General features: G+C 38.9%; 7 protein-coding genes and 1 non-coding gene across 9 annotated transcripts; 4 read left to right on the top strand and 4 right to left on the bottom strand.

Moving 5' to 3' along the window:
* Positions 1-8,944: 8,944 nt before the first annotated feature.
* On the bottom strand, positions 8,945-11,591 carry LOC145465843 (forkhead box protein I2-B-like). Its single transcript, XM_081449596.1, has 2 exons — positions 9,838-11,591; positions 8,945-9,207 (listed from the first exon to the last, which is right to left on the bottom strand). The coding sequence occupies exons 1-2, from the start codon at positions 10,460-10,462 to the stop codon at positions 8,987-8,989; spliced, it is 846 nt and encodes a 281-aa protein (XP_081305722.1). The 5' UTR covers positions 10,463-11,591; the 3' UTR covers positions 8,945-8,986.
* A 13,441-nt stretch (positions 11,592-25,032) lies between these two features.
* Positions 25,033-31,326, bottom strand: LOC145465786 (forkhead box protein Q1-like). Its single transcript, XM_081449543.1, has 2 exons — positions 29,921-31,326; positions 25,033-27,117 (listed from the first exon to the last, which is right to left on the bottom strand). The coding sequence occupies exons 1-2, from the start codon at positions 30,633-30,635 to the stop codon at positions 26,918-26,920; spliced, it is 915 nt and encodes a 304-aa protein (XP_081305669.1). The 5' UTR covers positions 30,636-31,326; the 3' UTR covers positions 25,033-26,917.
* An 8,235-nt stretch (positions 31,327-39,561) lies between these two features.
* On the top strand, positions 39,562-47,891 carry LOC145464833 (uncharacterized). Its single transcript, XM_081448634.1, has 5 exons — positions 39,562-40,521; positions 42,817-43,005; positions 44,708-44,840; positions 45,230-45,474; positions 46,063-47,891. The coding sequence occupies exons 1-5, from the start codon at positions 40,015-40,017 to the stop codon at positions 46,384-46,386; spliced, it is 1,398 nt and encodes a 465-aa protein (XP_081304760.1). The 5' UTR covers positions 39,562-40,014; the 3' UTR covers positions 46,387-47,891.
* Positions 47,892-48,129: 238 nt separating this feature from the next.
* LOC145464834 (GDP-mannose 4,6 dehydratase-like) lies at positions 48,130-65,376 on the bottom strand. 2 transcript variants are annotated; one of them, XM_081448635.1, is made up of 14 exons: positions 65,106-65,376; positions 58,591-58,635; positions 58,323-58,410; positions 57,337-57,398; positions 55,866-55,913; positions 54,957-55,067; positions 54,284-54,365; positions 53,471-53,575; positions 53,283-53,350; positions 52,438-52,497; positions 51,643-51,761; positions 50,869-50,965; positions 49,659-49,727; positions 48,130-48,407 (listed from the first exon to the last, which is right to left on the bottom strand). In XM_081448635.1, the coding sequence occupies exons 1-14, from the start codon at positions 65,196-65,198 to the stop codon at positions 48,345-48,347; spliced, it is 1,110 nt and encodes a 369-aa protein (XP_081304761.1). In that variant the 5' UTR covers positions 65,199-65,376; the 3' UTR covers positions 48,130-48,344. The 2 variants fall into 2 exon arrangements, with proteins under 2 accessions (XP_081304761.1, XP_081304762.1); XM_081448636.1 differs by lacking the exon at positions 65,106-65,376 and adding an exon at positions 62,866-65,095.
* A 5,646-nt stretch (positions 65,377-71,022) lies between these two features.
* On the top strand, positions 71,023-76,857 carry LOC145465609 (uncharacterized). Its single transcript, XM_081449386.1, has 5 exons — positions 71,023-71,232; positions 71,496-71,684; positions 73,889-74,032; positions 75,388-75,581; positions 76,205-76,857. The coding sequence occupies exons 1-5, from the start codon at positions 71,055-71,057 to the stop codon at positions 76,328-76,330; spliced, it is 831 nt and encodes a 276-aa protein (XP_081305512.1). The 5' UTR covers positions 71,023-71,054; the 3' UTR covers positions 76,331-76,857.
* An 84-nt stretch (positions 76,858-76,941) lies between these two features.
* Positions 76,942-88,802, top strand: LOC145465604 (DNA replication licensing factor mcm4-A-like). Its single transcript, XM_081449381.1, has 21 exons — positions 76,942-77,141; positions 78,086-78,389; positions 78,655-78,736; positions 78,878-79,084; positions 79,161-79,340; positions 80,381-80,435; positions 80,570-80,641; positions 80,926-81,096; positions 81,702-81,786; positions 82,112-82,258; positions 82,467-82,555; positions 83,219-83,321; positions 83,458-83,518; positions 84,163-84,278; positions 84,914-85,007; positions 85,343-85,497; positions 85,923-86,040; positions 86,861-86,960; positions 87,348-87,489; positions 87,886-88,096; positions 88,366-88,802. The coding sequence occupies exons 1-21, from the start codon at positions 77,087-77,089 to the stop codon at positions 88,459-88,461; spliced, it is 2,643 nt and encodes an 880-aa protein (XP_081305507.1). The 5' UTR covers positions 76,942-77,086; the 3' UTR covers positions 88,462-88,802.
* A 955-nt stretch (positions 88,803-89,757) lies between these two features.
* On the bottom strand, positions 89,758-89,830 carry Trnas-uga (transfer RNA serine (anticodon UGA)). The gene has a single exon. It is a non-coding gene; the product is annotated as a tRNA-Ser (tRNA).
* A 99-nt stretch (positions 89,831-89,929) lies between these two features.
* Positions 89,930-107,699, top strand: LOC145465608 (uncharacterized). Its single transcript, XM_081449385.1, has 12 exons — positions 89,930-90,496; positions 100,328-100,388; positions 101,778-101,916; positions 102,337-102,424; positions 102,530-102,617; positions 103,178-103,275; positions 103,976-104,072; positions 104,647-104,749; positions 105,390-105,436; positions 106,032-106,145; positions 106,834-106,951; positions 107,613-107,699. The coding sequence occupies exons 1-12, from the start codon at positions 90,403-90,405 to the stop codon at positions 107,697-107,699; spliced, it is 1,134 nt and encodes a 377-aa protein (XP_081305511.1). The 5' UTR covers positions 89,930-90,402.
* The last annotated feature ends 5,013 nt before the right edge of the window (positions 107,700-112,712 follow it).

Genomic DNA, 112,712 nt, shown 5'->3' with positions numbered 1-112,712 from the left:
CCGCTGCAGTCCTTCCGCCTGTTCCTTTTCTCTCCCCGATCCCGCTGGTCGCTGATCCCGCTCGTCGTCCGCCCGCTTTTGCGATCGTCCCCACAGACTGAGAGCCTGGAACAGGCTACATTCAACGATAAATGCTTCTCTTAGTGCCAATATGTGTACAAATTTATATCTCTTATTCATCTATCTCTTCATCTATTTTCTTTTTTATTTGAGTGTCCTCGTTTAGGTATTTGAGCTAAATACTCCGACACTTAAATAAAGATCATACATTCAAGGCATTTTGTGCACTGATACGACAATAAACGCTCCTATCTTGTAGCAAGTAAGTGTTCCGTTTTAATCGAACAGTTGTTTTTACAAAACACACAACCAACAAAAAGGTTCGAGAGAACAACTGTGTCGAGGAAGCGCGAGAAAGCGTTATGAGGAGTTTGAGCCTGCGTTTTCCGTTTCAGGGTCACATGACTTGTTGAAGCATGCGTGGCAAGCATGCCCGTACGAATGAGAAGTTTCCCCATTTTGGCCGAGCGAAAACTGGGCCGGGGTGAGGGCAAAGATATTGGCAGGAGGGTGAGGAAAGAGGAAGGAACAGTTTGCGTATTTTCTCATTTTTTAAAAGTGGTGCCGTTGTGAATTGTCTGAAAAAAATTATAATTTCGCGCCCGCTGATATATTGACAAGGTGATAGCTGAAATCGATGGGTGTTTTTCAGAAACGTGGAGTCCGCTGGCAAGAGTTCATTCTCTTCTTCGCCTCCCTCTGCCATTCTTTTTGTGAGTGTGCTCCCAAAATGCGGGAACGCTTTCTAAGCAGGCTAACCTTGTTACAGCCACATTTCCAATTCGTTTCAAGGAACTTGGAGATCGAAAAAAAGAAAAGCCCTGGAAGCGACACTACCACATCTCCAATTTCTTTCGAATCGGAGAGCACGCATTTACTATTGACTTACTGTTGTTGGTCGAAAAGAAACCAGAACAACATGAATTAACTGCATTAAATGGTAATTGTGGTATAAACTATTTAGGGCAACAACTGCAGACCCTTAACGTATTCAATAGGCTATTTCCGAGTTACCTTGTCCCTCTGTTTCAAAACAAGTCCTCGTGCAAAACCTTTCATATGAAAGTGAGTTTGATTTGCATAAAAAAGAACCTGTAGGGGGAACAGATTTTCATATGAATGGTTGCGCACGACGATTCGTCTTGACACAGGTAAAATGCAACTCGGAAATGGCGAATTAGAAACCGCTTTCTAATACATTTATGATAATAACAATAATCAGTGGAAACATATCACTTTTTTATTTCAATTGATATTAGGATTTTCGTTATAGGGATCAAACCTTCTTGTGCAAGTTGCTCCGTTAGTGTTCCTCTCCTTGAAGTCGTATTCTCATTCTTATCATGGCAAATATCTCATTTCAGTTTGAGAAAAAATCTTTCGAGAGTAGCTATCACCATAGCCAACTTTGATTCTAACCACACTCCTACTACACAATGCAGTTTAAAAAGTACTAAAACAAAAAATATCACGAACGGCTTCGTCAAAAAACAGGTCTAGTGTGACGTTAGCTTGTATTGAAGATTCTTGACATTGACCTTATTGTCGACGTTTGTAAACCGTCATCTTTTGCTCAGCCTCATCTTTTTATCACTTACTTAATAAGGTTTTACAATAACTGTAGAAATTCTCGCGCGCTCGTTGGCTAATTTTCATTGTCGGTAAGCGGACAGACACATGAATTTCTAATTTATACGATGTTATTGTAAAAAAAACAAATTGACGTCGGTTTTTCATGCGTCTGTCCTGTTATTGATCATGAATTTCGTCATAACATTGTCAAATTAAGGACGGTGCCTACTAATTCCAAAGGTTTTTGCGCCAGGTTAGGACCACGCGGAAAAAGTAGATCTTTGCAAGGGCTATTGGAATCTACAAAGAAAAATGGGGATAGCCACGCATTTTTTCGAGATAATGAAGCCTTGAATCTCAACAAAAATGCATACATCAGCATTTTCCTGAAAAAAGAAGGAGAAGATATTTCTTCACAGATTTCCATAGAATTCGCCTTTACATACGGAAACGCAAACGCATTTAAAAGGATCTTTAAACTACATGGCAAATGGTAATAAAAAACATTTGTGATATGTTTTTAATGACAAAATCGCTGCAAAAGCGCTTTTAGCGTATCTGACAGCCTTCCTCTGGTTCAGCTAAAATACAGTCTAAATACCTTTTGCTCACAACCAGAAACTAATCACGTGTTGAATAGACCTGCCACTTCCATTTCATAACATGAAATGTAGGGGTAACCACGCGTTTTTTAAAGTTGTTGATCTCTTTTGAAAACTTTTACGGTGCCCGTTACATTTTTTCCTGTCACCTCCCCAGTAAGGAAGACATTTGCGTATCTCGCACTTGTCTTGCGCGCGCACTACGCCATCTGCAGGTACATGTTTACAGTTGGATTTCAGTATAATTTTCGACAGATAACAGTTAGGTTTTCAGCTGGAAGACTTAAACAGTTAGTGGTTAGCGATATGCTGCTATTCTGGTGTTCCTGGTTTAAGTACAGGTTCGTTAAACTTGATTTGGTCACAGTAGGAAATTTTTGCTTTCATTTTGTCGTGTACGTGATAGCGTAGTTGATTGCGTCAATGTCAGCCCCAGCGCGCGCGTGGAGCTAAACCATGGCTTGCGTGATGCGCAGAACGTGTGCGCACCAACAAAAGTAGGCACCGTCCTTAAGTAGTTTGCGGATCCACAACTACTTTGACAATGTTATGACGAACTTCATGATCAATAACCGGACAGACGCATGAAAAACTACGTTAATTTGTTGAATGTTGGACTGAACTTGAGAAATTTGCCACACTCTTCTCAATCCTCACAGAGGTGAGCATTTGGGCTTCCGCTGGTCACTGTGAGACCTGTGTCGCCGGTAGTTAACTGCTGCTAGCTGGTTCGTCCGTTGCACAAAACAGCGTCCATTTAAGTGTGTGATAAAGCCGCGGGATAATTCGATTGACTTGATTCTAAATTTGATTTGCATCAAGCTTATGGACATGCCAAGTTAAAAAACACATAGTTTTATTCAAGCCTTAAATCTATCTTTTTGATTCTTTTTCGTCCCGGGAAGCAATAGTTACTCGGCAGGTTAAAAAAGAGATGTGCTACATGTAGCGTTCTAGACCTATAGCCACCTAAATTCTCGAATAAAACAACCAATTTTTATTCTACATTGATATCATGTTGACAAACAAGAGTAAAAGCTAGCCCTGGTTGTCCCAGTAAAATTGTGATTGTGGACGTCCAGGCCCAAAATTTTCCCACGTATAGTTTCTTTTAAACTTGCCAAAAAATGGGGTTTCACCGTGCTCCTTTCGAGATAAGGCGCATTAAATACCATTCGTGTTTACATGCTTTGGTTGTTTTAAGGCGATTTTACCTCACAACTGTCAGCAATAGAAGTATTTCGGCTAAACCAGAGTAGAGCTGTCAGGGGCAGTAAAAGTGCTGTTGTGACGATTTTGTTATCAAAAACATACCAAAATTGGTTTTTATATTACCATTTGCCATGTAGTTTAAAGATCTTTATAAATGTGTTTGCATTTCTGAGTTTAAAGGCGAATTCTAAGGAAATCTGTGAAGAAATATGTTTTCCTTCTTTTTCAGAACTATGCTGACATCAGCATTTGTATTGAGATTCAGCGCTAATTATCTTAGAACAATGCGTGGCTACGCCGAGTTATCTTTGTGGATTCCAATAACCCTTGCTAAGATCTAAATTTTCCATATGGTCCTAATTTGGTGAAAAGACCTTTGTATTTAGTAGGCACCGTCCTTAAGCTAATCTAGTGAAGTTTTCTGTTTATAGTCTGTATCCTTCAGTTTTGACATAAAGGAATCTCATACTCCATAACCTCCACTCCTCCAGGGCACATTAATTATGAGAAACACTTTTATAAAAGTAAAGTAAAACGTCGCTCACTTAGAGTTCCTGACTCAAAATGTCCCTATAACGTAATAGTTCGATCTAGCGCTCTCCTTGCAATAAGCGCCCCTCCCTCTAATATTAATAAACGCCCACTATTTGTGGGTGTTTCTTTAATACGTGACCCTATTCCAATAAACATCAGTTATTACAATAAGTGCATTTTAGTCGTATGGTCCTATCTACGTGTACCGACTTAAAGTCAGTTTTGAGCTGACAAAAATCGCTTTTTATAATTAAAAGTTAATTTAAACCAAGAGAGATTTGTATAAACCTATCAGAGCAGATTTTAAGGTCATCTCATGAAGTGTCTACTTTTGAGCTTTCGAAATGTAATACGTGCTCCGGGCGCTAAATTGAGTTTTGAAATAATAGTCGGTTTGCAAGTGGAACCTATACTATTTTCGATGTTTCATACTTAATAAGATGACTGAAAAAAAATTGCTTCATTGTGATTGGCGGACAGCAGGACAATTTATTGTTAATTTTGCAAATTGCAGTGCAAATAAATACGCGTGCGGGAAGTGTAACTACAGATAAAAAAATGTTTGGATATAGAGGACGACGCAACGAGGAATTAAAACTAGCTTTGCTTGTATAAAGCAGTGTTTCTTGCTGAAGAAATGATCGACCCAGACGTCACTAAGTGTAAATAAAGCCAAATTGATTGCAAATATTCCTATTTTATCTGAATTGATTACATACTTTGCTTTATATTAGAGCGGTTTTCAATAGAGTATCTTAAAACCAAAACCAAAGTAATCACTCTAGCCAATCACAAAGGACACAGGCAATCCAGCAAACCAATCAAAACTTCAAGTGATTATATGTAGCTGACGCAAAGCGCGGGAAAAAGCGGAATTCGAGCGAGTAAAGATTGATTTTGGTTTTGCGTGTTTTTTAAGCTAATCGTGTAGCGTAGTAAGTGCAAAACCAATTACTTTTCGACACTCAAATGAAAAATGCTATATTTTCTCTTTTTTAGTTTAACATTATTATTCGATATCGTTTTTGGCAATGTATATATTTATCTTTTCACCCTACATCTACATGAAACGTTTACCAGTTACTGTAAACTTAGCTTAGAGCCGTTTTAAATACACTCTAACAGGCACCACACTAAATATAGTATTTAAGAAATAGAAAACATGTACCGTGTTTCTATCGAGTTTTAGTGTAAATCTACTAGCGTTCTATCACGAATGCCTTTCGCTCTTGGCTACGCTACTCACTATCTATCTATCGTCAGTTTTTCATGCGTCTGTCATGGTATTGATCATGAATTTCGTCACAACATTGTCAAAGTAACTGTGGATCCACTCGGCTATCGCCTCGTGGATCCGCAGACTACGTTGACAATGTCATGACGAAATTCATTGTCAATAACAGGCCAGACGCATTAAAAGCTGATATCAATTTGTTTTTTACGATAACAAATTGTCAAATTGTCCGCTCTCGCTCGTTGACGCATCGCATAAATTATAAATTCATGTGTCTGTCCGCTTATTGACAATAAAAATTAACCAATGAGCGCGCGAGAATTTCTGCAGTTATCGTAAAATTAAACAACTGAGTGTTTCTGTCGAGGAACTATCGGCTGATAGTTGCCCCGCGGAAATTTGATGTTCTTAAAACAAATATGCTAGTTTTAAGAACATCAAATTTCCAAAGGCAACTATCAGACCGATAGTTCCGAGATTGTCTTTATTGTTCACCACTAAATTTTCGTCCGTGCGCCAGTTCAAAAATCAATTGAATTATTTCCAACTTTTTGAGATGAAAGCCGTGAAAGCCAAAGGTGAAATTTGAAAAAGAAAACAAACAAAAACCCTCTTAATACAAATTCAATTGTTTATTTTGTATAAGCCCGCTTCACAGAAATATTTTCACGGACGAGTACTATCCATCCGGATATTTTCCTCGGACGGGCACTATGGGCTGATAGTGTCTCTCCGCAGATGAACACTATCGCGTCACGTGATCAGTTTAATCCAATAAGAATCGGAGAATATTTAGTGGTGAACTATAATCTGTGATTAGGTAGTGAGTAGTGTAGCAGTGTGCCCTTGTTAACAAAATGATGGCCGCTTGTCGTTTTCGAAGTGTCTGTGGAGAGGAGTTAGATAAATCTTTGAACGACTAGTAGATTTATACTAAAACAATTAGATTATTCGCTTGAGTCTCGAGCGAATAATCTAATTGTTTAATAGAAACACGATTTTAAACCAATCAGCGTGCGTATATTCTTTGAGGTATTTTCTAATGTTGCTTTTGAATTTTGTGTTTTCCCATTTTCCCTTCACTCCTTGATTGGAACTAAAGGGCTGTACATTGCAGTTATATGGGCTGCCAAGACCGTTAAACCTAGGCCTCAGTCATCTATTATCGTTTCTGTTGTTTATAGTCATCATAAGCACCCTAAAAATCTAGGAAGAGAATTTAACCGTGGACATTGCCTCAGTCATAGCGGAGCTCCGGCGGCCCGAAGGCCGCCAAGCGGAGCACCATACCCATAAAGGAAAGAAAAGGGAACCCATGAATTGATTTTCTCATGGTTATCATGGTTAGCCGTGTTGCTCATGGGCACGTATGCACGACGACGACGGCGAAGGTGCCCAAGATGGCTGCCATACTCCAGCTATGAGGTTAACAGAGGCATGCAGCCTTGGTTTATAGCGTCCTTCTTTGATATTGGACATCCATGTTATGATCAATTGACACCTGTCAAAACAAGGCATCCGCTGGACAAGTATGACGGGACCATATCGCGGACTCAAGTTTAGAGCTCATCGAGGTCTCGTGTCTGCTTTTTTCGCGTGCTCATGTCGGATGAACTTGTTGTAAACAGGGTTGGGTTGTTGGGACGCCGGTTAACGCTAACCCAGAATTAAAAGTTAACCAAAGTTAAATTTTTCTTGTAGAAAAATGTTTAACTGGTTTTGTTTTTTGTAGTTTGAGATTATTCAAAGTCAAAATAGCCAATATACAGAAAACCTCACCGAAAAGTCACAAAACTCAAAATATCAAACTTCTCGCTTATCCTGGGTTAGCTTAATCGGGCTTTGAACAACCCGGCCCAGGAGCTCCGTTTTTAGGCTTGGCTAAATCTATATATTAATTTTTTCATGGACATTGCCTCAGTCATCATGTAATCTTTTTCTGGCTATGGCATTGGGCTCGCTGTCACCGGGGTATTGAAAGAATGCGGGCTCTCTTGGGCTAGGACAGGTAGTTGTTAGCTTACTGGTGGATCTGCACGGGCAACACACAATCGTGTTGAGGTTTAGATAGTAGAACAGCTATTTTAGTCATTTACCTACGGTTTTCTACGTTTACGTTTACGTTTACGCCCAGGACATATCAATATAATAAGGTTTAATTTATTTAGCATATGGGGATCAAACTGAAAACTTCAGGATTTCCTTTAACCTGACTTGCCACACACCTCGATGGTAAAGTTGAGGACCACCAAGGAATTCACAGTAATAAGCAGTAATTCCACCTTTTCCTTCTTGCAAACGAAGTGTGGTAAATGGGAGTTGCTTCCTTATAAAGTTCTAATTTGATGGACTGTAGGCTTCTTTTATAATACGTGCGCAGAGAAAACGAAAACATCATTTATCTCTGCAGGTATTCGTATCTTCCAAATGGTTCTGAAAACACGGTTGGGAATGTAGAAGGCATCATTTGCACTGAAATACGTATCTTGCCCCCGGCGTTACAAATGTACTCTCTTAGTAATGAAAGGAAATTATCAAGAGCTAAATTAATTCTTAAACCACTTTTTCCGACCTTAACCACACCCAGGTGAAGTTGACGTCACCCGCCGTCACCAGCACGATCCCAGTGAAACTATGCCTTTAAATTATCATCGTGAAACGAAGAATTTCCCCTTACAAGGTTTAACGCTTTGTGCTTGACAGAATAATGTACGACACTCTTTTGAAGTGGCACAGCACATTGTATTTTAGAAATGATGGTTGCACTTTGACAAGAGGACTAGGAAAGTATTTTTTGTGGTGGGATTAGTTCCATGTAAAATGTATTAAAATTTTACTATTGCGCAATAGCGATAGAGAGGTCTGCAGTGAAAAGCACTATTCGTTTCTTTTTCCGCTCTGTTGTCGATTAACAAGAAAAACGTCTTTAAATATAAAATTGATAATCCCCTTTTCGGATTGAAAATCAGAAACAACGTCGATTTAATTGTTTTTTTTTTTAATTCTTAATGTCTTATAAAACGCAACATGGCAAATCTAGTTGATAAATAGGGGCAACATTGCGATTGCCTGAATGCAAAAAGGATATTTCTAATCTCCGGAAAAGTGCCTTTATTCCATTAAAAAAACGAGCCCACGATTTCCGACAGTGGTTACTAGGCAATACGATGAAGACAAGCTGCATTATGCAGCGACAACTGACGCCAGTTTTCGTTCCTAATTTGACTTCTTCCGCGACTTTTTCGGAAACGGCATTTTTACCCCCGACTATTTGTAACTAAACGTTTCTAAACGTTATTTTACAGTGACGAATTGGTTTCAGAGCTCAGAGTCTCTTGTCAGTGATTTCCTGATCATGGACTTGAGCGTTTCCACATCGTCACGGCGACCATGTTGGTGTTTCCAGCAATGACATTTCTCTCCACTGGAAAACGAGTTTGTTCTAATGCCGCAAAAATTTCCTCTTGTTTTGGAACACCAACATGCCACGATGTAAACGCTTAATATCATGGCGCGTCGAGATCGAACGGAACAAAACACTATAAAGAGAACAACTTCACCATCACTGTGATTGAGAACTGCTTTAGCAGAACTCAAGTTAATCTGAGGAAACTAATGAAATGATTACATATGGTTAGAATGACAAAGACCCAAAAACGGCTCGCAGTCAAATTTTGTTAGGATGAGGTACGTACTTTTCTAACACTTGAACAATTCAACAGTCCTAAAGTCATCCGACATCAAGCCATGCCGTAACACCAAGCAGATCGTGTCAAACATAATAAGTATGTGTGACAGCCTGACTCCTGGGAAGATAAGGAGAAAAGTTTTTGTTGTAATGAGGTGAGTCCATGCGAATCCAAGATGGCGGACCAAAGGATGTGGTCTGTCCGTGCAAATGAGGCGGGTTGAGAAAGGGGCTGACTCTTCTTTCCCATACATCATGTTGAGTATCAAGAATGTTTTGGCAGTCAGATCCTTGCCGTGTGTTTCCTACAAATACAAAGGAAAATATTAATACCCCCGCTCTTGGATACAGCAATTGATGTTAATGAGGTTTGACATATAGTAAATTATAAATAAGGGACCAAGAGAAAATGGACAGTGTATAGCTGTTTAGTGTCTAGATTAAAGAACTAACAGAAATTTTAACTTACTGGCGAGGAATTTTAGGCCTTTTTGTGTCAGTACATCTTTTTTGTCTTCATAATTTTTCGAAAGATCAAGTGCTTATAGCTAGTGATTTCACTTCCTCAGAATGCACCTGTGCCGATTTTTTTCTCTCAGGAAGGGGTCAAAAGAGTTGAACGGGACATCAGACGATTGTTTAGTAGCTTTTAGTTTACAATACTTCGCCAGTTTTTGTGGCGCTTCAAACGTTTAGTGTCAGGAGATTTTGTTCCTATGATTTGCCGTCATATTATTTTATCTCCTGATAATACTATTTTCTCTTTTATCCATCGGTGTACAGTTTTGTTTTACGCGCAGAGGTTGCTATCCACTCGCCCTGGCCCTTCAACACTAAGCCCCTGACACTCTAAAATAGTCTTTACCCTAACTACATAAAAGATAATTTAATTACTTGCTTTGCAGTTCAGATAATTGTCATTTCCCCTTTCATACCTTGAAATCTTGCGAGACCAGCAAACATGTGATGACTAAATTTCTCGGCGTCGTTTTGAGTTCCATCTTTATCCTTTAGCAATCTGTCAATGGAGAACCTGTTAAGATCAATATTTCCCTTGGCTAATACGTCTGAGCTGGACTTGACAAGAAGATCATTATCAACACCAGATCTTAAGTTCTTTCTGATTTCATCTGGTGTTGTAGGTAGCTTATCCTCGTGTCCCTTCACGGAAGAATTTTGAGAAAACTTCTTTCCTTTTGTTCGAGGTTGCCGCTTTCGTCTTCGCCTAAAATGACCGTCTTCACTGACATATTCCTTCAGCGAATCCAACAGAACTGTCCAGTAGTTATCCTTTCCCCATGGCCGCGTCGGATCCTTCAATATTTTCACGAAGCACTTGTTAAACGAGAGGTTGTGTCGCACTGAGTTCTTCCAACCCTGGTACGTTCCGCGGAAGAACTCGTAGTTCTCCACGAGGTGTTTGTTTATCTCTGTTAGTGTGAGCTTCTTGTTAGGCGAGCTGAGGATAGCTGTTGTTATGAGCGCAATGTAGGAGTGTGGAGGCTTGGGTTGATCTGTCCGCCGGCGGCCCTTTCTGGTCTTCAGCAATCCCTCAGACATCTTTCCGTGGTGTTTTACTTGCGGATTATAACTAACACGTCTTTAAGAGGCTCTTCACCGCCTTATATCAGGAACTGTGTACGCGTTATAAGTAAGCGGATCAAGCCGCTTGTTTATAGTTCTGTTTCAATACACAAATGACGCTTTTATGCTCATCGTGCTATTGCACAAACACAGGAAGCTGTCAAGTTTGCACACCACCCACAAAGTTTAATTAAAAACACGCTGCGTTTACACACTACTGTTTAGAAGAAATGCCGTAAGTGTCTGATGAAATTCTATACCTCTAAGCCGCTTAATTCATTCGCTAATGCAATTACATCTTCCTTAGTTTTCTTATCCCTTCTGCAATTTTTTTATGCAGTGGTTTTAACCGTGCAACAGATAAATTGACAATTGTTGACCTGTTAGGTGGGTTGCCAGGAGAACGCTGACTTTAAAACTAACGATAGATTAAACATGATATTTTTGAATCATCAAATCATTTGTCATTTGGACTGAAAAAGCAACAGACCTTTTCATGAGCAAGTTTGAAAACAATTAACGCTAATCTCCAACAGCGATGTAAAGTTCCTTACTTCTCGTTGTATCTTTCTATAACAAGTTGAAATGATCATGAGGTAAGGTTTGAAAATGAACTTATCCAGACGGGCCTGATCATTTCCAACATGAAAACAAATACTATACAGTACTTCGAAACACAGAATCTCTGGTACAGTACAAAAAGAAAATGTGTGAACAGCGATTACAGAATTTCCGTCGTTATGGTGTGGAGGAAAAGCGGGCGTGTTTCCTGTCCTTGTTAATTACTTTCTTTAAAATAAATGAATCGATTATCGTTATCGAGTTATCGCAGACCATATCCCCCACGCCTTCTTAAAGATTTTGTTCTTAGAATTTTATAGCACCACACGTGATAGAAAAGGTTGAGAACCGATTCCATCCCGGACGGAAATCCTGCTCCGAAATTGTTAGGAATAAACTCACTTGATTACGTTTATAACTAATGTTTACAAGAGATTATGATCTGGATCATTGTCTCTTGGTGCTTACTATCGATATATATCCTCAAGAAATAAGCCAGGGTTGGCCAGGGATTTTAGATATATGACATACAGGGGGATTTTAAATCGGGTATACGGTATTTGGAAGCCAAAATTGGGCCTTTCACTGGGTGTAGAGTATGTCTTGTCAGTTTTTGCAAATTTTGGTATTTCGCATGAATTTGAGGGGAAATTTTGGGTATAATGGGTTTCTTTTCAGGTATATTAGTATACCTCTACCTTCCATGACTGATCCTGATAAGTGCAACATCTTTCACATGCACTTCTACTCGGGGTTTATGTGATTTTCAATGCTCTTCTATAACAGTTCTTGTTCAAATTCCTTACACGTAGAAAGAAACCTTTTTCATTTGAGCAACCATTATGCGATCGCAAGTAGCTTATCCTTGGGCAAAGCCGTTTTTTCTCGTTCCGTTTTTCAGTATCAGCGATGTAACGAAAAATTGACGAAAAAAAAGATCGACTGTGTTCGGTTACCATTGGTCAACGGTTCTCCCCATTTTCAAAGAGGATGCTTTGAACTTTTCTTGTTATCTCTATTTTCTTTGTCTCGAGTATCAATTTATTGCATTACCTGGGACTATATATTTCGACACCAGTTTAACAATTCTAATCTTCAGTGAGTAGATTTGAAAAATATATTAGTTTTATTTCACTTTCTGGATTTCTAGATCTGTATATTGTAGGTAGGATAGGTTTCTCTTGGGCTTTGAAACACAACAAATGTGCGAGTTCTTGATTTTCCTCTTGCATTCTGTTTTCGTAAGCAGTATGCACTACAAAAGAATTGATATGAATGCGCGTTTTTGTTTGTAAACTTCTACATTTCAGTATATGCTCTTGTAAATTCCAGCGAAAAAAGGAACCAAAGAAGAAATAATTTATCATGTTATGTCAAGGATAGGATAAGCTGTCGTTATTAATTAGAAGATACTAAAAAATCCGTTTAATGCTCAACATGACAAGTGTCGCGGGATCAGCCGGTATTTTAGAGGTCTTAGAGGCTGGCAACTTCTCCTTTAAATTACTATATGTTTTAGTGCCAGTCGTGTTGTTAGCTAACAGGAAAATATCTTGTACTATTCACTGAAGAAGGAGATGATGAATTCTTATTCTGGGATTAATCCTACCTGGTTAATCCTACTTAGAACGCAATATCAAGAGAAATACAAGGCAAAAACGTCGATTTAAACAAGCTTTAAACCATGTCTCGCTCTCTGGGACTCACAATGTGTTATGTAAATCTTTAGCGAAGCATTTCCAAAAATGTGCATTCGTTCCTTAATCGAAGGAATTCGATAACCAAGGTTCGTCATTTCAAACTTCAGTCACTGTCAGTGAGAAAAGAACAAATGGCCACTCTCGTGCTAACTCGAAATGAAATTAAAGAAGAATTGTGAGACTTCGACAGGCTCGTTGAAAAAATTGCAGATTCCTCTGCAGTCTATCAATTCTCTCGATAAGCGAATTTTTTATTGTTTTTGTGTGGGGAAATCTGGAAATATACTGCCGTTCTAAAGTATTAAATTATATTTAAACAGCACTGGTTTTAATTAATTCCTTATCCCGGGATATTCCTCGGAACTTTTGATGTCGGTTTGCTGCTAGGTCTCGGAAACCCTCATCCTGTTTCAGACCACAATGTCAAGACAGATAAGTAACATACAGTTGAGTGTAACCCCGTCAAATTGATGCAGCTCTAAAAACCAAACCCAGCCTTTTTGTGGTTAACATCGTAACTCGTACTTTATATACAGCTCACTCAAAAAGAGAGTTCTCTGGCTTGGAGAAGAGGTGCATGGGGAGTGGATCAGGCTCTCGTGTGTGATCGCAAAGGAGCTGAGAGGCGAGGTCAATCAGCGGATTTCCTTTTATCCCGTGTTAAGGATTTTTATCCAACGAATAGCTTTGAACAAGACAGACGTTTCCAGCAGATTAGATTTCTGTTTCCAAAGACAGTGATATACAGAAAAGGAGAAAGTTTCACGTGCGATTTGCAAACCTTTTTACCTTAGAATGCAACCCGAGTTGAAGTTTTTGAAGCACCAATTGAAAAACAAAAAATACTTGTGTGTTGATGGATTTCAATAGAACGATATAACCGAACACCGGATGTGTTATTCCCTTGAAAACTCTGAAACCCTAGCGTCTACACCGTAATGACAAACCTTGTTTAAACCGGCCGGTCAGTTGTCATTGTGTAAAAACATTTGCCGAGCTACATTGACGACAACAACGCCGGGTTTATTACAATTTTTATTTGTGATTAACTACAAAGTTCTCACAGTGCACGGTGAAGGAAAACAAAGGTCATTAGGATCCAACACGCCAAAATCAGTTGAACGAAAACGCTTAACCTGGGCCGGGTTGTGCGAAAGCCGGTTAGCGCTAACCCAGGATTAGACGTTAACCGAAGTATCCATTTTCTTTATATTTCAAACTCAGACCTGAAGGAAAAACAATATAAACAGGAAACTGCACCCAAAAGTTGCAAACCTGAAATCAAAATTCTCGCTAATCCTGGGTTAGCTTAACCGGGCTTTGAACAACCCGGCCCTGGTTTCTAAAATTGTCAACGAAAAATTCGCTTCTTCGATTTAATTATAATGAAAATGTAGGCAAACAAAGTCAAAAATACTCAATGAAAATGAAGACAAAGTCAAAATACTCAAGTTTAAGTAAACATCTTAACTCGGCAAAAGACGGTCAAAGGCTCGAAGTAGGGTTTGGATTGTTCAGAATAGTCTCCACATTGCCGAAACTTAAACAAAAGGAACTCGCACTAAACTCGACGGAAATGAAACTGCACACGTCATTTTATTGAGAACGGCCGTGCATACATAAAGATTTTGTTCATGATGGCTCAATAGGAATTAGGTAGGACTAGCGCGCGCGCTATGTTATAAATGTGGCTGACGCATAGTGCGGGAAAAAGCGTTCGAGCGCGCGAGTCACGATCAGTTTTGGTTTTACTTCTGATCAAAAGACAAGGTGACGTGAGTTTAATTTTCTAAGCCAGTCGCGTAGCGTTCTAAAGCAAAACAAAAGCAAACGCGAATTACTTTCGATAGTCAAGCAGGCACTGGTCTATAACGAACATCAGGTCAAACTTAACACATTTCTGGGACCTTAGACTAGCCATTTTATCTAGGTTGCTGTTGAATACCTTAAATTTTGAGCACTTGCTCCTTTTAGAAGAAGTTGAGGATATAACAACTTTGTTTATAGTATAAGGAGGGGCTTAATAGGTTTTCGGATCGACGGATTTGGCCTGAAAAAGCGCACGGATTGCGGATTTTTGCGGTATATCGAGCGGATTCGTGGATTTTGAAAACACAGTGGATCGTGGATCAGCTGTGAATTTTGGTGCGGATTCCGGATTGTGTCTGTCTTAATGTTTGGATCTTGGGTCCTAAACGAAATTTGGATCATAGATCTTTCTTCAGCCTTGGTCGGTATGTTAAATTCATCCAAATTATTTATTCTTTACTCTTTGTGCGAAATTAACGGTGGCATTCACATTTACCAGTTTACTTTTGAATTTTTACATTTTGGTTTGCGGATGTGGTTGTGGTTTCGGATTTGAACAAAAATATTTGTGGATCGACGGATTTGGCAAAAAAAAAAAAAGGCACGGATTGGCGGATTTGCATACCCCTATTCACCCCCCTCTTAAAGTCTCGTCGTATTTGATTTGCTGAGATAAAAATGCTGTTGAAATAAAAGAGTGATTGAATAAAAGAACTCTTGATAGTCGTCAAGCTTCGGTAGGCAAAAAAAAAATTGCTAGCTGCTTGGTTTTTGTTGGAAAAGGGCGGTTTATATAATTTTAATTGGGTGTCAAAAGTAATCCATATTTGCTTTAGATTTTATGTGTTTAAAGAACTAGTACTTGCTACTCAGCCAATCAGATGCCAAACTAAACCCTTCACGCTTCGGCTGCAGGGATTTTCCCGTGCTTGCGCCGGTTACCTCTATCTGCTTCGTATTCTCATTGGGTTCATTTGTTTACTTAAGGTGGTATGGTACCCTCAATATGGACCAAAACCAAAAAGTTTGTTTAAATATGTTGAAGAAAGATCAATTGTGTGCTATTGCACTCAAGAAGAGAAATTAAATTTCTAGAGTTGTACTCAAAATGGTTGCTATGGAAACCAGCCACAGCCTTTTGAAGTAGTGTTTTATAGTATTGACGCCAACACTTCCTGCTCTTTTACAAAACAAGAATTGACTGTCAAATAAGCATATCGTGTAAGTTTCTGTTTTGTTCTGTGATATGAACCTAAGTTTTGACAGTTAACTTTTATTTTCAGTGCTTTTTACAGCTTTATTTGGAAATAACCTTATTTTTTACCACACCCAGTGGACAAATCATCTCATGTCACGTGACAGACCTTAAAATGTTACGATTTTTTTGGTTTATATCATCACGACACTATTGGTCTTTGATGAGCCCAAGTTTCAGAAATTCTACTTAAAAACCTTGCAAAGTAGAAATGTTGGCGCGAAGTCAGTCGGTACAAAAGTAAACTTTTGAGAAAAATGCACTTTAAGTTTTTTACACGAAGTATTAAGCATTTAACGAGCCACAAATAGTGGGGGGGGGGAGTGCAGATTGGATCTCGGGGGAGGGGGTGCAATGGTTGTTCTATTTTGTAAAAAGTTACCGCAGTTGTGGGAAATATTCCTTGTCATAAGGGAAATGAATGAGCCTGTGATAGCAATTTGAGGCAAAGCTTTTCACAAATAATTATACCAATCGAGTTGTGCATGTCTTAAAAGTTTTTTCTAAATAGTTTCGTTCATATAAGTTAAAAATAATCTATATTTTTGGTCACGCTCTTATAGTAAATAGTCGTTGCTATGGCCGTTGCCACGTGAAAAAACTTATACCACTGTGTACTTTCCTTAAATTTCACACTCATCTGGAAGGAAATTCGGCAAGATCGTTTCAAAATGTTTTTGACAAGTCCTCAAGGGTCTTAAGTCTTGTATTTCCAAGAAATTGAATTTTTCATGAACATCGCCATATTTTAGGGTACCATACCACCTTAAGTCTTTGTGATTGGCTGTTATGAACGCTTTGGTTTTAGTTTTATGCATACTTGATTGAACACAGTTCCGCCATAACGAGTTTTCTATGCATTGCCTCTTTTTGGAAAAATTTAGGTAACAAGCACAACGTCATTTATAACAATGTTGCCACGCATGCGTTGAAAGGAGATTGAGCCTGATCCCAAACCTAGAAAGAAAGGTTGTGGTTAGCAAGGTCTTTCGTTTTGAGCAAGGTGCAATTTTTATGTTTAGTGCCTTATTTTTTTTTTCTTTTAGTTAAGTGTTTAGGTCGCTATGATTGCAACCGCTGTTGATTAAATTGTATCGTCTTTCAGAAGTAAACAAGTCGCCCCCTATCTTAGGTATGTTTGTAAAATGAAATACCCTATATCCCGGATCATCTTAATCAAACATCCTTACCCACCCACCCACCCACCTTCCGAAAGCTAAGCTTGTCGTCTGTGAACGTACCATAAATTTTGCAACTGAAACAAAATCATTCGCTCTTTATTAGCGGGGTCATTGTTCCTTATTATATGTTCACAATAATCATTACTGTTTTAGTTTTAGTTTACAAAAGCTTTTGCAACACTGTATGTCTTCATGGTCATGCAAATAAATCTATTTGTTGTTGCATACAACTGCAACAATTGTTCCTGTTCCAGAACAGTGTGCCCGCATGCTAAGTCCGGAAATTAAATTTTGAGAGAACTGAGAATTTTTTGGTCAACTCGTTGAAAGAAAAGGTCTGCGGTCGATCATTTTCCTCGATGGACAATGAAAATTGATCACACATTTGATAATCAACGATAAATGTAAAGCAGTATCTGCGGCAGTTGTAGTATCTGAATTCCCATTTAAGCAACGAACCATTTATTTTCCAATCTGGACAACTGCATAGTCCTGTTTTGTGTATAACATTGTTCTTATGCATGAAACTACATCCCGTCAAATTTGAATAGTAAATACCTTGGTTGCTGAAAATGTCTTTGATAGGTCAGTTGCCAATGGCCAATTCCCTCTATGGTCTGTGCCTGCAGGGAATCATGGTAGTTGGATATTTGATCTACAGTAAATACAACTACCATGATTCCCTGCAGGGGTGTCTCATTGAGGGACTTGGCCGTTCTACATTTCGAAAACTTTTTGTTTATGATAGAAGTCTGATCCATCGTATGAGAATGATTTCACTCGATTTAGTCTTGTCGTCTTTGTTACATTTGGTTGTCTCTGACAGAGAGGAGGCTCATATCAACGGTATGGTGTCAGGGTATTTCTTCTGTCACCTTCTTTTCTAGTGTTAAAAGAAGCTATGTCACGTTCTTTTACAGTGCCACTGCTTCAATCAAGGCCACTCTAGGAATTTTTTTTTTGCAACTTACCTGTGCGTGTTAAAACAATAAAATCGCCGCAGAATATTTACTAATATAGGATGAAGCTTGATTACATAGAAAACTTGTGGGGATTCAGGTTGCATGCATTGAGCGTCTCCCAGGGCTTTCGGGGGAAAAGGGAACATCATGTATTTCATGGGATTAGTGGGAATATTCTTGGATTAATTTTAGGGATGAAAGGACTGATCTCTCTACTATGTTAACCGACTTAACGCAAAATCTGGTGACAGTAGTCCCTCTTTCGCGAGAGAGGGACTACTCGTAGTCTATTTTCCAACGGATAAAGGGAACAACATGAATTCTTCCTGTGAGATCGTCTGAATTGAGACGAAAAAGCAAAACACGCTACTTGAAGTAAGCATTATTTTTTTAATTGTTTGTTTCTTGTTTTATTATGTTTAAGCAATAGAGAACTTTTTCCGTGTTTACATAGCCTCATCTTAACACGAGGGGAGTTCGGAGAATTCGAGACAGTTATGCAAACCCCAGACGCAGTCCAGGGTTTACATAACTTTCGAGAATTCTCCTAACCCCTTAAGTGTCTAGATGAGGCTTTGTAAACACGGAAAAAGTTCTCCATCGCTTTTATGAATATCCTCAAGAATACGCGCGAATCTAAAACTTCACAACCATGTTTACATACTCTCATCTAAACACACCTATCGACCAATGAGAGCGCGCGTAGTATCTCAGTTATAATATGATTTACACAATTTCTCACGTGATTAAAAAGGCAGACATTAAAATTAGCATATTAGTATACAGTGCGAAGTCAATTACGGTACATACAAAGTGACAGATTTGACAGGAAATCTTTCGAACCTTGGCAAACCACATAGGAAATTGAAAGTTAGCAGTTCACTAAAATTTGACGTTTTAACGTACTGTTATATCCGCGTGGTAATTCCTATAAGGAAATGGTTCAATTATGTTTTCCTTTCAATGATCTTCACAAATCAAGTTGTTGTTTCGTCTGGAAATTGTTTTACCAGATGTGTACTTATGCAATGAGTCAATTTGTAAGCTGCTTGCTAAATCGAGCAATCGAATGAATCCACCACTATTCTTAACGACTGAATTATATTTCTAATTTTGTTGGGTTAACACTGCATTGTACCTTGCAAGACAGGGACCGGTCTGAGAACAATAAGACAAGCGAAATTCAATGGAGAGGAAACTTCCAGGGGTCATTTCCAACTTTAGCGGAATACACCCCTCTCCCAAGTAAACAAACTATAACAGTGGACAGATCTTTTCCACACGCGGAATTAAACAAAGAGTTAACTGTAAGTTCTCATATATGAAATGCTAAGTCAATTAATGAAGTCACGTTTATGTCCGAAACAGTTTACCCACAACTAGAAAATGTCGATGCTCTGACGCCGTTGAAGGTCGCAGAATTTATAGATGATTTGAAAAATGTTTGCATTGCTATTTCTATCGATATTTCTAAGCTGACTAACCAGGTTTTAATTCTTGAGATTATCACAGCAGTCACTTCGATCCAAGGGGTAAAGTGTTTCAAAAGGAATTAATGAGCTGATAATTGCATCAACGTTTATCGTTCTCCAAAGGTGCTAAACTTAATTAAATAAAACTAAGAAAAGTATAACCCCATCCCTTTCCCTCCAGGTGTGTCTAATCGTTTGTTTTGTTTTGTTTTGTTTTGTTTTGTTTTTTTGCTATGCCTATCTGAGGTATATCATGCAGCTTGTGAATTTTGAACATGTGTTCATTTATAAAAGCTATAAGATTAATGCAAGGTGCTTTGGATGATTGCAGTTGCATCTAACCTGCTGGTTCTTCGGGTGACAGTACCTGCTTGATCTCAGAAATTTCAACCAATCGCAATGTTCAAAAGAGAATAACTGAAGCAAACGAGAGAACGGCGCTACAAAACAAAATTGCAGCACACTAAGATAAAAGCGTTCTGTTTTTCCAATCTTGTTAATCTCGTATTTCGGAAATACGATAATTTGATTAGCATTGCTCAGCTCTGCTAGATCACGAGCTGTTGTAGATCACAGAGCTCAAGGGGAAAACGCACGTTTGCTTAACAATCGAAAATGCTAAACTGTGAACATGTACGATTTGACAAATTATAAATAACTGATAAATTCAAACGTTTACTCGTAGTAAAGAGACAACCTCGTTCCCAGGGTCTCTCTCTGCCCCGCCCTCGAGAGAAACAACAACAGAAAAATAACAAGGCGACTGCAGTTGTAGCCTTATGCAAATAGCCAAGTGAACCAAGGGCGCCAGCTTTGGTAACGTTTTACTTTGTATCAGCAGTCCATAATGGCCTCCTGTTCAAGTGCACAAAAGATATGGGTGGAAAGGTTTTTGACATTGTAAAATAGTTACTACTGGGTAATATTGAAAATGTTAAATTCACCTGGTATTTGCTTGCAACCTCACATTTTTCTGCTCCTAAGTTTGTACTCGACGTTTTTAATCTATGGAAATATGACCAAATGCCAGCGAAAATCAGTTAGCGTTTTGTCCCAACAGCTCCCCCCCAGGTATCATCTCAGGAACGGCTTCCTGAATTGTTTTCAAAGAGTCCAGTGTGCTGTATTAAAACAGAACTGTCGAATCGATTAGTTTCGTGCAGTTCCTCCTTTTTTATCCCAGTCAAGTGCGCAAATCCAGCCAAGGAGCTTACTGAGTTGGCAGGCGTTGGGGTCCCGCGTGGAGTCCACACGCCTAACGTGTTCACAGCCGACACTGCGTGGGCCTCTCGCGGGAATTACTGGACTTAATGTCCACTGTAGGACAGGACTACTGGACCATTGCAAAGAACACAAGGATTTAGAATTATAGAAATCACAACTGACACGCGCATCTGTTTTACATTTAATTTTGACGTCGCTAGGCTGACTGCTACTAAACTAGACTTGCACTGATTAAAACTAGCGAAACGTTACAATCTACGGAAGAGAAAGGTCATTGCGTGAGTTTCAGATTGCTAGTGTTTCCATTCGATCTTGTAAAATCTCGTTTATCATTGCCCGGCAGCAGCAAAAAGCACTCGACCTATATGTCCATAGAGAGGAAATTAGAAATGAAGAAATGCTCCAAGACGTGCCTAACAGACAGGATGCGCGTTTTAATATGATGCCAATCTTCTAAGCTCTCATTAAAGTTACATATAACGTTTTATCCGCCTGCAGTCGACCCCGTTGATCAGGATATGGCAATCTTTGGTATGCATCTCCGCTCGTAAGCGATGATAGCAATCTACCTTGTGTACGTTTTCCTATGGACGTGCCAAGTGATAGGCGCGGAACGTGACCAGCCAGCGGCGTTGCCTTAGCGTGTTGCACTCTTGACCGGCCCAGTGCTAACAATCAAGATTTCTGTGGAGCCTAAAGTCATTGGCAAAGACATTTCTGATGATTTCTCTCGATTTTTCAACATGGAACTTGAGGCCAGTAAGGGAATTGATACAACCTGCCACAGTCAATAACAATCGAGACAAACTTGAGCCAGTCGCAATTTTTCCTTGTAGCACGTCTCTGGTGCTTGCTTAGGAACTGGAGACTTTCGTACCGGTGACAAAAAAAGGTTTCAAATCAAAAGGCTGGCAATTTTTCCTGTATTAGGAACGAGACCTTCGTACTAGTAATTGACAAAAAAGAAGTTTTAAACCATTGATGCATGTATGAACTCTGTCCTGGATCAAAAGCATCTTTCTTCGTAGGCACGGAATGGTTATAAGAGTAGAAGGCACTAACGTATCTAAGAGGTACATTTGGTTACCATGCAAACGATATTCACAATAACACGGGCTCTACCTTACGGTTAAAGACGATAAGAGATGAGGGAAGGAAGGTATTTTGAGAAAACTGTGTAGAAATGTTCCAGAACAGCACAGTGCTTGCAACAATAGCCTGTACAGTCTCTTTCAGATAAATTGAGACAAGCGGAGGATTGCCATTGCCTGTTTAAGACTTAAATGCTCCATAACAGCTCAATAACAGCGGCATGTAACTATCAATTCAATGTATTTCAGTATTTTATTCCCCCACCTAACCTGTGATGGAGATGGGCAGGATTGCCGGTTACCCCGGCCCGGGACTTGACATCAGTGCCTACAGGGCCCTCATTGCTTTGCGCTATTGTTCGGCTCACTTGGATCATTCGCTCAGTCAAACTTAACTTGATTAGATCTAAGTAAACGGTAAATTTTTCGGTGTCTCCTTTATTACTTTAAGCAAGCGTGCGCGCGATCTATTCTCTATTCATCTTATGTCAAATCAAATTTTTATTGATCTCAAATATGATCAAACCGCGCTAAGGGTTAAATTTCTTTAGTGTGATGGCAATCAGATAGACTGGTCTAAACAACTACAAGGGTTCATAGATTGGTCTTTCTCCGCACTTCAGTTGCTTTTGTCGAATTTCTACCTAACGGGCCATTCTTAGCTAACGCCTGTCTGTGAAATCGTCCTTCTATTGTTCCTACAGAAAACAAGATTGGTTTTGGCTTTTTGGGAGTGGCTTTCTCAGCTTGTACAATTTTCAGCAGTATATTGTAGACTCGCTAGATCAGATTTGTACTTGGGCATGACAGTTTAGTCTTACAGTGCCTCTCTCCACCTAGGTGTATAAATCGGTACCGGCGAATTTAATGCTGAGGTTAGCCCTGCGCTGGACTAGCATCCCATCTAGCGGGGGCGGGGGGGGGGGGGGAATAGATATACCCCTAGTCGCTTCATGCTACTGAAACCGGAGACAAGCGTCGGCTTGAGGTGCAAACTGGCTCGCATGCAGACTTTACCTTACTAGATCCGATCTCAACTGATACAAGAAAAGAGAAATCGTGATGCAAATCTGGACTCGAGTACAAGTAACCAGGTTCATGTCTTCATGGAAAACAATCTTGTCGGCGCAAAACATGGTAGTAGTCGATCGATATAAGCCGAGCACTGCTCTAAAGAGCTTTGTTTCTTGGATATCATCTAGGATACGATGTAATAATAAGCATATAGTTTAGTTTTACGTACTGAAACAACTAGCAGTCTATGACCGCCACTGAGATAGTCCAGGGTCCAGTAATCCAGTAGTCCACATTCCATTCGTCTGTCGAAAGGAAATTAGAGTTGATGTTTCGAACTTAATTCAGGGCATCATCCCAAATCAAGCCTTTTGAACCATTCTACAGATTCAGTCTTTCGATGCTGGCTATTTTAACAAACTCTATGACTCTAAAATGCCTTGAAAACATCACTTATCGTGCTATCAAACTATTTATCACTTGCGTCCAAGGCAAACTCGCATCAAACAATACCGGTGCTCTGAGCTTTTGACCTTTTGCTGTCAGAAAATTAATTTGTGTGATAACACTTTGATATCGAACGCTTTTCAGGGAACGAGACCTAATGGAGCCTTCAAAAAGACTCTTTAAAAGATGTTGTCTACGTGTTTAACATCTTTCGTGCCATATGTTTAGGAGAAAGTTTTTCCGGCATGTGTGAAGGTAATTTGTGTCTTGCATCGCATGCCAGTCGGAATTCGGCGTGTTTTCCGGTGAAAAGTCTTGGTTTCTGAGCTTAGTTTAGCGGTGAGACCACACACCATTTTGCATGAGTTCCGTGAAGCGTGGAGACGAGAGATAAAGGCAAGTTGCAGGATAATCCTCGCTGACAAGGAAGATGACATGTGCAAGCCATCTGCTCTCCCGGATCTCCGTCATATCTGTAATACTGGACAATACTAGTTCTTCTCGAGGATACAAAGAAAAGAGCCAGCACTTGATTTAAAAACGAAAAGAAAACAAATTTACCGTGCTTTGAGACTGTAAAAAAGTAACAGAAAAACTAGAAGCAATACTCTACCTGATGTTAATCATAAATTCTTAAAATTCTTTTGGTTGGTTTCAAACTGATTTTCTGAGACGATCACGTCTTTCTCTCTAGAGACTTGTATCCTCGAATTTGTTAGAAAAACATAAAAAGAGACTACTGCCAGAGGACAAGAGCAATACTTAGTTTTTTCCTCGATTTCCAGTGTGTCATACAAGTGTGATAGTCGTATCTAGGACTCCTTCGGTACAAAAGCAGTTATACCTATAATTTATGGACGGTTATCCCACCTTATCTCCAAAATTAATTACGAAGCTATCCCTAAAATTACGTCTCTTTGAAATTTGCCGATATATGTTGCAGATTTCATTGCTCTTGGGTTCAGAAATAGCTAATTTCTATATCTCTAAGTGTACTTCTAAGTGAGTACTTTGCTCCAAGTATGCTTTCTCATAAGAAAAAAAGATTAGGCTTCACATAATGGCTGTACTACATTTGAAATCATTAATCGTCTTCATACCTATCAGTTGTGCGACTAGAAACACCCAGGATTATTATAAAAAAAGCTAAACTGCTTATCACTTATACCTTTAATTCTGAGCCCAGTTATCCCTTATCCGTGTAATTATTTTCCTATCTATCCGTTTAACCCTTAAAAACCTCCGACCTGCATGTTGCTGGCGCACTCGGTGTGCGGTTAGCAGCGAACTGGTTAGTTGTCTCGCCGCCAGCTAAAATATGTCCATAAGAGAATTAAGAGAAACTATCTGCGTGACCCAACTGTGAAGTTGTCACATATATATATTGCCGCATTTTTTTTTTTTTTTTTTTTTTTTTTTTTCAAGCAACTCTCCTAATCAAAGTGCTTCGCTAGTTTGTGGAGCTGTTATTCTTATGATAAAATCAAAATTACCTAGTCTGAAGACCACATGGGACGTGTGCGTCTTATTTAGATCTGGTAAAAGTCTTTTGTCCATGAACGGATCTTTATTTTTAGTGAAGCTCGTAATTTACAAATCCTTTGAGTATGACCTCCTAAGCAGCTAAGATCCTGTATAATATCGCATCCTGATAAGGTGGTTTACCAAATTGTGTCCTTAACGTTGTGCTTTTGTCAAGATAAAACAAATAACCCAGTAATCCTCTTAAAAACGAGAAATTGCTTTTTCTTTGATTCGTTCAAGAGGTGACTTATGAACATCGATTTCAAATCAAACTCAAGATTTCCCGATTGTTAAGGTTGAAGTTAAAAGTATTTCACTGCAAATATTAACTTTAGAGCAACGTCTCCAATGGATACAAGCTCGAATCATTACATGGGAAAGAAAATAACATGAAATAAGTGAATTATCGACAACTGGATGTGTTTATATTTGGACTCTAAATGAATTTCTCGCTATGGATTGACCTAACATGTCTCATCTTGATCAAAACCTCTAAACTCATCTTGTGCATATGTTTGTGTTGTGCTAAAAAATGACACCTTGTGCGCCAGTGAAACCACATTTTCTTTTGGTCTCATAAATTGTGTTCCACTCTCCTGAACTCTCCCTCGGGCCTAGCACAGGGTAGGGACGTGACTGGGGTGATATCAGGTCAGCTCACTGCTAGTCATGATATCGAGTCAGAATGAATTCAAAATTTGGCTAACTTGGCATCTCCAGTTTCTATCTAACCATAAAAAAAGTCTCCAATCCCTGAGTGTATGTTTGAAGAGTGAAGGCCAAGATAACTTTCGTCTAAGATCGATGCCCAGTCTTCGTTATTCTTTGCGCCCGTCTGCATGAAGCTATAGACATTGTTTGGAAAATAGAGACTCTGATCACTGTTAAAAGGCATTATAAGTGAATTGTATCTGGGGAAATTGCAGTCATTCGACTAACTCTCACTTCTAAAGACAAACCTTAGTCAAGTATAATGAGTGTCTGTGATTGAGACCATACTACAATTTTGTTACCAATGTAAGAGAGCTGTTGTTGATCAAGGCTTTCGTGTGGTGCTGTTTGTTTTTCAGCATTTATTAAAACAATGTTTTTTTTAAATTTTGAACTTTGGCACTCTTTGAAGTGAAAAGGTTAAAATACAGAACATTTTTTATGTGGTTACGAAACCACCCAATGCTTCACAAAACACGAAAGATTCTTCCACCACACACTTTATTGTAAACCATGTGACAATTTATGAAATGGGGAAGAACTGTACAACTCGGTCTTGACACGAAAAATATAACTATATAATGATCTGTGAACTGTAACTTTTCAATCTGGAATTCTCAGGTAGGGCTATAAATCTTCTGTGATGTAATAAGGAATAGTTTAAATCCAACACATTCGTTGCGTGTATGGAAAGAAAGAATTCGAATAGGAAAATGTAAGGTATGCTAACAGATAAGAACATCGTCTGGCCTGCTCAACATATCGTTGACTGCTTGTCGTAGTTTAGAAATTCCGCCAAGTTTGTCTGGATCTTTGAGAACTATTATGAAATAGTTCAAAGACGAAAGTTACGTGATGCAAACACAAGAATTTTTTTCCTTATTTTTTTGGGCGTTGTCTCAAAGATTAGCTTTTCCATTCTAAAGTAAGTATCCCCATTTCGATAGCATTCAGCTAGGTCCACGAACATGCAAATTAACTTCTCCGTAGCCTTTCTATTTTGTTTCAAACAGAAATTCGTTACACCAATAAGCCTGTCTATTAGAAGACAATACAGCCTGTCCGCGTACTTGTTTATTCATACTGTATAACTTGTTTACCATACCTCGATATTGTTTAGCAAATTCAAATTTTGACCTATTGTTACCGTACAAATGAAGCCTGTATTGGCAATGGTATTTATTGTGTTTTAAATTGTCATTAAGTTCTTTTAAACTTTTGTTACACCTCTTCATTGTTAGTAAAATTAAGGGTTAAACAAAACCTCATGAACTGAACATTTGTTGTGGAGTAGTTTAAAGTGAGTGCCCCCAGTTGAAACATTATTGACAAACATTTGGGCCTAGGAACCCTAGCTGCAGCCTATAACTCCTTTACTTTCAAATTGCACATAATTCCTTTACTGTCACTGCAAAGAACTAAACCTTAACCTCGTCTATAACGACAACCAAAATTCCTGAGAGCTTAGTTCTCTTTGTCATCAGTAACAAGCATGAAAGTGCGTCGTAGCAGCGCACGAATGAAAGCAATGACAAGCGTTCCACACCTCACAACCACTCGAGAAGCCTGCGTTGGGACTCATTGGTGAGCACAAGTGTTCCTGTCTCTGGAAGTGAAGCGGAACTTCCGGAGTTGGATGGCAACAGTGAACAATATTTCTTGGTCCTGGTAACTGAGAACCTTAATAAAAGAACAAAAGCAAGTAGTTAACATGATATTATAACACACATTCAGGCCCACTTGCTTGCTTCATACTTACTTTGCTCACTTGAGCAAGTGCGCAATAAAGGGATATACTCCAAGCGAACACGAATAATTTTTGTCTGTGAAAGAGGCAGGATTAATTTCATCCTTTGTATGTAGCAACTCTTTCACGCTTGTTAAAAGCTCAACGCGATCGTGTCATCGCTTCTTGGGAAAGATGTGTAAGGAGGTCTGATAAAAGGGATTCCCCTGTTTTAGGAACCAAACTGTCATCGCTTCTCAGTTCGGAGTGGAAGAACGGACAGCTACAAAGCTTTCGTCGTTGCAGACAGAATTAGGGTCAAAATGTACAGGAGGTATCCCTTTCAGTGTGTCTTTAGCTTACAGCACTAGTCTATTGCAGGTTCCAAGTTAGATGAGCTTTGTATGAAAACCACTAATTTACATTACACTGATCAGTTGTGCTGTCCGTATAGGGTGCACTCCATTCAGTTGCATAAGTCGCAACTTGTAATGAAGTCAGTCTGTCACCAGTTACTCATTTTGATTTATTTCATACTACTTTCATAGAATATTTACAGCTACAACTTAGATTTAAGCTGACAACTTTGAATGAAGCAAGTCATGCTTGCTGCTTGTTGTTACTGAACACTTCTTCGTGTTCATTTATCATGGTACGACCTACACATCAGGTGTTTGTTCTCAAATGTTCAACAGTAAACTTGATAGGTTTGCCAGTTGTATCTGATCCCGCAATACACGAATGCTTCACTTTGAAGGAACTTTACTTTAAGTCAAGAAAGCCTTAAAGAAATTTAGCTTTGTTTGCAAACACAACTCAGTTGTTTGGAAAGATTCATAATCGCAGTCCATAAATTGTTATCAATGGCTATGTACTCAGTGATATAAACGACTTTACATGATTGAAGCTCGAGGACCTCGAGAGAATTAAAAAGGTTTTATTATAATGGAATTCCATGGAACAATGATGGTCACCTTACTAAGACATAGTAAGTCAGTGTAAGAATAAAGCTGTTAGTTTAACATCAGCCGTGCAAAAAGTGAGTAATAATGTATAAAATTACAATGAAGTGAAAGAAATGGGATATATAAAGTGCCAAGGATTCTTAGACAAAGAGGTATGTCTTGTGGAAAAAGTGCTTTCTTTCAGTCTTCTTGTTCACTTTTCGAAGTCTCGTAAGGCACGTTTTAAATACAAATGAATTTTGCCTAACATATCGAAAAGATTCTCGTTTGCATGGTAAATGTTACTTCAGTGTTTGCTGAATCAGCACACAATGAACTTTCAATGAACGTTTTATAAAACGCAAGTTGTTAACAACATTTAGTAAGTCTCATGCAAACCCCACAACTTACTTTCGAGACCTGCTGTGAGCGTTCAGTCAACAATGAGAAAACTAAAGTTTATTTTAGGTTAAAATGTTTAGTATAAAAGCATAAACTTTTCGCCCAGCTTGTGGTTAAATGTGCGGTTTACCCTTATTGCCTAAAAGTGAAAAGCTATTATGAATAATTTGGCATCATTTGACTTCTTTCTCAAGGATTTAGTTAAATTGCGTGCCCCGGGATTGATTTTTCATCAATTGCGCATATCTCGATAGATTACAGCTTGCGAAACTCCGCGTCTCACATTTCTCAAGACTTTTTTCCAAAATGCTGTCTGATTTTGGCAGCAAAACAGTCTGAAAGTTAGCTAAGTGGAAATAAAATTACTTTCAAATATAAACAAAACTCAGTTACGAATTTGTGTTATCGCTGTGGAATTCAGTTTAGAACGGAAGTTCTCGATTTCTATTCTCTGGAATTTGAGATAGGTGCTGCAAGGTGAGTTGCAGTCGTACAAGTGTGCCTCAGCTAATTCGAGCCAAAACTAAGAGAGACTGATTTGCTGGACCGCAGTTTGATTCATAATACAACGAGCAGCTAATTTGACGACCGAAATATTTCATTGAGTAACGAAAACCGATGAAGGTATTGTCTCAATTTTTTCAGTGCTGCACTCGAAAACGCCTCGCGCATTCTTTCACTTCTTTCATCTTTCACTAAGATGGGTGTCACTGGCTTAGGGAAGGGCTCTTCAAACATCAAGGCATTTAGCACGGTGGATATTGATATTACTTAAAGCGTGAAACGTAAACCAAAGTTCTCCTGAACTCTGAAAATCGGCGCTATAAGTGGTTCCGCAAGCACAAAGTGGCTTCTTTAGAAGTGCAAGTAAAATTGTTTCTTTCACAATGTTTCAATCTCATTGACAAATAGGAGGATTAGCCCCAAGTACTCGAGCGCTCCACTCGAGTTTATAAGCGGAAAGCGAATATTTATTAAGGTCAAGTGTCCAAAACTCGATTCGACTTAAATTTTTCAATTCAAATCGGAGCAAATTCATCCGCTTTACGCCGAGTTTAGCTTCAAAACTCCTCTACTTCACGGTGATCCGTATGAGAGAGAAGTTGCGCTTTAATCTAGTGATGTAATTACTTGGACGATGCGACGTTAATGAAGTAATTTATTTTGTGATTTCAATAAGTTTACGATAAATCGCGATCATTTATTTCAAGCTTAAAAGGTGTTTATTCAGTGGGTGTTTGTGAACTGTGCCTAACAGGTTTACCGTTTCCACTGATCACGCGCACAGTTGGTTTGTTTGCGCTTCCTGTCTTCGACGCGTCCCGTACAATACACCTCATGAATTTGTACCCACAGGAACCTGGTAAATTTAAAGCAAACACCGGAAACTCCAAGTTGCTATTAAACTTACCTATGTTTGGATTAAGCACACTTCTCACAGGAAATGTCGTTTCACTCCTCCTTCTCGCGCCAATCGTGGTCTCCTTCGTCCGCGTCTTTCCTTCAGATAGAATGCTTTCGATAGAGAACGATCCACGGAACTGTTTGGGTGTTGGGGACTTGTTAGTGCTGTGTACGCTACTAGAAAGCGCCCTGTCTCCTCTGAACGACTCGTAAGAGGGAAGCATAAGAATGCTTCTGCGCGCAGCTTCGGGAACGCCAAACTCCCTCACGGCGTTGTTCGGCAGAATCTGCTCTGTGATAATGCTACGACTTAACTCTTCCCTCTCGTCCTTCCTCTTGGGTTTTCTTCTTCGCCTCCTCCTGAATGTTCCGTCCGCCAGCAGGTAATCGTGCAGCGAGCTAACTGTCCAGTAATTGTCCTTACCCCACGGTCGCGCAGGGTCGCGAAGAATCTTCACAAAGCACTTGTTGAACGACAGATTGTGGCGCACGGAGTTCTTCCATCCTTGGTACGGACCTCTGAAGAACGCGTAATGTTGCACTAAGTACTCGTTGATTTCTGTCAGTGTGAGCTTCTTTCCTGGCGAGTTTAAAATCGCGGTTGCGATGAGCGCAATGTAGGAGTGCGGAGGTTTTAGACGCTCTGTTTTGGACGATAGACACGACTCCTTTCTCTGTTTGCTCGCGGACAGGTCTAAATCTTCGCTGTTGAGTTGCTCCATTGTGTACGCCCTGGACCTCAATCTTTGGAGCTCTTGCAGATTGTTTCGCGCGTTCCTGTGGAACTCAAGTTTTAAGCAAATCTCAGCAATGCGCTTCTCTCGTTTCAGGCCTCGGAGAATGTAAATAATTCCTTTCTAATCTCGCTTCAGCAAATCGACCAGCAATGGCTCCGGCTTGCTAGCACCACCCACATAGGATCAATTAGTGTTTACAAACAGTCAGGCCCGATCAATTAGACAATCGATTAAATTTGTGTACCGTGTAAAGCGGATTTAAACGGGACACTTTAGCAAAGCTGTTGCATCAGTCAGCTGCTCGTCCGAACGTGGCTGGCCGCGCTGTGTTCGTGTGCGGAGTGGCATTTTAAAAACCCTCTCAACAGACGCTATTGGCGTGCGCGCCTGGCGTTTGCATCTGTTCTATGTAAGCCAATCTTTTTCGAGGGTTGATTATTGAACATAAGCCGTGCTAAGTTTGGTTATCTCGTCAAGATCAATAGCTGTACGTTCTGATTTCGAGATAATTCGATCGGCGCCATGCAGTGAGACTTGTTCCTTTGTTTTTGGTGTTAAACTGATTCCGGTAACAATTTATCTTAATTAGTGTCATTAAGCGGATTGCAGGCGACAACGGCTTTCCTTAAAACGCTATATTTCACGTATTTCTCTCAGCTATTGGCAGTCGAGCCCTTGTACAGGATGTTTTATTACTCTAGTAACATATATTACACTCCCAATTCGAAACAAATTCACCGCACGATTAAGCACTTTCGCTTCTTTCCGAGCTGAATTCAATTGCGTGATTCTTTTAAATGGCAGCTGCGCAAATTAGCGAGTTCCATAACAAAAGCAGAAGGAAGGCGAAGAAGTGACGATCTCTTCAGAGAGCAGTTAGTTATAAGTGTAAAATACATATTCAATTTTGTTACCGTCCGAATGGGAAAGGTTGAAAGATGACGCACACAAGTTTTCTTCCTTTTAATGGAGCCGTCAATTGCTAGGTGATGGATACAACCTTTTCTTGGCAAGTTTAAACAACTGTGACATGCGCGCTATTAAGGAATATCATAAACTACACAACGTATAAAAGAACTGGAGATCTGTTTGTCTTTGTGTCGTCGGCTTGCCCGCGACTGAGAAAGAAGTCAAAATCGTTTTCTCTGGCGTATCGGCCCGCGCGTGTTGTTCTCGATTTGGGCCTCGCGTCATTAACGCTTGATAAGACTTAATGAATAAAGAGTAAACTTTCAACAGGGTCTATATGAGTAAAAGTTTGTTGTTTAGTCTCTTTGTTTGTTTAGCAAGCTTTTCACGTGGAATGCCTGGCAATGATAATCGTAGATCATGCCTTATCAACCAATTACAGTCAACCAACTTAGATGCCGCTTGGCAATCGACTTGCCATCCCAGCCAAGTCTGTTTACCTGAGAAGCTAAAATGTGGCAATTAAGAGCTTGTTCAAACGACTGTTTAGATTAAAACGTTCAACTTAGACCATCCTTGGCGAAATATACGGACATTCGAGAGTTGGTCGAGTGGTTGAAAACAACTGGTCATAAATTGTAAATTCCTGATGTGTCAGTACAAGAATACCTCCGAGCGCTGCTGTACGATTCTGCTATCTTTGGAAGATGGACAAAGATAAAACATGGAAACTTGAGAAGCGGGGGTTGAAAATTATCGCCATAAGAACAGCAATCCATCACTGTCAGTCATCCATACGGTCTGTTGGAATTTCTGCTTTGCCATGTCCCGCCAGCTGAGTTCATTTTGTGTCTAGTTTATAGTTCGAATAACGAAAATGTAAGCTTTTGAGGCATTATAGTAAGCAATGCAAAACGCTAGTTTGAAAAACGATTTGTTTTTGGTCGCGGAATAACTAGCCCTGGCAACACCCTTTAGTTTCTCGTCTCATTTCAAGAGTATTACCAGTATTTCTTTCCAATGTTTAGCCTCTTTTCATAAACTGTTTCTCTCAGAATTACTTGTTAATGATGATGACTCAAAAGTACACACTTCGCAATCCGTCAAGCTAATAAGCGTGCGCTGCAAACTAAAGAACACATCCACAATTTCGAACGCGGAAATTAAAGGTCAATGTCGGAAAATTGAAGAATTCTTAGGCAAAGAAAAAATTGTCGTTCTTACGACATGTAAAAATACTGTTATCTCGGTGCGCGATGACACACCGTGTACAGAAAAGGAAAGAAAGCCGACCAATTGACTTTTCCCGTTTTATTTCTGTTTTCTGACTCTTCTTTAGCTGTTTTATGACGAGAAATGGTTCTGTTGTTGTGAAGTTGTGCGTCATGTTATGTTTGCTCAAGGGTCAATCTTCACATACTGCATCCTCCTGTGTGCTTGCTTACTGTTTATTCGTCTTTTCATCGTAGATTATCCTCCCTCCTCCCATGTCATTACCCCGATGAATTTAATCACAGACAGCCTGTCTCCGAATCGAAGTTAATTTGAGAGGCCATTTAATTAAGTCCTGATATGTTAAACTTGCGGTCGATGCTATGTACCGAATACCTTTGAAGGAATCTGCCAAAACACGCGTATGCAAAACGAAAAATACTCCAATCTCGGATTCGAGGAACTGATCTCGCCGATCTTGTGCACTCAAGAGGAGCTTAAACCACTTTGCTCTCCGTAAAAAGTAGTGTTGTTTTTACAAGTGGTTCGCGAGTTTATCGCACACGAAAATAAAAACCAAAACACAGGTTGAAACGAGAGAATACATAGATCGTTAACTCTACTAATGAATTACCCAGGTGATCAATGTACTGCATTGAAACGCAACGAAAAAAATCTAGGAAAGTGGCTTTTATTTGCTTCCATAAAAGGACAGTTTTCTTCTTTTTCATTTTTTCCATGTTAGTGGATGTGTTTAGCGAGTGCAAATACAGGATTATGGTACGTAACTGCTGTCATGTGTGTTTGCCTTACGTCATGAAGACACGTTCGTGCGTTTTTTGCTATCAGTAGACGCAGTAATTGAACTTGAGCCATGATGACTAAGTTAAAATCAGTTGGTCTTATCTTGATCACACGTTCGAAATATGTGCTAGGAACAAAAGATCGCAACTAAAATACCGCTCGCTTGGCCGCCATAAGTTACGGATGGGGGTAAAGTTCTTTGAATACTTTCGCATTGATTAGCGGAAACAATCGTTTGAAACTGACCGTCACCAATAATTTTTTTGATTTTCTTTAGTTTTCGAAATATATTCAAATGACTCTCTTATAGCGATGGGCATAATCACCTCTCATACACTCTAAGGTATTTACAGTTTGGGCAACATTATGATAAAAGTTGCCATAATAAAACTATATAAATCTTTGACTGTACTTCACATCCTTATAGTCTGCTGTCTAGTAGACGTTTGCATGACGATATACTCTACTCTCCGCTTTCAACCTCGTCCCCAAGGCGCTTTTTCCTGGAAATGGAAGGGCATTTGACGGGAGTGGACTGGAGTGGGACGAGACTGATTTTTCCGTTTTAACAGAAGAAGTTGCGTACTCGTTCTCAGGACTTGAGAACTAATTAATTGTTCATAGAGTGGTTTTCGCTTGAGTGTCGAAAATTAACTGGTTTTACATTGCCACGCTATATGATTACCTTAAAATGCTCAAAATACTCGATCTCGCCGCGTTTTCATCCAATCAAAAGTGAAACCAAAACAAATCGTAACTCGTCCGCATGCTTTTTCCCGTGCTTTACTTAATAAGCTACATGTAATTACTTCGGGTTTTGATTGCCTTAGTGGATTATCTGTGTCCCTTGCTATTGGCCAGAGTGATTACGTTGGCCTTTCTTTACGTCTCTCAATTAAACCCTGCTACAGTGTATAACACAATCATTCTCTCATTATTTGATTCCATCGGATGGAGTACTTTGCTACAACGAGACCAGGATAGACTACAGCGTCTGTCTGCCCGGATAATCTCATATTGGGCACGTTTCTCTGAGGCTCTCTCCTCCGCAGAGGCTCAGAGGAGCTCAGGGGATTTTTTTCGGGTGAGAAGAATCCGCTGAGCGATGTGAGTGCAGGTGCACTTTGATCAATTCGACTTTGCGCCTGCACTCACTTCGCGCAGCGGAGTTCTATAAAGAACGTTTAGACCCTCTGCGGAGGGTCCTGCGGAGGGAAGGAGAGACGCCATGAAGCAATGGGATATTTAAGCTTAGCATGTAGCAGGTGCTCCTACCGTAAAGCTAAACTTGTTTTACTCTGTCTTCATTCAATGGTTTCAGGCTACTTTATATCACATTTCACTACATCAGTTGCGACATTCATAAATACATTACACGTCAACTGAAGCATTCAGCTATCCCTACCAAAGGTTAAACTTAATTCTGAAAACAAAAAAACTTTCTTGGTGACGCAAAAATTTTTAACAAATTCCCTGCAAATATAGTAACACACCAAAAAAAGTCTGTCTTTCTGCCCCCGAGGAAAACGTTTTTTCTTATCTTAACGTTCATTAACGTATTATATCGTATTTCAGTAATGCAACTGCATATTATAGTTTTCTTCTTATCATTATGTAATATATATTTTTTAGATGCACTGAGGGCCCCAACGGATTTCAACCTTTAAGCTCGAGCTGAATGGGGCACCGTGTTGAAATATAGTTTTACTTTACTACTCCATCTGATGAAATTAATTTAGCACATTCATTTCTGCTGCTGTAGTTTCTAATATTTCGGCGAAAAATTGAGAATCATATCCTAAGGTAAGATAGTAATAACGAGCAACGTACCCATGCGAACAACCTACTCGCCACTTCAAGAACAGCTTTCTCTGCTTGGCACATCGATATTTATGTTCCGCCTCATTCTCACAGGTATCTTATCTGGTTCAGTTCTGTTTTGTTATGTTCTTGTATTTTTCTGCCTGTTTCTATCACTAAGTTTGTTTTTTCTTTTGGTCACTCCCTCTAATTCCCTTCCTCGGGGAACGAACAGTTGGCGGGCCCGTCCTTTCAACGAAACTCGCGGGGGAAGCACTCCGAAGCAGGCCGGTCAAAAATTAATAACTCTCCGTTATAATCATTGCAAGCGATGATGATCTGAAGAGGGTCTGTTTTCCAAACAGTTATTATTTTTTTATTTATACCAGTGACTGATGTCTGCACAAATGATGTTATCGCCAGGCTGCAGCTCTGTTGTCGTCGTAAATATAAAGCCCTGCAGATAGTAATTACGGTAACCAGATAAAATAACGAAGTACCAGGAGCCCATTACCCGCTGGTGTTTCTTATTGTTTCACTGCCGCTGGTGCTAGAAATTTACCCTCATTATCTGCCTTGAAGCATGATGTCTCTGGAGACTTTCATTAATTAATTTATTGTCCTTTCGGTTAGCCTTTTAATTTATTTATAACATTTTATTATCAGTAAATACACAGCTCTTAGTTTTATCCTTATCCGTAATCACTAAGAGTCTCACGAAGACCTTTTAAGTGAAGTTGGCTTCCTCAATTAAGAGTTGCCTGTTACCTGTTACCTAAATTGATGCTTCGCTTGCAAGTAAAGCTTCCTAAGGGCTGAAGGGTGCAGGTAGTTATAATGAATGCAATGAAGATAGACCAAGGTAATGCAAGTAGACAGGTGCTTTCTAGGGTTAGTTTACCCTCACTAAATTCTGGCCGGGTAGTCTCCTGTGAGGCTGTCGCGCATCATTTCGGCTCCCTTTTCTTTCGCCCGCCAGCTTTTTCGATCCTTCCCACTGACTGAAACACTTGTAGCTGGGGCCAGGTTGGTAAGGGCAAGGCGTACCCCTTTTCCTTACCAACCTGGCCCCAGCTACAACTTTTTGTTGCAGTCAGTGGGAAGAATCGAAAAAGTTGGTGGGCGAAAGAAAAGGGAGCCGAAATGATGGTCGACAGCCGCACAGGACACATTGTGAAACGTATGGTTTGTCAGGTTACCCAAACATTTTGCTGGCAGTCATTTATATACTCCTTAGCTTGGTTATTCAGAGGGTGGATAGCGAAGTTATTGTTGTTCGTAGTTATTCAATAGACCAATTTCGATATATTAAAATTCGGCTTAGGGACCGTTCATTTTTTATGAGGGAGGGGGGGCTGGTGGGATTTGGGAAGCACCATCTAAAAATCGCATGACCCCCCCTCAGCTTACCAATTTTTTTCACATGGCCCCCCCTTATAGCGGTCATTTTTTGGGATGACCCCCCCAAAAAAAACATTGAACAAACAATATTTAGATTTCAACTTTTTTAATATTTCTCTATTATCCCCCTACTTCACGTTATTGTGCTCACCATGAAGACAATATTTACAATCCCTATACTACAGAGAGCTGTTGATTAAAAAACAAATCACAAGAAAGAGAAGTCAATTTCGGATCTCCTACTTATGGCTCGCCCTGAGCGTGTGGCATTTGGCCTCTCATTGGCATCTTCCTCATCTGAATTGACGAATGCAAGAATGACGTCACTTGAGTCATCTTCTCCCCCAGAGTCAATGGCATCACTGTCATACTCATCATTGTCACTTTCGTCCCTTTCACTACTGTCAGCACTTGCCCTGTTGTCATTTTGTGTCAATCTCCTGGCATTTCTCAGTATTGGTTTGCCAGCTCTGAGAGGACTCTTCTGCTGCAAGCATGAATGTCTTACAATTGCCTTTACTTTCTCACTCTTGCTGCTTTTCAAATGCTGCCTCAGCCCGTGGTGGTTCAAGTACTTGTTTAGTTCTGGAACACGTAGCTTTTTAAGCTTGGTTAGATCTTCGCACAACTCAGTCCAAGGATAATCCTCATATGATTTATCTTTTGCGTCCCTACTTAACTTTGCCTTTTCTTCTGCTCTCTTTTTCCTTTTAAATTCCAGCACTTCAAGATGCTGAAGATAATCCACCACAAACTTTGATTTGACAATAAACGTATCTGCAAATAGAGCAACGCTCTCTGGGTCAGATAAAACCAGCCTGCCACTTCCATGCTCTTTCTTCGCTTGGACCCTTGGCTGCCAGTCATCTGGATCACGCCCTTCTTTTGGGGTCTTCTGGTAGGAGAGGTAGTGGTATTCCGGTAGGCAGGAATGGTCAGGAACTGGTGTAGGGTATTTTTCTATGGGTGGTCCAGTCCATTCACAACAAAAAGAACAAATTTGTCCTTGTCCTTTCTACCTTTTCTTGGCAGGACAACTTTAGAAACTCCTTGTAGTTCTCCCCCTCCTCATAGTGCTCATTCATAAACTTCTCAATCTTACGGAAGTAACAGTGGCCTGGAACAGAGTCTTTCCTTGCTCCTGCATTGTGATACTATACCAAGTACGAGAGTGTTGTGAAAAAACTGGAAATCTGTTGATGTGTTGTGTGAAACACATTGTTACATTTAATTTACAGATGTCTTTATTTGGAAGGTTTTTACCTCTACTCTAGTGATAGGCATGTATAAATGTTGCCCTGTGCAGGTAAAACAAAAAGCTATGAGAATACAACATCAAATGGTTACATGAACCATGATTATTCAATAATATCAGTTCAATATAATAAATAAATAAAAAATCGTCTTTCCTTTTCTGGTAGGTCACTAGATCCTCCTCTGCTGATGATACAACCATACCTTAGGGTCTCCGGAAAACAAGCCTTGGCTATATTGTTAATCCAATCGAGATAAGAGCGCGTTACTACATGAGCATCATGAAGGAGGCTCATTCCAAAATGCGCAGTAATGGCGAAAGCGACGAGTCGTGTAAGAAAAGGTTTACAGCTGAACGATCCAGGCAGTTTGACATCTTACAAGCAAAAGAAGCAATCTTTCTAAGTGCGGATGGCTGTTCAGAAAGGGCGAGTGAGTTTTCCATGCCAAGGTACCAGTTGAAGCCCAGTGATAGAAGAAAACTGAACTTCTCCATCAAAGAGCACAGAGCAATGGTGGAAAAGTTGAATGTCATATTGAAAGATGTAAAGGAACACGATTCCACACTCTTTCGGTCCAATGGGCTTGCTTTAAAGCAGGGCGAAGAATTTGCCCACAGTTTTAATGTAAAACAGATCAAATGTTTAGAAGCTAAGTTGACGAAGGTCACACAGGACATGGATGCACTAGAAAATAAGAAGAGCAATTATAACAGCATATTCAAGGGCATACTCAAACAGCACATCAACAAAAGGAGAAGGAAAAAAGAAAACCGCAGAAAGTCAAATGAAAGAAAGAGGAAGCGGACTGAAAACAATGTCCAACGAGTTTATGGAATCTGTGTTGGAAACCCGCTAGGAAATGATCTTCCACAATGCCTTGTGTACCCTCCTAGAACGGCCGTCCCGGAAGAGTGTATTCAAGTTGAAGATGTTGCCACGTCGTTATTTAGAAGAGATGGGCCATACATCGCACAGCTCTTGGAAGGGAATTATTTCACCAATGCTGCAAGAAGCAGAATCACAACCAACCTTGAGCAGGAAGTCAGAGATTATGTTTACACCTTCATGTACCCTGACGAGTACACTCTTACGGAAAGCATTGCTGCTTCTTGCAGCATTGGTGAAAGAGACTCCCATAGCAGCACAAGCGGCGACGAAGAACTCGACGACAGCGAAGATGAAGATGAGTGCCAGTGAAAGTTGCATTCAAAAATAACAGTGTTAAATACTTCTTTTCAGTAGCTACAAATGCTTTTTGTCACCAAACGTTTTTTTAAAGCAGAAGGAAAGTCTGTAATAAATTTGTATCCTGCCTTCTATGTTTATTCTATAGCAATTTTTTTGATATTCAAACATCATGCCATTTTAAAGTTTTACTAAAATATTTCGTGTGACCCCCCCTTTTTCCCTTATTTTTTTGGGATGGCCCCCCCTCGAAAGCCATTTTTTTTCGCATGGCCCCCCCCCCCCAAATCCCACCAGCCCCCCCTACCTTATAAAAAATGAACGGTCCCTTAAAACAATGGACCTCATACAAGTCTCTGGGGAATAACTACAGAGTTTATGGCATTTATTCCCCAGGCCAGAGCCTCGTGCTGAGGTCTATTGTGTTAGGCTGAATTTTAATATATCGAAAAATTGGTCGATTATCAGTGATTTATCCAGTTGATGGCAGTTATACCCACACTTTGAACATGTTGAATTTGAACATTTTCGGCTCTGGGTGTTGAGAGTTCAGTACTATGAGAATACAGTACAAAGCTACCTTATCCGATGGCTTTTGTGTCATAATTTATTTCACAAAGCCAAATGAAGCCTTATTATGCAAATCGATTTTATGTAACGCGATTGGAAGAGAATTTGCATACAGAGGACAGTCGAGAATATTTTCCCGTCCGAGGGGTCGCTTGTGGTCATTGAACGTCGCTTTACTGTGCTGTTATTTACACCCTAAGCTCCAATCCTAAACTACAGTCGAAGAAATGTCAACACTATTTCATCGAAACTTGTATTTGTTATTTATCTGTTGGGTTCATCTCCTCGATCAGTTCGCCGTGGAAGCCACAAGCGGAAGTGCTCTAAATCGCCTCGAAGACGTTGTTTTTCCACCGGATTTTCTTCTATCTAGCGATCCTGACATCCCGGCCGGTCACTTACAAATGTTTGGCTTGCAAAGGCCGCCAAAAGCCCCCGTAGTGCAATACAACACGGTACTAAAACCTCAAGAGTTCTGGGAGAAACACGTCAGCAAATATGAACCTCTTGTGTTTCGCGGGGCCCTAGCGAACTCACCCGCGCTACAGAAATGGACAGACGAATATTTAAAGGAAAAATATGGCGACTTGGATGTATTAACGGAACTGAAAACGGAGAACAGAACTCATGGCGTAACGGCGCGTATGTTGCTGGGTGATTTTATTGATGTATACAAGAAAAAAAATCTTTATGTGGTCACGGTGTTGCCTGATCCGATGAGACAAGATCTCCCGGTAAGTATTCATTATTGTTTGTTTTACGTTTGTTTGTAAAGTCAAACTGTAAGTTTTATTACCTTCTGCAATGGTAATCTTCAAATTTTTAACTGATTATCTTTTGTTTGTTGTAATGTATACTTAAACCGCAGCACCTGTCCCCATGCAGTCAAGTGTAAGAATCAACTGTTTCCTTCCCAGTCTTGCCCTCGTCCACCAAATAGCTGAAATGGTTTCCAGTCTTTAAACAAATGGAAAAATATATATACCTTTCCTAAGGGAAGGTATGTTTTTTCTTTGGGGGGGGGGGGGGGAGGGCTGGGGAATTTTGGTATTTTTTTCCAAAAAAAGTGTTGGCCCTCCCTTGCATTTTAATTAAAAAAAACTCCTGACCCCCCACCTTTAGGTGACTGACGAAAGTGTGACCCTCCCCTCACTACTTCATGGTATGTTCCACACCGACTAGAAACCTCAGAACATTTCGCTTGTGAAGGCAAAATGTTTGAATATATATTTATCTCAATACTGAATGTGTGCGAACTGAAACAAGAAAATGTGAACAATCAGTATGGGATATCTATGTTTTATTACTGAAGTTTGAATATGGAAGTATAAACTTTGAGTATTATTAAAGTTTTGAACATATAGTATCAAAGGGAAAATACACAGGCTTCCTTCTCCGACTAGTCAGCATTACTGTTGGTTATTTTAATAAAAAGGTTTGTTTGTTTCATAGCACGCAAAATCTGACTCGCAAAAACAAATATTTCCTACATTTCCAAATTCTGTTAAAGGCAGGCAGGCTTCTGTTGGAAAAGGAAACTTCTTGCACATGATTGAAACATCATTAAAAACTTACCCATAAAGGCAGATATCTCGCTTGTAATGGCTGCCTACTTTGAGAACAGTACTCATGATTCACCCTGGCTGGTCATTGTAAATATTACACCAGATATAAAATATTAAATTATTAAACCAGTGTATATCACATGATGTTTCTCACTTTCCAGAGAGGCTCTGCGTGATCTAGTTCAATTTCCCCTCTCTGAAAGTATTACACAAATCTTGTCATACCATCATCGCGCGTTCTCAACCACGATCAGTAGTATGGGTATAGTAAGATTTTGACTTCTATTGTGCAGGACAGTCAGAACAAGTTTCAGCTAGCCTCTGACTCAAATAAGAGTCTAACAGTGACAGCAACAGAGTAGAGCACATTGTTGGATCTAGTAGTAACTCTTGAGAACTAAATGACTCAGGAGATCAGGCAGCGGATAGTCAACAGGAGCAAGAAACTGAAGAAATGATACCTGAGTCTAGTACATCTCGATACAGACGGAAAAGGACATGAGTCCTCTGTGGAAACTATGTGCCATGGCATAATATACATGAACCTATAATAAAACACCAAATTAAATCAAAGTAGGTGAAAAGAAAAACTTAATCTGTAAGAAAAATGGAAAACATCACAAAACTCCTTGTTAAAAAAATCTGGAAAAGATGTGTGACCCTCCCCTTGAATAGCTTACAAAGAGGTATGACCCTCCCCTTTTGGTGCTCACTTTCACTGATGACCCTCCCCTCTGAGACCCCAGCCCTCCCCCCCAAGAAAAAAACGTACCTTCCCTAACAGTCTAGAATTGAATTTTCAAGAAACCAGGGCCAGACTTGAAATAATTAAAACAGAGTTTTGAAGGGGTAAAGTGGATAACCGTGGTTTACCATAATGTCTACCCTCCGGCTTGTGGTGAGCCTCGATTTAGCCAAAAACCTGTTTAGAATCTTAAAGACGATTTCCAGTCCGTACTGCGCAGTCTCAGCACCCTAATGTTTATAAACTTTATAAGTCTCACCTGATGGAATGTGAATCAGTGTTATTCATTACGAGCCACATCTTTGAGGCCTTTCAAATTCTTTTTCCAACAGCTTCATTGATTTGTACAGCTGCAAAGTTGTTTCATCTAGTGATATGAGAAAAAACGAAGCATAACACTTTGTGTGATCTCATATCCATAATGGCAGTTGACATGAAACTTTGAATTTACTCCATGTAAATGGTTGCAAAATGTTTTTCATTTTGTGATGTCTTACATGAAACAAAACAAAAAATGTAAACAAATGCGAGAGTGCTCAGGAGTTATTTTCTCTCTCTGTTTGGTTGGGGGAGGAGGGGGTAGGCATTACACAAAATTATCTGTGAAATGAAAAAATATTTTCATCGGGTATTTATTCCTGTAGAAGTTGGTGGTACTATAACTAAGATTTGCAGATAAGACATGCTTTTTCAACTGTTCTCTCAAATTTCTGCCCCAGTTACTTCCTTGTCTCATGTGTGGCACATTCAAGGACTTCATACACGAGCTCAACTTCTGGATGAGCTCAGGGGGAACACGCTCTGTTATTCATTTCGATGCAGACCATAATATTCACTGCATTGTCGCAGGTCGCAAAGACTTCATGATGATCGACCCTGACTTTGCGCCATTTCTGAATCTAACAAAGGTGAGTCTGTGGTAAATCCATTATGATATTGATTAATTTTTACCAAGTGTAAATTTTCCATTAAATCAAAAAAGCCTCAAGTATTAGTTTACTAAAGACGCTGAAAGGTTGATAACAGGACCAAGCATGGACAAAGTGCTTAATCTTGGGGAAGATTAAAATGGATTTCAACAGACTAGCTTGAAACAATCTCATTCCTTGGGTATCCATTCCTTGCCGCTCAAGCTTGACAACTTGAGTAACTCTTTAGTTACAGGATTGATTCTAATTGGTGTTAAGGAGCCTGGCAACAAATTTTCATCACTTTTCCAACAGCTATATGCTTTGGCAGATGAATACTATTTCAGTTTATTAAGTGATGCTACAATATTGGTATCATGTAAATGCCCAGGGATGGTGAACCAATAATGGTAACCTTAATAGCAATCAGGTGACCATAACAACGGTACAACCCAAATTGCGATAAGCATGATAAGAAGCATCATTGTGCAAATTTTAAAAAATTCTATCGTATATCATAATATGTTCAGCGCCAACTTAAATATTTGAACATTCAACGTGGCTCTGAATCCTCTGGATAGAAATTTTTAAAACTTTGCCAAATAATGCAAGTTATTCTTCAATAAAAAGTAATAAAAAAATGGGGTCACTGAGCTTGTTTTTGAATTATTAGCAGATAAAGCTAAATTAAGGGTGTTTTTAACAGGTATTACTGTTGCTATGGTAATCTATTGTGTCACAAAAGTGATAACAACATCTTCACCAATGATTGGGCAGTTTTTGGATACCATGATTCAAGCATCAACTGATAAAAAGTGGTTATAACGAGCCATGAAAATCTAAGCCTTGGAAAGTGCTGGAAACTGTTACCAAACAATGGAAACGAGGGGAAATGAAACACCAGCGTCTCGATTGAGCCAAGTTTTTGTTAGTTTAATAGGCATGCACAATTCAACCGGAAGTCCGGTATTTTCAGACTTTCAGTCAGAACTTTCCAGGGTAGCTCATGTTCCACCACTTGTCTGAGAGGAATGAAGACTCTGGGCAGGAGCGAGCCTGAGTAGCAAGCGTTCCCCTACAAAGAGCTTTCCCGCATTCTGACCAGCTAGAGCAAAACATCAACGAAGAAGGGGCTGGTGGGGCAAGAGAGGGAATCCCTCTCTCGCCCCACCACCCTCTGTTTCATTGATTTTTGCTCTCGCTCTTATTTACGCGCAGCCAGAATGCGGAGAGCTCTTCGTATGGGACCGCGTAGGAGGTTGAGCTTTTAAATCCACGTTGGATGAGCGGGTCATCAGTCAAGTGGCTCAGCTTGATTTCTAAAATTGCTACACCCAAATTCTCCTTACTTTACCACTGAAGATGATGAGGATAAAGGAAATCATCATTATGAGGATGCAGTCTTGATGTTCTACCATTGAATTCCTTCGAACAAACAGTTAAGGAGCGTCTAGTAATCAGTAAGGATAATTAATAATTGTAAGGCTGGAAATGAAACCGGGTTGAAATTCGAGCAGGTACATCTGTGTCCCTTAATTTCAGTGCGAAGCTTGCAGGAAGTTTTGAAAATAAATCTCTGTCTTGGCATTATAGCTGCAAGGCCAGACAGTATGTCATCAATACAGCAGTGTATTGCTTAAACCTAGCATGGTCAAACCCGTTATATTATTAAACAAGCGTCTTTTTTGACTTTGTCTTTCAGCCACCTCAGTTCGGTTCAGGGTTTTCAAGTATCAATCCAGATGTGGTTGATCTGAATCTGTATCCCGATGTTTCCAAAGTGGAATGGACTTACAGTACTCTTGAGCCGGGGGACTGTATTTTTATTCCTTCTGGTAAGGTGGTAAGCTTTATTCTACACTAAAGACCGCTTCGTCAAATGACTTTAACATGGCAAACTTTAAGCTTTGTGTTTGGCGATTGGTGTAAAAAAATCTCCAGAACTTTTTCCGGTCAGTTCCTTTTGCAATGTAACGATGTTTATCTTTCTTATTTGACGTCTGAGCAACGAGCCGGGAACACTATTTGCAATCGCTTTATAAAAATCTTTTTGCAGTTTTTTACAAGCGGATTCATTTTTCTCTAAGGTCACATACGCGAAGTGCGTCCATGTTAAGGCAACCGAATCGTGTCCGCAACAATGCCGTTCGCCCTCTCCCCGTACAAGCTGTTTGTATAAACATCTTTTTGCTGTAAATTACATATGGAGCTATTTTACTACCAGGTTACATACACCAGGTGCGTTCATACAAAGGCAACCGAACCATCTCCGCAACTATGCTGTTCACTGCGTCGTTAGACGACACGTTCGACAACTCCAGCTGTGAAAATGAGACGTACGAGTACCGAGCACTCAGCCAAGCCAAAGTGCATTGGACTTACAACAAGGGAGACAAAACGATCGATATGGGATATCAGAATGTAGAGAGATTCAGACAAACCTTACTGTCTGCATTTGAAGAACTGAAGGTATCAAAGTGTTTAGTGTAATATCTTGAGGTACTCTGTCTTCGTTTTCATTCCAACTAATATCTGTCGTCAGGACAATATGTAGCTCTCACTCAAGTTAAGGTTAATGAAGGCAAATTAAACCCCGTAGAGAGTTTGTGAAGCTGACGTTTCAGACACACTGATTGACTGCCTGACTGACTGTCTGACCGACTGACAGACAGACAGACTGCCAAGAAGTCATTGATTGACTGAATGACACACTGACTGACTGACTGACTGACTGACTGACTGGCTGACTGACTGACAAACTGACTGATTATCTGACAGACTGCTTGACTGACTGACTGTCTGACACACAGACAGACAGACTGACTGACTGATTGAATGAATGACAGACAGACAGACAGACTGTCAAGAAGTGATTGATTTACTGGATGACAGACACACTGACTGACTGACTGACTGACTGACTGATCGACAAACTGACTGATTGTCTGACAGACTGATTGACTGACTGACTGTCTGACTAACTGAAGGTTACGAGTTGCAGATGATAGCAACGAATGGAAGCGAAACTAATGTAACGTTTTGTTTTCTTTCTTATAGGCTGATACCTTAACTGAGAAACAATTTTCCGTTATAATAGAAGATTTGTTTGAGCTCGATGAAGAGGATGTGGAAGATATGCAGAGAGACACCCTTGAAATTTTCCACGAGTTATTGGATCCAGAAGGAAAGGGCTTCATAACACGTGACGACATTAAAGCTCTTTCCCAGGACACTTTAAAGCAGATTGCGCGGCGCTCTGAGGCGCCTCATGGTCCTGTCGCCGGAGCACCAGGTGACCTAGGAGGCGCCTCCAAGTTAAGAATGGATAGCAAAGCTGAAACTGGGCAAGATACAGAGAACGAAAGAAGAGACGAGTTGTAAAACAACAAAAGCTGAGATTGAGCTAAAAAATTAAAACGCATGGGTTATTCAAACTACACTTTTGGAAGCCTTTTGAATACTCTTTCATAGCCGTTACTTGTATCGTCACACAATGCAATGGAACTGAGTATTGCGTGACAAGCCAGCTTTGAAGCAGGAAACATTTAGAGATTGGCAACATATCTTAGTAGAAATTTTATTGTGAAAGATCACTGTATATTTCTACGAGTCTTGCTGTGTTTAGGTGAGCAAAACAGACAAGTAGAAATTTTATTGCGAAAGATCGCTGTATATTTCTACGAATCTTACTGTACTTAGGTGAGCAAAACAGACAAAGAGATCAAATAATATATTTATTATTCTACGTTTCTTTCCCTAAAAGTCGAAACTGAAACTTGTTTTGCGTTCTTGACTATTCTGGTCTCCAACAGAGTATAAATTATTAATTCCAGAATCCAACCAGAGGGCTATTAAAGGGAAACCGTTGTAGAATGTAAATACACAACTACATCACCTGTTCGTATTAATTTTACTGGACTTTTGAACAGTTGTAAATCATGGTTGGCAAATCATGTTACTTTGTAAACAAACTATGAATGTCGCTTTAACCTTGAAGTTAATTATTTTAGTGGGTTTTACGCTAACAACACTTGGAAATGGTGAGTTATAGATCGCATTACTTTGTGCAACCCTTTGGTGAAAATGGCTTCGGTGGGAGAGGGCGGTCATTCAGTAAAACGAGTCGAGAGGAATCTGGGAACTTACGTAGTCTCTTTCGTGTGCGGTGTTACATCGGGAGTGATCAAACATCGAGCTCTACTGACTGAAAGGTTTGACAGTTAAACTGGATTTCTATGAAAACATGAACTCATCTTTCTTTAGTATGTAGTAGAGACTTCATCAGAAAGTAATATTTTCTTTTTATTTGCCAATTCTCTTACTCAAAAGCCCTGGAAAACTGAGAACATCAATCAATTTTTGTTCTTCATTAACTTGATGAAAGGCCGTCATTATCTCGGGAACAACCACCCTCCCACCCAACCCAAGCTAAATCATATTTCCCATTACTATACTATTTTCGAACAGTAAGTAGGGATCTCTAACGTCATCTGCCAGCCTTCACGAAAAGGTGCGATGGCACCAAGGGGTAGCGTGACGGATCGCGCATGTCGAAAATCCGGCCTACATTTTTCAACCGTTTGTTCCCTGTTCTTGTGGTTCCATTGCACATGGAGGTAAGTTTTTTTACACCGCCCAGAAAACTACTTATATGGTGAAATAGCCTCTAATGTCTCCGCCCAATGACGTGATCAAGGTTGCTTCGAAAGTTATCGATTCAGTTGCCCTCCATAAAGCGGAAGCTAACACTAGGACAGCAGTTCTTTGTACAACCCCTTTTATTTAAATAGTCACAAGCGACTGTCTTAATGGTGTATAAATTAACCTCTCCAATGGCCTTCTACAAACAGAAATAGTATCCGTAAGTAAATATATCATACAACTCCTCGATGATTTTCAATTAAATAAACGTGCTGTGCTCTTATACAACAACATTGAACTTTCTTGGGTTGTGCTCATTACACAAACGGCAGACAAATTCTGACATCTGACTTAGAAAAATTGCTGGTTCTAGAGAATACTAAAAGGGGCGTGGGTGAACAAATTGAAAAATTACCCTCCTTTGAAAAACACCGGGCCCGAAATATATTCTGTGTCCAAAGCACCGACTTTAAGAATAAATAGTCCAGACAAGATCACAAAATTTATTTTAAAACTTTTTCGTTTTCGTTATGCCACCTCATTTTGCTAAATATATATTTGAAAATTTATCTTAACCTGTAATTTGTTACTATCTAAACAACAAACATATTGCTTGCATGGGCACATAGGAGTGTACTCAGGCTGGTTTCAGTTTCGTTGCTAAGACAGATGATCTTGATTCTAATTTGAATCTGTAATTAAGCTGAAGGGTTGCTTTTCATCAGGGCTATGTCTCCTTCTACCATTTCCTTGACCAGTTCCTGAAAAAAAACAGAGTTAAAAACGTTTTATAAGAGTTTAAAAACTCTTATCAACTGTATATACCAACTTAGTGGTAATAGATAACTCCCAAAACTAATAAGGAACGCTATTGAAAACATTTAACAGAAGAAACTTCCCAGTTCACCACGCCAATCAGTCACTGCGCTAACTAGCGAGTCGCATGTATCATGTAGGGATTATTGAACTACTTTTGAACGTTTACCATGGACCGAGCCAAAGGCCTATAGAAACCAATACTCCCCTGTACCAACCAAATAAGCTAATTTGGTAAAGTATTATTATTAGAGCGGTTTTCAATTGAGCGTGGTAAAACCAAAACCAAACCAATCACAAACCAATTAGACTACTCAGCCAATCTCAAACAGCAGTAAAACCAAAACCAAAACCAAAACTAAGGTAATTGCCTGATAACTTTCGACACTCAGTTGGAAACCGCTCTAACTGTTCTTTTAAAACTTTGTTTGCAAGCATATATTTGTCTTTTCGACGTCGCTGTTCTGAACATATGCTGGAAATTGTCCGTGAGACGTGAAGGAAAAACGATTTCTACTTATCAACAAACTAACGTATTTTGTAGTATGTTTGAAACAGCAGTTAACCAAGACTAATTCGTGAGCGGGTACGTGGTAGCGGTAAACGGTCGTTTAGTCCCCAAACAGAAGTCGATTAGCCCCCATATTCACCCTTGAAGAACGAGAAATAGACAGTGTTTTCGACTTCTGGTTGGGGGCGAACCGGCTAGAGGCTAATCGACTTGGCGGGGGGGAGGGGGGGGGGTGCTAAACGACCGTCGTAGTGGACCGTATTGCCAAAAAAAGTCGCTTAGGGAACCAATCAGAATTGTTCTTTTCATTGTGGATCAGTATTCCATATAATAAAAACTATAAAAGGCTGGTTGGGTTTTCAAATATTTCTACCAAATGTTTATATTTAGGCTCGAAGACTCCAAGACAAAGAGAGATACTGTATCTTGTCTTCAAAGACCCTAATTCGTTTGGGCCCCTCCTTGCTGCAAAAGGTTTTTCACCAAATTCCTCCTCAGAAATCATCATTTCTTAAATTCAAATTCAATCTAAGGTGGGAGGACCACTGCCTCACAAGGTGGAAAAAGGCTTGGTAAGCGCCAGTCTCAATAAAAGGTCATCGCTAAACAAGGGAATTAACCTAATTATACCACTTCTAACAAGGGATACACGTCACCATGTGCATGTGTAACATAGAACAGGTACCTCAAAAGACACTTTAGGTTTCCAGCCAAGAAGTTTGTATGCTTTCTCTGATGATCCCTGCAGGTAATCCTGGTAAAATAATTAACATGTAAATAGTTTTTTCTTTTGCACAGATGGTCTTCGCCTCTCATTATTAAAAGTTATTTTCTGTCCTAAGTGATATATTCCAGTTTAACAAATTGCATTTTACTTTCCCAGGTTCCAGTTTGTTTTTGTCTCAAATTTGTAGTTTTGCCTCAACTAATTTGTAGATGCAGCATGGCTGAGTGGTTAGAGCGCCGCACTTGAAATCTGGAGGTCGCGAGTTCAAGTACCGTTCTGACAACTAGCTGGTGTTGTCTTCAGTAGTCCCGAGTTCAACTCCTTGGCCAGGCTTGTAAATAGCCAACTGGTATGTCTCTTGCCAAGAGGGAGATTTAACCATGTTATGTTCATTTACATGATTTGTTTCATTGTTTGTTTCCTTTGGCTCTGAAAAGCCCCACTGGGGGAGTGGTCAATTAAGGTACATTGTATATATTTATTTAAATTGAATAGAACTAAATGTTTTGAACAGAGTAGCAATAGTTTTGAATAGTGACATTACCATTTGACTTCTAACAGTTTGGAAGCTAGGAGAGGTCTCCCAAAAGAGTGACAAAATTATTATCCTTCAAAATAGTGGTAGGATTACAACTACAATCGCCTCCATTTGGTGTGACAATATGCATAACTACACTTCATTATGGCTCATGATGTTACATGGTTACTAGTTGTTTTATGTTTTTTTCCATGTAATATAAGGTTAAGTCTGTGTCAGGCCAAGTGGTCCCTACAGTGGGAGCTTATCCCGGTTTTTGTAGAGCTAAGCAACTAGGAGTATCCCCTTGGGATGCTAGTCCTTGGCAGGGTTATCCCCAGCATCAAATGGTAGTGTCATAACCAGTGCCCATTTAATATACAACTGAACGGAGAGGGGCACTGTGAGGGTAAAGTGTCTTGCCCAAGAACACAACATGTTGACCCTGGCCACGGCTCGAACCCAATCCATCTGGAGTCCAGAACGGTAACCATTTGACCACTGTGCCTTTGTGTTCCAGGTGAGATGGTAAATTTTAATTTTGACATGAAAATGGAATTATTACATAATCCTAGTAAGAGAAATATGAAGTTCTGATTGGCTAACATTTATAGAATTAAATTACCAGTTTTATCATAACAATTAACTCACCACTTCTGTAGGTCTGTAGAACTTGGGGTTCACCTTCACAAGAACTTTTCCAGTCTCTTTGTCTTTTCCAACTTCTGTATCACCTTCTCCCTCCCATCTGGGAAAAAAGTCGAGCCTTTTATATTTTGCTGAAGTGTCTGCAGTGAACAAACTGCTACAATGTATGTCCCCCATTATTTCTTACTGTTATTATTTCTGAACTTGCTCTTTCCTCCCCAATATTCAAACTGGGATAAAACGGTCAGTTTTACCTTTATAATGATGTTAGCAACATCAAAACGTCAGACAACTACATGTACAGTTTTATTACTTCTATTGAGGTTTTTCAGTAAACTGCTAAATATTGACTGGATGAGGAAAATATCTTGAGTTTATTGACCAACTGGGAGGGCTGGATGTGAAAATAGTTCGCTTGAGATCAAGGTGTGGCATGGGTATAATAAGTTCTATGCAAAATGATAGAGGACCAAACATTTTCAAGTCTGGCCAACCCTTAAGTGTCATATTGTAAGTAGGGTAAGTACAATGTAAGTAATTATGTGTTTTGCAATAAAAAAAGAGTCTGGCCAGACCTTTCCCAGTTAATATGTATTCTATGATATCAACTTGATCAGGGTTGATTATGTTTCAAAGTTGTGAAAATGTGTTTTGGTATCTGTTAAGAATTGTGCACACTACTGAATGAACTGTTGAGGAGAAACAAGAAAAGGCAACATTAAAGAGGGCTCCTGCATAGCTTGGGTGAAGAAGAGTTCACAATATTGATAGACTTACACAATGCTTATGCCAATTTGTTGGAAAGCTGCCACAACAAATTCTCTTACACTATGAACTTCTCCAGTTGCCACTACAAAGTCTTCTGGTTGTTCATGCTGTAAAACAAGCCACATGGCCTACAAAAGAAGGACACATCCACATACTTAATACAAGATAAGCCAACATAATATGGTGCAACCAAACTAACATGTGAAGCAAATTATCAGGGTGTTGCATTCTGTTGGGAAAAGTAAATTTGGGAAAAGTCCTCTGGATAAGATGCTAGTCAGACAAGCCCAGCACTTTTGTCTGGGTTCTCCCTGGGGCAGGAGACACCCGCATGGCAGGGATGGGGATGCTCAACATCATAATTAGGGTGTTGGTTTTGGTATCCCTAAGCATGTTCAGGACAGAACACCATCAAATTGAGAATGCTAGTACTAAAAATCACTTGCCATCATAATGATGGCTGCAGGGAGACAGTATACATAAGGTATACAATGGCAGGTTAGAAATGCAAGTTAGCACAGGCAGTCAAGGTGTGATTCCAGGGACTATCCATACCCACCCCAAGGAATGTCATTGGAAATACTGTGAGGGAAGGGAGGGGGATTTTCAAAGCCAAAGCGTTTACAGGAAAGTATGAAGCTTAACTGGAACTTCCAGCAGGGCAGGTGGTAGGATCTTAAGCAAAAGAACTCTCTGTGAGAAGGGCATGGATACTTTCTGAAATGCACCTACATGTACAAAAAAGAAAATAAATCGACTTGCAGTATTAATTACATTACACATATATTTTAAAATGATTTTTACCTCAACATAATCTCTGGCATGTCCCCAATCTCTTTTGGAGTCCAGATTTCCAAGTTCAAGCTATGAGAAAAAAAAAGATAAATATATGTTAAATAAAAAGTAGATTGATGCTACTTAAGTACCATTTATAACTGTTGATAAAAAATGTTTCACACTGGGGGACCTCAGAGTCCCAGCCAAAGTCATCCAAATGTCATGAAATTCTCGTGGTAAATAATGTCATTGATATTGTTTTCAACAGTTGTTTAATTGTTTTCTGTATGATTACACTTTGTTGTAGCATCATTCTGTTGAAATTTGGTAAGCTAAACTTGTTGATAATTATCTTTTATTGTGACTAAATGTAACTTAGGCTAAGTTGACTTTGAAACAGCTGCAGGGCAGAAGGTACTCCTTTTCTTGATGTGGGGTAGCCACACGGGTTCACAGCCCCCCCCCCCCCCCCCCCTGTGATCTTACAGGTTAGGTTATTTTGCTTCTGTTGCAGCACAATTATGTTCCATCCAAACTTCACTCTCGACCCTTCTGTCATCTTGTCATTGCAGGATTGAAAAGTTAAATTACTTTTGCTGAAAAGTCGCCAGGTTTTGATTAGGACCCTCCACTATTTTGAGGTCTGTAATATTACACAGCCACAGAAACATACAGGCTGCTGCCACAAAGACACTTGTCTTATAGCCCAGTAAAACATGGAAAAAGTTAGCAGATCCGACAAAACACAGGATGAAAAAACATTAACCTTTCTTTAAATTTGACAAGGTTTGACCCCTACCCATGCAGTATTACTGATGGTAAATTAATTGAAATCAATGTGATCAATATATTACCATGGAACTCTAGCTTACCTTATCTTGAAGTCCTAAATGAATTTTAGCCACTGCTCTTGTTATCTTCCTTGTTACAAAAGTTTCACCTGAGTTGAAAAATCATTTGGTATTACTCAGTGAACTCATGATAACTTGATCTAATCAACAGAGAAAGAAAAGAACCAACTGAAGATTTGAAATGCCGAAAATGATAAGAGAATCTGTACCTCTACGTGGACTTTCATGATTGAACAGGATTCCATTAGTAGCAAACATATTGTAGGCTTCTCTATAATTTACAACAATCCAGAAAGCATACACTTTGGCTGCCCCTGTTGACAAAAGATTAGAGCTGAGCATGAATATAAATTGTATGGGTTGTCTCACCAGTATATGCTTGTAACTTTGTGAGTAAACAAATTGCGAATGTTTCATCATACAATATGATTCCGCTCTTACTTGGTGTAGAAGACAGCTGATGTAAACAACAGGAAACAAAAGGACAAAAGAACGAGGAAAACAATGAAAATAATAGGTTTGTGGGGTGGTGTTCTTTTGTGATGTGTACTGTGTCTTCTAGACTAATAAGGAACCTATGATTCATATTACACTTCAGTATGTGCCACTTCATTGATTTCATTATTTGTTTTATAAAGCAAAGAACTAATTGGTTTCTGTTGTTTCTGTTTTGAATAAGGCAAAACAAAGGATGCCGAGAGCATTTTTCAGCCCATTTTTTTTTTCTTAAAAATGGAGTGGAAACTTGTGAGAAAAAACATCAGCTGGGCAATGTTGTTCAATTGATTTAAAGGCCACATGCAAAAATTCAGCTAATTTGTACCAAAAAGCCCCAAAATGGTCACTTTTCCCCTTTACCACTAGCTTCTTCATGTTCTAATTTTGTGCAATTAATTCCCAACATACATGTCAAGTTAAGAAAAGTTAAGATGAAAGGAAGTCTGCAGTACTAATAGTTTGAGGGAGAGCACTTATTACCTATTCATCCCTTTAAACCAGTGACAATAATAATCTATTCTTACCATAAGGAGACCTGGGATAAAATGGGGTCTTTTCAGTCTGTGGGATTTCTTGGACTTTTCCAAACATCTCACTGGTAGAAGCCTGGAAAATAATGAAACCAATATACTGAGTGCATGATAGACTGTTATAGTTAAAATATTTCTAGAATTACTGCAGCACTGCCCAGTCCATGTCACAAGGTTGTCACAAAGTTATTAAGAGGGTGGCTTTATTGCCAGACTCTGTACATTGTTGTGGAGGCGTGGTGCTCTCATGGTCTGTGGGTCTCAACTTCGGATTGAGCGGTCCAGGTTTGAGCCCTGGCTGGGGACATTGTGTTGTGTTCTTCATAGCCAAAATACTTTACTCTCACAGTACCTCTCTCTACCCAGGTGAACAAATGGGTACCAGCAAATTTAATGCTGGGGGTAACCCTGTGATGGACTAGCATCCCATCCAGGGGGGAGGGAGTAGAAATACTCCTAGTTGCTTCATGCTACTGAAAACAGAATATGTTCTGTTCTGTTCAGACTTAACTCACATTGTAGGTGGCTGATTTTGCCATCTTTTCAAAATATCTGATGAATATCCGGCAGAGGAGCCAGCTGAGATTTCACAGGATTCAGGTGACATAAGGGAAATATTTTTATTATTAAATATAATAACAATAATTATTTGTTTTGGTACATGTACCTGATAGAATCTAACAGTATTTTCCATTCCACAGGTTTTGATTGCATCCAAAAGTCTTAGTGTTCCAACGGCATCAACATTAGCAGTATATTCAGCTAAATCAAATGAAACCTGAAATATAAGGAAAACAGAAGAAGTAGTATATGTATTTCCTTTAAGAGAGAACCTGTGGTTACACCGACAGTCACAAAGTATGTCTGCCTTAAAATGTTGATTGTGGACCCTCTGTGAACTCGTCAAACCCAACATTTCAAAACACTTCTGCAAAGAGATTTCTGCCATGAAGTGCTGGTGTCTCCTATAAGGGGAACCTCAAAATTGTACTTTTACTGTAGTTGTTAACAGTCAAATTAAATTAATATGATCAAGTATTTAAAATAAAAATTAAATTAATATAATCAAGTGTGAAACAATGAAAGAAAATAGATTCGTGTAAATGAAAGCAGGCTTGGCCAATTCTTCGATTTTCTAGGGAAAAGTACTAGTAGCAAGACATATCTTAAAACTGGCAGGGGTGGACCCAGAATATTCAGAGGTAGCCAAAGAAATTGTGGTATAGCACAAGCCAGCCCCCTACCCCAATGGGTCAAATACAAGAAAAAGGGGTGTCATGGCCCTCTTGCCATCCACTAAATCCTCCACTGACTAGGACTGCCTAATATTCCAAACATCCTTAGAAATCCTTGGATGTCTTCAGGCATGCAGTTTGGTTGTCTTCAAAAATCCTGGAATTCCCTGGGTAAAATTCTCATACCTGTCACTTGAAAAAAGTTGGCAGGTATAGACTGACTGTAGCCAGCACAAAAAATCAACCATACCAGGTAACCTGAAATTTATTTATCAAGGTTTTCCAAAATAATGTCTAAAAGAGACACCATTGTAGTTTTATTTATTTGATAGAACATTCACCTTCACATGGCTTTGTGCTCCTAAATTATAAACCTCAGTTGGCTTGACCTAAAGTAAAAAAAAAAACAACAACAATTATACCAGTAAAAATATTATAATAATTATATCAATGATTATAAAAATAATTATATTCTTTACTGTTACTGTCATACATTTCCTTTAATGTCAGCTCTCAGAATTTAGTGGCAAATCACAATATTATAATAATCTGCTAGTGATGTTGCTTATGGTAATGATGTTCTGTATTCTTGTCACCTGACTACTAGACAATTTATTGAGATTTATTGAAATCCAAATGATAGCTGCAATGTTGATTATGACATTGCTCATCATTGTAATACAAGATATTCTAACTTATGGCAATTAATAAGCAAAGTGCGATGCAAGAAGTCTGTTTTACAATCAGACCTGTACCAAATGGTTACCCTTGGGTATGGACTGTATTTAACAAGTCTCTACCCACTGAACCCCAGGTGAATTTAATGGTTCACAGAAAACATTGAATACATTAACCCAAGTCATGTATCTCCAAATCAGCCACTCAGTGTCATGACTTTTTTAAAAATACAAGTCATCATTAGTGTAGTGTCGCTATATTGCATTATGGTCATGCGCACTAGGAGTCGGTCAAGTGAGTAGTATCGAAGATTACTGTAATTTACTGTAAGGGAATAAATAACAAGTATTCACAATCAAGGCAGAAGCAGTTGAACCAATTGAGACAGTTGAACCACCTACAGTTACACCAGTTGAATCACCTAGAAACGCACCAGTAGCACCACCTGGAAATGCATCAGTTGAACCACCTACAGTTACACCAGTTGAATTAACCCCACTTTGCAGATCAGAAAGAGCAAGACGAGTGCCTGATCATTTCAAAGACTATGTTACTTGAACATTGCTCAAATCAATGGTTTAGTGAAAAAAGAACATTATTGCGTGAACATTATCTGAACTTTTCAGACTGCGTTACTTGGACATTGCTTAGGTCAATTGCTTAAAGGAAATAACTTGTACGAACACGAACAGGACTGATAGATTTAGGAAGCAACATGTTGAGTTTCGTTTTTAAGCTTTACCTAGCTCATTATTCAGAGGAAAGGAGAGATGTAGTGTCGCTATATTGCGTTACGGTCATGCGCACTAGGAGTCGGTCAAGTGAGTAGTATCAAAGATTACTGTAATTTACTGTAAGGGAATAAATAACAAGTATTCACAATCAAGGACTCCATAATTAGCACAAAAATACCACACTTGATAAAGATACCTGATCCTGATAAAGGTAAATTTTCGGTGCTTGAATAATAGACACCAGAACAAATTTTGGGAAACTGAATGAATTATTAGGGTTGCATTTAGGTTGTGATGTTCAAGATTGCAGAATAGCAAATAAAGGTGCAAAAATTACAACTTACCCTCTCCATCCAAGTTAAGTTTATATACTGGTATGTTTAAATATAAAAAAGTTTACCTCGTTAATAATTTTTACTAGGTTTGTACTGTCAGTGAGGTCCCCATAATGTAGTTTCATGGCTGAAAATAAAAATAAATTTTAATCCCAGTATTAGAGGCAAAGATGTCCCTTTAGAAAGCAAAATCAAAATTGTGTTGTTGTTTCAGGAACTGAGAAATAACACTTTTATTACATGACTAAGAAAATTATTTCAATGAGATTGGTTGACAGCAGGCCAATTTATGCACTGCGGTGCAAATTAACAAACAAGTGTTCCCAATTTTCTCAGTCATATAATTAATGAGTAGTCATACGAAAAATTAAGGATTTACCCTACTTGTGATATTTGAAAATTCTTTCAAATTGCACTTGCCTAAAGGCTTGAGCAATTTTGAGTAAATTTTCAAATATCACTCATAGTGTAAATCGTTAATTGCACTTGCACTCATACGATCATCTATACACATAGGGTAAGGAATAAATTTTTAAAATATCATCAAACCACCAGGGCCTTGCCCTGCCAAATTACAATAGAGGCTATTTCTTCATTGAAAAGTAAGCATGATAGATCTATGTAAATATACAGTATGGACCAAGAACCCAAAAGAGAGAAATATTGTGGGTGTTAATTATGCATATGAAAGACCGTGTGTTTAGTCTGTTTAAGACTAGGGAGGACATGAAAACACAAAACTTGAAATAGTGAGGAAGTGTTGATGTATTAAAAGAGGGGTATTCTTTGATCCTTTCTTGTACCATACAATGCTGATCAATATTAAGCACTTCTGGCATCAGTCCATTAACATGGTTATTAAAACTGGTACTTCATCAAGGAAATGCAATATTTAGAGTGGTTTAGAAAACGATAATATTCATTGTACTGTTTTTTCTAAGAAAGCAATGTTTCAAACAAATGTCTTATACTAATGACTATAAAATGCAATACTTATCACATAGCTATGGCATACATGTGTATCTGCGCACCACTAGTCAATGATACATACCTCCCATTTTATGAGACCTAGAATCAGCATATAAATGAGAAATTCTCCCAGTATTGAAAGAGCTAGATCGTCTTATAATTCCATGCACCTGGTAAGTAAAGTATATTGAAATAAACAAATACTGGTACACCTAAATGGCAAAAATTCAGGCACATGTGGAAAATGCTTCAAAAGCAAATAATCCACTTTAAGTATAAATAATATGAGATGTGAATTATACTCAAACATTTAAATTTGCTACTATTAAACGTTAAAAGTTTGTGCTTACCTCATAACCTTTTGAGAGCAGCAACTCAGCGAGGTATGAACCATCCTTAAAAAAAAACCATTGACTTAATTGATTTAACAAAACAATTTTCAAAATTTAACCTGCATATAGTGGCAGAGCTTCAAAAGGGGTGGGGAGGAGAGAGTGGATTCCTTTCACAGCTCTGACATGCATTAAGTGAAGAAGTGCTGTCTGCACCAACCTGTCGACTGGTTGGAAATGGAAATCCAGAGAGTTTCAGCAAAGAGACCAAAACAATTAGAGGATCAAGTTCTGCTGAAAATTACACAACTAACTATATACCATAAAATCCCGTGTTAAAGCCTTCCCAGTTATAAGCCCCCCCCCCCCCCCGAATATAAGCCCTTCTATTTGCTAACAAAGATGTTATTTGGGATATAAAGCCCCCCCCCCTGCCCAGATATAAGCCCATCTAATGTATAAGTGCGTTCCTTTTGCATTTCTCTACAAAGATCAACATTTGTAATCAAAAGTTATAGGCTAATGGGGTAATATGGTAATAGGGCAATAAGGTAATAGCTCTAATTGTAATAGTATGTTAGCTTTAATTCGTTTCTCAGGTATGTTTAATCTTGTTGTTCCGAAACATTTGTTTATTCCACCTATATGCCCCCCAGATATAAGCTCCCCTGTTTATGAGCCCATCCAAAACCCCTTATGACGTTATGTAAGCTCAGGGCTTTAACATGGGACTTTATGGTTTTGTAACAAACCAAAGAACATCTGTGGTTTATGATGTTATTTTTCAGAGATATTGTCTCCTGATAATCATCATTCACAATAAAGGTCAGTCAGCAGTATACTCAGGTTTGCATGACCTGTCAACATGCAGTCAATGGAAATTGAGTGTGTGTTGGCAAAACCCAAAACATTCCAGTATCTCTATGGAAAACATACCAATTAAAATATTATTGCAACAAAACAAATCAAAGTACTGTACATTTGGACCCAATAGTTCAAAGGGTGGATAATACTGCTCACTGGATAAATTGCTCTCCAGTGGTTGAAAATCTTGACAAAACAAAGTATGTTATCTGCTTGTTTATCAAATGGATAGCATTATTCGCCTTTTGAACAGCCAAGGCCAGCCACTTTATTATATTAACTTTTGGTGAAAATGCCACAATTTACTTGGGAGAGGGGGGGGGGGAGTGAAAATACTGCAATCTACCGGTGGAGAGGTGGTGTTCAGTACAGTCATAACCTGTAACCTGTTACATAACCTGTAACTTGCTATGGCTGAGTATGCTTTATGGGCCTTTGATCTTATGGGACAAATTGCATGTTGCATGTAGAAATCTAATTAATTCACCCACAAAGCAACAATCATAAATGTATTACTGGTGCAAAGATCAAGACAGTGGGTAAAGCCTGGTTCTCATATGCCACAGACATACCTGGGACATAGCCGCCAGCACAACTTGGGACACCATTACGGCATAGGTGAACATTTATCACCGAATCATAATCTGTCCCAGGCATTGACCACTGGCTTGCCTGCGAAGTTGAGCTGAGTTCAACTTCGCAGGCAAGCTGGCGGTTGGTGGAGATTGTCGGTGATGAAAATATTTTATGTGAACATCACCTGCGGATGCAACATACCCCAGTAAGACGATTCAATCCATATTTACAGGTGGAATGGCTGAAAATTGTGCCAATTTGATTTTGCATTTCATGCCAATTTGAGAACGTGGGCGATCCATCACAGATGCGCTGGGGACCCACTGGAACAGATCGCCAAACATTGTCAGTTCCAACCAGCGACTACTTCGCAGGTAAGTCAGTGAGATATGACAACCAGGCTTAACCCAAAACTTAATGATAAGATGCTTGATAAGATTGGGGGAGCTTCACAATTCCACTAATCTATTTGAGACTGTGCAAATTGAGCTGATTAGAATCAAAATCACCCATTCATTTGTAGAACTGAATGAGTTTGAACAATCATAATTTTCATTGTAGTTTAGCATAAACCAGTGTCACAGTGATATGTGTATCCCCGTGATATGTGTATCCCCGCACACATATCACTAGTGATATGTGTATCCCCTCCAAAATGGCGGCCAGTGATATGTGTATCCCCCAGCCCCCTCCCCTCTACTTTAAATAGCAATATCCTCCTTGAAAGCGCTCTCGTCGTCCGGTCGCTTACTGGACGAATGACAAACCAAAACAGACTTAAAACACAAATCTCAATTTTTGTGGTTGAAAAAGCTTACGTATCTGCTGCTGGAATTGTGTTCTTGATCCTCACTGGTTTTCTGCGAGCAGGAGATAATGAATTTAAAGTTGAACACCAAATGGATCTAGATATATTCCAATTTGACTTTCACGGCACGGGATTTCTAGGACGATATTAATTGCGCAGTGCATTCTCACCCCTTGAGTAACGCATATTGTCCACTGTTCATCGCCTTGTTTGCATCTGAATTATTCGTGGAGTGAAACACATATCACTGTTTCGACCCGCTCCCCATAAAATGATTAGTGGCACTCGTGTATCCCCTGCACCCGCTTTTCAGTTCGACTTTATGTAAGATATGTTAAGGCTCAAGCTGTATACATTGCTATACTGCGAATATTGCTAGCAAGTTTCATAATAATCGACGTTTATTCTTTGGTAGATAGCCTAGATAATGGCTGTCTTCAGGGGATACACATATCACTGCGCCATGTAATAATTAGTGATATGTGTATCACCTGCATGCGGTCGTGTACAACCGAGGTCAGTGAAACTCCAGAAATCTCAAGATATGAATAAATGCTGGGTGTTAATATTGCTAGTGAGTCAGTTTTGACATTGCAAATGTAATGAGCATTTTTCCTCTTGGGTAGACAGCCAATATAACAGCTGTGTCCATGGGGATACACATATCACAAGTTCATGAAATGATCAATGATATGTGTATCCCTTATTATCCCGTGCACGTGTGCATGCGTTTTTAGTGAAATAATCGAGTTTCAAACTCCAGTAAACCCAAGCCGTGTAAAAACGTCGGGTGCTAATTTTGCCTGCAGTTCAGACAAGCTGATGCGCTATATGATAATAGTTGTGTTTATGGGGATACACATATCACTGCGCCATGAAATAATATTAGTGATATGTGTATCCCCTGCATGCGATTTCAGTTTAGATATTTAGACATTTGAGTTGGAAACTCCGCAAACCTCAACCTGGGTATAAACGTCGTCGCGAGTAAGCAGCCAGCACGTTTCGGCAATAATTGGCCCATTTTTCGATCAGGTAGATAGCCAATCGGCTGTGTTTAGAGGATACACACTGAGATCACTGCGCCATGAAATAATTTGTTATATGTGTATCCGCTGCTCCAAGTTTTAGTCAGATATACAATCGAGTCGGTTGGAACTCAACCAAACTCAAGAAATCCTAAGCTGCTCCATTGGGCACGAATTAATTTCTGGTTTCTCCTACTCTTTACAGCGCTCGTTGGAACCTCGCAACCGAGTCCCCTTTTCGTTCGTTGAATGCCCAGGCGCGTATCAGTGTTTTGTGTATCCCCACGGGGGAGACACATATCACTAGTGATATATGTGTAGGGATACACATATCACGGGGATACACATATCACTGTGACACTGGCTAACCGATAATAATGTTTTCAAACAATGAAATGTCCAAGAAATCAAACTAAAGATTTCGTTTCAGCAATAAATAGTTTCCTGGTTGGCGCATAAATAACACTACGTGACGTTTACCGAAATCTTCGCTATATTAGCCTACAATTCAAAGACAAGTGTAAAGCTTGTGGATATCTGTAATCGCGGGTCTCAGTCCCGGGGTCTCACTAAAGCTTCAATCACACCCTTAAAGATTGTGAATGGATCAGTATATGTATATTAGCTCTATAACTTTGAAAGATCACGATCATCGAAAATTTGTGAAAATAAACAGATCTGCGTATTGCTACCCTTTGGCACTGGATTTCAATTTTGGAGTCAAGATTATTCCTTTTCAAAAATTTCGCACCTTATGGATAAGCTTACATAACCTTAGCCGTACATTTCTGCTACAGTACTGGACTACATGTGTCTTTGGACGATTACTACACCAATAGCTTTTGATGAGTCCGTTCATTGTAAACTTATCAGGATTTTAGTGTTCTGAGATGACCGTAAGACATTGTGGCCTCTCATGCCATGTCAGCACCGTTCAAGTTTATCAAATAAAGATAATTCAATCAAACACGGCCATGCTCTGCTACGTCCATGGGAAAATTGTCTGAAGATTCTTACCTGGCCAGTTATACCCGTAATTAAAGCTACTTTCTCTTTATCTGTCTTTGCCTCCGCCATATTCATATAGAATAAACGGAATGCTGTAATTATTTAGACTTTCTTGACTTCGTATTCTGCGTTTCTTCCACAGGTTTCAGTACTTGTTGTCAGGGTCTTCTGCCGGCGACCGTGACAGGATTCCTGATACCAGCGTGACGCCACGTCTCAACCTCGTCCCCAGGGTCTTCTCCTCGACGATCGTTGGGTTATACTGTTGCGTGACGATCCGTTTTAGAAGATGGCATGAGGGCAGAGCATAAGGGCTAGTTAATTTTCGGTCAGTTTTGTAACGAACGGCCACTGGAGAGAGACTTTAAATTAATTCAATGCGGTGTCAGTTATTGTAAGGGGGGCGCTCATTTTCGAGTTTGAAAAAAACCACTTGTTACTTCCAGTCTGCCTGCATCGTCTTCAAGCAAGACATTTATGGTGTCACCGGCCTTTTAAGTGCCGTTCAAAAGTCACCATTATTTCAGACCACAGGTAAAAAACAAAACCCCTACTTCAAGGTAACACCGGCAGAGTACGAAATTTTCAATGGCATAAAAAAAATAATAAATAACGCGGAAAGAAGTCTACGAGGAAGTGGCGGCAATTCCATGTTACCCCACCACCCCACTGTGGAGTGGGGGGTGGGTGGAAAAAAGATCACAAAAGATTGAAAATCATTATTATTTTAAAGCAGACCAAAGGGGAAAATCAACTCTTCAAAGAAACATGGTTTGCACCCCAGAATAAGAGATCTAAAATGCCAGAGAAAAATAACCAGCCAAAAGAAGTCTGAGACCGACCGGAGACGAGAAATTGGCGGAAATTCATGTGCCACTTCTCAGGGGAAGAAAAAAGAGGAAACTGTGAGCGCTAGGCAATTAGGGAGTCACTGGATAGCCTACTGAATTGATAGTGCTCTCCTCCGAAGACCGATCATCCCTGACTGCGCTTGTTGATATTTGTTTGATGAACATTTCTCCACGTAGCCTGTCCACAGACTTTTTATTTCATACGAGTTTATGAGCGAAGCGAGCGATAACGAACTCTTAATCCATCGCTTGGGATCTCCACGCCTGGATTACATGTAAGGCAAGCAGGGAGCTTTCAATAAGTGGTCTATATACAATGTGCTTTAATTTTTTCGAGTCAGTCACCTATACTTCTAATGGTAGGTGTTAGAAAAGGTGGCGGTGCCCAGAAAGCTTGCTCGCAGGCTAAAAGTTTTATAGCACGGCTGTTTTTGGATCTGATTCAGACGCGGAATTGTGGAACACCGGGAGGAACATCTGGGAGGTATTTGTCTCCTGCAGTTACCAACTGCATGTTGCACGCGGAACACATTTCCATATGAATAGTTTCGCACGAAGACTCGTTTTGACGCCGAGGCAAAAGGCAACTCGGAAGTGGCCTAAATTTCGGGAAGAACGCCGCTCAGAATCTCTTTTCCCGACACATACGTAATATAATACTTTGTCGATACTGATAGTAAAAGCTATAAACTGGAATTAAACCTGGCGAAACTTTATGACCCTTGGTGACCGACACATGTTTTGTAAAGCTGCGAAAGTAAACCACCCTCCCGGTTTTTCCACAACTTTTCGCAACTTTCGGAGCTTTGTAACTTCCGGTTTAGCCGGTAGAGGTATAGAGTGGTCAAATCTTAGTACAAAAGATATATATGTAGAGACCTAAAGAATGCTGGGCAAGTTGTGGAAAAATAATTTATATTGATCTATATTACGTCAAAACAGAGTAAAATAGTGCCTTTGGGATACGTGTCATCTCAGACAAATATACATGATATCTCTGTGTTATTGCATCTCCTATTTTCATTGAAAACTGTTAACAGTCATTTGTGAGTTCGCAAATTTCAGTTGGTCGTTTCTCTTTGCAGCTCAGAGGGATTTATTACAACCGTGAAATTTTATCATCGCTTCGATACTTTCGAGGAGTCGTTTCTTTCGGCAACTTCACGGTAGCTTGTGTCAAAAGCCGACTCGTTCCACTGTGAAAGTGAAGGACTATGCCTGAAATTTCCTCGTTGACTGATTTTACACAAAACCATTTTTTGGCACTCATCATACAAATGATATACCTTATTGTTACCGATTTTGATCTGAAAATATTGAAGGAAACGGCAAAAACCGGATCCAATTAATCGAAATAACATATAACTTTAAGTTTGACCGAAATGTTACAGACTCTACCTGGCCAGTTACTCCCGTGATGAGCGCTACCTTAGAATTCTTGGATGTCACGGCATTCGCCCGTAAACCGTCGTTTTGCTCACAGAAAGGCATTGTAGCTTTATTTGTCCGAGGCTCTAAGTTCTACAGTAGCCACATGGACAAATAACTCATTACAAAGTGATAACCAAGTTTAAAAGTCGGTTGTCGCCCAGATACACGTTACTAATGGAAAGAATCTCACATGGAAAATAGCTTGATATGTATTTTTTCACATGTAAATAATCTTTTTGTTTTTTTGTTGTTTTTTTTTGTATTGTGTTGGGTTTCTTTGCAGTCCTCTTGAACAGTGTCCAAATTTTTCAGAAGACCATCCAAATACATGTAACTGAAATTTCTTCACAATTTTTTTAGTTTTGTCGGAGAAACTTCTGTGTATAATTTCGAGGTTTATTTTATGTGATCTCATTCAGCAAAAGGCTGACAGTTGCCATGGGGTAAGCTAGCCACAAAGAGCCTTCGCCCGTAAATTGTTGATGGCATGAATTTTCGAAGAAAATTTCAAATTTCGGACCAGTTTAGCTTGCGTTATCCCTGTTTAAAACATTAAAGCCACAAGTCTCGCTGTATCTTAGGAAAGTCAAATGGCAAATTACAAGTAAGATCGGCAGTCGTAAGTCATACTACTCAATTATAATCGGAGATCTATTTATATTTCTTATTTTCCAAAATGTAGAATTTAAACTGTGTTTGGGACTGCGAGCGGTCACAGATTACTCTTGGAGGATCCTCTATAATAAATAGTAATAAAGACAAAGCTGAAAAAAATTGTCCGAAAAATAAATTTAATTCATGATTGGCCGAGTACAATTTGTGGTGATTTTCACGTGAAGATTGCGTGAACATCACATGCTACGCACGCGTGTCCTGTAGGCGTGTGCTACGTGAAGTTTACATATTTTATCCAATCATGGCCGCGAGAAAAAATTCCGAGGGATATCTGTACTCCTTTCTTTCGTTGTTTGTCCCCTACTGAGTAGAGTTAAATAATAATAGTAGTTTCTGTCTCTTTGTTAGAGCATTAAATGTCCCTGGAAAAGTGTACCTGGAATTGCATGCATATATTACCTTTATACCTGGGTTATTTTTCAAGGGAAAGAGGAGGGCATGAAATACAAAACATAGAAGAATTTTTCATTTAGAAGTAACAGTTTATCAGAAATAGAAATAGCCAGCAAATAGAACTCAGTTGGGCCAACTGAGCTCTGTTTACAATAGTTTCCTGCAATGAAATTTGAATTCCCACTCCGGGAGGGGAGGGTACAGAGTAACTTGCCCTATTATAAGTATAAATCGGTAACGGCAACCTGTTATGGAAACCTGGAAAAATGTGAGATGACCCCTACAGTGGACAAGCATCCCATCTGAGGAGGGTGGAGGGGGGACAATACCCCAGCTCACATTAACTAATGGTAAGCCCAGACCATGATGAGCCAGTTATGCTCCACCAGTCTGGTTGACTTGAAAACGTTCCCCAAGCTGAAGTCCTCACTCAAGACTCATTTACCAAGAATTCTGACAACTGGACAGTAAGAATTAATTTCTTTGTTTTGCCCTGAGTACACCCACTCTACATAATATTGCAAAATACAGGCACCTTGGTAAGATGCCAAAAAGTCCACTGTTATAACAATGATGCAATAAAACAATATTTCTGGCAGAATGGAAAAGGTAAATAAAACAAGACAGGCAGTGTGACCAACTTCATTTGCCGTTAATTCATTCAGGCCTCATTTGGCTAGAATATATGCAAATTTGAATAAAAATTTATTACTTTATCAGTGATTTAACCTTTGAGCGAGGTCTCTTTGATCTTTCCTAGATAAGCAGGGGAAAGAGGAAGGCTGCTATCTAGAAAAGGTCGAAGCGACTCTGCTCACATAGTATCAGTAATTACAAGATCATTACAATATCTGACAAAATCTGCTTTCAAGCCTATCACAGGGTATGCATAGATGGTGATCATATAGTTAGAAACAAAACAGGCAGCACCTGTACCCAGACCTCTGCCATTTCTGAACACACGCACAAGAGCGACCACTATCCTATCTGGAATGAGGTCAAGTTTATTGATCGAGATCCTCACTGGTACACACATAGGGTCAAGGAAGCTATTCACATAAGACTTCACCCTAATAACATCAACAGGGATAGTGGAATTGAAATTCCTGAAGCATGGATGCCCACGATCAAAAAACACAACAACAGGAGAACGGTACAACAGCGGACCACTGAGGGAACAGCTACTCGCCAGAACAATGGAACAATAGGAGGATCGAAATGCACCAATCACAGCCGACCTTTGCGGTATAAATGATACCGTGCAATCAGTCGACCTTATCGCCTGAAGAAGACTAGCAGTAAGCAGTCAAAACGTCGCGATCTACATCTCAAGTGACTACATCGTGAGACAAATGATAATACACTTTATTATTTCATCCACCATGATGAATAACAACAACCTTTTCCTCAATATAGTTAGATTATATTTTTTAGCAATTTCAAACTAACTTGGTAATCTTCATCTAGGATATATATACTGTGTTTTCCATAAAAAAGTACTAGGTACTTTCTTTTAATTCTAACCTTAGAATTCAAGTATTTTGCTCCTAAACTAATTAAATTTGCCATAAATGATGGCTAGGGAAATGAAAATGGTGACCCCCCTTTTTTATTAATTTTTGAATAGCCTAGACTTGATTGCTAATTGTGCAAAGTTTGGGAAAAGTTAATTACTTCTTTCTTTTCAAAGAAGTTACCTGAAATACCACATACACAAGCACAGTTAACATTAACTGTTTACTTATTGTTTTTAACCTCCTTTACATTGGAACTTGTCCAAATCATGAGTATCACAGACAGACAGCAATCTTCTTAGAAAAGGTTCTTCTGGTACAAGTAATAAAATCTACACTTTCAAGAGAAAGCAAATGATTGACAGTCAGTCCTGTCTTCAATGAGGACCTGCAAAAGATAAGAAAAAACATGAGCTTGAAAATTCAGTCTAAGAAAATTGGTATTCTTTACCTACATTTAAAAATCAGATCAAAAGGAGCCCACACATCTAGTAACTAAGATAGATGAACCTCAGAATTTTTCACAGTTTTTTAATTTTTTTACACATTATTGTGCTAACAGCAATATACAGTCAAAGCTCTCCTTGTGACCACTCTCATAAGCAACCAGCTCTAGTTACAGCTACCTTTGTGAAAGCCTATTTGAACTGTAACTTTGTAACGAAAAGCTCTCGTAAGCAACCACAACCACTTTTGAGATTACCCAACTGGACTTTTCCTTTGTTTTTAAGCTCTTGTAAGCAACTACTCAGAGTCTTTTACACATAAATCAACACTTTAATGAAACTGCACATTGTGCTAATGGTTTGTTGATAAAGATCTTGTACAATGCAGTATAGTAAACATTGAATGTAAAGTTTAGCCGTGACTATATCAGATATCAAGATGCTTATTAAACATCGATTTCTTTTGTATTTTCTTTATGAATTATTAATGAGCTTCTGAAACTCTCGTAAGGGACCACCATCTATTGTATTACCATGTGGTCGCTTAAGAGATCTCATCCTTGTAAGCGACCAGCACTTGTTAGGACCACTTTTTCGAATATCCAAGGTCTCTTAGAAGTACTTAGTCAATTTCAATCTCATTTATCACTAAGGTCAATTAGCAAACTCTCTAGTGCTGCTTCTTTGATGTCTGACAGCGTGACATCGGCAAATGGGTCAGTCGCCCAAGGACACTTTTTTTGGAGGGGGGAGGGGTTGGGCACATATTTGAGGCTGGGTGCTTATTTAACTTTTCCTACCTACAAGGTGGGCGCTTATTCGAGCTGGCGCTTCTTCAAAGTTGGGCACTTAATTGAAGAAATATGCAGTATTCGCATTGACACACCCTGTAGGAAAGCATGCACTAAAAGCTGTACCTCTATAAATTCCTAAATACGCAGAGGAGCAATTATGCTGTTGATATAATGATGATGCAAGTAAAATAATTTATATGATTTTTCTGATTTCTGTGATTTTCTAGCATTTTGTAAATGAAATGGAGAACATTAATTTTGCTGTCTTCCAACTAAGAAAAAGACTCAAGTCAGACAAGAGAAAAAATAGTTTGTTCAGTTGCAGATCATTTTTGGCACTGTACAGTTAATGTCACAGCCATCAAATGAATTGAAATTAAGGTACAATTTAGATAAATGTTGCATTTGAGTTTAAGTTTGGAATGGCTCCATGCTTCATAACAACCTCTGATTCAAATAGAGTAGTTGAATTGAATTGAATTTGGGGAGACCATAATTTTGTGAACCATAATATTGAGAGAAAAGTAAATTCAGTCACAAGATTTTCTCTATTATATAGAATGCTTTTGTCATGTTAAATTAAATTTGCAAGAGCGAAATCTCACATCTCTTAAAAATTGGGCTATAATTATCGGGAAGAAAACAGTAAGTATCAATTACTGCTATTTACAACAACTCATTGCTGCAGTTACGTTTCTCATGGACTGAAAGCTAAAAGACATGCTTTTTATCTATGCCATCAACTGCCATGCTTGGCTGCAAGTGACTGAGAGGCGAAGTGAAGAATAATTCCCAGCCTATTACCCCCAGGGGGTCATGGGGGTAATAATAAAGATTATCTTATGGTAAAAGCGCAGACATGAAGGGACTTGTCCCTGTGACTTTTTGCACGGACTAGTTATAGGGACTTGTCCCCTCCCCCATGCCAGCCTTAACTTTATGCAACAAAGTGTGGTTTAAATCAATTGGTCAATTATTAGAGTAATACCGGCCAGAGTACTAAAATGAAAATGTGACAGACTTACGAGCATCAAAGCATTCACAAGACTTACAAGTACTTTCTTACAGTCACAGACATAATTTGCCCTTTTATATTATGACCATTTTGGGATCCAGGAGTTATTTAAAAGTGAATTTAAATAAATGATGTTATTTGTTGGTTGTCGGTATTAAGAGCACCTCTCTAGCTATCAACTAGTCAAGAATGCTTGTTTACATCAATATTTAATATTTCAATTATCATGATAATAATTTTATGATTTTGCCTTCTGTGACTTTTCATATCTGTGAAAATTATAGCATTTTGCTCGAAAATGAATTTCAACTTTGCGCCCAAACTAAGCTTCTTAGGCCTGCAAGAATAGATTAATTATTTCCGACAAATCGGAAATAGTATTAAGACTACTAAAACCCACTAGTAGTATACATTTTGTACGGAGTACGGGAAGAAACATACCAAAGGCTTGCCTGCCAGTGTTAACGATGTAGCTTGTCAGGGTGTTTTTTGAGTAGTTTATGAGCTTAGTCGACGTTTTGCAACATTGGCAAGGCACAGGCAGGTATGTTACAATAATTGAAGCCCGTTTATTCCGGATCGATCACCATAATATTAACGCAGTGAAAAACAACTTGGTGCAACTCGCAAACAGACAAGGGAAAGGGGCAAATGAGCTTGGAAATCATCTATAAGAAAGGTTGACGCATAAAAAAATTCAGCAAAGAACTCACCAACGTCACTTGTAGAATTCCACCACGGATAACGGGGAAATAACCTGATGTAAACGCACGATCAGGCAAGTTTGAACAGAAACCGAAACCGTAATACCGCCATCTTAAAATTCAGTTTGTTGCTATGACGTCACCACTCAAGAACAAAAGATTTCCGAGTTTAGCTCAGGGCAAGTTCAGGCGAGAACAGCGTCCTCTGGACCTTCGTGACAAATATTTTCCCTCGCAGGAATATTCGATTCCGAACAGCCAATCATGAACAATTAGTCATGAAAACACACCAATCAACAGCTGAATAATTTTCCAGTCATAACGCGCTAGGAATCAAAGTGAATTTCAATTTAATTGTGTCTTGCGTCGAATGCGATGGCCTCTGAAAGTTCTGTGGAAATTTTTCTGGCCAAAATCGGCCTTCAAACCTACCACGCAAGGTTTGAAAGTCAAGGATATGACACAGTTTTTGACTTGTGTCTCCTAGAAGAGGAGGACTTGGACCTTTTAAATATCAGGGAACCGAGTGACAGGTCTAAAATCTTAGAAGCTGGTAAGTATATTTTTTTCTTTAAGAAATTTGCCGACTTTGCTGCATGTCTGTATTGATAAATATTTACGGAACATTGCAAGTCCACTTTTTATACGGCGATTGCTCGATAATATGAACGGATGATCTCCGTCAACGATACAACTTGATCTACCCAAAGGTTAAGGCACAATTTTACCAATTTCAATGTAATTTCCGTCTTTAATGTCAAACTGTCATGATAAATAATTCAATTCATAATGTTGATTTTTCTTTCCTCCGTCCAGCTGCTGTGTTAGACATCGGAGAATGGTTAAAGCATCTTGGCCTCGAATCGGAAGGCTGTTATTTGGAAAGATTCAGAACCGAAGGAATTAACACAATCAGAGATCTAAAAAGCAGAGAATTCACTGATGAGCTTCTGGATTCTTTAGAAATAATGATTCCTGGGCACAGAAAAAGAGTAAAGTGGTCAGGTAATTGCGATTTAATTTAACTCAGTACTAACTCAACATATTGAAAATATTTTTAATTTGGGTTTAATTTAGCTCTTACTAGCAAACTCCTGAAAATAAAAATGTCTTCAGGAAATTTACGGTATTGTATTTTGAACTTCGATGTTTCCACTGCAAGTTTTATTGAGTTCAGCCACTGAAGTTCGAGAAGTTACGTTCAAGAATAATATTCGAGCGGTAAATGCCTCCGTAAACTCCAGTAATGCAACTAACGTATCAGTTTTGCAACAGTATTGCCAAGGAAAATGTTTGTTTTACTTAAAACTTGAGGGATATTACCCCAGTAACGCTTGATCGAAGACAAAATTCCCGTTCGCTAAATTCAAACGGGGACTACCCTAAATAAAGCTCGAATCTTTTCTAGCAAGTTGCGGCTTCATTTCGAACCATAAAGGTTTTATTTATGTTAAACATTAGTGCGAGAGTAAACCATTTCAATGCAAAAAGACAAGTGGTCCTTGGTTTCTCTCTGTTACAGTCACGCTTTAACGATTTTAATGAACACAGCCTCTACAGCAGAAAATTTCTTGTCCCTCGGCCACATTAAACTATATCTTTGTAGACGATACCTTTACAGGAAAAAAAGAAATAACACAAACAGTTTGGAACTAATTTTTATTTACATCGTCAAGGCCCCTGATAAATTTGCGATTTCCTGTAGACCCCGTTTCACTAGCTATCCGGCATTCAATCTCGGCTTGTACTGTTAGTTCAACGTTGTTCTTTTAAACGTCGTGCGTTCTTGGGCTAAGAAAGAGTTCTGATTTGCAACTAAAGCGACGAATGTATATGTCAATTATAGGGAAATTATTTCACTGACGAAACAAAAACAATACCGTCAAAGTTAACATTTATTTTTTTGTTCGAAGCACAACATGTGTGGAATACTGACTGAAAATCACAACCGTTTTCAATTTCGTGTGCATGTTTTTACTGTATTTACCCTTATTTTTCCTCGTAGATTAATAACATCATGGAAACTGATAACTTCGATAAGGATTTGGTTGTTTTGTGTCTTTAGAAAATTGCTAAGTTGTGGGAGAACGAAAATGGACGTTCGCGCATTATTTCGCCACTTTAGTTGGAAGTTACGGGTTTTCTCATCTCGCGTGATTTTCCTACAAGTGTTTAGCCAGCTCATTTGATTACTTTTAGGGTTTGTTCTCCCTTATAATACTTGTCTCCTTCTAGATAGAGTTTCGTCAACCAATTTCTGGGTTAATTGCTGTCTGAAAAAATGAGTAAGGAACGCTTTCATGAATTTTTTCATGAAAGCTTATAAACCTTCTCAGCGGTTGTACCGTGCTTACTCGAACTCAAGAATCAAGATGATAACGTCACAATCAATTTGAGTTCTTCTTTCTGTGTATCTTCTTTGCTAAGAAGTCATCGAAGACATTTGTCGTCTGATTAGCCTGGTAAATGACGAATTTCTGTCCTGAAAAAGATGAACTGAATTTTCAATTCTACAGTCCATGTTGCACATGTCGTCATGTGGAATTCTTTTAGTCTCTTCTATAGCTCAGCTATATGAAAATTTATTTTCTCAGTTTTGATAATTTTAGAGTAAATTCCTGGGTCTGTTTTAACAATTGTCTTTCTTTTACAAATCTAAGGATTTTTTTTTCTAATTTGTGCGTTCTTATTCGAATCTTCTTTACGTTTTAAGATTGTATTCCTTTGTTCTTAATCACGTGTCATAAAAAAACTCTTTTCATTTTGGATCTTGTTCATACGGTTCCTCGCATGTTAACTGTAGTCACAAGTGTTCTGTTGTCTGTATACATCATAAGTTATTTCTTAATATGTAAGAAAAGTCTCTGTATTAGATATTCTTTCTGGTAATGATAGGCCAACTAGAGTAAAATGCTTAAGTGGCTTAGTTCATCTAAATATTCTAAATATACGTTGCAGAACTAGATATTGAAACGTCTTTGTATAAAACTTTAAGGTAAAAAGCTGTTAAAATTATGAGGCTACACGTTTTCGATCTGTTTGATCATCATCAGAGATCATCACTCTGATGATCACTCTGATGATGATCAAACAGATCGAAAACGTTTAGCCTCATAATTTTAACAGCTTTTTACCTTAAAGTTTTATATTTTACTTTTATCGGCGAAATGTACATGTGAAACGTCTTTGTTTCTCTCATAACACTTCAGCAACGTTCCTCAAATGGCACTTGACACAAGAACCGGACACCAGACAGGTGGTTCTTGGATACTGGGGGCAACCCCCAGAAATTGAAAATAACGAATACCCCTTCCTGTGTGTGCCTGGGTATCTTAAATCTGACATTGGAGATGGTATGTATGAGTGTACTGTTGTGACTATATACCCTTTGGCCAGGGTTAAAAAGAAACCTTTACACAGCCACTGAGCCAGCCAACCAACCAGTCAGTCAATCAGTCAGTCAGTCAGTCATTCAGTGCAGTCAGTCAGTCAGTCAGTCATTCACTGCAGTCAGTCAGTCATTCAGTGCGGTCAGTCAGTCAGCCAGTCAGCCAGTCAGCCAGTCAGCCAGTCGGCCAGCCAGTCAGTCAGTCAGTCAGTCAGCCAGCCATTCATCCATGCATCCATGCATCCATGCATCCATGCATCCATGCATCCATGCATCCATGCATCCATGCATCCATCCATTCATTCATTCATTCATTCATTCATTCATTCATTCATCCATTCATCCATTCATTCACTTATTCGGTCAGTCAGTCACTCAGTCAGTCACTCAGTCAATCAGCCAGTCGGAGAGTCTGTCAGTCTTACAGTCAGTCAGTTAGTCACTCACTCAGCCAGTCAGCCAGTCAGTTAGTCAATCGATCACCATGCAGACGATCAGTTTATAGTTAGCCACTGTCAGGCAGTCAGGCAGTCTAACAATGAATAGTTTGAATCATTCAGTTCATTAGTCAGCTAAATTGCCAATTGACAGACAGGCAGAAGGTCAAACAGTCTGAATGTTGTTGAGCAAGTATTGTAATTTAGTAAGGCACTTAGATTCTGACAACCTGATCACATAAATGGTGCCATTCTGTCAAATGTAACTGGTCAGTATACCGTAATCACCTGCCAGCTGGTCAGGTGTTATTGTGGAGGGGCACTGGTCAAGACACTTTCTGTCTACTGGTGAACTGCCAGACTGATTAAGGTACTTAAAAACAATATTAGTGGAAGAAGGGGGCGGAAGTGATACTTCTATTTGCTTCATTTGACAAGAAAGTGAGTGTTATTTCGACGCAGATAATGTTGAAAAGCGCAAATTTTGCGAGACTATTGTCCCTTCATTAGTGGGAATATTCTTTACCTGATGAACCGGGAGTTAAAACTTGGGAGGTGGGTTACTTTGGTCCGAGCACAGACTTGACCATTTTTTACTGTGATCGGTAATTTGTTACAATTTATGAGCAAATTATAAAATACAGCATTTCAGAGAACACTCAGCCTATGTGAACTCAATCTATTCATTGGCGCTATGACGACGTAACAACTTTCAAAGTACTCTATTTCTCAGGTTACGCTTTGATTGGCTGGTAAGAATCGGAAGCTGTTGATTAAGTGAGATTCGCTCGAGTACCGGCGGCGAAGATAAAATGATAAAAATACGGTACGAAAGTGTTCTTTTGTTAATCTTCACTGGTTGATGTTGGTTTCTGTTTTTCAGACGCTCGCTCATCAGAACTGATTCATTTTATTGTGGACTCTGGTAGTGACGTTGTAACTGTATCAGAAAGTCTAATAGCTGAGTTACAGCTGGAATATCTACGTAATATCGAGAGTAGGGGCGCTCACGCCGCTGTAGATAAGCCTCTCTACAATGGTGTTATCAAACTCGGAACAGAGGAGCTCCGTGTTGAGGTAGGATGATAAATAAATAAATAAATAAATAAATAAATAAATAAATAAACTCTCCAGTTATGCCTTTCGTGTTATGTTCCGCTAAGTAACTCATTTCTCGCAGCGATCGTAAGTTAGACGGAATTTACAATGCAAGATAATCCATTTTCGACTCCATATTCAGTGTCCGAAAGACCGGTTTAGGGTTCCACTGTTTAGGCTCCAGAGAAAGAGGCTCTATTCATCCCTTTGGGCTCAGAAGGAGCCGGCAACAATCAACCCTAACGCTCCTGTTCTAAGAGGAGAAACGCCTAATACTCCGCGCGTTGGGTGCCTCAAAGCAAAACCTTCAGTGCCCAAGAGTAATAAAAAGTGGCCCCTTCTTCAGTAGAAATAGGGAGAGAGAGAGAGAGAGAGAGAGAGAGAGAGAGAGAGAGAGAGAGAGAGAGAGAGAGAGAGCTGGGAAAGCGAGAACACACGCGAGGATTCCAACTCGCACCCTATTTACTCAAGAACCTGCTCCTCAGGCTGCCCCCATAGGGATGTTGACGAGAATCTTTCTCCCAAACTGAAATTAATTTTAATTTTTAGGAATCATTCTTCGGTAAAGGCTGATTGTACCTTCTGTTGTCTATTTTTCTCAGGTGATGCCCGAAGTGGTTAACTCTGTTGGCAATGTAGTGATGCGACAATTCAAGCATTATATCAGTCCAAAATGGCATCGGTGGCTGAAAGAGGAGAAATCACTTGAAGAAGAAGAAACAGATTGACTGCTATGAATACTGTGCAATTAATCAATGAATTATGATGTGACACACAATTGAATCTCGTCACTATCAGCATGGAATTTTTTAAAATAAGTGTACATAGTTTTTTTCAAACAAACAATGCCGCTGAAATTTTAATTTCAAAATGTATTTAAGTTGTTTTAGTTAAAGTTATTTCTAGAAAAAAATCATAGGTATATTTTTTTATGGAGATATTGTTTATGAGGGCCCGCCCGAAGAATGTGAAGTGATAAAAGTTCATTGGTCGTTGACAAGGGTTGCACGAATTCGTGCTGTCAGACTGCATAATTTTGTCTCGTTCTGAAATTTCTGCCAATTTTCCTGCTATTAGACGCTGCAATAAAAATACAGAACAAATATAATGGAGCAGAAAGAGTTAAAAATAACATTTATAATTTTTAATTTAAAATGATATCCGAAGTGCAGACATACAAATACTGTTCCATAATTTATTCCACAATGTTTATTTTTTATTTTCTTATTGCATAATTTATTCCACAAGTTTTTATTTATGTTGGTAAATAAAGTTTTGGTTTTCAATATTCTTGGCTTTATTTGTTTGGGGGTAATTTATGAGCATGCGATGACTATGGTAAATTCATGGGAGGGGTGGGATCGGATTTTTAGTGGGTACATCCAGGATCCCTTGCGAGTCTGTCGGTCACCTGATCTATTTCCCTATTTCCCGCGCTTTTTGACACGTGAGTCTGCTGAACGTGCTTGAAGCGAAGAAGCAAAATGTCTGAACCTTCGATACCGAGAGGAAGAAAGCGCTCCAGAGCAAGCCCTCCGCGTAAGTATTTCACTATAATCTCCCATTTTGCAAGTTGTAATTACTGCCCTTTCAGTTTTTTGTTTCATATTTTCGCTAAGGCAATTTTGAACACGACCATATGCCGATCTGTTTTGCACACGAGGCCATCGAATTGTTCGAACGATCTCAGACCAAACTTCATACATTAGTTCGCGAAAACGAACATTGCTGGAAGAATTGTGTGGATTGTTAAAAGTGGAACCAATTTTACAGTACGGAGTGTTGTACGTTAACGAAAAATAGGAGAAGGAAAGTACTGAAAGTACATTTCGTGTTGTGATATAATCTTATCCATAATTGTATGCAGTCAATATTTTGTAGAGCATCGCTTTTCATTTTCTACTCGTTTCTAAAGATGTTAAGGGAATTTGTCGATGAATACTTACCTTTATATTTATTGTTATATTTCCCCACGATTGAGAGGTAATGGCGTTCGTAACCCTAGTCACAAGGTCGATCGAAAAATTCTATATTATTTCTTGTTCTGATTCCTCCAACTTTTTGACTCCTTCCCCCCACTCGCCGGGTAGGTGTAGCCTCGGGAAGCCGACCCATTGGACGAGGTCAAAATTAGTAGCAGTAATTATTCACAAATAAGTGGATCCTATCTGTAATCATTTTCATGGTTTTTGGAAGCGGTGCACCACAGAAAGTAACAGAACTTGAAAAAATAATGCAACAACTGGCATTCCATTTTATTGGGGATATTATGCCCACATTTCTATGTTTGACTGCCAGTGACAAGATATAAGATGGCTCTGTAATCAGTAAGTGCATTTGCAGAATCTGATAGTTCTTTCTTCCATCCTTGGTTTGCACAGGCAAGCAACATTGCAGATTTTTGGATATTTGGGGGCTTGGGTTTGCTTGCAAAGTGCAGTCTTCATGACTAAGTGTATGCGTACAATTCTCTGTTTGTCCAGCATCTGATGCTTCTACAACTAGCACTCGTAGTACCCGCAGCAGCCGCAGGGGTTCACATGCTACATCTCCATCAGCTGCTCCTGCAGTGTCACCCCCATCTCAACGTCGACGTGTAGATGAGCCATCCTCTCCGCTACCCTTAGCACCTACGTCACCAACCGAAGGGCCACAGGACCAAGATCGCTCACAGTTCTCATCACCCCAAACTAGAGGAGGGCTAGAGACAAGTGAAATAGACCTGAGTTCCCCTCTCAACTATGCAACACCTAGTTCAAGAGCTGCCGGAACTCCACACGGAAGTGTGTATCCTTTCTTGATGGAATTATTTTCAGTTCAGATGACCGACATACTGACTTACCATAATTATTATTATATCTGATCATATTAAGTAAAGTAATTTCTTATGAACGGAGTTTTAAAACTGTAAGCCAGTTGCATTATTTATTTCATTCCTAACATTTTACAAATGCAAAACAATGTCTCTACCCGTCTGTCTGTCATCAACAGCCATCAGAAAAACAAAATAAAGCGTATACTTTTTCATGTTATTTCCTTAACAAAAACGTAGGGCTGGTACTCCTATTCGACATCGCAGTGACATTCGCAGTGATCGGCGCATGCGTCAAGTAAATCTGGGAGAGAATCAAGCAGTGAGTGTCAATAAATGTTTACTTCGTGTAAGGTAGATAAGGACCCCTATTGCAGACCAATCATTGTTGAAATTCAATGAAACTTGTCTTAAAGAATTTCGCTTGTTTGAACCAGGTAACAATCCCTTTTGTTCTTTTTAGCCTTCTGATACCACAGATCAACCAACAGGACCAACAAGTGATGCTGCCGCAGCACCTGCACTTGTCATTTGGGGAACTGATGTTGTCGTTAGTGTGACTAAGGAGAAATTTAAGAAATTTATCTCTGAATTTGTAGACGAAGATGCTGAAGACATGGGTGAGGGCTTTGACCCATTTTTGCCGGTCTACATGCAACGTCTGGATGAGGTAATTAAACATCTTCTCAATGTTATGCGTCAAAAGTTTAAGTGGCACTGTGTAATTGAATATTTGCTTTTCACAGATTCACGTCTTGGAGACACCATTCCTTAGCATCGACTGTGGTCATTTGAAGACATTTGATGCTGACTTGTACAGACAGCTTATCTGTTATCCACAAGAAGTGATTCCCACTTTTGACATGGCTGTCAATGAGGTGTTCTTTGAAAAATATCCTGATGCTCAACTGCAACATCAAATTCAGGTTCAAGGACATTTTTTTGTCATTCAATAATTTGCAGATAATCAAATCACGATAAATACTACATTGTTAACAACTTTGGATGTTAACATAAGTACACAATAAAGTTGACAACCATTTGGCAGTAAATGGGGCTAAGGTTGTAGGGTGCTCCTTGGCAAATCTAAGGGTGGCAGCAACACACCCTGTAAATAGGTACATGGTAATAGGGGTGGTAGCAACACACCCAGCAGGTGATGGATGAGCCAATGAGTGTGGTGCGTGCCACACCCGGATAGATATAAGCCTGAGGTGGGGTCAGGGTCCTACCCGGCCGGCCACGTGTAAAGCTAAGGGGCAGGTGTGCACCCAACCCTGTAGTCCAGCTGTTTATTGATAATGGGTGGGTGAGGCGGGGCAAATACAGACAAATTGCAAACTAGCTACTTGCAGTAGTGAGAGTCACAACAACACAAGGCATTGTTTGGTATGAGAACAGGCGAGCAGTAATTATAAATGATAACTTGATATCGTTTATCTTGTATCCATTACACATAATAACAGAGTTTTGTTTAGGCTGCCTGCCACCCGGGATCAAGCATGTAAGGCAAAGAAATGAATAGATCACAATTATTCTTGTTGAACTTAATTGTTATTGTAGTTCCAAGGATGAAGTAATGATTATCTCACACACATCAAAGAGCAATGTCTGCCTATGTAAATGTCTTTCATGACCTAACCACAAGTGTTGACAGTTCTTAAACCTAGTCAAACATTGAGTTGCAGTATAACGTGACTAAAGGAATGATACACATGTGTGATATCCATGCACTGCTTTAAGTTGTTAACTCTATTTTACAAGTAAAATTACCAATTATAATTATTTTTTGGTCTGAAAAACCTTTTGACCATTTTCATTTGAAGACTATCACAATCAAGTTTGCTCTCATAATTTTGCTTTTATGCCATCTGGAGTATTTTTTTAAAACCTTAGCTGCTTTTCATCACAGAATGCAAGAAACAGTAGTGTAAATACTAATACTGTATAGTGAATTTTGTTGTAGGTCAGAACCTTTAATGTGGACAAAACAAAGAATATGAGATCTCTTAACCCTGAAGGTAAGAACAAACTTAATCAATATCATCATCAAAATTTGTTACTGATCAATTTAGTTTATGCTCAGCATTTTTATTTTGGAATTCTTTTAACTTTCTTTTGTTGTATTAGTATTCATATGCACTTTTCTTTATAGACATTGATACTCTGATTACAATCAGTGGCATGGTAATCAGGACATCACAGGTTATACCAGAGATGAGAGAAGGTATTTCTACAGATACAGTAACATTTGCTAGTTACTCAAGAAAGCAGACTTGTTATGATGCACACTTATTTTCTTTTGGTACAAAAGAGCTGTGTGAGATTTCAGCATAATTCCATGCTAAATAACGCTGAAATTTGGAACTTGTTTATTTTGCCTTTTGCAGTACAAAATGAAGATAACTTAGTACTCATCTACTAGTTTTGCATAGTTTCAAAGGAGGAAGTCCTCTGTTGATTTATTAAGGAGTAACTTTTAACAGATGCATTTTGTGTTCTGATCCACAGCATTCTTCCAGTGTTATGTTTGCCATGCTTCAGTGACAGTGGAGATAGATCGTGGTCGCATTTCTGAACCTGCCCTGTGCCGTAACTGTAACACAAACCACAGCATGGTGTTGATTCACAACAGGTCACAGTACACAGACAAACAAATTACCAAGCTGCAGGAATCTCCAGGTAAATGTCACTTCCTTATATTATAGTTGTGAAAAGTGCAGTATATACATTAATGAGGAATATGACAGGGATGACCAAAATCAGCTCTTACACACAGAACGCCATTATTCTACTACTCAAGTGTGCAACAACACTTTATTGACACCTGAACAGAACTTACAGAGTGAGCATACCAGAACTGTAGTCAATACTAACTTAGTTTTATTTATATGTTAAAAGGAAAAATTGCAACTGGCGAGAAGGGCTGGGTGGGTGGCAAAGCTGTTGCTTCATATTAGACAAGAAACAAAAACTGGATCACATGACAGAGTGTGATACCTGATATCCTAAATCAAACTCAGCCCTCCTTTCCACGTGTGAGAAATTTATTTCATGCCTCTTTTGCAAGCTTGGCTGAAAAGTAAACCATTTCTAAGCAATGGTCTTGATTATTTGACCATAAGTCAAAAATATTGAAGACTCTAGAATGTGAAGGCTGACTTGGGCAAATATTACACGTACCTCCTAGGTCATTTGGAAGACAACCTGTTAACCTTGTCAAAGTGTTGTGTGATTACTCACATTAATTACAGACTAACTATGATGTAACTTCCTCAACTTATTAGATGATATGCCTCCTGGACAGACCCCGCACACCATCATGTTGTTCTCCCACAATGACTTGGTAGATGCTGTGCAACCTGGAGACAGGTAAACATAAAAGTCAGGATATCAAAATGCTTTATATTGACATGAGTCAGTTTACTTAAAATTAGATAACTCAGGGCTAGAAAAAAAAATTGAATTCCTGGTTCCTCTTGGAAGTAATACAAGCAGCCCTCAAATCTTGCTTGCTCTGGACAAGTCTTAGTTTGCTCTTTGACTGATTTAGCTGGTGGACAAGTTGCCTGATATTTTGCCCAATGGACAGAAAAAGTTACTTGCCTGGAAGGAAAATCTACTTGTCCCAGAACTGGACACCACTTTTTTCAAGCCCTGTAACTGAGTTGATACAAGTCATTATACTTTTTGTTAGGGTCACAGTGACAGGAATTTATAGAGCCACTCCCATGCGTGTAAATCCACGTCAAAGAAATGTGAAGGCTGTTTACAAGACATACATTGATGTTATTCATTTCAAGAAAACAGACAAGAAAAGGCTTTATTCCAAAGATCCTGATGGGTAAGAACTCTTTGTTCTTTTTATTAGTAAACCAAAAAAAAATTATTTATTAAACATTTACATTTGAGATGTTTTTACAACCATTATGTTCTCTCTGATCATTCTTGTCTTGACCTATAGGTACCACTGTTAAATCTGGAGTCCACAAGATAATAACAGGTTGATTTTAATAGACTGACCAATGTCCTTGCTCTCCAATGTTTTTCAGAGTTGTGTCATTCACTCAAGAAAGAGTTGAGCAACTACAACAGTTGTCAAAACAGCCTGACATTTATGAAAGACTTGCAAAAGCTCTGGGTAAGTAGTAATCAAGTGTGGAAAATGTTAATCGTCTGATGTAACTGTCAAAAATAACTCTTGTTTACTTTGGTTTGTGTTTGTGACATAGAAACAAGTTTTTACTCATGTAACAGAGTGATATCCCAACCAGCCAATGAGAAGGTGTAGTTTGAACAGCCAGTTAGCAGCTTTCTCCCTATTCCCACCAGACTGTGTACATGTTTGTGATTCTATTACTGCTGTGATTTAATATAGTGCCCCCTAAGTAAGTTGGGGGATGCAGTGTACTATTTTAGTGCGATGGACTCGTGATCGAACTCCTGGGGTTCATGCACAGTTTTGAATTAATGTGTTGTGCTGTTTGTGAACAAGACACTTGATTCTTTCAGTGCCTTGCACTCCAGCCAGAACTATGAAACAGTGAAGGCTAAATTGCTGGGGGCTAACTGTGATAGACAAGCTCTCCATTCTGGAAAGGCAGCAATTCTTCAAGCTGCTTTGTGTTACAGAAAGCTAAAAGTAACAGCGTGGGCTTGTTCCCCAAATGGAACTGAAGCTTTCAATAAGCCCCTCCTTTCTAATAAACTCCCCTCAGGTTGTTCTTGCTTGGCGTTAGAAATGTGTGGCCTCATTGTTTTTGAAGGATGTGAACAGGGTTTTTTTCCTTTTTAAATCCTGTAGCCCCTAGCATCTATGAAAATGAAGATATTAAAAAAGGAATCCTCTGTCAACTGTTTGGAGGAGCAAACAAGGATTTTGCTGACACTGGAAGGGGAAAGTTTAGGTTTGTATGGCTTGCCTTGATAGTAATTATAACTTGATAAGGAAATTATTGTTATTCTCTTTGTTTCCTTAATAATTTCTTTGTTTTGGTAGGTATGGAAAATCTAATTCTTATTATTATGATGTTGTCATTTTAGATCAGAGGTGAATATTCTTCTTTGTGGTGATCCTGGAACAAGCAAGTCACAGTTGTTACAGGTAAATTAACAATATGTTGAAAGCCAGTAGCTTTATAATTTAACTCTAATAGTTGGTACAGAAAGTGCAAATATTATATAACAGGTGAATAAGTAAATTTATTATTTTAAAGGATTGTCTTTACACTCTCTGAGCATGGTCAATGTAAAATTTAAGTGCAGTCTTCTGTTCATGCTTTTTCGTGTAGTACTTTTGTACATTTGTATTTACTATTTGTTGAAAAGAAATGACACATCAAATGCAAAAGACTGTGTAAACCATATTATTTTCCCAAAAACCTAGGAGAGAGTTGAAAATACAACATGCAGAAGAATATTATTTTTGACTAGTTTGAGATGTTTGGGGATGTGTTGAAACAGTGTGGTGAATGTTTGATATATCAATCCAAACTAAAGCTAAGGAGAAATTAAAGGAATAAAATCGTATAAGTCTATGCTGTTTAAGATTGGATAACCAAATTAGCACCTTCATAGTTATGATTTCCTTTGTTTTAACTTCATGAATTGTTAATAAGTTTTTGAAGGATAAGGAGAGGTGTGCCATTTGGTTGGTTGGGTGTGGTAAAGAGTGATTTGAGAAACAAGCAAGTGATCATGTCTCTGAATGGTCAGCATTGATTTATCCTTTATTTTGTTTAAATTTAGTATGTTCATAACCTTGTGCCTCGTGGTCAGTACACATCTGGCAAAGGTTCATCTGCAGTTGGTTTGACTGCTTATGTCACAAGAGACCCAGAGACAAGGCAGCTGGTGCTACAGACGTAAGTTCTCCATGGCAAAACAAGCTGATGGAATTGGTACAAATTCCTAAACTAAATTTTGTTTGGAATGTTTAGTCCAGGAAATGATTAATAAGTCCTCATTATTATCCAACTCATAAGAAAACCCAGCTGGCTTTTCTCCTGTGGGGACTCCCATATAAAAAGGATGGGGGTACTGGTGGAAAATGGTGAAAAGAATCCCTAACAGGACTACCAAGATCCTGTTTTGTGGGTATGACTTGAATTTCATTTTTACCCTTAAGAGGTACCAATTCTAAAACAACACATTATCTCCTGCCATTAAATCAGGTCAATATCTTAAAAGGTTCACAAAAGCTCCCACTGTGGACCTTTTGAGGCTGAACACCCTACGAGGTAACAAAACTGCTTTATTAACCTCTGATAGGTATGACAAGCACCCCCTTCCTTTTTATATGGGAGTTCCTCCTGAAGGGGGGGGGGGGAGTTTCTGGCCTTGCACCTGAAAGAAAGGTCTTTGCTTGCTTGTGAAAATTCAGCTGGTGATGATCCCCATATGTTGATAGCAGCAACATAGGAACATAACATTTTGTTCCATTTTATGTCTCTTGAACATAATTTCTCACAATGGCTCCACAAACTGTTCCTATCAATAGGGGTGCCCTTGTGTTGAGTGACAATGGTATCTGCTGCATTGACGAGTTTGACAAGATGAATGACAGCACCAGAGCAGTCCTTCACGAAGTTATGGTTAGTGTACTATATGACATGTTGCACTGTACCTTTGAATCTGACTTCTTCAGGAGTATTGTACTAATTGAGCTGTCCAGAAAGGATCTGTGAAGCAGAAAGACTATTCACATTGTGCAGTTCCAGAAAACATCCATACCCACCCCAGGGAAGGTTAACGGTCTCCCTTATTCGTTAATCTTATTATTTAACCTCTCTTAACCTAAAAACAATATGTGTCCATGTTGTACATTGATCTCCAGCGAATTCTAAGTTTTGACCTCAACCACCCACCTCCTTTCTGGAATCAAAGAACTACGAAGAGCCATTGGTTTATGTAATTTTGTTTTTCAAAGGAACAACAAACATTGTCAATTGCCAAGGCTGGCATCATTTGTCAGTTGAATGCAAGGACGTCAATTCTGGCTGCTGCCAATCCTGTTAAATCTCAGTGGGATCCAAAGATGACAACAGTGGAAAACATCCAGCTACCACATACCTTGCTCTCTAGGTAAAGCTTAGTAAGAGTGTTGAGTGAACCTGTCCAGGATGCCTTGTTCTGTAATTTTAATGAAATAGGGCCAAGATGTTCTCTCCTAAGTGAAATTTCCAGGCTTCTGACAGGATAGAAAGTGTGGAAGTGTGAAAATTAGATAGTGTGATAGAAACTTATCCTTTGGTCTGTGAAATAATATTTTGGAGGGAACACTGAACCAAATTTTGAGCAGCTGGATTATACATAAAGAAAACCATGTGGTAGAATAGATTGAGCAAAGTTTTGTGCTTTTTTAAATGGCCACTATTACTTCTGATTTCAATTGACAAGAATGGTGGAAATTATGAAAACTTTGATTGGAGGAAACTTGAAGAAGCAAAGGTTGTAATGGTTACACATCAATGAATACAGAGGTAATTAAATGTTTTTTTTTACTGCAGATTTGATCTGATCTTCCTGATGCTTGATCCCCAAGATGAGTTGTACGATCGTCGTCTGGCAACTCATTTAGTGTCGTTATACCATCAGACACAGGAAGAAGAGGAGGAGGAGTATCTTGTAAGCTTGATAAACATTCCCCAGGGAGGGGAATTCCCATTTGAAAAGTTAGGGGATGCTCATCATCTCATTTAGGGGTCAGAGTAAATTTAGACAGATAAAAAAAAAACACTGTTCATTTCAAAGTGGTATCTTTTACACAACAAGGGTCAAGTAAAGCTCAAGGCACACCCAGTTTTGTTCTCTTTTATGATTAATCTGCCCCACTTAAAAACCTCTCTCTATTTTGTTTCTTTCTTGTTAATCTCCACTTTTGTTCCTAGGGCTAGAGGCGTTGTGTTCTTAATCTATTGTTTCATTTGGCCAATCATAAAGAACCATGCAAATGGTGCAGTTCCTCCACTCTCTTTGGAGTTTAAATCAGATTTTCTGACGAGCATCCCCAACCTTTTAACATAGTAGTCCCTCTCATAATAATCAACAAGCAATGTCTAATTTACCTTTGGTATCACCACCTTTGAGAGAGATTGTTTGGTCAAATCAAACATTCTAACTATTAACATGAATAAAATGAGTCAAGTCCAGGCCAAACAAAAGTGAGACTAACCACAAGTGGAAGGTGAAAGTTGCATGAGGTTTTCCTCATTCTCAGTGAGCATGGATCTAACAAGAGAATGCTCATGACAGAACAGTCAATAAAAGTGTGGACAGGGTCAATTTGATGAGACTGAATGAGAATCTCTATGAGTGCTTGAGAATTTCAGTCCAGCAAAAGTGATCTTGTCAACTCTTGTTTCTATTTGACTGAGCAGTAATAGGGGGTTAGTTGATACTAAGTTAATAATAAGTATTCACATGATTTCACTGGTTCTGTTGCTAGGATATGAGTATATTAAAGGACTACATTGCTTATGCTCGTTCTTATGTGAACCCTAAACTCAGTGAGGAGGCAGCTCAGTACCTCATTCAGGCTTATGTGGGTAAGGAAACTTTGGTTATTGATTGTCTCCCAAACAACATTTGTGTAAGATGAAACAGGTATAGTTGACTGAAAATCTTCAGACATTCTACACCTCAACGCAATGGATATGAAAAAAAGACATTTTGAAAACTGCTATTTTCAGCCAGTGACCTTTTTCCTTTCTTGTCCTCTCTTCAGTCATCTTCCGGCCTCAGCCTATGCCCTGGGCTGGGAAAGGTTGAGGGTGGGAGATCTACTCCCTTCCTTCCATCTGCCACCAGGACGTTTGAGTGTTGGCCATTTAATCGAAGTAGTCCAGGTTACCAGTATTTTATCCTTGCTCTCTTGACTCCATGAAACGGTGCAACCATGAAATTCATTCAGTTTTTTTTCCCTTTGTTGACAGAGATGCGTCAGGTTGGTAGTAGTCGTGGAGCAGTCACTGCTTATCCTCGTCAGCTTGAGTCATTGATTCGTCTGGCTGAGGCTCATGCTAGGATGAGGCTCTCATCTAAAGTTGAAAACGTGGATGTAGAGGAAGCCAGAAGGTATGTTAAAATTGGTCAAAATCATATTCAGGGGCAATTGGTTCTGGTGGGTGATATTTTTCACTTTATATTGGTGGCAAAGTGGTCAGTCTACTTCGCTCAGTTATTGGGATAACCTCTGATACAGATTCCTAGGTATTTTAGACTCAATTTCTCTGATACACAATCAATTTATTCTAAAGGCCAACAATCGATTTCTTATAAAGGCCCACAATCAATTTCCTATAAAGGCCCAACAGTCTTGAAAATTTCCATAATTATTTCCTGTGATAAGCCTTTTTGTCCATGTAGTTATGGCATTGATGTATGTTTATAATAGAGTGTAAATTATGTTTTGAAGTAAAAATAATGTTTTTTTGGCAAAGGACTTAGCAATTTTTGATATCTTACCAACAGACTTCACCGTGAAGCTCTGAAACAGTCAGCCACTGACCCCAAGACTGGACTGATTGACATCAACATCCTGACAACTGGTTTGAGCGTGTCTGACAGGAAAAGGCGACTTGAGATTGCCAAGTCCCTGAAAGAACTGTTACAGAGTAAAGGCAAAGCTCCTAGTGTTAAGTATCAGCAGACTTTTGAGGAGCTCAAAGAAGCTTCTGATCTGGTAAGCAAAGAGCTAACTACTGTAGATAAGTTTAGTTTGCAGCCCGTTTGTATTTATTTCAAATCTATGACTATGACCTATGACCATGTTTTGGCCCTTTCTCCTCCAAATCATAGAGGTAAGAAAGTTTGCTAAGAGATCGTATCTCTCTCTCCAGCTCCACTGTTTTCACTAAATATGTGAACTAAATATGTCTGCTATTGCATTCTGTTGTGTCTTCTGGCATTTGAAGAGTTCATCGATTCTAATTCCATTGTTTTTCATTCCAGCCAATTTCTCGAGAGCAGTTCGAAGATGCACTTAAGATCTTACGAGATGAAGATTTCTTAATTGTGACAGGAAGAACATCCATTCGCCTGATGTGAAAACAACATTCAAGAGAAAAATTCTTCTTTGATTCTTCAACAAAAAAGTCTATACGTGTGTATATTTAATTTTCGTCTGTTGTTGTGAGCAAAACCATGTCAACGTGTTGTGTTTGGCCGCCTATGCATGAATGCTGTTTCGCTTTGTGAAGTGCAGAAATTTCTAATGTAAAGGAAACAGTCAGTGGCCTGTGGCCCCATCACTGCTTCAACTGCTTTTATACATTGTAAACTTACTATCGGTATTGTGAAAGTGATCCCACAAATGGTAGTTTGATTATGTGATTGGTGTCGTTTGTTTTTCAAGAGAAATAAAGCCTTTTGCAAGATGTAAATTATTACTTCAGTCCTCTCTTTTGGGTCTTGGGTGTGTCTTAGTGATGGAGAGGAAGGGTGGGGAGAGTTAAATGTCGTAAATACAGGCTTAAAGCTGCATGATAAATGAGTTTTCGACCAACCAATAGAAATCGCTTTGCTCTCGGAATTTTTCTGTTTCGCGCTCGCCGAAATTTTTTTCCGTCCTCGCCGGGAGCCTGTTCGCAGGATAAGGAATGATGACTTTGTAGGACAAAACATTCTAAAAGAAATACAGTGAACTCTCTCAGGGTGATGGGCTCCTGACTCTCTGACGTGGACATACTCGGGATCAACTCCAGTTCTTGGCCTTTCAAGTGTTCACCTTATGGAGAGTTCATGTAACTTGACACTACAGGATGCATTAGCGTCAGAACTGAAATAAATTTTTAAATGTAAAAATGCGATTATTGCGTTTTTACAGTCTCAGAAGCTGATCTGGGAAAGGCACGATATTGTTCAAGAAACAAGACCTTTCATTGTAATCAGTTCGATATTTGCAGTATTCCCGGGGTAGGTCAATTTGAAATAATGTCCGGCCCACAAGCTCCTACAGAATCTTTGCATCTTATTAGAAAAAAAAAATACTGCTAAATTTACCCCATTCTATTAACCACCGCAACATATGTAGGTTTTAGAAAATGGACCAGAAATCAAATACCTGGCCATCCTATTGGTTGTGCACGTGTCGATATTTTCTTAAAACATTTGTAAAATCCCATCGCGCAAGCCACAAACAAACAAATAAATAAATAAATATCTTAATTGACCACTCCCCCAATGGGGTTTTTCAGGGCCAATGAAATCAAATGATGAAACAAATAATGCAAATGAACATAACATGGTTAAAAATCCCAACTGGCGGGAGGCACACCAGTTGGCTGTTTACAAGCATGACCGAGGAGTTGAACTAGGGTCTACCGAGAAACAACTCCAGCTAAGTGGTCAGAGCGGGACTTGAACCCGCGACCTCCGGATTTCAAGTCCGGCGCCCTAACCACTCGGCCACGCTGCCTCCAACAACTGTTTGAAGCAGCTGATAAAGAGTACAATTAACAATTAACAATTACAATTAAGTAAAAAACAAAAGTATATACAATCAAGTTCACCCGATGTAAGTTTGACCGGACTAAAAGGACTAAAGTTCAAAGAAAGATGTGTTTCTTTTTCTAAACGAGCAAGAAAGACAACACTGGGGGCAAATTGAAACAAAATTGTTTATACCTCGTTCGTTAACCCATTGGTCACGGAGCTAATAGTCTGGGCGAACCGACTATCAGTCGAACTGGCCCTCGGGCGAAAAAGAAAACCGCAACTCTGATAAACACATGCCCTCGACGCTCTACGTGTTGTTAATCACAAAAAAAAAAAAAAAACAAAAAAAACAAGTGAGAATTAAAGAATAGGGGAATAGTACAAGGTGCCAAGTACAAAATATAAATGTCGTACCTTGAGTAGTCAACGAAATAAGGAGGCGCGATATTTTTCGCACGCGTACCCTCGCCCATTGGGTGTGGTCTCACCATTTCCCTCTCGACCCAGGCCTTCCGAGTTAGCGTTGCAGGAAGGCTGAACGTGCGCTCGATCATGGCTGTGCATCTGTGGCTTCGAGCAGAGAAGAAACCGAATGAAAGACGTACTCATATTACTCCAGAGAGGTGCAAAGATCTGGTTAAGGCAGGTTAGGATTCTCGAGTTTATATTTTTCGTCCTTTTTTTGTGGGGAACAATTCACCGTGGTGGGGTTTAGACCTAGGTAACGTGTAGGTAAACAAAAGTTTCTTTAATTTTCTATGAAAGCTAAAGGTTCAGCATTGGGATTAATTTTTGGTCGACGTCACCCGAGTCATTCTGAAGTTTCCTTAAAGTTTTTTTTTTATTTGTAGTAACACAAGGGAAAACAATGCTTACTTACAACACTAGCTCTATTTACATTGTATTGCTCTAATTTACACTATTTATAAATTACAACATCTAAACGACTTACACTATTAACAAATGCAGTTACACGACTTACACTACTAACAAATACAGTGACGACAGGGGCAAAGAAAAAAGAAGAAAAATAGATAGTTATCATTACAGCTTGAGGTTGTACTATAGAAACATACAAAACAGACCAAAGGCATGTGGTACATTAAAGGTAAAATGAGTTATGCATCTGACAGGAGATTAGAAATAGACTAACGGGTAGGAGATAGATACCGATAGGTATAGAAAATATAATCTAAAATATTAATTAAGTCCTCATATATCCTGTAAGAGGTTTCCATTTCTTTGTGTCTCCACTCTTTATTTTTATTTCATATTGTGATTTTAGTTTGCATGTGAAATGCGTAAAATTTGGATGATCATCTTTTGTTTTAGCGAGCCATATGTGATATCTTGCTAAGAGAAAGCAGTAATTGATGAGAAGCACAAATTGAGAGATATCTGGCCTCAGACCCAAAGCAGTAATATTTGTCAAAGCTTAATCTCTAGGAAGTAAATTTAACTTTTTCAGCCATTCAGTAAGTTCATTCCAAAAGTGAGATGTTTGGCGGCATGCAATGCATGCAGAAGCGATGACGTGTACGTACTACATGTATTTCATGTAATTGTTCCAAGAAAATTGGAACATAAACATACAGGCTGGTGGTTAAACTTAATTAAAAGTAAAAGTAAGGTACAACCTGTGTGGGAAGTAGCTGTATCGTAAGTAGCTTTGCGAAGTTGGGTTTTGAGAGTCCAAGTGATCGATCACATCGCAAGCTTACTTGTTCCCTTTGTTCAATTGTTCCTCTTTGAACTGAATAATGCAATTCACCTTTCTCCCTTTTGTTTACGAAATGACGGGCAGTGAGACTTATGAATTAAAACATAAATGTAAAAGAATATTATGATAGATGTCCCTAAGAGAAATCCAGTGGCGGCTCTAGACTTTCACCAATGCAGTTATTTCAATTCACAGATAAGTTTAGTTCAGATATTTCAGTGCTCATACACTGCTCTGACAGTGCTCATTCAATTGAATTCATCTCAAGACAGCAAAAAGTCCGGTGCTCAACAATAAGTAAATTTAATGTTGACCCTTGACCTATCGCCTGTGTAACTTGCTTGTAGATCTAAAGTTGTATGTATAGACGATGTGTTCGTATTATCAGTTTGCCCGTGAGTGCAAATTTATCCGATATTGCATAAAGTACAATCCACAATAAAAATCTTCTTTTAAACGCTGAAATTAAAGACACTCTGCGGATCCTACAAACTGCAAAAGACAGCTGCAAAAGATAAGTTCCTAGTTCCCCGAAACCAAAGATGGCAATTAAACTCTTTCTGCTGATCCTAGAAGCTGCAAAGAAATGAATAAACTTGCATCTCTCCAGATAAAATGAAACGTGTTGTTTACAGTCCATCAACAACATACACAAACTTGAAAACAACAAACAGTATTTTCATTGTTAACCGCGCGGCCATGGGCCGAGCGCGGTTCATGGTTTACCCGTGGTTTTTTTTTTTCGACTTCGGTGCGAGCAGACCCAAGCTTCCACTCGGCCAAATTTTGAGTCACGCAACCTGTGATGTTTACTCGCCAAAAGCTGTTGAAACAATAAATCTCATCTTTCGCGGGAATAAATTAAAAACCCAGCGCTCGTCAAAAATTATATTTTTTCACCAGAAATTTAGCTCGGAACATATACATATTTATATTTGTTTGAATCGTCGATGAAATGACCTTTTCCGGATATTTTTTCCTTCGGGGTCAACCGAAACCTCAGATTACAAAATCACGCCGAACCCACATGTTGCAAAAAAATCTCTTCAAAACCCTGACTTCGAAGTGATATAACACTTCAGCGTTAATAGCTACCACACATCGGCAGGCGGTAAATCTATTCCTTAACAATCCAGCTTTATCGTGTTAAAATTTCAGCGAAATCGAACAAAACCAGAATTAATTAGAATTTTTTTGTGACCTCACTTCCCAGACTTGTCCTAACAAAGGAAGCAACGGTCGCCCATAGCAACCGAAAAACACCAACATAACAAAGCCGATGTTTCGGCCAAAAAACTCCACAATTATCGCCTGAGAGTTTAAACTTGAATGGGAACATCTTTTTCGAACCTTTTTCAACTGATTTAGACGAAAGACTGGCCTCGGCGGGCTACAAAAACGACAAAGAGAAAAAACAGAACAAGACAGCAGAACAAGCCGATAATATTTCATCGCGTGGCTTTCGACACGAAAACGAAAATACAGCTTACTTCTGGATAAATTCAGCCTTAGAAGCCAGCAACCGGTCCCAAATTACTTTCTGTGTCCTTACAAATGTCCTGATTTCCATCTCCGAAAGATTTTGCCCCAATTTTGAGCAAATAAACATTTCGCCGGCGGCGACCGCCATTACGGTGGCTTGCATACTAAATTAGCTAACTTAACAAAATTCTCCCGAGGGGGGGGATACGACAAATTTGGTGAGAATCAAAAGTAACGCCAATTTTCTGTCACGTTTTCAATCTGTGGTCACTGGAGTGACCAAAATCGATACATCGGTCGGGATAGGGTTTTTTTATATGACTTGTGTGACTACTTTGCTAGCCCTTTACTCGTGGAAAACACCAATTAAATTTAATCATGACTTTTAAGAAAGAAAGCTGTTGTTAATAGTGTTATTATTGTGTCGTTGATATCGTTCATGCCCATACATATCCCGAAGAAAGTTCTAGATTAAGACCATTAAGTCATCGGAGATTTGTCAACGGCTACCACTGATGGTGCAATAATACAGTTTGTGTTGATCAAGTGATGTGATGTCTACAGTAAGAAAAGAATCATCAATGACTGCTTTGGAATGTGCACTGCGTTCCGACGGTAGTGCTAGGCGAACAGTTAAATTTTAAAAGCGCGGTTATAAGATCTAACAGATCTTCTTGTTTCTCTCTGAAATCAACACCTTATCTTGAAATAACAGACATTTGGCAATGCTAATTACCTCACCGGAAATTAATTTGTTTTAACCTTATACCTGTTTTTAATGAACCTTCCTATTGATCTGCCACTGACAAAACCATTATCTATTGTTTAATCACAACCACTCTTCCGTTGAGAGAAAATTTAAAATACCATATTTAACTACATTTGTAAGATTTTACAAAAAACTAAAACCTGCAAATGAATTGTAACTTGAATTCATTATCACTGCTGTAAACCTTCTGTTTTATTACAAAAATAACCTGTTTTCCATTGTGAATGTTTTTCAGCTGAAAATCCTGTGGTTAAATCAGGTCTTCTAGACTCTTCTAGTTGTTTTTCACAAACCAAACCTAATTTGTGCTCTTATCATGCGTGACAGTTATAAGCTGTTTTCATTACAGCAAAAGGATTAGTTCTTCAACCAATTACTTTTTTTAAAGTTGAAAGATACATAGGTATCTTACAGGTAAAATGTAAACAATGGCATAAACCAGAACTTCCCTCTTACACGACTTGAGTATTCTTTGGCTTTCATGTAAATAATGTGTAACACAACCATTGCTCTGTATTGCATTAAAGAGACCATAATCTAAGCTACATTAACCAGTTCTGGTAAAGACAAAACCTTCAGCTAGCTCACCTTTTCGCAACACTATTCTCCATTGCTTTTTGCTATCTCAACTGCTTTCACAGCGAACTTCTTCAGTGCTCCTCTGAAATTCTAGTTCACTTTCACCTCTATTTCAGCCCACAGGTACGTTTAGTTCAGCCCTAAACAATGCTCACCAATATGTAAATTTAATGTAGACCCTTGACCTACAATCTTGGACAGAATAAAATGGAACAATTATCCCTCATGCTCCCCAAAGCAGAGATGAAGGCACGAAGGAGCAAAAACGTGCCATTTTGGCATCATTGAAATGGGGGTAGGGGTGGTCCAGATGTTCCATTTATTTTGTGTAAGATTGTATTTAAGGTTTCAACATGACAAGACAAAGGGAGCCAGTAATTAGGAACTAATATGTCAACACATTTATCGGCAGTACAAGGAAGTGGTGTCTGTTGCAATCACGCGGGTCAGAGCTCAATCAAGCTCAATGATAACGTTGATAACTAAGTTTAGGTACTACAAGTAGAGTGTATTTTGATAACAAGGAATAAATAAAAACGTTATTCTAACCCCAACTTTTCAGAGTAGTACTGGGATTAATAACGAATCATATTAGTGCTCGAAAAGCTCAGTAAAAACATGCCATTGAAAAAAAAGAACACCGAATGAAGCACTGAGCTTCAGTACAAATTCCTGAAGACAACTTCAAATTTCACATTAAGTGAGATGTTTAATACAGAGCAATCTATCATATTTCTCAGGAGCTGATCAATAAAACTATGGAGTCTATGAACAGTCGTATCACTGCCATAATACGAAGTAATGACGAAAGACTGAAGTCAATAAAACTACCATGCTCTATAGGCACTTGCACTATGTTAAAACGATGCTTACAAGTTTAAGTGACGGTTTACAACATATTTCCTATGATTTATGCTGGTTTTTGGATGGTTTAAAATGGTTTTTGATGATTTTGGTGATCAATGAAATAAAAACTGAACTAAGAATATTATTTTACTGCCCTGCTACAAAACTGTGCTAAACTGTAAAAAATCGTCAATAAAAACTTGTAAATTGTTCAATTTGATTTCAACGTAGATTAAAAAATCGTGCAAGACTCTTTTTTTTAGAAAGAAAACTATTCTACTGGAAGAAAATACTTCAATAGACAAATATCCAATAACTGCCTGAAAAGTTAAGGCTTTAAAAATAATGGATTGAAAGCGTGAGGGCTTAAGTGGGGCATTGGAGTAGCGCATAAGTCGCAGGTCAAGGTGGAGTGTGAGAACTCTCCCAGGTTCGAGACTGTTGTCCTCTTCTGCTGTTTTTCTTTTTTTTTTTCTTTCTGAGGGTAAGTTGAAATGTTCTTTTTTTGTCCTAAAATCTGCTGGCAAACAATGCCAGTGCACTGCTATCAGTTCACTCTGCAGTCTCCCTCACATCAATGAACCCTTCCTTCAGGTACACCACATATTGCCACCTCGTCAGAGGTGCAAAAAAAAGTCAACCTGTGAAGGTATCAATAAGGTACTTTTAGAAGGACTGCAATTCAAAATTAAATTCTGAAAAACTAAGAAAGCGAACTTAATCAGAGATGTGCAACGTTTAATATTTTTATTTCCCGTGTGCGCAATACCAGCAATAAAAATATATTCGGCTTGGTAAAAGAAACAACTTCGCGTTTGGCCAACGCTTCAATACGCACTTATGCATATTCAGTTTTCTTATTAATAAAGTACATGACACACCAAAAATAAACCATGTCGTGATTTTATTTCAATTCTACTTGAATCGCTCACAGAGATCATCAGATTTTATTTCGGCTAACGTTCTTTTTCCTTGGTTATCGAACATACGACAACGGATCAGATGTGATCTGTATAGCAAATGTAGCTTCTTGTAATGCCAGTGTGGTCCTCAGACAATCTTGGACAGGATAAAATGGAACAATTATCCCCCATCCCCCCCAAAGCAATGATGAAGGCACGAAGGAGCAAAAACGTGCCATTTTGGCATCATTGAAATGGGGGAGGGGTGGTCCAGATGTTCCATTTATTTTGTCCAAGATTGTAGCTATCGCTTGTCCCACACACACAAGTTTATTTCAGATATCTCAGTGCTCATACAATGCTCACACAGTGCTCATTTGCTACCTGCCGGAGTGTATTTCCCTTCCACAGAGGGGTGAATAGTGCGCGACATAAGTGCGATGGACATAAGCAAGATGAAACTATGCGAAATCACTATCCAAAGGAATGCAAGCGCGCCAGCATAAAGCGATGACGTCACACAATACGTCATCGCTTAAAAGATGAATTATTGACTCAGAGGATGTGTGACAAAAACTACACTTATCATCGCTCTGTAGACCTATTCTAAATAGTTTTTTACATATTAATGTAGTTGCTTTTTTGACTTGTAATATTCTTGTTGTAAGTGGCTCATATTCGTGGTTGGTTTTCTGTAAATCTTGAAAATTAGAATCAGTCCGAAGAGACTTTACAGCCGTTATTAATCCGTAGAAGCTGAGAGGGCGAGGGTCTATTTCATACTTACAGCGGAAATCATTTAACAAGAGAAAGTTAATTGCTGTCCGGTCCTAAAAGATGTTTTACCCGAGTTATTCCCTTGGTGAACCAATTTTTAAAAAAACTGTCTTCTTAGCTATCTTTATTAGGGAGTTATGCCAAAGTTGTTGATCCAGAAAGTGATCTTTCGGTGTTATTTCAGGTTCAAAGTTAACTTCTGCCCAGATTCCTAACAGTTCTTTTAATAAACGGCACACAATGCATGCAGAAGCGATGATGTTTAAAAATTGTTCCTGGAAGATTGGAACATAAGCAGACAAACTGATTCTTAAACTTTTGTGTTAGAAATCTTAGGGGTTTACTTTTAGGGTAGTCCATTTTTGGTTCATTCAAGTAGTTCATGTAACAGGTCCATCTTGTTAGTCCATGTGCTAAGGGTCAGCGAAATGTACCAACCTAGAAGAAAGATTAATAACTAAAATAAAAAGCACTTAGCTGAAAAGTTCCTCTCTCTGAAATCAACACCTCATTATCTTTAAATATATTTGGCAAAGCTAATTACCTCGCCGGAAATTAATTTGTTGTTTTAACCACATACTTGTCCAAGAGAAAATCATTTTCTCTTGACTTGTCATATGGCGTGTGAGACCCGCTTGTCTATCTAAAATTATATGTATCAATGATATGTTATTATGAGTTTGCTCGTGAGCACAAATTTATCCGACACTGTATAAATCAAAATCCACCCCCAAATCTTCGCTTAAAAGCTGAAATTAAAAGCACTCCACTGATCCTACAATCAGCAAAGGAAAGCCGCAAAGTACAATTCTCTCTCTGAAATTGACACCTTATTATCTCTAAAGATATTTGGCAACGCTAATTACCTCACCGAATATTAATTTGTTGTCAACCGTATACTTGTCATCAATGAACATTCATATTGTCTTTACCCTGACAAAATGATTATCGATTGTTTAATCACAACCACTCTTATGTTGACATAAAATAGAAAACAGCACATTTCCAAAACTTCTTAAAAAAACTGAAAACTGCAAATGAAACATACCCTGACTTCATTATCACTACTGTAAACTGTATATCTCAGTGCTCATACAATGCTCATACAGTGCTCTCACAGTGCTCATTCAATTCAGACAATGCTCATTCAATTCACTTCAAGACTGACAAAAGTACAACTGCGCTACCAATCCGTAAATGTAGACCCTTCAGCTATTGCGTGTGCGACTTGCTTGTCTATCTAAATTTGTATGTATGGACGATATGTTCTTATTACGAGTTTGCCAGTGAGTGCAAATTTATCTGACGCTGTATAAACTAAAATCAAACCCCAAATCTTAGTTTAAAAGCTGAAATTAAAAGCACTCCTCTGATCCTACAAACAGCAAAGGAAAGCCACAAAGAAAACTGGCAAAGGAAAGTTACTCTCTCTGAAATCAACACCTTATTATCTTTAAAAATATTTGGCAACACCAATTACGTCACCAGAAATTAGTTTGTTGTTTTAATTGTATACTTTTCATATCGATTGAAAGCAGTCTGCTGATCCTACAAACAGCAAAGGAAAGCTGCAAAGCCTTCACCTATCACCTGTGCAACTTACTTGTCTATCTAAACTTGTATGTATGGAGGATATGTTCTTATTAGGAGTTTGCCCGTGAATGCAAATTTATCCGATACTGTATAAGCTGAAATCCACCCCTAAATCTTCTTTTAAAAGCTACAATTAAACGCACTCCGCTGAACCTACAAACAGCAAAGGAAAGCAGCAAAGGAACTCCCACTTCGCACTTTGCTTCCATAGGGGGATAAATCGTGTGCGACATAAGCGCACGGACATAAGTGCGACAAAACTGTGCGAAATCACTATCCAAAGGAATGCATGCACGCCAGCATAAAGCGATGACATCACACAATATGTCTTCGCTTAAAAAGTCATCCGAAGTTGTTATTGTCGATAAGGTGTCTCTAATGTTGTTTCTTTAAAGTTGAGCTAGACAACCTAATGAAACATGAAAGAACCGGCATATGTGTTTTTTCACATGCGTGGTTATAAATTCATTCCGCAAAAAAACATGTAATGAAAACCGAGTGCCTGTCGCCACAGTAGGGGGTTGTGGTACCGTTGGGGTATGGAGGGGAGGGGTTTTAGAACCCAAAATGTTTTTGCAGTGGAGTGATGGCGTTATTTATTTAATAAGAAAAAAATATATTGGTAAGCCTGGGTTTATAATTGTGTGGAATAGACACGGTTACAGTAGAGGGTCCCCAATACCCTGGGGGAGGGGGGACACTTTGCACATGAAATGGTGGGGATGCTCCTTGGAAATTTTGAATTAAACCCCTAAAGGAGACCAATCATAGTGTGGCACAGGATGTTTTCACTCCTAAAAGAGACCATATTTCAAATATATTAAATACATATTTTTACATTTTTTTGCGTGAAACCCTGAACAAGACCTTCACAGCTACATATAAGCTACACATGATGGTGTTTAGCCCAGAACACCCTAAGTGAGACCAAAATCTGAAATTTACACCCCTAAGCAAGACGATGAGCATCCCCACCCCTTTCATGTGCAATTGCGCCCCCCCCCCCCCCCCGGGCCCAACAACAGTACTAGGCTTCTTCAATCCGACCATCTCGACCAGAGTTTTCCCTTGATCCTGTAATCCCTATGATTTCTGTTGGCTAATCCTGATCCCAATCATGATTTCTTTTTACAGAAGAGATCCTTTTCAACAATCAAGTTCCAGATTCCCTTAAAGCAAACCCGAGCACTGACTATTAGGTTCAATTATCTGTCAGTATCTCTCCCCACCAAAATGATTTCATTATTCATTGGGTATTGTGTGGTAACAACCACCTTCCCGATCATTTTGATCACTGAAAAACTCTTCAGTCAGAGAGGGTAACAAACAAAGAAGAACATTAAGGCTGGTTTCCATATGATCGCAGCGCTTGTGGCAGTCATATAGGAACCAGCCTTTGCAATTAACTAGATATCATTAAGTGTCACAGCAATCTTCCCTCGCAGTTCATTACACATATCAGGATGGCATCCAAAAGTTTTCATAGATAAGTTCTGTAATTCATCTAAGTCACTGTTTGGCTATTTCTGATGTTCGGTTTGGTTCACTTTTCCTTCATGTTGAGAAATTCACAATCGATTTCCCAAGTGGTGTTATGTAAAATCGCCAGTCCCTCTCCCTTTCATAATTTCAATTCGGGATTTTGCCCCTTTTCCTTCAAAATCCCGAATCCTGGCCTTCAAATAGGCCAAATCCCGGATCCTGAAAAACCTATTGGGGACCCCCATAATAAAGTATACAGGACATTTATGCATTTTAATCTTGAAATGGAGAGAAAACAAAAGTTTCTTTTATTTACTATCACAAAAGGTTTTAAATTGACTGTAGAACACTCAGAGCAGTGTATCTTCAAGGATGAAGAATATTCAAGGTAAATAATAGAATGACCACCATATTTGTTAATTTCTTTTATCATATGACTGTGTGAGAAAATTACTTTGTAATTTGTGATTGGCTGAGTGCAGGCCAATTATTGTTAATATTTTTAATTTGCACCACAGTACATTATTTCCCCAGTCATACAATAAATGAGTAATCCTTTAAAAGCTAAAGCAATGAATGATTCCAAAAAATATCCATACCTATATCGTGGGCAGCTGATTGGAATTCTGAGGGCAAGGGGGGTTCTGTGAACTGGAAATCCAAAGACATGGGTGCTACTTATGATTGGAATTCCAAGGACATGGGGGGATTTCTAGAGAGGACTGACAAGAGTGTGAAAGTGCAAACGAACTGACCACACTGCTGACAGTTGTGGAAAGCAAGATACAAGACAAGCATTCATTGATCATGCATGTGTTCACGATCACTTACAGAAGAAAGCGGGCTGCACATTGGGCTCCAGAGGCCTTAAGTTGACAAATTTCTTATCAGATAATTGTTTGCGACGAATGCTGACCCGCCTTGCTTGTTAATACTACTTGTGATATTGACAGTTCTTTGAAATTGCACTTGCCTGAAGGCTGGTGTCTGCAGAGAGAATTTTGAAAATCACAACTGGCAAAAATCTTGAATTGCACTCATATTCATATGATTACCTATACTTATCATAACATCAGTCACATCAATGATAAATTGAAAGAAAATTTTACACTGATAGGATGTTGTATTGTAGTTACTGTAACAGATTCTGCAACTAACATCAATTTTAAACATATATGGAGCTTGCTAAATCTCTCATTCATAATTTCCTCAAGTGCTGGGGTGCTTAAATTTTATGCAGCAGGTTACGGCAAACATCTTTGGCATAGTGTTTTGTCTTTTTTGACTACAGTGGAACCTCGATATAATGAAGGGCCATTAGAGACTTGCAAAATATGTTCGCTATAACAGGTTTCTTTGTATTGATGTTTTTCTCCATACATTTTACTAGAATTACTGGGGAGAAAAATATCGTTCGTTATACAGAGGACTTTGTTATATAGAGGCTCGTCAAATCGAGGTTCCACTGTATTGAAATCCTTTAAAATTTAACATAATGTTCAGTGTGTCTCAGCTTCACATGAAAATTCACTTTGGCCAAAATGTCAAGCCTATTAATTTCTTAAATCATTTTAGGATGTATTCATGTACAGTACGAGAGGTGAGACCACAAGGGCTCTATCTGTTGAGTGATAGACCTGTAGTGTTGTAACCATGAATTAATATACATGTATCCGTAAAACCAAAGTGCTTGACTGCTTCCTAAAGACTCATGTGTTTAGTCTGTTTAATACATGAGTGTATGCATAACCTTTTTTTCTTGTTTTATAATGAATAGTATTCCAGGTGTAGAAATGGCCTCTTCTGGTTCATGGACAAGTGCTCCCAAAGAGGCCTTTATTGTTGGACTTAAAGAACTCCCCGAGAGTGATGATCCTGTCACCCACAGGCACATCTTTTATGCCCATGCTTATAAGGTGAGCTTTGAATTTAGGTTTTACTTTATTGAGTTTGCTTTGCCAAGTACAATGAAAGCAGTTTGATGTAGATAACAGTGTGTGGATTGGAAAATACTTTCTAGCCTATGGATTCCTCTTGAACATATCAGTTTGTCTCATGATTTGCCTGCAGAATCATTTAACTTACATACATGTACATGTGCAAGTGATGCAAACACGTACAAGTGCAGGCAATGTGATAAACACTCTCAACATTTTACTAGTCAACTCCAGTCATTTCTTGTATCCAGACTCCTTGATCTAGAGGTCCAGTGCACTTGCAATATTCAAACCAATATTAGGCCAACTCACCCCCTGTATTATACCTCAGTGTTACATGTCTTCGTAAATGAAATTCTTTAGCTGTCATGCTGTTAATTCTTTTTTCCTTTATTGAAGAACCAAACAGGATGGGCAGAGCTACTTTACAGGTTTGTTAAAGGAGGAGGAAGCATCTACGACATTGAGTTTATGACTGATGACGGTGGTGAGATATACATTACACAAGTCAGTCAGACAGTACATGCACATAGCTGTACCAGCAAAAACCATTGAACAAAAAATAACTATACTTCCTATTTTTTGGTACTAGGTAAGTGTGTGGTTCCTGTTTTCTCTACCATGGCAGGCCTTTGTGGAATGGCTGTTGGTGTTATTGCATGGTGTCACCAGCAGTTAAAGTGAGTTAACTCTAAGCGTAGATGTTGATTCAGGTTTTAACTTGACGATTCACTTATTTCAAAGGTGGGTTAGCACTGCAGCCCAAGGGGGCTACTACCTATAATGCCCTATGTGGGGAGGCTCTGCCCAAAAGGGGTACATGCTTCAGGTGTATAAAAGGGTAGGGATTTCACAAGTTGAGGTATATGAAAGGGTAGGGAAATCTCTCATTTAGGTATATAGTAAGTATTGATACATGCAATGTCAAATTCTCCTTGTTTTTCACAAAGAGAAACAAGGCTGTCTGGAGGGAGAATCTAGCAATTTATTGTAAGTCACTAAGAGGGCTTGGAGCTTTTTTCCAGGCTCCCCTTCAATATTGTTTTTACAAGGAGGCAAAATGTTTTGAACAGTTCATTATTAAACTTCTTCATAAGAAAACATTTCCTCAAGATAGTCACACTGGGTATGCAAAATCATCCTCACTGGTTAATTTTCTCAGTGCCTGGCCCATAAGTGCCCGGCCCTTGATGAGACCCTTGAGTGAGATATGAAGGATTTTCCTGTTTTTATTTTTTAGCCCTGATGTTGCTCTCCCATCAGTTTCTGCTTATGGCAATGAAGATCAAATGTTAACGTTTGTAAAATCCCAGTTAAAAGAGATTGCTAAAAGAAAAGGTATTTAAAAGTAATTTAATTAATGTTTGATCACTGTGTCATTGAATTGCCATGATGTACTTTTTAGTGATTTGATTGACATTAGCACTCTGTATGTAATATTGTAATAAGAGTCTGGGATAATGTGTACTAAAGGCATCCTCACTTGAGTGTTGAGTGATACCCTTGATCCACCCCCATCAACATCTTGATCAACATCTCAATTGATAGTTGGTCAACATCTCGATTGACACTTGATCCATACTTTGTCAACAGTTGGCCGAAAGTTGGCTGTGTCGTCTGTCTCGTATGTATTGATCAACACTTGATGGTGTGTCTGCAAGAATTAGTAGACTCTCAACCGACTGTCAATCAAGTGTTGATCAAGATGTTGATTGAATTTCGATCGAGGGTATCGATTGACACTTGACCATGGATGCCTTTAGTACACATGATCCAGAGTCTCAATCTGTCAATAAACCACTCTTGATTCCTCATGCAACATGCCCCCCCCCCCCCCACCCACTTTCAATTATAGCGTGACAGTGGTTGCATGAAAGCCATTTAGAGATATATGTGATAAAATAGTTTTATATCCTAAACAACAACCCCTTCCTCCAATAACCAGTTTCACTGAGCACCTGAAATTTATCAGTTCCCTAAAGTACTAGATATAATGATCACATAATTTTTAATAAGTTAATTATGAATTAATTCGTAGGTGTTCCTGAAGTGATCCCTCGGATCTTTGTGATTGGTGCTCTGGGTCGCTGTGGTAAAGGAGCTGTGGAGATGGCACATAAACTGGGTGTTCCGAAGTATGCTAATTTTTTTTTTAATATTGTTTTGTTCGGGATTTGAGGATGTTTTAGGGTACAAATTTTCTGGTGGACCCTTTTTGGGTAGAAAGATTTCTGCAGGACATTTTTAGGGTTGGTAAAAGTGCACTGTAAGTATGCAAAAGAGGTGCCATTTTCTCTGGACGGTATATGAAATGTTTACCTTCTCTGCTAAAAATGGTTTATGTAAGGGTAAGGGTTTGAACCTTGGGATAGGGTCTCCCTGTATAAAACTTGTTGAGTACTTTCCCTGTGGGTGGAATTCTCCTCTTAAACCCTTCATTCAAAAATCAAGCAATCTATGTTTTTTTGATTCTTGGTAATACTTTTAAGGGTGCTAACTTTGTACAACTCATGTTAACTAAATTCATCTGGAAATGTTACACTCTTATTCTTAATAATATTATTTCCTTCATTTGAATGAAGGAAATAATAAATGGTGTCAATTTACACTGATCACAAATTATTTAAAAATGTGTAAATTAACCCAAGTGCTAATGTCCATAACAGAGTATTCTTACCAATATGTTTGCTCTACATATGCTGTTCAAAGGTCACACATAACAGAGTGGGACATTGCAGAAACACAAGGAAAAGGACCGTTCCCAGAGATTTTGAAGTACGACATCTTTGTGAACTGCATTCTTCTCAATGAGGTACTGGTCGTAAAACATGATTGTTAATTCTCTTGGCTGTGTTATATCAAGCAAAGTATTAAGTAAAAGCAAAATTCTCCAAGACAATTTAAGGGTTTCCCCTGCCCTAATAACATGGGAGCCTTCCCCTGCCCCACCATCCACCAGCATTGGCACCCAAAGGACTTGTACGAAAGAAGCATAACGGTTGCTCAAGGCATAGTGCCAACCCCCCCCCCCCCCATCGGGAGGGGAACTCCCATATGAAAAGGTTAGGGATGCTTGTCGTCTCACTCAGGGGTGTAAATCAAGGATTCTGGTCTCACTTAGGGTGTTGATGATGAAACGCTACTATTTTTAGCTGTCAAAGTATCTCTTCGGGTGCAGTCAAAGAAATGATACTAAAAGAAACGATCTTATTTCCGCTTTTAGGCATCGCCAAGAGCAACTCTGGCTTCTGATTCAGATAAAATCATGTACACTACTAATTCTTTTGTAGATTAGTGACACTCACAGAGATTGAGAATAAGCGAGAAAGATTGTCATATTTGTGGTAAAGATAAACCAACTCTGCTTCATTTTCATCTTGAGCTATCGTGATATTTTTTGTTGTTGAGAATTTCAAACAGTTTTCATTTATTTGATCCATGAATTTCTTTAGAAAATTCCACCATTCATAACCAAAGAAATGTTGGACACAGATGAAAGGTACTATTCTTTCAGTTACTTATTTAAAGCACTACTTCACGTTATAGTTTTTATCAATTTTCTTGGAATAGTTCAAGTTTCTTAAGGTACTTTGGGTGTCAAAGGCTCCTTGCGCTGGTAGAAAAAGTATAATAATTATTTATTAATCACAGTATATAATTCTCTGGTGCAGTGCCATTTTGGTTACTGTTAGAGCCCCGTTTGGGACAATGTCGAGAGAAACATTGTCTGAAAAGCTACAGAGATTACAAAATTGGATTGTCAAGATCATCACCAAATCGTTGTATTATGATAATGCATGTACTGTCTCAGTCCCTCCGTCAGACGCTACGGACAGATGACCTTCAAACCCGACGAAATATGGTAATACACTATAGGTCCACCATAGGTTGTCTCCTGAATGTGACTGAAGTGTTCACTAAGTGTCTGAAACTACTTATTACGGTCCAAGGAGTGCAAACCGAGAATATTTTGAAAAAGCTTCAGTTATAAGGGGGCAAAGGTATGGGATGAACAACCAAATGAAAATTAAGAGCTCTTCCTCTCTGTAATTGCCAGACAGACCCGGGAAATGTTTTTTTCATTATGTTTACAGATCGTTGAGTATTGTAGTGGATGTCAGCTGTGATCCAAACAGTCCTAACAATCCTTTACCATTTTACGACACCTGTACATCGTTCAAAGATCCTACTTACAGAGTTAACCTGTCGTAAGTGAAACTAATGTAATATTTAGTATGTCAACCTACCCGAACCAAAATCTTTCATACCCAGCAGAAATCTATGAAGTGTGTCTTGTTGGTTTGTGCTTAGGTGTGTTACGAACTCATTAGAGCACTGCACTGGTATCACAGAGGTCATGGGTTTGAATCCGGCCCGTTCAAGCCTGAGTTTTATTTTTATTCGCGACTGCGTAAGTTGTACACAAGACAGCAATGATCTCTCATAAGAGAATCATATCCGGGTGTGGAATTTTGGGAGTCTCATTACATACCTTTCTCTTACCTGCGATGTGGCGTTCATTTTTTCGGCTACTGATCGCAACTTCCTCCTCCTCCTCTTCGAAGATGTAGTGAGCGCATGTTTAGGGCAATCGGATCAACTAAGAAATTAAAACAAAACACATAACAAGTCAAAAGCGCGCAAAAAGACGAGCACTATACGACACGCAACAACACATTGTATTTGATAATTTGATTGTCCCAAAACATCACGTCCTCGCTCAGTTGTTGTAGACAGTTATAGACACGAGAAAATGTTAAACTGCGCATGACCAATGTTTGTCACTTAAAAGTATGCCTGATTTTCCATTCCTTACATTGGAGGCTTAGTATAATTCGTTGACCTGCAACCTGTATGACTGATGCAAAAACTAAGTTAACTTTTCTTACATCACAGGAAGTCTTCCAAGCCATTAGACGTTGTTGCTATTGATCACTTTCCTTCCCTGCTACCAAGAGAGAGCAGCACAAGATTTGCAAATGATTCTACCCCACATTTGCTCAAGTTAGATCAGGTAAACTAGTGAAATACCGGGTTTACAGAGCCGTGTAACCCATTGGTCTAACAAGTGCCATTGCAATGTTTCACTGTAATGAGGTTTGAAAAGTTTGAAATTCGTGTTACTGCAAGACCTAAATGACCCAAATTCTCGCTTCAAATCAATTTAGATCCCGCCCACACAACACCGGAGAAATTTGAAATTGCAGCTTTATTTCTACGGTTAGGCCTTGCTTCCACACTAATCCGTCACGAAGACCGAGATTTTCGAAAACGCCCTTCAAACCGGGGGAATTTGAAAACGCCGGCGGAAATCATTTTGAAAACGGAGCTTTTCTAAAATAGTGACGTTACGATAATCATGTGATTTCCCTGCCATAGACAAATCCAAAATAGCCGGTGATTGTTGCATTTTCAAATTTCTTCGGCGTAGTGTGGGCGGAAAACATTTGATGCTTTTTCAGAGTGAAAACACCGTTTTCCAACTTCTCCGACGTAGCGTGGATGGGGCCTTAAATTAAGTTTTAAAACGACGCACAGAAAACGGACAACAATGAAAGCGGCCAAAATAAACTTCACTTTCTTATTTATAATTACACCACTTTATACCAAGCTTAATGGACCTGTTTGTTACTGGACACCACGAATTGACTCCATTGCCTTGTTTTTGTGTACAGGTCGACAGTTACTGTGTGTGGGTTAATGCCAAGAAAATGTTTGACCAGAAAGCAGCCGAGGCAGAGAAATTCCTCTCCAAACAATAATAATCAAGTTATAACAACAACAATAATCACCTTACTTCCAGTAATAGTATTGCAGAGTGATTTTACATTCAATGTATTAATAGAATAGAATAATATGTACTTATTGACTGAGTGGGAGGGCCGGACGGGAGAACATTTGGCTCTCGGTCAGGAAGTAAGGTACATAAAATGGCGGCGGAGGTAAATACAAGAAACTGCAAAGTAACTGTGACAGTACGAAGACTGAAATTATTCCTCTGAAATGTCAGTCATCTTGTTATGTCGTCTTGCAGAAATTTTGAGATGTGATTTTTTAACATGAATGAAACAAACTACAGTTATAGTCTTAGACTTAAAGAAATGCTACGTTTGCAAGTAATAACAAAGCAAACGCGAAACATTAAATTATTAAATAAAAGAAATACCGCGGAACGTTGGGATTTGTTGTTTGGTTTTTTGTTTTTTCCAAAATGGTTCTTTTTCTTTACTTCAAAAATTGGGTCTATCGAGCAATGGGAAACGAAACATTTTATTGCGATGGCCTTAATGTAGATTGAAGTACTCTTAAACATCAAAAGCTATCGTGTTTGCATATCCGTTCTGATCAATCAGGTATCACTGACGTTCTCTCGGAGTAGTTTACGGTTGTTATTATCCAATCAGAATAGCACGACATCAAAAGACACTGTAGTGTCTACTAACTGGTCAATTGACGGTTTCTCTTTTATTATGACTTCACTGTGACAGGCTGAGAACTGGCCAATTCGTCATTAATTTTCAATTTGCACTTCAAATTTGGAAAAATTGCTGAAAATTACTGACAATTTGCACTCTCCTCGACAATTTACTTAATACCTTCATATTGGAGCTGTATGAGCAGTTCATGCACGAGTGAAGGTGGCCAGTCTTCATTTTAGCACTACTTTGAACCTAAATTCGGCAGAATTGCCGTGATAGTGTCCCTTTGATCTTGAAGACAGCAAGCCCATGAGTTTTTTTTTATGTTCAAGGTTTGTTTATGCCCTTGTTGAAGTTCTTCATGCCCTATAATTATTGTATTTTATACGATCCCATCGAAAATACAACCAATCAGGATAAGGGAAGGCGTTGCATTTTCGGCGATATTACACGCAACCGTATGTCGCATTGATTATGTTGGCCAGGAATAAAATAGTTATGCAACGCTCTCTCGTGGTATATACCATGGAATATCTGACCCTGTATATTGCATGTTCTTTGTTTACTCACTCGGCTTTGAGAAAACGCAAGTGATTCCGTGTAACAACCCCTTACCAACCGAGAGCTGTGGAATATTGTCCCTGTGTTGCTATCAGTTCCTTCAATGCAGGGCTCGGAAAAAACTTGTGACTCGATATGATAAAACCGGGGTTAAACCGGGGTCGATAGACTCGATCTTACAGTCTATATTTGCAACCAAAAGGCAAGAATGCAGTTATCTTTTCAGCATGTAATAAATGATTATTGCCGGAATGAGGTTTGTGTGATATCCGGAATAATCAAGGTCGAGGTAAGTTCTATTAGCCGAAGCTGAAGGCACTAATCTGTTGGTTGCGCTGTTTCCCAGAATTAATTGTAGGCTTTTAGCCAATGAGAAGACAGATGGTGACTACAATGTATAATTAAGTGTAAATAACACCCAATTTCCCACACAAAAACTTGATTCTAGGTGGCAGACCGGCTTTACATACTCTGATCTAAACACAACTATCGACCAATTAGAACGCGCGAAGTATCTCACTAAGACCTCTGTAAGTCTGTTATTGGCCCAGGATCCTTTGAGGACTTCACAACTCAACATGGCCGACGGACTAAACGAAGGTATTTTTCTTTTTAAAATCATTCCTTTTTCCTTAGTTTTAATTTCGGAATATATTTTAAATGCGATAAGCAACGGTAATGCTTCTGTCTTTCAGGTAACCTATGATTCTTCGGTCCTAAATGACTGGATGTATCTGAATAACATTGGCCTTGAGACATAGCACTGGACTAAAGTAAGATTTTTGATTTTGATTTTGGCAGAAAGCACTTTGACACTTAAGTTGTAAAACGATAAACGTAGTGCTTAGTGTGTTTTCCCTTTGCCCAGAAGTTAAATGACTTGTGTTCAGTTGTGGTATTCAGCATCAACTCACTAAAGAAGGGGTTGTACATTTGTAAGACTTTATCTGAGCATCTGAGGTTACAGGAAATTTAACATCACAAACTAAAACCTACAAATTAAGCTTAAGTTAAACTTATGATTTATATGTTCCACGAGAAAAAGCTTGGATCAAAATTTTTGTGGCTTTACAAAGTATGAGATAAGTAGAAGTGAAAATGTCATGTAGATTTAAATTTGTTGTTGTTTTGCTTTAGTTTGTCCCTCTTGGGTGTGTGTGTGTGGTGGGGGGAGTGCTTCCTTGAAGTTCAGAGTGGGATGAGCAGCTGGAACTCTGATACCTTTTACAACTCTATTCTAGACTAGACAGCAGAAAATCCTTACCATATCCCAGACTTGCTATTTTCCAGAAATTCTTACTATCACTATCAGGGTGAGTAACAAAACAATCTGACTTTGGCATGTTGTTTGTTCAACATGCAAGTGTCAGTACTTATTCTATACAGTGAAACCTGTATTAAGGGGACTCCATATTAAGCGGACACCCTCTATTAAGTGGACACCAGCTTGAGGCCCAAAATTTTCGTCCTATATTTACTGTAAAAATATACCTGCATTCGGCAGACACCTCTATTAAACAAACATGGACACCAATAGAAAGCCATTTTGTTGTACAATACCTGCAATAAGCAGACACTTCAAGGCCTTTTCACTTCGTAAAGCTCATCCCAGACTCCTTTAACACTGTTCAGTGGTGTCATTTTAAAGCTAACGACTTAGATTATTCCAGATTGAGGTATTGACTGACCCGACATTGTGCTATGAGCAGTCTTTGATCTTACAATTGTTACACTGAGTTACATAAGGGTTAATAATTAACTAATATTGCACATGCTCTGATTGGTCAGAAACCCATGTTTTATCAGAGTATAGAGCATAGAAAAAGCATGTTTTATTGTTTTTCGTATGTATTGTTTTTCGCATAAAGCAAATGAAAAAGCCCAAGCCATCTATTACACTGTGATAAAACACTCCGGCCATTTAAGAACACTCGAGAAATGTAGAAAACACTCGCCTATGGCTTGTGTTTTCCACATTTCCCTCGTGTTTTCAAATGCCTCTCATGTTTGATCACAGTGTAATACACAGTTTAAGCTTCTTTGTTTGTTAAATATATTAGAACCTGTTTTGAGTGGACACCCTGTATTAAGCGGACACTAGTGAGTGTCCTAAGGGTGTCCGCTTAATACAGGTCTCACTGTACCACAAATTCTTGATACCATTGCTTAGTTATCTTGCAACTGACACCTTCTTATAGAGCATAACTCTCATATTTCTTTACCCTATTGTTTTGAAACATGTTTGTCTGCTCAAACCTGGACAGAATCATTGTAAAGATTGTGAAATAAAATATCTTGTAATGTTCTTTGGAAGGACCCTCCAAGATCTTCAAAGATCTTGACAAGATCTTTGTGCAATATCTTTGAAGATCCTTAAGGGCCCATTAACTGACTCACGTGTGTTGCTAAGGAGGTGAAATTTTACTTGCGTCAGCCTGAGTGCGGAAAATTTAAACAATTCAACAACTTGCAAATTCAGTTACATTTTAGAGGTTTTTTCTTTGTGTTTCACTAAATTCAAAGTAAAAAAGTACAAGCAAAAACAAACTGAGAGAAAAATAGAAAAAAGTGCAAAAGAAAAACTATCTCTGTGACCATCTCTGTGTGGCTTTCGTGTGCTTTGTTTGATTTTATCAAGCCACTGGTAGAATGTAAACTGTGCATGCACTGATAGGGTAACTTCTGATAGATATCATGGGCACTTTTGGTTTCTTTAAATGCTAAAGGAAATGTGTTTTTTATTAAATCCAGCTTTTTTTGCTGAGTTATGATTTAAGCCAACATTGGAAACATAGCGATGCATTCCTTTTGTAAAATCATACTTTTTCCAGAAAATTACAAATTTTTCAATTATATTTTGAAACTCTCTCTCAAAATCTGACCTTTTAGAAATGTAACAAAATCTATGAATAGCATAATAAAGATTAAATTTTAAATATTTAAACAAGGGAAAAATCCAGATAAAGTAATATGCTTGGAAGCATTAACATTTTTTCAGAATGAATCACATGACCATGAGCGTGGCCTGATGACATCATTACTGGTGTTACTGATCATGAAAAAGTGAAAACACATGAAATAACTCTGAACAAGCTTAAAACGACAAGGTTATATGAGAGTAAAGTTTTCCCTAGCTACGGCTTAAAAAGATCAGTGGATTTTGCCCAAGATCATGGAAGATCCTGGCAAGAATATTTTAAAAGGATTCTTCAAGAGTCAAAAGTTTCTTGATCAGGACCTCTAACGATCTTGATTAAAATCCTTCATAACATCCTCATGAAAATTTGCAAGGATACTTGGAGATCCTTGAAAGTTTTTCACCCCAGGATGAAAACTGGGCAAAGAAAACTCATGCAGTCCCAATACAACACATCACAGGAAAGGTGGTGCATATTAAACTAAGGAATTAACTCAATGGCAAAAAATATTCAAAATACACTGACCTCAGTGTAGAGCATGTCAAAATGTTGTCTCTGAAAACACAGCGAATAAATTGATGTTTCTACTAAGGACTTCTGAGCCTTATATTAACCCCTATTAAGTGGCCACCTCCCATTTTCCTGGAGGGTGGCTGCTTAATAGGGGTTTGATTGTAGTTCCAAAACAAAAATACTGGTTGTTGTCTGATCTCTGAAATCACTTAAAGCCCTATCTGAGTGGACTTAAAAGGTCAGCACACAGGAGGGGATTAGTCCATACGACTAGTCCCTGCCACAAGTCGCAGGGACAAGTCCCATCATGTGAACTGGCCATTTTTGCTTCAAAATCTACTCACAGGGACCAACTTTGGTCCCT

The sequence above is a fragment of the Orbicella franksi genome, chromosome 13 (assembly GCF_964199315.1).
Source record: "Orbicella franksi chromosome 13, jaOrbFran1.1, whole genome shotgun sequence".
Taxonomy (NCBI): Eukaryota; Metazoa; Cnidaria; class Anthozoa; order Scleractinia; family Merulinidae; genus Orbicella; species Orbicella franksi.
The sequence above is the reverse complement of the archived record's forward strand: the minus strand, read 5'-3'. Positions and strand labels throughout refer to the sequence as shown.

Coding starts and splice junctions, on each gene's coding strand:
- LOC145465843 (XM_081449596.1), bottom strand. CDS start 10,462: ATGTCTGAGGGATTGCTGAAGACCAGAAAGGGCCGCCGGCGGACAGAT. Junction 9,208..9,837: donor TGGTCTCGCAAGATTTCAAG/GTATGAAAGGGG, acceptor TTGTATTTGTAG/GAAACACACGGCAAGGATCT.
- LOC145465786 (XM_081449543.1), bottom strand. CDS start 30,635: ATGGAGCAACTCAACAGCGAAGATTTAGACCTGTCCGCGAGCAAACAG. Junction 27,118..29,920: donor TGTGCTTAATCCAAACATAG/GTAAGTTTAATA, acceptor TCTTTTATTAAG/GTTCTCAGTTACCAGGACCA.
- LOC145464833 (XM_081448634.1), top strand. CDS start 40,015: ATGTCAACACTATTTCATCGAAACTTGTATTTGTTATTTATCTGTTGG. Junction 43,006..44,707: donor CATTTCTGAATCTAACAAAG/GTGAGTCTGTGG, acceptor TTTGTCTTTCAG/CCACCTCAGTTCGGTTCAGG. Junction 44,841..45,229: donor CTGTATTTTTATTCCTTCTG/GTAAGGTGGTAA, acceptor TTTTACTACCAG/GTTACATACACCAGGTGCGT.
- LOC145464834 (XM_081448635.1), bottom strand. CDS start 65,198: ATGCCTTTCTGTGAGCAAAACGACGGTTTACGGGCGAATGCCGTGACA. Junction 51,762..52,437: donor ATGCCAGAGATTATGTTGAG/GTAAAAATCATT, acceptor CTTCTTTTGTAG/GCCATGTGGCTTGTTTTACA. Junction 49,728..50,868: donor TCTACAGACCTACAGAAGTG/GTGAGTTAATTG, acceptor TTATTTTACCAG/GATTACCTGCAGGGATCATC.
- LOC145465609 (XM_081449386.1), top strand. CDS start 71,055: ATGGCCTCTGAAAGTTCTGTGGAAATTTTTCTGGCCAAAATCGGCCTT. Junction 74,033..75,387: donor TAAATCTGACATTGGAGATG/GTATGTATGAGT, acceptor TCTGTTTTTCAG/ACGCTCGCTCATCAGAACTG. Junction 75,582..76,204: donor CAGAGGAGCTCCGTGTTGAG/GTAGGATGATAA, acceptor TATTTTTCTCAG/GTGATGCCCGAAGTGGTTAA.
- LOC145465604 (XM_081449381.1), top strand. CDS start 77,087: ATGTCTGAACCTTCGATACCGAGAGGAAGAAAGCGCTCCAGAGCAAGC. Junction 82,259..82,466: donor TATTCCAAAGATCCTGATGG/GTAAGAACTCTT, acceptor AATGTTTTTCAG/AGTTGTGTCATTCACTCAAG. Junction 87,490..87,885: donor GATGTAGAGGAAGCCAGAAG/GTATGTTAAAAT, acceptor TCTTACCAACAG/ACTTCACCGTGAAGCTCTGA.
- LOC145465608 (XM_081449385.1), top strand. CDS start 90,403: ATGGCTGTGCATCTGTGGCTTCGAGCAGAGAAGAAACCGAATGAAAGA. Junction 90,497..100,327: donor CAAAGATCTGGTTAAGGCAG/GTTAGGATTCTC, acceptor CTATCACAAAAG/GTTTTAAATTGACTGTAGAA. Junction 101,917..102,336: donor TTTATGCCCATGCTTATAAG/GTGAGCTTTGAA, acceptor CCTTTATTGAAG/AACCAAACAGGATGGGCAGA.